The 144,179-nt window shown below is 34.9% G+C and overlaps 2 protein-coding genes, 2 long non-coding RNA genes and 2 pseudogenes across 7 annotated transcripts; 3 read left to right on the top strand and 3 right to left on the bottom strand.

The window, feature by feature from the left end:
- Positions 1–6,919: 6,919 nt before the first annotated feature.
- On the bottom strand, positions 6,920–10,273 carry LOC127256448 (uncharacterized). Its single transcript, XR_007839854.1, has 4 exons — positions 10,128–10,273; positions 7,482–7,622; positions 7,313–7,401; positions 6,920–7,197 (listed from the first exon to the last, which is right to left on the bottom strand). It is a non-coding gene; the product is annotated as an uncharacterized LOC127256448 (long non-coding RNA).
- Positions 10,274–23,124: 12,851 nt separating this feature from the next.
- Positions 23,125–26,935, top strand: LOC127256253 (SNF2 domain-containing protein CLASSY 3-like; annotated as a pseudogene).
- A 13,032-nt stretch (positions 26,936–39,967) lies between these two features.
- On the top strand, positions 39,968–44,880 carry LOC127256113 (uncharacterized). Of its 3 annotated transcripts, none has more exons than XR_007839760.1 (6): positions 39,968–40,999; positions 42,009–43,489; positions 43,584–43,652; positions 43,774–44,073; positions 44,180–44,235; positions 44,332–44,880. It is a non-coding gene; the product is annotated as an uncharacterized LOC127256113 (long non-coding RNA). The 3 variants fall into 3 exon arrangements; XR_007839761.1 differs by having other exon boundaries at positions 42,006–43,489; XR_007839759.1 differs by lacking the exon at positions 39,968–40,999 and having other exon boundaries at positions 41,555–43,489.
- Positions 44,881–64,751: 19,871 nt separating this feature from the next.
- LOC127256252 (transcription factor IIIA-like) lies at positions 64,752–65,964 on the top strand (annotated as a pseudogene).
- A 14,811-nt stretch (positions 65,965–80,775) lies between these two features.
- LOC127256416 (coronatine-insensitive protein 1-like) lies at positions 80,776–90,916 on the bottom strand. 2 transcript variants are annotated; one of them, XM_051282423.1, is made up of 4 exons: positions 90,174–90,914; positions 82,633–83,140; positions 81,984–82,558; positions 80,776–81,187 (listed from the first exon to the last, which is right to left on the bottom strand). In XM_051282423.1, exons 1-4 carry the CDS (start codon positions 90,746–90,748, stop codon positions 80,956–80,958), a joined length of 1,890 nt encoding a protein of 629 aa, XP_051138380.1. In that variant the 5' UTR covers positions 90,749–90,914; the 3' UTR covers positions 80,776–80,955. The 2 variants fall into 2 exon arrangements, with proteins under 2 accessions (XP_051138380.1, XP_051138381.1); XM_051282424.1 differs by having other exon boundaries at positions 80,970–81,170; positions 90,174–90,916.
- Positions 90,917–107,434: 16,518 nt separating this feature from the next.
- LOC127256251 (uncharacterized) lies at positions 107,435–108,124 on the bottom strand. Its single transcript, XM_051282156.1, has 2 exons — positions 107,756–108,124; positions 107,435–107,656 (listed from the first exon to the last, which is right to left on the bottom strand). Exons 1-2 carry the CDS (start codon positions 108,122–108,124, stop codon positions 107,435–107,437), a joined length of 591 nt encoding a protein of 196 aa, XP_051138113.1.
- Between the last annotated feature and the right edge of the window lie 36,055 nt (positions 108,125–144,179).

The following is a 144,179-nucleotide window of genomic DNA, read 5'->3' as shown; positions in this document are numbered from 1 at the left end:
GAAGCGCCTCTCTGGAAAGAAGCTGTAAAAAGTGAAATTGATTCTATTCTTCAGAATCACACTTGGGAACTTGTGGATCTCCCACCTGGTTCGAAACCTCTTGGATTAAAGTCGATATTCAAGAGAAAATTAAAACCAAATGGTACAATAGCCAAATATAAGGCTAGACATGTAATCAAAGGCTACAGACAATGAGAAGGCCTAGATTACTTTGACACATATTCTCCTGTCACGAGAATAACATCCATTAAGATGATCCTTGCGATAGCTGCTTTGTGGAATCTTGAGGTGCATCAAATGGATGTAAAAACGGCCTTCTTAAATGGAGATCTTGATGAAGAGATCTACATGGAACAACCAAAAGGCCTCTCAGTTTCAGGAAAGGAAAATAAAGTCCGTAGACTTGTGAAATCACTATATGGACTTAAACAAGCTCCAAAGAAATTGCATGAAAAATTTGATCATACCATGATGGATAGTGGTTTCAGAATCAATGAATGTGACAAATGTATATACGTAAAGACCACTGAGTCAGGTTACGTGATAATATGCCTTTACTTAGACGATATACTTATCGTTGGTAGCAACGAATATATCGTTAAGTCTACCAAAGACATGCCAAATTCTAGATTTGACATGAAGGACATGGGTCTCGCTGATGTGATCTTAGGAATTAAGATCAACAGAACCACAAATGGTCTAATTTTGAGTCAAAATCATTATGTAGAAAAAATCCTTGAAACATTCACTAAGGATGATACAGGAATAGCGAGAACTCGGCTGGACACAAATATCCATTTATCCAAGAATTGTGGAGAAGGTGTATCCCAAATCGAATACGCTCGGATAATTGGAAGCTTAATGTACCTGATGAGCTGCACTAGACCCGGCATAGCTTATGCTATAAGCAAGTTGAGTACGTATACAAGTTATCCTAGTCGCAAGCATTGGAAAGCCATAGTTCGTGTACTTAGGTACTTACGATACACTCAAGATTACGGGCTGCACTACGATAGACGTCCAACTGTAGTAGAAGACTACTCAGATGCAAACTGGATATCTGATACTCTCAATTCGAGATCAACTAGTGGATATGTGTTTACACTAGTGGGTGCAACAATCTCTTGAAAATCCTCAAAACAAACAATTATTGCGAAATCCACAATGGAATCTGAGTTCATTCCATTGGATAAAGCTGGAGAAAAGGCGGAATGGATTCACCACTTTCTTGAGGAAATTCCAGAGTGGGACAAACCTGTCTCTGTCATAATCCTTTACTGCAATAGTAAATCATCTCTTGGTAGAGCAGAGAGTACAATGTACAATGGAAAAAGTCGACACATTCGCCGTTGACATAATTTCATAAGGCAACTAATCACAACTAAGGTCATTTCAATAGACCATGTTGCGTCAAAAGATAACCTAGCGGATCCACTAACCAAAGGGTTAAACCGTGATGCAGTTTATAAACTGACAAAAGGAATGGAGGTTAAGCTTGCTGAGATATAAGTTCTATAAAGGAAAACCCAACCTAGAAAGATTGGAGATCCCAAGAACTAGGTTCAATGGGACAACCTACCTATAAAACTTATGTATGTCACTGTGGGGGGCTTTTAGCCTTGACCCATTCCTGTCAACGAAAGGTGATAGAACAAGGAGGATAGCAAAGAATTGCTTTAATGATCACTAAATAATTTTCGTATCACTTGGAAACTTAGAAAGATCACCTATGTAAGAGAGAAGTGGGGTCGCTTCAAAGAAGAACTGTTTAGGCACAGCTCTTTAGAAACTCTCGCAGAACCAGGACGGATTCCATGGCCAAAACGGACCAAATAATGAGAATCAAATTAGGCATATGAATTTTGTGCCAGTAAGTAGCCCACTTACTAGAAAAATTGAACAGTTCAAGGGCAACGTGTCCACTGGACAGTTGGTAAAGACTATATATTGCTCAAAGAAAAGTTCAAAGGAAAACTTACTTATCCTATACAAAATTCACTTTCTTTCATCGAGACATCGTTTTCCTCTTTCATTTGGGGGATTGTTAGTGTAGGTGAAAGAGAAAGAAGTGAAAGACTGGTGAATTGTCCCACGTGGAAAACTCATTGTTTTCACCCTTCCATATATTGTTTTGCAACACAAGAATAAATATGAAATTGGGTTTGGATTGGACATGGCTTGGTTTGGGCTTAGCCTAGATTGGGTTTGGCTTAAATTTGACTATATTAAATGTCAAGATTTGAGTCTTGGGCCGTGGGGCTCATGGGCCAAGCCCAAATTGCTTAAAGTCCAATTATTTTAATTTTGTATTTATCTGATTAATTTATTTTTATTTGAAAAATTCAAATAATCAAAGAAACATTACGGTTGCAACTGACTTGCAAGGTGGAGAAGTGGGTGCAATGTTGACTTCTTCCCTTTTACAAAAAAATTAAATAAAATAATTCCCAAAACCATGAAAAATATGTAATATATATATATATATTTCCACTCATTCGTTTTAAGTAACACGAAAGAAAACAACCTTCTCTTAAGAGAAAAGCTCTCAAATTTTCTGCAAAATCTTCCATTCCAAAAGTTTATTAATTCGGTTCGCAGAATCTATTATTTCGTAAATTATTCGTTCTATCCTGGGACACGATCGGTGGAGGGCCGAAATTTGTTTCAAGGAGATCGCGTCCCACGCGAGACTCGTATTTATGTGAATCTGATATTCGAAACTATTATCAAATTTGGTGATTTGATTTTATCGCCACATCTCAGATTCGTTATTAAGTATCCAACATATATCACGCAAACTTAACAAGAAGAACACAGTTCGACCAAATATCTGCAAGAAATTTACTTACAAAACAATAAATTAACCATTCTTTTACATTGAGAGAAAAAATAGGCGTAGCTCCATAAAGTGCCTCCATAAGAACTTGAAACGTAATTAGATACACAAAAACATATATTACATACCTCTACACTTGCTGCAGGAGAAGGAGAGGGAGAAGGAGAGTGAGAGAGTTCCGACAGTCCAGAACGAGAAATACGACTTCGGGATATGGGGAGAGGTAGAGAAAGGGAGGAATTTGTTGACCAAAAGAGAAATAGTATGGGTCTGCTGCTGAATATATATAATTTTTGTAATTATATTATTAAATAATATAATTATGGTAAATAGATACACATGAACATATATATACATTCATACCTTTCGACACTTCCTGCAAACCTTCCTTAGGCAAACTGTCGAGTAAGACCAAGAGAGTGAGAGGCAGGAAGTCTAGAACAGTCTTTTCGATGATTCTCCAAAAATTGACCAAACAAGAAACACTGTGCTTATACTGTTAAATAAACACTGTGCTTATTATTATTTTTTTTTTGTGTATGGGTCAATATTTTTTTTACCAAAAAATTTATATTATTTAAAATAATTTTTGTAAAAAATTTATTATGAAACTTGGCAGAAAATAAAGCAATTTGTTGATTTTACAATCAGTTTTTTCTCCATTTATAATTAGAAAAAAAAAAAAAAAACAAAACTATCCTTGAGATTGATTTATTCTTTTTTCAACAAATCTACTCTAAAAAATGGTGATCACAGCCCTTACTATAAAACCATTTGGAAGGAAATGGGGAGTGTTCGGAGATTATAAATAAACCCACCTCATTGCTTCAAAGATTCAATTTCGGAATAAGGAAATGTTATTTTGTCATTATTCCCAGCACCTCCTTTTTTCATAGTTTTTTTATAGAAAAAGATTCATTGGCATACTCAATGCACTCCTTTGGATTCATGATTTCTTTTGACGGAATATCAAGTAGGCCTTAGTACATTGTGTGTTCCCTCAGAATCCTCAGATACATACTTACAACTCGAAACTATATGCATTGTATTCAACAATGTATAAATACTTCAGCACATTATTTATTTAGTTGTGAAACTTCTGATCGTCCATAAAAATTGGTAATGACTACTTGTAGTTATATATAAAATTGTTTGCAAAGCCGATAAAAATATGTAATTCGAATTAAAATTTATAAAACAAAAATAAAACATGAAAGAAAAGTAGAAAAATAGACGAATTGTTCTGTTGTGCATCTCTGTGTTGTGTTTTTTCCCTAACTTTAATCCTAAGCTAGAATAACCACCTCTCCTACTAAAGGGGCGGTTACAATTATTCCTCCACCACTCTCAACCACTTGGTAACTTCCCACTACTACCTCCAACTTCCTGGTAACTTCCCACTACTACCTCAAACTTCCTAGTCACCTTCCACTACTACCTCCAACTTCCTAGTCACCTCCTTCCACTACCTCCTAACCACCTCGTAACCCCCTTCCATCAGCTCCCTGGTAACCTCCTTCCATAAGCTCCTAACCACCTGGTAACCTCCTTCCATCAGTTCTCAGTCGCTTCCATTGCCTCTGGACCGGGTTCCACTTGCTCTGAACTTCTTCCATTGCCTCTGGACCAGATATATTGTTTACTCCGACTTGTTTTCATCGTACTCCTAGCCGGTCCACGGGGATGTATCCCCAACAGCCTCGAGTTAAATGTAATCTTTGGTTTTCCTTTTGCTGGTTTGTTCCATGGAGCTTTTTGAATAAAGCATGAGAGTGCATAGGTCCTCCACTAATGTTAAGTACGAAATTATTGACCTAGGGCCAACGGAGGTAGTTATCCCATAATCTGTGGAAGCTGTTGCTTTCTATCTTGTGGAGTCAACCTTCCTCTGCTTTGTGGAAGCACCGCAGTCCAATGGAAATAGTTGTTTTCAGCCCAATAGAGATAACACTTTCTGACCTTATGGAAACATTGTTCCGGGATGGAGTCGCCATAGTCCAAGGAGTTGTTGTCCTAAGGTCCATGGAGGCTGCTGTTTTCGGCCCTGTGGAAGCACCACAATCCAATGGAAACTGTTGACTTCGGTTCTGTGGAAGCAGCAGTCTTTGGCTCCGAGGTTTGAAGCTCCATTGCTGTTGAGCGGCTCCGTGACCAATGAGCTCTGGCACCACTTTTGTCTTTGAGCCTCCTTCTCGTTCAGGTACTTTTGGACCCATGTCCAACACTTACCTTAATACTTCTGGGAATATTCTCAATCTCTGATGCCCAAAGACTAGATCAATTCTCTTTTCTTCGGCTTGTGGATGATCTTTTCAAATATACCTTTTGTCTTTTCATGCTGGACCATCTCTTCAAGAATCATGCCCTCAATCTCCAGCCTCTAATAAACTTGATTACCAACTAGTAGACAAAGAGATCTTATGTAGCAAAGATTCTATTCAATGGGAACTTTAATAAAATTAAACCCCTGCATTTAAATAATTCACAATAATGGACAAGTGCAGATGTTGGGATCATATCTAACGTATCAATCAATAGTGTAAGTATCCTTAGGATAAAAATCGAATTTGACAACATTTTTTTCTATTTTGGTCCGAAACTTGACAAAAATAATGAAATTGGGTCGATATTAACACTAAATCTTCTGCAGGTGTTTTTTTTTGTTTTCGAATTTATTTTTAACTTTATTATTTTTGTAAAGGCCATGAATTTTATAGTTAAACAATAACTGGTTTTGTGTGTGTGTGTGTGTGCATGGGGAGATCATTTTTTACCAAATAAAAAATATATATAATTAGATATTATTTTGAATATTTGATGTGAAGAATTATGATCAAACTTATTATTGCTTAATATTTATTGTGAAATTTGTAAATTTTGTTAAAAGTCAGAAAATTATAACCAATTTTAATATGTACTTAAATTGAATAATCATAAATTCAAATCTATACATCATATGATTACATTTTCTTTTATTACAACAAATTTCTTATTATTTTATTTATAAATAAAATTTATATAAAAACGAATAAAGTGAGACCAATTAAATGATACATAATTAGTATGTATTATTCAAATTAAATACATCATATATTGAAATGTATAAGCAATGATGCAATCCATATTTAGGACTGTTGTATGCTTTGAAGGCTGGCACTTTGGGGCTCTAGGCCTCTGCTTCTTCCCTACCATTTCGGCCTTCATTCGGTCTATAGCCCAGGAGATTATTGGCATATCTTTGGGCTGGAGCCAAGGTTATATTTCGGTCAAAGTTAAAAAAAGGAAGAAGGTGAGTAAACATAAATTCCATCGTTTGCGCTACGGCCATTTGGCTGATGACAGCCGTGGAGGGAAGGGGAATCTGCCTCAAAACATCAAAAACTGCTGAAGGTTGGTGCCTAAGTATTAGTCTGCCCCTTTCACTACAAAAAAAATAGCTATTTCACTACAAAAAAAATAGTATATTTGTAACGGAATTTCGTTTCTAAAGTTCACGTAGCTAACGTAATTCCATCTCTAATTCCGTCTCTAAATATCTTTAGTAACGGAAAAAATGAATTTAGGAACGAAAAAACTTCGTTACAAAATTGATAATTTCTTGTAGTGTTTGTAGCCGTTACAAAACCTCTACAAATGGCCATTGTTATAAAAAGCTATTTGTAACGATTTTGTACCGGATTTTGACCGGTGCAATACTCGAGCTACAAAAAGTCTCTGTACCAACTTTTTTCGTTACAAAAAGTGGACGGTACACACTTCTTAATCACTTATTGTAACGGTTTTTGTAATGCGAACTTTGAATTTTCGATGAATTTGTAACGGTTTTTGTAATGCGAACTTTGAATTTCTGATGAATTTGTAACGGATATTTCTCGTAATAAAAGAACCGTTACATTAAAGGTTCATCTATTTGTAACGGCACTTGTTACGGTATAATTTTTGTTACAATAGCTTATTGTCAAAAAACTATTTAAAACAACATTAAAACTTTTTGTAACGGTATTTGTAACGACCACAACTTCGTAACAAAAAAATATTTTTAATCTTTCAATAAAAACATGTACGATACGAAAAACACTCCCAAACGACATTACAAAATATAAAAATATTACATAAAATATCTATTGCACTATGTACGCACTGTCTAGGAACATAACTACTTCGCAATTCGGCGTAACATATACGACAAAGCATAAAAACAAACATACAAAAGAAAGTAGAAAATGCAAGTTCAAACAACGGAAACAAGGTCAGCATCATTCCACAAACAAAAGTTAATCATCATGGAATCATGTGTCACACTGCCACGCCCCATGCAGCGACAAATTGAGCGTACACGGCAGTTGCGGACGACGAACAAGCTGCAAACATAGTGCAAAAGTATATAAGAATTTAGTCGAGATGGAGCCTATCTTGATGACACAAATGTAAAAACAACAAAATATAGAACAACATAAATAAAATTATAGCATGGACCTTATCTTGATAACACCCGGAGCAACATCCATACAACGACACAATTATAGAACAACCAACATACATGACAGTTACGGGCGATAAGTGAGCTGCCAAATTACATAAGAATTTACTTGCGAGATGGTTAAGTTATAATCTAATAGAAAGTCTTATAAATATGATTACGTACATCTTTGAATATCCAGTCGATTGGCTCGACACGGACAACCTCACCGAGTATTTGTACTCTAGGTATCGTCTGTAAAATGAGCGCAGCCTCCGGAACGGTAGCAGCCATGACAAAAAACCTTCACTATGTCAATGGTATCACCTACGGAAATATAAAGGAAACATGCGCATATCATCGAAAATAAAAAGCAACTCACAAAATATTTAATCACTATAAAATATTAAAGAAATTAACTCAAACATTTTAGCATATGTAAAATTGTAAAATATAGCATAACATAAATATAATTATGGCATATACCCTATCTTGATGACACCTGGACCAACATCCGTACAACATCACAATTATAAAACAACAAGCAGTATAATCAATTTATTTGATACTTATGAAAGTTGTTTGTTTAAACAACCAACTTAAACATGTATCGATTCAACAACCAAATTTTCATCTTCAAGTTCTTTCGGAATAAAATAGAATAAAAAGAAATATCTACAGGTTTTAGGAAAAGGTGGCAGGATGAAATGCACAAATAAGTCTATTATTTTACCCGTGAATTTCCACCCTCATATAAATAAATGATTTTTACTGATTCCATCTTCTGCGATAAAATGAAATATGAAACATGGAGCAGGGCTAATCTATGACTTATATTACAAATTTACAACATATCAAAACATAACTAATCTAACTAAATTAAAGTAAAGCAGACCAATTAGAGACAAAACAAACTTTATGACACATTATATACAAACAAAACTGAACCTAAACAACTTATTATCTAAGGCTAAAAACAATACTAGAACACCTAAATAAAAATACAAGATTGGAAGAATCTAATTTCTTAAGCTAATTAATTCTAATGGATCACTAAGTTAATATCTAAGTAACACATTCTACTAAAGTTAATTCTTAAATCTTACACAAACAAACAAACATGAAACAAACTAAATATTCTATCTATATAGCAATCAAACTCCCTTGATTATGTGGGTCCTGCAGCCCAACTTTTTAAACCACTTTAACCATTAAACAAATTGAAAAAAATATTATGCAAGCAAAGCTCATAATAAAGAATAATTATTTATATTAAATGAAAGCTAAACATATACAATTTTTCTCTGATAGATCAATAAAAAATTATTCATAATGCATTTATTGTTATCAGAGAAAAAAAAAACTATTAGAGAATATATGACAAATTCATGGAAAATACCTCCTAAGAGTGCGATTGCGAGATATTGTTCATGGTGCCTACAATAAACTAAATGAACCAATTACTCCACCTATATCCAATATTCCTTTTGCTGTAAAATTAAATTGGATGCTGCAATCTATAATTAAGGTTTCACTATCAAATAATGATTCCACAAACTTGAGTACAAATGAAAGGGGCCATTTTGCATGTGCAGTCGCACAATCACGCAGACTATATTACATTATCTACAATTGGTGTAGGTAGCAATATTATTATTACTTGTTTCAGGACTTGTCATTTTTGTCCTATTTGTTCACACATTTTGACAAACTTTCAACTTCTTAGTTCACTAAATGAAATCAATTTAACAGATACACAAATCTTACTTACGTGCAATTAAGATAATGCTAAAACAGCTCTGTAAGTTTTTCTTAAGTGAAAAATATCATGTTCTGAGACAAATTTTTAAGTAGGGTTAAATTGGTTAACGAAGCAAACTAAAACAAGCATCAATTCATGTGTAAGCTCAATAATTTCAACAGAAAAATAATTAGCATACTAGTCGGCCTAGAAATTACACACAAAAGACAAGTGTCAAGCTCAATACTTTCAATGCAATGTTGATCAATATGTGAAAAACTAAAACTTGTAAGCTATGAATAACCTTTTTAGTGTAAGATGTTAAACTTGAGTATTCACCGGCATAGAACTACATATCCACCAATTCAAATAGATTCCGTAGCAAACAGTGCAGTTTCAAGCAACCAAAGCAGTTTCAGAGCTCTAGTTTATGAAACTTTCGGAGTGTTGATCATAACATAATAATAATAAAAAAAAAAAAAAAAAAAAGCAGAGAGCAGCAGAGAATTGATTTAAATTAAGATCTAAAAAAGTCAGACATATGATCAACTTCATGGATCTCCAATTTCAGCTGTCGAGGAGAATCGTAGTATCAAACCATGAGATCTGTTTCATTATTTGTAACTTTTAAGTTTCTTTTTTACTCATAATATAGTTTAAATCAATTTGGATTCAACATAAGATTCAATTATCTATTCCAAAAAACAAAACAAAAAATCGGAATTGGCTAGATAATTATTTCAAGAACATCAAGAAATTCTTAAGCTCTAGTAAAAACACTTTCTGATTTTCAAAGTACTCAATTTTAGGCAATATCGATTTAGACTAAAAATTAACTAGAAATAGTAAAGGTTAATAACAACAACAAAAAAATCGATTTACTCAGTTCCATAAAGAACTCGAATAAAACAAAACTCAGCTCGAACGCACAGAAGCAAAACAATTAGATCAATAAACATGTCGATTTTCACTAAAGCAACACCGGAAGAACTAAAATTTTCCAAAGAATTACCCGGACAACTGATTGTTAGAAAATAACAACAACAGAAGTAGATTTTTACTGACCAGAAAATATTATAAAAAACACTTACCAGAATCCAGACTGTGGTTGAGCACCAGTCGTCGCCAGTGCGCTCGAGAGGAGAGAATCACAGACGTGCTGGTTTGAATTGGGGGATGAGTCCCGTCACCCAGAAAGAGAGAATCGCAGCATACCGCTATTGGAATTGAAGGACAATGGGTTAGGGCAGGCTTGCGAAAAATTAAAAAAAAAAAAAAAAAAAAAAAAAAAAAAAAAAAGAAAAACTAAAGAACCATCCAAGTTTAATTCCTTTTGGAATTCCTTTCGTATTTGCGAAGGAAAAAATTGTCTTCCCAAAAATCCGTACTAATTTTGTAGTGAAGAAAAACAAATAAAACGAAAGATAGACGAGAATTGGGGCGACGGGTGGCGCTCAAGGGTTTGTTTTACAATGTTTGAAATTTTATTTTTAGTTTTAATTTTTAATTATATATAATAATTTTAATTTTAAATAAATAATTATTTTAATTTCAACATGTATATATTAATATATAAGTATTATATATGTATATATATATATGATATATGATATATTATTTTAGATTTAGTTTGAAATTAAAATTATTGTAATTGTAACAAAAAAAAATACCGCAACAAAAGAAAAATGTTGACCAAATCGAAAAATTCATTTGTTACGAAAATATCCGAAACAAAAAATAGTTTTTGTAAAGCAAAAATTGTAGCGGGTCAAATTTTGCTACAAATAGCCATTTGTTTTGTAGTGGTCGAAGGCCGGTTCGAGGGACTGGCCGCGGATGCTCACCCGAAGCAGGCTGCAACAATTAACCAATATATAGTGGTAAGTGATGCCCAATTTTTTTGGGTTGAATAAGATTGATCCCTATTGTTCTCTGTGCACATTTACATGCAGTATTACAAAGGCAAAGGATGTTTAAGTAACCAATGATAGTATAAACTATTCCTTGGGTCTCTTTGCACCATCCCCAAGAGTTCGATCTTCAGAAACCCTCCAACACATAGAACTGGTTCAGGCAGTGTAAATGTTTGCTTGAGGAGACTCTGGCCATATGCAATTCATATTAGAGAAAATGTAAGTTATTATTTTCAACCAAAATTCATTTGGAATTAGGAAAACTGCTAGTGCATAACCTGTTCCATGGGGAATTGGGGCGATGTATAACCCCAGACGAAGTGGTTGGACTGACATAGCGGAGAATATATATTGTCTATTACCATAATGCCCGGAAAGAAAATGCAATTAGGATAGAAGAACTCAGTTAGGATTCCCAACATAAAATAGGATGAACATAAATGTGTCGAGACAATGGAAAGTATAATATACCAGGAGAAGGTTGGATTTGAATGTCTGATACAATGCAAACTCCGCCATTGAGTTTGAAAAGTATGGTCTCAGACACATTAGCGTCCGTGTGCCCTTTGCTAGACCAATACATTTTGTTTGGAAGGAGTGTATGAATGATGCTCTTTCCTATATAATGGCTTGTAGAAGAAGCTCCGATGACAAACCCAATGCAATTCTTTGGATTAATCATACTTGCTTTTGACAGAATAGCAAGGAGGCTTGAGTACAGTTTGTGTTCCTTCCGAAGATCATTGAATCTTGGAAGATGGTGCTTCTTCCTCTGGTTCATAATTGCGTCGCAGTAGCTTGTATTCTTGAGCATTGGAGCTCTCCTTAGACAAGCTGTTTTTGCAATGCCATTTTGGACAACTGAAAAAATAAAACACGTGTGTAAAAATTGATAAGAGTAATTTCCGTAGCTAACATAATGATAAGCTGTGTATACTAGTTTACACATTTCATTATGCTTGAATATAATAATAATAAAAATAAAAATTCAGCAATAGACTTCAAAGGAAAGATAAAATAAAGAATGAAAACAAAAATTTAATATGTATGTATCCAACGGTGTTGAATTGCAATTAGGTTGTGTTCTTTTGACAAACTTTACAAAAATTTACTAATACTCAAAATTTATTTTTTATATATTCTTCTAAAAATTAAATTTATATTCAAAATATTATGTCAATATCTATTCATATTACATCATATATTTATTTAAATTAAATTTATAAACATTCAAATCCTAAACCAAAATCTCTATATGCATTGATACGACAGTAGATTGTTCCATATCAATTGTTGTGAAGGTTTTAGATATTAGAAATGCTATCATACTGTCTATGAAACTAGTAAAATGCCTATAAGCAATAAATTTTGGACATATCTAAACAATATTATTTATTTATTTTATAACGTGAGAACATGCAGCCGCTACCTTTCGGGTGTGCTTTGGGTAAACCCCCGGCCGAATATAAAAGCCTGCAAACTTGGCCCGACAAGACAAGTCGCACTAGGCGAATCATGCGTGGCAGTCACTACATAGAAGCATCGGGGTTTGATAAACAATAGTAATTTTGATTGTGTTATATATCATTTATTTGAGTATTCGTGACAACCATGCTTGCTCTTTTTTTTTAGTTTTTTTTATTATATTCTTAATCATGTAACATTCATCTCAAGAATTAATAATAGCATTGTAGAAACATTGAGTAGGTGTTCATAAAAAAATAATAATAATAAAAACAATTTAAAAGTTAAGTAGGTTATCACTTCACCCTACATGATAATTACATAAATGCAACATGTCAAAATTAAGTGCTTGGTTGATGAAATCAATATAAAAAATCTTGATTCCCAGCTACCCGACAAGAAGATCGTATGTAACATATAATGACCAAGTGTCTTTGTTGAGTCTATTTGGCAGAAACTTCAATAACAATGAATGTGTGCATTTAAATTACTCACCAAAATAGTATCGGGTACGAGTAACAGCTGACATTCAGATCATGTCAACGGGATCAATCAATAGCGTGACGATTGTAATAATGATCTCCAATGATAGATAATCTAGAGAAAGTCTGCCATTGTAATAATATATTCACCGCAAAAGTAGTCAATGTCAAAATCTTGTAAGATAGATTGAAATGACTATTGGATAATTTGAACTAAAAATTCTAAGAAATCAATAGCATGACACATGATATATAAGTAAAAGAGATCGAAAACAATGACAAAGGGCTGCCATTCAGACCATAATAGAACTATAAGTGTAAATAGATGTCAGATGTTTAAAAGAATGGCAAATTTCATATAACAAGGGACTTTTTTTTTTTTTTTTTTAGGAAATAATATAAAGCAGAGGAGAAAGAGTTTTGGTTTAAACAAATAAAAAAAAAAAAAGTCATCTACATAAACCCTGATTTTAGTTTGGAGAATCTAGAAATCAAAGAAACAGACACAGATCTCTAGTACTTGCTTAGATTAATTAATCAAATCAAACAAGAAGAAACAAGGGCTACAAAAACTCTGCAACAAATTAAGCTAGAAATGGAAGATGTTAATCATGTATTCATATTTAGAGAAATGGAGTCGAAGCTCCATAAAAGTGCCACAATAACAACTTGGAAAGTAATTAGATACGAAAAAACATATAAATACATACCTTACGCCTAATGAAGGAAGAGGTGAGGGAGAGGGAGAGAGAGACTTCTGACAGTCGAACGAGAAGCTGCGATTTGGATATTTGGAGAGAGAGCGAGCCAGAGAGAGAGAGAGAGATTAGTTGACGGAAAGAGAAAGTTAGGGATTTGAATAGTAATGGTATCAGTAAGAAATATTAAATTTTCAAGTGTTTTTTACTTTGGATTTATTTATAATTATTTTTAAAGCCCATTAACATTATTACAATGAATATGATATGTCTAAATCAAATTAGGATTGAGATATTGTTTATCATCTGTTGTATATTTATTTCTAAATTAAGAATAAGAAGAAAAGAAAAAAAAGAAAACCATTGTTTTGCTTTTGGCAATTTAGAGGTCTTTATTGTTTTTGTTATTTCGTAAATTTATTTTCCATTGTGTATTATAATCGAATTAAAATTTGATGAAATCTTAAAAATCAGTTTACTAGGAAAGAAAGGAAGACTCACAATTATAGTAAATATTATTTTACTAGTAATAGTATGAGTTGTTGATTGAGTCTCTTTGCAAGAGTGAGAAACCCTCCTCCAATGCATAGAATTGGTCCAGGCAGAGTAAAGTTTCGCAAATTGTAGCTCTGTACATATGCCAATTGATATCATAGCAAAAGCAAATTATATCTCAATGAAAATTAATAAAGAATTAGGACCACGGATGTAACAGAGATGGACACAATCTTTTTAAAAGAAACAAAATTGACCTGTTCCATGGGAAACCGTTGCCATGGTGTTATTGATACTTGAGATGGAATAAAATTATGTCGCCAATTAGGGACAAAAATATATTCCGTCTCCAATTAGCGACCAAATTTGAGATGGAATAAAATGACGTAACAAATCTAAATTCCGAGGTGCTCCAGGCGACGGCGGCAGCTTCTTGGTGGGCGACCGGGATAGCTACTGGATATATTTTCTTCCTTCAACGATTATATTTCTTTAAGTTTGGCAACATGTTAAAGTAATATATGTATACAAAACCATTAGTACGAACATTGTTGGAAAATAATAGAATTGTGGAATATTATTAAGAGGTCAACTCCTAGTCTAATGTAAGGGGAAATATGAAACCATAAAGGATTTGCACAACTATGAACTGAGCGATTGCTCCATGTTATAACGAGTGAGTGCGTCTAAGATAGTATTGACTTATGGCTGTTCAAGTGCCGATTAAAAACCAAAATAATACACAAAGTTTGTTGGCCAAGTTCCGAATCAAACGTATATACGGGGGATTCCATTCCAAAAAGTATTAACCACAAAACCTATCATCAGATTTACTATTTCCAAGTTTAAATGATTAAAACATCAACAAACACAAAGTTACACTACTCTCTTCTACATTCTTTCTTGCAACACATTGCATAGGAAGTTGATCCTCATACCGCAGCACTAACACCAGTAAATAACACCAGTAAAGTATCTATCTAGTCGAGTGTAGGCGACATTAGGTTCAGTTTCTCTCAACCGGTTGGAACACTAATATCTCCTTTGTTGAGTAAGGTTTCTAAAGACCATAGGTTTTTTTTTTTATAATCTTCACAATAGAAAGTATGGGAAATCTTGATCTCAGAGAAGCCACATTAATTTCCGTCATCAACTCACCCTTTTGCACCACAAACTATGTGACATAGAGGGTGGTTTTCTTATTGTGTTTGATTGAATTATAGTTATTGATGCATTTGCAACCTTGGAGATGCTTTATATATATATATATATATATTCACAATGCAATTATGTTATTTGGCTTCAAATTAAGCCCAATCAATGGTGAAAATCCACAAGGGTGTAAAGATGCAGAGATGCGGTAGCCTGCCTATTATAGTCTGTTGTTGTCAGGCTAACATCAACGTGCAAGAGAATTCTGCATATTGTTGCCATTGCAGAATTTGTTTGGTTCTTGTCAAATTTGTTTGTTTATTTCTATTGCCATGTCTCTTAATTGTTGATTGGCGTATTAGCACACAAGGAATAAAAATATGGGATGTTGCATGTTTTTATTGCTTACTAGATTTGTTTGATGGGTTTGTTGCTAGTCACAAATTATGTTCTATCTCATTCCTTCTAGATATGTTTATTCTTGTTGAAGTATTCTTAATTTTTTTGTGACTATTGCGTTGGTCATTTCCTTTTGGTGATATGTCACATTGAAGACAATTGGATTCTTGGTCAACTTGGTTAATTGTTCGTTTATTTCATAGGAACATATTATATTTAGAATCTGCATTTGATCAATGGAACTTTTAATACTTCTATATGTGAATGTATTATTTTATGCCAAACCCCTTAAGTCATGTCTTTATAATATTGTAACTTATTTTTAAATTACAGATTTATAATATTTGTGCAATTAAGATCATCATAAATTAGTTTAGAGCTATTTATTTCTTTTGGCTTGTCATTTGTGCAATTAAGATCATCATAAATTGCTTTAGAGCTATTGATTTTTTTTTTTTGTTCGGACTGATTGACGACTGTTATTGAGGAGTTAAATGCAATTAATTATGGTAAATTAAATGCATCACATATTTTACTTTTAGCTTAGGGTCCCACTATTAATTATATTTGGAATGGCCAAAAAATTTGTTCATTATAATAATATTAATGGGCTTAAATAAAAAATAAAAAATTACAAACAAAACTCAAGCAGAAAACACCCGAGGAATATACCATTAATCCCGAATTTTCATTTTTTGTCATTTTCTCTCCCTCTCCAAATCCCGAAAACGCAGTCGCATTTTCTTGTAGGCAGTCTCTCCCTCTTCTTCTCCCTCTCCCTCTCCTTCTTTCCCTCGAGAATTTCCCCGAATCCACCTGAACTTCACGAACATAGCTTAGAGGTATGTATGTGTTTTTTGTATCGATCGACCTTTCAAGTTGTTTTGGAGCCACTTTTATCGAGCTACACCTCCAATTCTCTGAATCGGAAAGAATGATTAAAAAATATTTGCTTTATTGCTTAATTTCTTGGAAATTTTTTTATTGCCCTTGTTCTTCTTGATTAATTTAAGCAAACACTACAGATTTGTATCCATTTGTTTGAGTTTTAGATTTCCTCAAATTATAACTAGGGTTTCACTAGATGAAAACTTTTTTTATTTTATTTTACTTTTATTGAAAGAAAACTCTTCCTCTTGTACTTCATGTTATTTTCTCTTTCTTTTCTAAGTTACTTGATTTTGATTTTGACTGTAAGATACTAAGTGATACAGATAATAAAGATCACTAATTTCCATGAATAAAACAAGGGTTTTCTCTTAAAAACAAGTTCCTTGTGGTATGAAATTTGGGCATTCATTTCAATAACATCTATTTACACCATTATTGTTTGTATCTCAACCTTTTTATCAAAGTTGTGTTTATGTTTTTTTTATATGTTATGCAACTACATTCTCAGAACTTTTATTCCAGATTATATTGTTTGACTACTTTTGTAATGCATATAATACTACAATGGCCGGTTTTGTGAATTACCTACCAACGGAGATCATTCTTACAATCCTTTCGCTATTGATTGATCGCCTAGACTGATTCAAATATCTTCCGTTAGAGGCACCTGGTACCATTTTGCTGAGTTATTTAAATGCACACATTTATTGTTATTGAAGTTCTTATAAAAAAAGACAAAACAAAGGCAATTGATCATTATATGTTACATACCATCTTCTTCTCTGCTAGCCTTATAGATTTCAGCAAGTGAGCACTTAGTTTTGACATGTTGCATTTATGTAATTATCATATAGTGCGAAGTTATGGTGGACTTAACCTTTACATTTTTTTTTCAACATCTACTCAATGTTTCTATAACCATTTGACGCACTCTAGTGTAAATATTCGATTTTTGCTTGATCACTAATTCTTCACATGAATATTACATGATTTAGAATATAATTAGAGAATACTAAAAAAAAAAAAAATAGCAAAGCATGGCTGCCATGAATATTAAAATAAACCGTATATAACACAATCAAAATTACTATTGTTTAAATATATACAAAATTTATAGCGTATAGGCACTTTACACAATATAATAAGATTTCTAATATTTTTATTGACTGTAACATACAAAGGGGTAAAGATCAGTAATTTCCATGAACATGGGTTTTCTCTCAAAACAAGTCCCTTGTGGTATGAAATTTGGCCATTCATTTCAATAACATCTATTTACACTTATATAGGCCCCATTATTGTCTGTATCACAACCTTTTATCAATGTTTTGTATCTCTTTTATTTATATGTCATGCTATTACATTCTCAGATTTCTTGAATTATCTACTAATTGAGATTGTTCTTACGTTCCTCACGCTATTGATTGATCCCCTAGACTGATTCGATTGTCTTCCATTTGTCGCACCTGGTACCATTTTGGTGAGTTATTTAAATGCACACATTTATTGTTATTGAAGGTCTTATCAAATAGACTCAACAAAAGCACTTGATCATTATATGCTGCATACGATCTTTATCTGCTAGCCTTATTGATTTCAGCAAGTGAGCACTTAATTTTGACATGTTGCCTTCATGTAATTATCATATAGTGTGAAGTTATGCGGACTTAACTTTTACATTATTTTTTCAACGCATACTCAATGTTTCTATAACCATTTGAGGTACTCTAGTGTAAATATTCAATTTTCACATGATCATTAATTCTTCACATAAATATTACATGATTAAGAATATATTAGCAAATACTAAAAAACAAAAATAGAAAAGCATGACTGCCACAAATACTAATATATTCATGCAGACTGAAATGTCTAAACACCAATACACACAAAAATAGCAAAAACAAAAACGAGAAACACCTGGAGAAGATTCCGCTGCAATATCAGTTACTTCTTTTACTTGCATTCGACTTTGGCTTCCTACTGTCTGCACATCAAGACACACTCGATTGAAAAACCAAACAGAAACACAAATTTCATCGACAAGAGCCATCAAACATAGGTAAAATCGAAGAGGAACCTGAACCTGAACCCGAGCATCCTTCCTAAGCAGGCGAAACCAGCAAGTCATTTCTTAACCCTTACCTTCCCCTCCAAACACTTTTTTCACCTCCAAAAACTTTTATCTCCAGCTCAAACCCCCACCAAATTCATTGATTACGACCCAATTTCGTTTTTGGTCATGTTTTGGACAAAATTCGAAACATTTGATTCATCTTAGCCCCTCTCCCTTCCACTCTCTTATTCTCACCGGAAAACCTTTCAGGAGCCCTCCTTCAAATCAACAATTTGTCAAAAGAAAGTTTGCAGCTCGTGCAGAAAGGTATGTATATATATATGTTCATGTGTATCTACCTTTCAAGTGGTCTGTTGGAAGAAAAGAGGAAGAACACAAAGAGAACTAATAACACAAAACTCTTTGTAGGAGAGAAGAGAAGAAGTTATTTTGATTGATGATTAAAAAAGAAATTACAAAGGCTATTTATACACAAAAGAAAAGGCTAAGAAAGGTAAATTAACACAATTTCTCCTAAACCAATGCAAGCAAGATTTTTTCCTAGACCTAATTTGTAGCCATGAATGTCTCTTAGACAAATCCAAACTAATGACATGATATAGGCTAATTTCTTGCATGGGGTTACATTTTTGTAATTTATTTATTTATTTTAGACAATGAATTACTATAGTCCTCCAACTTTTCGTTTTTAGATCAAGTATATTTCTCAACATGATCATGGATGTACTTTTTCAAGCTTGGTCTCCTTTTTTTTCTTTAGCTGAATGAATGATTAATTTATTCATCATTGTTTTCTAACTCAATTTCTTGCAGATATTTGGTGGCATCGTGCTCTTCTTATTTGATTTTGGTAATCTAAGCAGGTAAATATACGTGATCTTCTTTCTTTAATCTCTTAGATTTTCATAATTGAAAAAAAAAAGAAAAAAAAGACAAACCCATCTTCCTTTACTTAATATTATTTTCTCTTTCTTTTCAAAGTTCTTTTATTTTCGTCAATTTTTTTTTTTTCAATATGTGATGTTTTGGAAGTTAAGTTTCACCCTTCAATCAACATAACTAGATTTATTTATAAAATAATTATCAAATTTGATTTTTATCATTACGATACTTACATTATTGATTCATTGATTCCCCGGTTGCATTCGCAACATCTTTCTTAGTCGCACTTGGTTCAAGAGTGGGGTTCTCTTGACGTAGGTTTGCCTTGTTTGTTATTCAAATGCACTCATTTATTTTTATTTAAGTTCTTATCAAATCCAATCATGTATATGCTACGTATATGATCTTTTTGTTTGGTAGTTGGTTGTCAAGTTTATTTATTTGTTTTTATTGATGTCATCAAGTGAAAATTTTACTTTTGCACATTGTGTTATGTTGACCTCTTTGCGCTTTTTTTCACTCTAGGAATATATAGTTTTAAAAGAAAATAACTTTTAGCCACATAAGTATCTCCTCGATCTTAATACTATGCATTGAGTAGATTTTTATTGTGTTGGTTGGAGTTATGTTTGACTTAACTTTCATATTTTGTTTTCTTTTTCCACACCAACTCAATGTTTCAACAAATGTTTGATCAAATTTTACATAGTTTGATAGTATTTTATCATTTGATGTACTATAAACATTTGTTAGCATAGATTCTTAGTAAAGTGTAAATGTTCAATTACACATGTTCGTTAATTTTTCACAACCATGTTTTGGATATGTAACTAACTGGAATATACTTCATTATCTTAAATTTTCACATAAATATCCCGTGTGTAGAAATATAATTAAAAAAGCATAATATGAAATACTGAGAATCAGCAGTGAGGGAAAAAATCTTATTTTTTCGTTGAAAGACATAAGTGATTTTGAAGCTTTTTCCATTGCTATGTATGAAATTTACTAATACTCTATTGTCTCCAAACATTGCATCTATATTTCCAGAGAGAGCTTGCTTATATAGAAAGAGAATAGGCTGTTGGTATTAACATATTGATTTTATATAGTTATGAATTTTGTTAAACATAACAAACAACTTGATTATATTACATAGTGTAAATGAAGCATTTGTGTTTTTAAGGGTTCAAAATGAATGTTGTAATATGTATCCTTATATTTTGACTTATCTTGCTTTCTATCATTGAAGTATTATTATTGTTATTATTATACATATTTTTTTTATAAATGTCATACAGTAATATAAATATATAATTAGATTCTTCTCCTAGAGAAACTCTATCTCTCCTACCCGATATATATAAATATTAGACATTTACATATTCTTTTCACTTATGGAATGTTATTTTGATTTGCAAGGACTTCATCTTTCTTACATATTATATAATATACACACTTATAGTTGGAAGTTTGTCTTTTGTTATGTAGTATAATTTTTTGGGATTGGAGCCTATAAGTTTTTTGAATAAGTTTTCATGTGTATCATCATGTTGTTAGAAGCAATAAGTAATGGGTAAATTCAGGCACTCTAACATATTGAATGCAGTCTAAAGGAAATTAAAGATCCAAATATCCATTTATTTTTTTCACGGCAGCTGAGGAGTGCGGATTTATTGCTACTTTATAGTAACTATGAATCATTGTGATATCTATGACTTGTGGTAATATGGGTGGTGTCTTATTTTTTTTTTTTTTTTTTTTGAAGCATTTTACTATGTTTAACCATCTATACCTCATTGTTATGTAGAATAATCATCAATCAATGGATAAGAGAAGGGAATTGCCATCTCCATCAATGACCAATATGGACGACGGAAGGGCTGGTTCATTGAGCACTGGCAGAGTCCAAAGATGTGACGAAAGACACATTTCTTTTGACGATAAGGTGCTAATAGGTTAACAAAGTTTATAAAATGAGCTCAATTATTCAATTAGTTCGCACAATTAGATATTGAATGCCTTTTATGAACAATTTCTTCACTAAATATGCATTCCTAATCTTTAATTCGATACTCAAATTGAACTTTCATGGCCTGCAGGTCGATGAAGAGCTTCAAACAGCTCAAACTGAAGGATGCATGCACTGACAGGAACCAAGACCTTTCCTGTATGGAGCATCGGAGGAATCAAGCAGACATTTATGCTGCATTATTTGGGCCTGAATTGACGGTCCCTGAACTAGAGGACCAGTCCGATGGGGGCATTGCCGACACCCCCTCCATTACAATGGCTCCCATAGAGAAGGGGAAAGAAGTGACTAGTTTGCATGACGTTTGCGGGATATTGTCTGCGGAGGAAATGCTGACGATGGCATTCGGGTACATGGTGACAGTTCTTCTGGCATTGGAGGTCGGATTCGATCTCTAAGTAGGACCAATAAATGCCAGTTGTATGAGTTGAGTGATTTGTCTGGCGATGAAATTGGGAACTTCATGGATGATGAGGAGGCAAAAACGGAAGAATCAGAAAAGAAGTGAAAGTGAAAAGGATAGCGCTCCAGTGAAGGCTTCAGGGCAGGGCTGCAATGGAATGCTGAAAAGAAAGATGCCAGTGAACGCTCCTCAGAGGAAGAGAAAGCAGAGGAGGGTGGGTGGCGATGATAATCACCGAGCAGTCAAGGCAGGAGCGCACCAAGGCTCAGCCTCAAATGCCCAGAGCCCGAAAGCTACAACAGACTTGTAAAAGTGGCGGGGATGGAGAAGATATGCCGTATTGGCTTAAGGAGATGTCAAAGTTTATGACGGGGGCTAAAGCGAAGAAGCTGAAGCCTAAAAGATTTGACATCTCCAAAATCCTGATGGAATCTATTCTCGGACAACTGTCTCGATCAATGCATACTGGTGAAGGGAGTGGGGCGGCAGATGCAGCTGAAGGCTACCCTCCTCTTCCAAAGAAGTTTCGGTTTGAGGACGATGTCGTGCCACTCACAGAAGAGGGACAGAGACAAGCTGAGCGGGCGGAGGAGATGGAAGACTTGTTTGAATAGTTCAACTTTAGTTGTGCTGTTGAGGAAATAGGAACGACTGCCAGCCGTGAGGTATGTAAATCAGTTCCAGCACTTGTGCAGAATAATTCAATATTTAAACAATAGACAAGAACTGATTTGACATGGATTGAGAACTAAATGGGCACTATTATTATAATTATTCAGAAAGTGAAATGATAACTAATGATCCATTCATGGCCTGCAGGTTGTTGGAGTAGACAATGTGGAGGAGGAAGAGACTCAGGAGCGCAGATGTGCTCGAGGGCTGCATGAATTGATATTAGAAGATGATCAAGGATAGTTTTGTATCTACTGTCAGCATGTGGCGATTCAACTGAAGGATGTAATTCCTCCATGGGTAAGTATATATCAATTTCTTCCTTAAATAACTGAAATCAGAAAACCATCCGACTATTGGGAACATAAAAATTGTTCCTTTTAATTAATTATCCACCATCCCTAATTCTATACTAATTTGTTATCTAAATGTAGGTCAGTGCTATTTTAGGTTGATTTAAAATTTGTGCAGCTACCCTTATTTATACCACTTCTTCTTCTTTCCTTCGCAGGCAATCAAAGCTCGTAATGCTTCCGGAAAGAAGAAGCAGGAGAAAGGGATGGGTCTGGATCTGGTACCGTTAATCTCCCAGAAGCTGATGCAGCGTATATAAGCAGCTGGACTAGCGGCTCAGTGTGGAGCATCAAGGCTGGTGAACACCAGCAAGAAGGATTTGAGTTCCTCTGGAGGAACTTGGCAGGCAGTACCAATATTGCCGATTTAAAGAACTCAAATCTAGCTGGAGTGGGCGGATGCATCATTTCTCATGCCCCAGGGACAGGAAAGACAGGTCTCATGATCGTTTTCCTCGAGACATATCTAAAGATGTATCCAAACTGTCTGCTGATGATCATCGCCCCGGCTGGATTGCTTCAGAACTGGGAAGGGGAGTTCAGGAAGTGGAATTCCAGGTTTAATTTCCACAACCTGAACAATCTGACAATTATCGGTGACGAGATGGCGGCTGGTGATCATCTCTTTCAAGGAACGAGTATCAGATGCAGGGACATGGAGGCAATCCGGATGGTAAAGATATATTCATGGAAGAGACGGGGAGGCCTTATGGGGATTAACTACAGTCTTTTTGAGAAGCTGACGGCGCAGAAAAACGTGGAAGCAGACGCAGGCGAAGAGGGGCAGAGGTCGGGTGTTGAAAAGAACTTCGAAGTTCTGAGGTCGATACTTCTTGAAATGCCTGGACTGGTGATTCTTGATGAAGGCCATACTCCTCGCAACCGCCGGAGTAAAATTTGGACTTCACTGGTTCAGCTCAAGACTGCAAAGCGTGTTATATGTCTGGGACTCTTTTCCAGAACAACTTTATAGAGCTGTTCAACTCACTGAGGATCGTAAGGACTACAATGGCAGAAGCAGCTATGCAGGACCCGACATTCACTGAGATTCTGCATTCAGATAGGAAACGCCAGAGATCTACGTCTGCTTTGCTTCCGGAATCCATCAACTGTGCAGTGGGGAGGCTTAAAGTCTCAATGTCGCCGTTTGTGAATGTGCACAAAGGCTCTATCCTGCAAAAGAGTCTTCCCGGATTAAGAGACTGTGTCGTCCTCTTGAAATCGACTGGATTGCAAAAGAATCTGATCGATTGGTTGGAAGGGGAACGACTAAGGAAAACATTTAAGAGTTCAGATTTTTGATTTTCTTTGGTATATGTTCATCCTTACCTTATCCAACGATGCAAGTCGCAAGTGCCAACTGACGGAATTGATATGCAAGCAGCTGAGGTATCAAAGCTCAATCCCAACGAAGGAGTCAAAACAAAATTCATCGTCGAGTTTGTCCTCCTCAGTATGACACTGAAGGAAAAAGTGCTCATCTTCAGCCAGTACCTTCCCCCCTTGGACCTGATCGAAGAGCATCTGACCGAGACCTTCCAGTGGAATGCCGGGAAGGAAATTCTGAGACTGGAAGGAAAGCTAGAGAAGAAGCAACGGCAGAATGTGATCAACGCATTCAACAATCCAGAAAATGATTCCAAGATCATGCTGGCGTCTACGAAGTGCTGCTCTGAGGGCATTAGTCTGGTTGGGGCTTCCAGGGTCATTCTGCTGGAAGTTCTCTGGAATCCTTCTGTCCAGCAGCAGGCGATCTGTCGAGCTTATAGGATTGGGCAAAACAAGTTTGTCCATACCTACCATCTTATGACTGCTGGCACGACTGAGGCAGACAAATATTGCCGGCAAGTTGAGAAAGAGCCGCTATCCGAATTAGTGTTTTGCTCTTCTTCAAATGAGAAAGCTATCTCAAAGCAGCCGATGCAGAGATTGAGAACAAGATTCTTGAGGCGATGGTCAAGCACGGAATGACAAAAGACATGTTTGAAAAGATCATCCACCAGTCAAAAACCACAGACTTGATCCAATCCTTAGGCCTCATAGGTTGAGAATGCTCCCGGAAGTATTAAGGTACGGCTTGAGTGAAATTGTTTTTGAAGAAACAAATTGAGTTGATTGATTCATTTTGGTTTGTGAATTGTTTGGCTAATTTGCTGGAAGAAATATAATGTGAAAGAAGTTTGGAATTTATTTTTTGTTTATTTTCTTATGAATTTTTAAATTTTGTTTTTTTTATGAATGCTGCAGCTGAATTGTTGCGATAAAACAGGGAATCCTGACGGAAACTGACTGCAGGCACCAGATGGTTTGTCTCTTTCTCTGTTTCTTATCCTTCAGTTGAAGCAAACACTAATTTTTCTTCCTCCTCTGTCTCTGAATTTTTTCTTGGATGGACCGTCGGACAGGCATAGTTATTTCATGAAATGAGAGCAGCCAAGACAGCAGCAGTCCCATCTTGTTTGTGGACACCAAGCCTAAGGATGATATCCCAATGTCTCAACTTTAACATAAGAAAGACTCCACTCCTAGATATGTAGTAATTACAAGTACAATACTTCTCTTTTTCTTCATACATGCCCCCTCTCACTCTCTCTCGCACTGTATATTATTTTTTCCACGGCAGAAACAATAAATGGTGGATTGTAGTTCGTATAGGTTTCTTATGAATTTTAAAATTTTGTTTTCCGACGGATGGTTGGTCTAATATTGCTAAATCTGTGTACCAGGAAGGTTATGCGGGTGAAAGGACAGTGATCCTTGTGATAAAGCAGAGAAACTTGCTGGCAACCGCCTGTCATCTAGAGCTAACTGCAGACACCCAACGGTCTGTCTGTTTCTCTGTTTTTTATCCGTAAGTAGAAGTGAACACTATTGTTTTCTTGAAGCTTTCCGGTTCCTCCTCTGTCCCTGAATATTTTCTTGGATGTAGAGGCATGGTTATTTCATGAAGACTGTGGACGAGAGCAGCCAAGACAGCACCCAGTCCCGTCTTGTTTGTGGGCACAAAGGCGTAGTATATTAACAAAACAAGGACTCGTCTCCTCAATGCGTAGTAAGTACAAATACAATAATTCTGTTTTTCTACATACATGCTTCCTCTCTCACTCTCTCTCACACAATATATTATTTATGTGATGGGTTATATTGTTTCCGAAAGAAGTTTTGAATTTTTTTACTTTTTTTTTCCACGGCAGAAACAAAAATGGTGATCTGTAGTTCATATAGCACTACAAAAAAATACTATATTTGTAACGTAATTCCGTCCCTAAAGTTCACGTAGCTAACATAATTTCATTACTAATTCCGTCTCTAATGTCATTAGTAACGGAAAAAGTAGATTTAGAGACAAAAAAATTTTGTTACAAAAATGATTTTTTCTTGTAGTGTAGGTTTCTTATGGGTTTTAAAATTTTGCTTTTCGACGGATGACTAGTTTTATATTGTTAAATCTGTGTACCAGGAAAGTGTTGCGGCTGAAAAGACAGTGATCGTTGCGATAAAGCAGGGAAAGTTGCTGGCAACCGAAGCTGTGTCTGTTTAGTTGTTTCTTGTCCTTAAGTAGAAATGAACACTAATGTTTTCTGAAGCTATTCCCTTCCTCTTCCATTGCTGAATATTTTCTTGAATGGACTGTCCGACAGGCATGGTTCTTTCATAAAGATGGTGGACGAGAGCAGACAAGAAAGCAGCAGTCCCATCTTTTTTGTTGACACAAAGCCTAAGGATGATATCCCAATGTTTCAACATAAACAAAACAAGGACTCCTCTCTCTCACACACTATATTATTTTTGTGATAGGGTTCTATTGTTTCTGAAAGAAGTTTCGATTTTTTTTCATTTTTTTTCCATGTAAGAAATAAAATGTGGATTGTAGTTCATATAGGTTTCTTATGAATTTTAAAATTTTGTTTTTCGACTGTGATGGCTGGTTTGATATTTCTAAATCTGTGTACCAGGAAAGTGCGGCGGCTTATTGGAATCCAAAGTGCAGGTCCAAAATCAAAGAAGGCCCAAATGCGATTTATTTTTTATTTTTCCAGGCCCATATTAAAGATATTGCTGGTCCTGTCCACGGAGAAACAAGGGAATATGTTGTAACAACCTAGTGTTGTATTGTGATTTGTTGAGAAGATAGATAATCTTGCTGCAGGCCCAATTTAGTTGGATAGATAATCTTGCTGAATGGTGTTGCATAGAAATGATTTGCAGGTAGCAATTCTTGAGGGAGATGAACACAGCTCTGTGTAAGCTTAACTTGTTTTCAATTTAGTGAAGTCATGCCTGGATTAGAACCTTCCAAATGTAGGTCTTTTATGACCGAACTGGGTTATCAATTTTGTGTGTTTTATATTTGAGCTCGCAGAGTGTGCGTGTGTTGTTTGATCTGTTCATGAATTGTCTTTGGAAAAATCTATCTGGCAACCGCTTCTCATTCTGAGCTGAATGCAGACATCCATCGGTCTGGCTGTATCTCTGTTTCTTATCCTTAAGTAGAAATGAACACTAATGTTTTCTGAAGCTATTCCCTTCCTCCTCCGTTGCTGAATATTTTCTTGGATGGACAGGCATTGTTTTTTCATGAAGATGGAGGATGAGAGCAGCCAAGACAGCACCAGTCCTGTCTTGTTTGTGCACACAAAGCCTAAGGATAGCACGCAGATAATAAAGTCATGGGAGGTTGCATGTTGGCTATTGCTGTAAAGATTTGTTTTGGTGGATTGTTGCTAGACACAAATCATCATCTATCTTATTGCTGCTAGATTTATATTTTCTTTGTGTAGTGTTCCCAATTATTTGTTATGGAATTGTTATTAATTTTTTGTAATATCTCATACTGATGACAATTTGACTGTTTAATCGTTTGGTCGTTAGTTTGTTGGGATCATACTATATTTAGAACTTCCCTTTGATTAATGAAACTTTTTCAGCCACTGGGGTGGACGTATGAATTTAGTCAAAGACATGTTTCTACAAAAATTTAATTTACTTTTAGAATAAGGTTATATAGTATTTTTGGTAGTTTGTTAGTTCGCAACGAACATTATTGTTGAGGACTCCCGTTTGCGGGATATGTAACTAATGGCTTAGTTTCCCTAACAAGTTCGAGCTTTTAGGTGAGACGGTCATTAGCTTCTGACATGGTATCAGAGCCTAGGCTAGGTCTCGAGTTCGAGTCCCGCCCGTCCCCATTTGTGGCATATGCATGTGCAAGTTTCGCAGACCCACTTGCACCTGAGGGGGCGTGTTGAGGACTCCCGTACCGACAATTATATTCAGAACTTCCCTTTGATTCAGCCTCGGTACATTATGTGTTCCTTTAGAATCCTCAAATACATACTTACAACTCGAAACTATATGCATTGTATTCAACAATATATAAATCCATCAGGACATTATTTAATTAGTTGTGAAACTTCCGATCATCCATGAAAATTGGTAATGACTACTTAGTAGTAATATATAAAATTATTTGCCAACTTTAAGTCATAGTTGTAAATGATCACTACTAATTGTAAATGATCACTATTAAAATCTTACTAGAATATTCTTACAATTCTAATATACCTTTAATCTATCCAATCACACACATTAATTAGTGCAAACCTAGAGCAATCTTAAATCAACAATTGTCGGGAGAAACGAAAATTTCCGAATGTATCATACACCTATACAATTTTATGTATATGTATGTAATATTTCAATCTCAAACTAACAATTCGTCAAAAAACTATAAATATTCATAACAAATCTATATGAACTATAATCCACCATATTCTATTTTTTATGTGGAAAAAAAATAAAAAATTCCAAACTTCTTTAGGAACAATACAACCATTCACATTATGTTTCTTTTCGCAAATCAACCAAACAATTCACAAACAAAAATGAATCAATCAATTCAATGTGTTATCTCCAATTCATTCAAGATTACCTTAATACTTCCAAGAATATTCTCAACCTCTGATGCCCAAGGACTGGATCAAGTCGGCTTTCTTCGACTGGTGGATGATCTTTTCAAATATACCTTTTGTCTTTTCATGCTGGACCATCTCTTCGAGAATCATGTCCTCAATCTCCAGCCTCTAATAAACTTGATTACCAATTAGTAGACAAAACGATAGTATGTAGCAAAGATTCTATTCAATGGGAACTTTAATAAAATTAAACGCATGCATTTAAATAATTCACAATAATGGACAATTGCGACTAAGAGCAGATGTTGGAATCATATCTCGGGTATCAATCAATAGTGTGAGTATCCTGTGAGGATAAAAATCAAATTTGATAATTGTTTTGGAAGTAACTTCAGTTATATTGGAAGAAGTGTAAAAACTAGTTTTCCAAACTATCACATACTGAAGAAAAAAAAAAAAAAAACTTTAAAAAAGAAAGAAAATAATATCAAGTACAGAAAAATAATTTTTTTTTTCATAAATATAAAAAAAGAGTAAATAAATAAGGAACCCTAGTTTTAATTGGTAGAAATATAGAGATTAAATAAAACAGAACAGATTTGTTTATCTGCTTATATTAGCAAAATCAAATAAGAAGAACACAAGCTACCAGATAGCTGCAAGAAATTAAGCTACACTAAAGATGAATAAATTAATATTTATAGTTAAACAATAACCCGTTTTCAGTGTGTGTGCATGGGTGGATCATTTCTTACCAAATAAGAAATATATATAATTAGATATTATTTTGAATATTTGTGATGGAGAATTATGATCAAACTTATTATTGCTAATATTTATTGTGAAATTTATAAATTTTGTTGAAAGTTAGAAAATTATAACCAATTTTAATATGTACTTAAATTGAATAATCATAAATTCAAATTTATACATCGGCATGATTACATTTTATTTTATTACTGCAAATTTCTTATTACTTTATTTTAAAATAAAATTTAGAAAAAAAACCAATAAAGTGAGCAATTAAATGATTGATATATGGAAATGTATAAGCAAATGATGCCATCCATATTTGGGACTGTTGTATGCTTTGAAGGCTGGCACTGTGGGGCTCTAGGCCTCTGCGTCTTCCCTACCATTTTGGCGTTCATTCGGTCTATAGCCCAGGTGATTATTGGCATATCTTCGGGCTGGAGCCAGTGCTATATTTCGGTCCAAGTTTAAAAAAGGAAAAAGATGATTAAACATAAATTCCATCGTTTGCGCTACGGCCATTTGGCTGAGGACAGCCGTGCAGGGAAGAGGAATCTGCCTCAAAACATCAATAACTGCTGAAGGTTGGTGCCTAAGTATTAGTCTGCCCCTTTCAACTGTCTCTATGTTGAAGGCCGGTTCGAGGGACTGGCCGCGGATGCTCACCCGATGCAGGCTGCAACAATTAACCAATATATAGTGGCAAGTGATGGCCAATTTTTTTGGGTTGAATAAGATTGATCCCTATTGTTCTCTGTGCACATTTACATGCAGTATTACAAAGGTAAAGGTTGTTTAAGTACCAATGACAGTATAAACTATTCCTTGGATCTCTTTGAACCATCCCCAAGAGTTCGATCTTCAGAAACCCTCCAACACATAGAACTGGTTCAGGCAGTGTAAATGTTTGCTTGAGGAGACTCTGGCCATATGCAATTCATATTAGAGCAAATGTAAGTTACTATTTTCAACTAAAATTCTCTAGGAATTAGGACGACTGCTAGTGCATAACCTGTTCCATGGGGAATTGAGGCGATGTATAACCCCAGACGAAGTGGTCATCCTTACTATGCCCCATGCTGAATTGGACTGACATAGCGGAGAAGATATATTGTCTATTACCATAATGCCCTGAAAGGGAATGCAAATAAGATAGAAGAACTCAGTTAGGATTCCCAACATAAAATAGGATGAACACAAACGTGTCTAGACGGAGAAGGTGGTCACAAATTCAACCCCTACACCACCGGACCATCCCTTACGGGACTAAACAATAGTAATTTTGATTGTGTTATATATCGTTTATTTGAGGATTCATGACAACCATGCTTGTTATTATTTTTTTAGTATGTTTTTATTTTTATTATTTCCTTAATCATGTAGCATTCATGGCAAGAATTAATAATCATGTGATATTCGAATATTTAGATTGGAATACATCAAATAATAATATATTACCAAACATATGCAATATTTTTATCAAAGGGTTATAAAAATATTGAGTAGGTGTTGATATAAAATAAAAAAATAAAAATTCTAAAGGTTAAGTTGGTTGTTACTTCACTCTACATGATAATTACATAAATACAACCTGTCAAATTTAAGTGCTTACTTGATGAGATCAATAAAAAAATCTTGATACCCGGCTACCAGACAAGAAGATCATATGTAATATATAATGATCAAGTGTGTTTGTTGAGTCTATTTGATAGAAACTTCAATAACAATAAATGTGTGCATTTAAATAACTCACCAACGGGATCAATATATAGCGTAAGGATTGTAATAATGATCTCCATTGGTAGATAATCTAGAAAGTGTGCCATTGTAATATTATATTCACTGTAAAACTAGTCAACATCAAAATCTTGTAAGATAAATTGAAATGACTATTGGATAATTTGAAACTAAAAATTCTAAGAAAGCAGTAATATGACAGAATGACATAAAACTAAAAAGATAAGAAAACATTGACAAAGGTATAAGTGTAAATATATGTTAGATATTTAAAAGAACAGCCAAATTTCATACCACAAGGGACTTGTTTTTTAGAAAATAATTTGAAGTAGAGGAGAAAGAGTTTTCTTTTAAAAAAATAAAACACAAAGATGTTATCTACAGAAGCCCTAGTTTTAGTTTGTGGAATCTAGAAATCAAAGAAATCGACATAGGTCTGTAGTACTAGGTAGATTAATCAAATTAAAGAAGAAGAACCAAGGGCAACCAAAAATCTACAAAAAAATTAAGCTAAAGATGAAAGATGTTAATCATTTATTCTGATTCAAAGAAATGGAGATGAAGCTCCATAAAAGTGCCACGATAACAACTTGGAAGGTAGAGAGATACAAAAAAAAAACATATATATATATACATACCTCTACCTGTAGGAGAAGGAGAGGGAGAGAGAGTGTTCCAACCGTGTCGAGAAAAGCGATTTGGATATTTGCATGTTAATCTTTGCTTTGTAGCTTAATTTCTTGCAGATTTTTTGTCGTCCTTGGTTCTTCTTGTTTGATTTGATTAGTCTTAGCAAGCTCTATAGATCTGTATCCATTTCTTTTGAGTTTTAGATTTTCACAAACTAAAACTAGGGTTTCACTGGATGAATTCCTTTTCTGTTTAATTTTAATTTTTTGAAAAAAAACTTTTCCTCTTGTACTTCATGTTATTTTGTCTTTCTTTTCAAAGTTCCTTGATTTTGATTTTGACTATAGCAAAGATAATAAAGATCCGTAATTTCCACGAACAAAGTCCTTTGTGGTATGAAATTTGGGCATTCATTTCATTAACATCTATTTACACCTATAGGCCCCAGATTTTGAGATATTGTATTTACGTAATTATCATATAGTGTGAAGTTATGACCGACTTAATCTTTACATATCATGACGTACTCTAGTGTAAATATCAATTTTCACATGATCATTATTCTTCACATGAATGTTACATGACTAAAAATATAATTTAAAAAAAAAACTATAAAAAATAGCAAAGCATGATTGCCACGAAAACTAATATATCCATGCACATTGAAATTTGTAAACACTATGACACACAAAAATAGCAAAAACGAGAAACGAGAAACACTTGGAGAAGATTCCGCATCAGTTACCTCTCTTATTGCATTCGACTTTGGCTTCCTACTGTCTGAACATCAAGACAAACTTGATCCAAAAAACCAAACAAAAATGCAAATTTCATCGACAAGAGCCATCAAACGTAGGTAAAATTGAAGAGGAACACCTGAACCTGAACCCGAGCATCCTTCCCAAGCAGGCGAAACCAGCTAGCCATTTCTTAACCTTTACCTTCCTTTCCAAACACTTTTTTCACCCCCAAAAACTTTGATCTCCATATCATACCCCCACCAAATTCATTGATTACGTCCCATTTTGTTTTTGGTCATGTTTTGGAACAAGGACCTGTCCTCTATGGATCATCAGAGGAATCGAACAGACATTTAGGCTTCACTATTTGGGCCTAAAGTGATGGTCCCTAAACTAGAGGATCACTCCATTTGGGACATTGCCGACACTCCCTCCAGTACAATGGCTCCCATAGAGAAGGGGAAAGAAGTGGCTCATTTGAATGGGGATTTGTGGGATTCTGTCTGCAGAGGGAATGTCGATGTTGGCATTCGGGTACATAGCGACAATTTGGCTGGCATTGGAGGTCAGATTCGATCTCTAAGTAGGGCCAACACATGCCAGTCGTATGAGTTGACTAATTTGTCTGGCGATGAAATGGGGAACTTCATGGATGATGAGGATGATCAAGACTTTACTCTGACGATGAAGCAAAAATTGAAGAATCAGAAAAGAAGTAAAACTGAAAAGGATAACACGTTCGGTGAAGGTTTCAGGGCAGCGTTGTAATAGAATGCCAAAAAGAAAGATGTCAGTGAACGCTCGCCAGAGGAAGAGAAAGCAGAGGAGGGTGGGTGACGATAATGATGACCGAACAGTCAAGGCAGAAGGCGCACTTAGTCTCAGCCTCAAATGCCCAGAGCCCGAAAGCTACACGGATTTGCAATAGTGGCGGTGATGGAGAACATATGACGTATTGGCTTAAGGAAATGGCAAAGTTTACGACACGGTCTAAAGCTCTGATACCACTTTTAATGAAATTTAAGGATCGGAAATGAGATTTTATTAACAAAAAAACAACGAAAAATAGAAATAAACTTTGAACTAGTTTCGGTTTTAGGCTCAGCCCCCAAAACCACTTTTCGACATAAATCAACACAAATCACACCTAAAATGCGACGAACAAAAAGGAATCGGCCCTAAACCCGCGATACACAAAGAAAAATACCCCCACAAGAAGATACAAGGCGAAACAGAAACAAACCAAACGCCTACAACATTGAACGAGCCCTTTGCGGCTACGAAGAACAATAAACAAGGGGAAAGAGTCATGCCAAAGGAGCTCCACAAGATTACAGGAGGAAGGCACTGCCGTGAACTTCCGTAAACCATCCCAAACTGCCACTGGAGAGAGAGTGTGTGAAAAGAACGAGAGAGGCTAATGAGAGGTAAGAGAGAATTGTAGAGAGAGGGTTGAGAGAATGAATATTAGTGACCGCGCCTCTCCCCTCTCAATATATATATATAGGTCAAAATAGGATGAACGGCCAAGATCTCCAAGCTAGATCCGACGGTGAAAATTAAGTCTAATAAAGATGCGGGTCATGGGTTGCGGGAATACAAATTATTAAAACAAAATACAAATTTATTAATATATTATTTTCCAACAAAATACAAATTTATTAATTTCCCAGAATATTGTATCTATAACACAGCAAAAATACATTCAAATCCAAACATTAACAAAACTGCATTATATTGTAAATATTTTGTACAATCAACATATAGTGACACTAGCAGTTCAAATAACATTATTCTGCAAACCAATGATTTCTTCATATTGCTGATTACATAATAATAATAATAATAATAATTATAATAATTATAATACTCCATCTGTCATCCAAATGTATGTTCATTTGACTTGACACGAGTTTTAATAAAAATGAGTAATAATTGTTAATTTTTTCTTTTATAGTAAAAAAAAATACAAAAGTGTAATAATTTTTTACTTTAAAAAAAAACGAGAATATTTCTTGATAATAACCTAAAAAAGAAGGTGGGCATAAATTTGAATGACGAAGTAGTAATAATTACCAAAATACTATTACCATAATGTTATTATCAATAACATTTTCATTTATAAAATGTATTCTAATATATGTTAACAAAATCATATTTAGGACATCTATCCATACTATCATTAATCATGTTACAAATTAAAGTATAATATCAATAATATTATTTCTTATTTTATTTTAGGATTTTCATTTAACACTTTCACATTTGATATATTAAAAATTATAGTAGATAAAAGATGTTTAATAGACTCGGAATAATAGTAGTAGTAATAATAAAAAAAATAATAATGATATTAATAATACTACTCCCTCCGTCCCACATAATTTATTCCTATTTTCTATTTTCGTTCGTCCCACATAATTTGTCTATTCATTTTTTGGAAAAATTATTATACACTTTAATCATATTTTAAATATCATAATTTATAATTTTCTTAATCTTAATTAAACTATTTAATTATCTTAATCTTAATCTATAATTATTTTTATCAAACAATAAATACTTTTAGTAATATAATACTTAATTACTTACTAATACTTTATCTAAATTCTCATATCTACATCTACAGTACGTGCCCAAAATATGTGGGACGGAGGGAGTATTACGATTTAATGTTTTGTTTAACTATTAGAGGAAGGTCACCGTATGAATTTTACCAAGGTAGGAAATCAATATGAAACAATTAGTAATTCGTCACAAAGAAGATAGTATAGTATATTTATGTAAATGACCGACTATCTAAAAGCTTAAACTGTCATATATCCTCATCATTTATTTATTTATCTACAAACGGGAGTCCACCAACACGTCTCTCACGTGCAAGGAGATAAACGCCCCCACACGAAACTTGCAAATAGACAAAAACAAACGAGGGACGGTGAGACTCGAACTCGAGAACTAATACGTTATACCATGTTAAAATAATTTTAGGGAGGAAAATAATTAATTACATTATAATAAAACCAAGGCCTGTTTCTAGCTAATAAATACTTCTTATGTCCCACCACAATTGACACTATTTTCATTTTTGTTTGTCCCGTAACAAGTGACACATTTTTATTTTTGGTAAAAATTATTAAATAAAAACATATTTTACAAATATAAATCAACTAAGTTAACTATGTAACATATAACATCATAAAAGACGTAGACCTCTCAAAACCCCTTTATTTCTATCTCTCTCTTCAAAAAAAAAATAAATATTTTAATCTATATTTAAAACTACATATCTTTTATAAAATTGATTTTATGTTAATTATAAATAAACAAAAATATTTTTTTTATTTACTTGTATTATAGAAAAAATTATTTTTACAAAATGATATCCATATTGCATATAATTTTTAATTACTATATAATTTTAAATATTTGAACATATATTTTAATTTTTTAATCATATATATTAAATTTACTTTAAAATTATAAATATTATTAATTACATAAAAAATAATATAATAATATCATAACTCATTATTATTAACTAATTACACATCTTTACCTTAAATACGGTGTCCCTAATTAAAGGGTTCAATTCCGGTGGGACGGAGGGAGTATATAATAATAAATATTTCAACATCATTTTCAAACTTAATTTGGTGCTGTAGAAGTTAAAGTTAGTGTAAGAGAGACTGGAACCACTACAAAAAAGGTTAAAGTTTTGCTATAAAAAGAATTTTATTACAAAAGAATTTTAGAAACAAAATATGCATGATTTTTTTTTTTTTTCGCGAAATGATTTTAACTATAAAAATTAATTTTGTAGCTAAAACCTTTTTACTATGAAAATAAAAATTTTAGCAAAAACATTTTAGAGAAAAAATTAATTTTGTAATAGATAATTTATTTGTATCAATGAAATTAATTTTCGCTGCCAAATGAAATGTTTTAACTACAAAAAGATTTCGTAATTAAAATTATTGTAGCTTACATATTCTTTTGTAGTGAACTGAGCATGATGATGTGATTTGGTGAAAATATTTGCAATTGATCGTCAGAGAAGATAGAGCATAGACTGACTTTGCCATGAGTAACATGGTGATGAACAAGATGACAATCAATCTCGATGTGTTTGGTGCGCTCATGAAAAACATCATTATGAGAAATCTAGGTACCACTCATATTTTCGCAATGCAGAGGAATAGGAGATGACTTCGGCACACCAAGATCATCAAGTAACCAACGAAGCCACAAAAGCTCAGGAGTAGAATCACCAAGGGCTCAATATTCGGATTCGGTGCTTGAACGAGAGAAAATTGTTTGTTTCTTGCTACGCCAAGAAACAAAAGAATAACCAAAAAAGAAAGCAGAAACCAATAATAGAGCAACAATCTGTAGGATCGCCTCCCAATCAGCATCATAGTAACTAGATAATGTTCCCTTAACATAGGGAAGCAGAACTGCAGAGTAGTGAGTGGTCTCTCTTACAGTTGGACGTCAAGAATTTCTTTCTCCATGGTGAACTTTTTGAGGATTCTTATATGGCATTGCCTCCACTTCTAGTGGATATGACCTTGCCTTATTTATCGCCAACGTGTAGGGAGCTTGATTTACTTGACGGGAGTCCACCAACACACGCCCTCACATGCAAGGTTGATAAACGCCACCAACACACCCCCTCACAAAACTTGCACGTGGACAACGACAAATAGAGGACGGTGGGACTCGAACTCGAGACCTAAGGATCTGATACCATGTTAGATGATGTAAATGACCGAATCGATCATTTATATCATCTAAAAATCACAAAACAAATACCATATGTTATGTTTCTATATATTATAATAATATTTATTACTTTCTTTATAGATATTTGTTGATTGAGTGAAGTTACTATTATGATGAAATCAGATATATTATGTTGAAATCAAAATATATATTATACTATATCTAATTATATATTATGCTATTAAAATATATGCTATGTATTGTATCATTATATTCATATTTGCTACATTTATGTAGAAATTTGTTGATTAAGTCAAATGAGAAATTTTCTATTGTTCCATCTTGTAATTTATACAAACCTGGAAAATTAAATAAAATTCAATTTTCTTCCAAAAACCCTGAAAATTATATTTTTTCGAAACTATTTTTGGAATGTATACATATAGATATATTTGAAACTTCTAATGAATCTACTCCTGGTAGGAGTAGATATATCTTAACTGTAGTTGACGATTTTTCTAGAAAAAATTGGATTTTTTTATTGAAAAATAAACCTGATTTGTTTAATATTTTCAAGAATTGGAAATTTCAAATTAAAATTAAAACTGACAGAAAAATTAAATATATTAAAACTAACAATGGTTTAAATTTCTGTAACACCTGGTTTAGTAATTTTTATGTGCAAAATTGTATCAATTTTGAATCTATCCCCAAGGCATCCCAATTTAGTGGGGTTGCTAAGAGGTTAAATCAGACTCTTTTGGAAAGAGATGGATGTCTTTTGATGTCGAAGCCTATCTTTTAAATCGAACACCTTTTATTCCCCTTAATGGTGAAATTCTTGAAAGTAAATGGTTGGGTAGAGTAGTTGACAAATCTAATGTTCGTGTGTTTGGGCATCTTGATGTGATACATATTTGCATTGATAAATTTGAAATGAAAACTGAAAATTGTGTTTTCTTCGGTTATGGTGTTACGGGGTATAGATTGTGGTTAAGTTCTAAACCCGGATTTAAAACTATTATTAGTAATTATGTGACATTTAAAGAATGTTGTATGCCATGTTTAAATATTGGAGAATTTGAATTGGTTGATTATGGAACTGTTGAAATTAATATTTTTTTTGTAATATTAGAAATAAGGTGGAGCATAATTTGATTGATATAGAAAATGGAGGAATTAAACTCGTAAATTTGATTTTCATTTTGAATGTATTGATATTCAGCATGTTGTCCGTGAATCAAAAAATATACAATTTGTTGACATTGAAATTGCTGAAACTGATTAAGTAATTAACTGTAGTGTTGCTGAAAGTGTGTATGTTCTAAGAAACGAAAATTCAGAGGTTGAGTGAAAATTGTGATTTTAATTGTGATGATATTAATTATGTTTCTGATGAAAATTGTGTTCAATCGGCTGAAATTGTTCAAATTAATGTTGAAACTGATAATATCAAATTTGAGAGATAAATTAGTATTGTTTTTTATAGTGTTCAAAATGATGTGGAGTTTATTTTATATAGAGAAACTGATATTTTCGTTGATGATTTTCCAATATTATCTGTTGCTGGCCAGCTTGTTGTGAGTAAAACAGAAAATACAATTTCTGGAATTGAAAGCAATGTTGGAATTGTTTCAAATCATAGTAATGAGATTGAAAATTACCTATTGGTTAGAGATGAGGTTAAGAATAGACCTAAACTATTCTTTATGTTTGAAATTTTGATTCATCTTCTTTACCTAGAGGTATGTTTGAGAACTTAGATGTGGATACACCTCTGAGTGGTAGGAAATTGTTTATTTCCGAAAGTAAGTCTCAATATTTAGTGTTAAAAGAAGATAAGAGCTCATTAGTTAATAATAATTGTTTGAAAACAGTTCCTAAGGTTTGCTATTGGTTTCTTTGTATTATGTTATCATTGGTTGTGAATTATATGAAACTTGTAAAGGTTGCTACTGGTTTTGTTTGTAAATTGTGTACTATATATTTTGGTTGTACAACACATTTACAATGTAGTTCCGTTAATGTTTGGATTTGAATGTATTCTTGTTGTTGTAGATACAATATTCTGGAAAATTAATAAATTTGTATCTTGTTGGAAAATAATATGTTTTGATACATTTGATTAGTTGTATTCTACACGTGTGTAGATGTTAGGGTAAATTAATGTGTTTTTTTTTTCTTGGTTTATCTCTTTTTTTTTTATATAGGTAAGTAATCCAAAATTATGGGCAATTATGACCCCAGCTACTCGGATTAAAATAAGGTGGAGGATTTGTTGGATTTTAATTCAATTGGATCCACCCAAAAAACAAAATCTCACTTAATTTGCAGCCCAAAAGAATCTTCGCCCAGGCCCATGTTGCATAACACATATTACGCCCGCGACCCGCAACCCATGACCCGCATCTTTATTAGACTTAATCCTCACCGTCCGATCTAGGTTAGAGATATTGGCAGTTCATCCTATTTTGACCTACATATATATATATATATATTGAGAGGGGGAGAGGCGCCGTCAGTAATATTCATTCTCTCAACCCTCTCTCTACAATTCTCTCCTCCCTCTCACTAGCCTCTCTCATTCTTTTCACATACTCTCTCTCCGGTGGCGGTTTGCAACGGTTTACGGCAGTTCACGGCGGTGCCTTCCTCCTGTAATCTTGTGGAGCTCCTTTGGCATGACTCTTTCCCCTTGTTTATTGTTGTTGGTAGCCGCAAAGGGCTCGTTCAACGCTGTAGGCGTTTAGTTTGTTTATGTTTCACTTTGTATCTTCCTGTGGGAGTATTTTTCTTTGTGTATCACGGGTTTAGGGCCGATTCCTTTGTGTTCGTCGCATTTTAGGTGTGATTTGTGTTGATTTCTGTCGAAAAGTAGTTTTGGAGGCTGAGCCTAAGACCAAAACTAGTTCAAAGTTTATTTCCATTTTTCGTTGTTTTTTCGTTAATAAAATCTCATTTCCGATCCTTAAATTTCATTAAAAGTGGTATAAGAGCTTTAGCCCCTGTCATAAACTTTGTCATTTCCTTAAGCCAATATGGCATATCTTCTCCATCACCGCCACTATTGCAAATCCGTGTAGCTTTCGGGCTCTGGGCATTTGAGGCTGAGACTAAGTGCGCTTCTGCCTTGACTGTTCGGTCATCATTATTGCCACCCACCCTCCTCTGCTTTCTCTTCCTCTAAGGAGCGTTCACTGCCATCTTTCTTTTCGGCATTCTATTACAATGCTGCCCTGAAGCCTTCACTGGCGCGCTATCCTTTTGAATTTCACTTTTTTTCTGATTCTTCAGTTTTTGCCTCCTTGTCAGAGTAAAGTCTTGATCATCCTCATCATCCACGAAGTTCCCCATTTCATCTCCAGACAAATCACTCAACTCATACGACTGGCATTTGTTGGTCCTACTCAGAGATCGAACCCGACCTCCAATGCCAGCCGAATTGTCACTATGTAACCGAATGCCAACATCGGCATTTCCTCCGCAGACAGAATCCCGCAAATCCCCATTCAAATAAGCCACTTCTTTCCCCTTTTCTATGAGAGCCATTGTAAGCATACCAACCATCTATCAATAAGTCAATGTAATAATGGTTAAATGGAAACTGCATACATTTTTATATACGTAATTTTAGTAAAGTATGTCCACTGATTCCCATTAATGATCTCTTTTTAATATTACGTATAATAATTACATTATCCTTTTATAAGAATGTTGTATTCACTTTAATGAATCCCTTTTTTGAATTGATTAAGTTTGTCGTATTTACATTAATTAATAAAGTGTATTTATGTTGTAATACTTATTTTTTATTTCATTTGGTTGCTAAAAGAATAACAAGTTTGAAGAGATAGGTATTTGGTCTTACTTGTTCTAAAAATTATTTTGATATATAAGTTTGTTCATTTGCACTTTTTATTTCTAGTTACTTAATGACATGTAGAGATGCATATCACTGTTCCTTTATTATTATTATTATTATTATTATTATTATTATTGTTGTTGTTGTTGTTGTTGTTGTTGTTATGTATGATTTATTCTCTCATTGCAATTAAGATTTGCAATATTTCGGCTAATTCCCTTTAGTAACTTAATATTATCAATTACGACAATTCTTGTTTTGTCCCGCACAATTAATATGAAGTTAACTCTGGAATTAGATATCCTTTACAATAGTTTGAACATTCAAGTTATAAATTGCAATAGTTTTATTATCTCTCAAGTTACTTGACCTTTTTTTTTTAATCGAATATACCTAGCATATATGCTTTCACTTCTATAAAGCTTTTACTGATCCTATTCATTTGTCGGTACTTCGAATCTACGAGATGCAAATCATCAGATTTTCTGCTGTTAATAAATAGCAATGTATTCTGTCATTACAATTTCCATAGATGTATGAAAAAATATTGCGATATTCCTTGTAAAAACTACAAGTTAATTGTGGCATTTGGATTATCATATATAAGCCATGCAGTATATATCAATTTTAATTTTTTGTCTTTTTCCTTTTTCTCATATGTTCTTGTGTTAACCATGAGTTCGGTGTTTGATAGTAGAGCCAGAAAAGGAGTGCAACCAAGAAGATGGAAACACATTTTGGACATCATGCATTAAGTACAAGACACATTTTGAGTACAAAAATGTGTACTCTAGAGTGTCCTCGGTGCAAAGACGCTCTCCAGGCAACCGAGATTTCTGCTCCAAATTTAAAAGCTCAGGGTTCACACTATTGGAGCATCTCCCATAACACTGAGGATCTTTCAACAATCTTCAGTCTTTTAAAATAGCCTCGGAATTTTTGAGACTTTTCAAAATAGCATCGAGTTTTTAGCCTTGGGTACCAATCCGAGATAAACTCCGAGGCTTAATTAAAAATAGCCATAGCAAATTTTCTGGAAGTGTTAAAAAACTAAAATTTAAGTTTATATCAATTTTTATTATTTTTTTAAAGTACGAATTGATTGAATAGATTAAATATTTTATTGGTTAAATTGTATTTTTGTTGAAATTTAAGTCAACAATAAACCTAACTAAAATTTTTGGATGGAATATAAGTTTTAAATATGTTAAGACAAAACAACATAGTGCTGATTTGATCTGATCATCAAATATTTATAAAGAAAGTAGAAAATATTAATATAATATTAACATATATTTTAATAGTACAACATATAATTACATGTAACAAAATATATTCTATTTTTAGCAAAATATACCATGATTTCGCACAAAAGTAATTTTACCCTATAAACAAATATGTTTGCCTGGAGATGAAATGCTAATTACTTCAAATTAATATCCTATACTATCTGCTTTGTGACGAATTCTTAATTGCTTCATGTAGATTTGCTTACATGGTCAAATCAGCACGGGTGCTGATTTGATCTTGTCACCCCCTAACTGCAGCCTTTTTCTTATTTAAAAGACTTGTAAACAATTTGTGCATCAATATAAATATGAACAAGTTCTTATAATTGATATAGAGAATTTTATTTTCATATTACAACATACTATCAAAGTAAACTTTTCTCCGGATACATCAATTATTAGTTATCTTCCATGTTTGTTGATATGATTTTTAGGCATCTATCTTCACCATGTTGTTGCCGCCACTTCGATCCTTAATGACAGAATTATGTTTCCGACTCTAACGATGTTGAGAATCCTATCCAATTTTAGGGACGTTGAGAGTCTTGTTTCCAATTTTAATTCAGTTGTGAACGCTGCTTCTGAATCTAATTTCGTTGAGAGTTCTACTTTTAACTCTAACAACGTTGAAAGCCTGAGCTTCCTACTGTATCAAGTTGAGAGCCCTATTTATGACTCTAATGCCATTTAGAGCCCTATTTCTGACTCTAATGCCATTTAGAAATTTTATGAATTTTATTTTAAATATATATATATATATAGTATATTAAACATATTTGTTTTTATTTAAAATATTTATATGGAGATCGACCGGCGAGCACCGGGTTTGGAGGGCAGCGGATCCTCTGGGTTCCGACGTAGCTCCGCCCCTGGTTTGGAGGACTTGGAGGTTAATTGGTTCCATAGCTTAATTAATCATTGTGGAGCTGCAATGGTAACTAATACTCTCATTATCATTATTTTCATTATGTTTGTGATTTCAGGATGACATTCAGTTGCTATGTTCCAATACAATGTTATACAACAAACCTTATACCGTCTACCATAAGCAGGTTTGCAGTCTTTCCTATGGATTAGGGTTTAGGGTTTGGAATGTGTGGTTGATACTGCATTTCCATTTCTTTTGTTACTTTTGTGAAATGCTATGAAAAATAATCGAATGAATGTATTTAGGCCCTTGCCATACAAAAGCTAGCCGCCGAAGAGTTCGGAAGCTTTAAAGATCATGAGGGCAAAGACAAAGTGTAGGAGAAGGAGAAGCATAAGGAGGTCGAATTGCAGTTGCTGCAAGCTGTGCATAAAAGGTCGTTAAAGTTAAAGGGTAAGAATCTGGCAAATGATGGATCGGCAACTGAAGAGGACCAGGGAACAAGCTCTGGTCATTCTAATTTGAGAAAGGTGCCGAAATTATCTAAACAACAACAACAACTGAGCTCCTCCCATCGGCTAATAAATGGAATGGAGAGTTCCCAGGTTTGTACATTTGTGTGTATTATAGCACAATTGCTGCTTCTAAAATTTCATTTTCACATTAAGGGTCTTGCAAATTAGATTGATGTGATTGTCTCTTTACTTGCAGCTTCAGTTGTAAGGACAGATGTTAAGCAGGGCTGGAAAAACATAAGCTTGGTACCGGTATGTTCAAATATCATTTCAACTAGCTTTTTCAATAACTTGATTTGCATCCTCAATAATATAAGCTTACAGTTCTTAGAATGATTTGTGTTTCAGAGTTTATCAAGAGGCTTGCAAGATCCTATGGGTTATGCATGAAGCCTACCATGATTTGCTGCTGATCTGGGCTCGGAGGCTTGGAAAGTTGCTGCTTCGTAGCCGGTGTCAATTCCATCCAATCTATGGGAGATGTCATTAAGTAGCAATGACGAATCCTTCCAATGAATTACCTCATCAGCTAGGCAATCTCATGGAGAAATTGTTGCCACACAGCAGATGCCATCTAGTGAATCCACCAGAGGTGGGAATGTGAGAATGTCATTAGTTTATCTGAATTTTCAATGTCCATCGGCTGTGGATGCCAACCGGTGGCGCTTCCTGTTCCGGAAATGGTAATATCACTACAAGAAAATATCAATTTTGTAACAAGGTTTTTTTGTCACTAAATCCACTTTTTCCGTTACTAATGACATTAGAGACGGAATTAGGGATGGAATTACATTAGCTACGCAAACTTTAGAGACGGAATTCTGTTACAAATATAGTACTTTTTTTTGTAGTGTATTAGTACATTCCAACTTGGGATCACCACAGCTTCATATTCAAGTTTATCCGATGCAATGAGACCAGGCCGTTGCTGACCCTTATTAGGCTCGGGGCAAAATTAGAATATTGGGTCCTTAAATATTTTTTATATTATAATAATATAATATGATAATTTTATATATTTTTTTTTATGTAAATGTATTAATAAAATATTTTTTTATTTATTAAAAGATCAACATATAAATATAAAATTAATGTGATATGTTTAGTATAATATAAAAATAAAAAAATATTTGATTTAATATTTTTTCAAGAATATTTTTGTAAACAATCAAAAGTTTTTAAAAAGAAAATTTTCAAACAAAACCGTTTATTAAGAGTTTGTTTCTTTTTATTGGTTTAGGGAAAAGTTTTGTTTGAATTATATTGAAATAATATTTGATGGAATGTTTGTGAGGGAGAAAAATATATTTCTTCGAGAAACACATAGTCCTAATAATAAAAATTAGAAACTTCAGATTAAATAAACAAACCCAATGTTTATATAATACACAAATTTTTAAAAATACTACTAAAGAATATAATAAAATATACAAATTTTAAATATATAGACATAAAAATAGAAATAACAAGAATACAGAAAATATTACCCTATCATATCTTCTTAATTTTACATAATTCACAAAAATATATAAAATTGTACCATTAAATAAACACACTAAAATATACAAATAAATAATTTAAAAATTAATATAGAAATCATTTATTTAAAAATAATTATAAAATAAATTTTTATTTAAAATTTTATTTTATATATTCTATAAAAGTAATAATAATAATACATATTAATATATAGGAGTATATATAAACATATATTATTGGGCCCTTTATTAGCCCTAGAGGGAATGGCCCTAGGCAAGGGCCTTCTGGCCTTGGCCCAGGGCCGGGCCTGTACGAGACAATTTATGAGAGGAACAGTCCATCAACAGCAGAAAATGTCAATGTCAATGGGGTTGTTTGGTTCATGAACTTTTTTTGTGGGATTGAAATTCACAGCAGATTTATATGTGATGAGATTTATTATATTTAGGATTTAAAATCTTATTATATGTTTGGTTGGTAAAATTATGTGGGATTTATATTTCTTACGTCTTGTTTGTTTTTTATATGAGCGGAAGGATTTTGATTTTTTATATTCTAAATGACATAATTGTTTCCCTGTGAATTTTATTTATTTTGATAAATTAAACATCTAATTTATAATATATATGAATTGAAAATGTATTAATTATTTTATAGGGATTACAATAGGTTATCGTAAACTCGAAACCCGACTCGAACCCAACCTATTTATTTGAAGTTGAGTCTAATTATTTGAGTATTAGATCTTGATTCGGGTCATATTATGGGTATTCTAATCGGGTCCGAATCGGGTCTAGGGTCTAAGCGGACTATTCCCGCACCTAGACTCGATTTATAATATTAATAATATATCGACTATACATATGAAAAAATAATTTCTAACAATATAATTATATTAAAAATATTTTTTAAGTTTAATTTATTTACTATTTTATTATAATATTTCTTCATAAAATACATAAATAATATATATATATCGGATCGGTACATGTGTAATTTTAAATTAAAATTTAAGAATAGTAAAAAGAATTAGATTTGTTAGATCCATCGGGTTTTACCGGGTATAGTTTCAGCCGGATCTAGTATAATCAGATCCAATTTGGATCTAAAGTTTAACAATATATACATTCGGGACGGATCTCAGTTTCGGTTGAATCCGACTTATTGTCATCGATAATTTTATAATTTATAATAAATAACAATTAAAACAATGAATTTATTAATTTATTTAAAAAATATTGTACCATAAAAAATAATATTAATTTAATTTAATATATAATTCAAATAAAAATTATATTTTAAAATTATTTAATTTTATTTTATATAAATATATTTATAATATATAATATATTTTTTTATATAAGGATATAAAAGTAAAATTGAAAATCCAATTGAATGGGATTTAAAAGTAATAGTGATACCCCATTACTAATAAATCCCTCGTTTGTAGGATTTTGAACCATGTTTTTAAATCCAATCATTTTAAATTCCATTATTTTTTTTGAACCAAACATGGATTTCATGGGATTTTAAAATCCAAATCCCATGAAATCCTATCAAATCCTCGAAACAAACAGCCCCTAAGGAGCTATTTGGTGGGATTCCATGGGATTTGGATTTTAAAATCTCATGAAATCCATGTTTGGTTAAAAAAAATGTGGAATTTAAAATGATGGGATTTGAAAAAGGGTCAAAAATCCTACAAATAAGGGATTTTTTTTAATGGAGATACCCCTGTTACTTTTAAATCTCATTCTTGAATTATTATTTATTATAAATTTTATTTAAATTATAAAATTATAGGGACGATCATAAGTCGGGTTTAGTCGGAACTGATATTCATTCCAAATATATATATTGTTAAATCCGAGATTCAAATTGGATCTGATTATACTAGATCCGACCGAGACTATACCCGGTAAGACTTGATGGATCCGAAAAATCCATTTTTTACAATTTTTAAATTTTAATTTAAAATTACTCATGTACCATATCCAATGTATATTAAAATTTATGTATTTTATTAGAAAAATATTATAATAAAATAATGAATACGTTAAACTCAAAAATATTTTTAATATAATTATATTATTCGAAATTATTTTTTCATATGTATGGTTGATATATTATTATTATATTACCCTGATCATGACCCGAATCCAGGCCTAATACTCAAATAATTGGACTCAACTTCAAATAAATAGGTCGAGCTCGGTAAAGTCTCGAGTTTACACGAATCTATTGTCGTCCTATAAAATTATTTACACATTTTCAATTTATATTAATAATGAATTAGAGGTTTAATTTGTCAAAATAAATAAAATTCATAAGAGGACAATTATGTCATTTACAATATAAAAAATCCAAATCCACGAAATGTAAATCCCACCACAATTTACCAACCAAACATAATATGAGATTCCAAACCTAAATATAATAAATCTCATCACATATAAATCCTACTGTAAAATCTCAATCCCACAAAAAAAAGTCCATAAACCAAACAGCCCCTAAATTGCCAAGACAATAATTGCATAGACAAAAATGAACATAGTGAAGATACAAGAGAAGTAGAAAAAGCAGTGAGAATTGTCGTTTATTGATTTTGGTGATCACTGAATTTATTAATGGAATTTTTAGTTCGAATTAGTTGTATGATGTGATATAAATAAATATTGATGAAATATTTTGAATATAAAATTCATTTTTAGTATTATTATTTTTAAACATTTATATTTACTATCCCTCTAAATTTAATGTGTTAATAATTTAAGCAATTATTATTTATTATTGGCATAAATCCATTTTAATACCAAGAATGTGTTCAATTTACCTTAGTATTTGATATTAAAACAAATATTTTGCTATTCCATGCTAGCTTTGAAGGTGTAATAATATTGCTATAAATGGTTGGTTAATATGGATTAAATAAAGGGGAGTACTTTATACATATTTTGTTTTGACGACAAAAATGACAATTAACATCGTATATAAGACTAAACATATATTTTTCTCTTTATTATTTTCAAAGTATAAATTCAATTGTTATGAGTTTATGTGGCAATTAAGTTAAACAGGTTAAAATCTTCAACCCCTCTTTTTGTTATTTACTTCAATAATTTGACATACCAAATATAAGAATAAATTAAATATTCATTATGGCCAATAAAGAAATTAATATTAAACAACATGGAAATAAATCTATGATATTTAGAATAAGATATCTAATATCAGCACACGCACCATGCTTTCAAACCTAACAACCCTTAGCTATACTTCCTCTATTCACATATAAAACAAGATCTATAGTCGAAAACCTATACCTTCAAAATTACTACCTTGAGAACAAAAACAGCAACAATGGCAGGAAAGACAACAATACATACTTCAATGGCAGAGATCAAGCTTAATAGCCCACCGGTGGTGGACCTCTCAGCCGCCACTGAACGCATGGCCAAAGAAAAGGCGCAGTTAAGTACACAAGGCGGAATCGGCGCCAACGTAGGATTTGTGAACCTTCTCTGTCCGGCCTAGAATACAACGACGATGATGATGTTAGGGAAAAATTTCAGGGATCAGCAATGTGGTGCAGATTCCAACGGTCAAAAGGCTGGCGGCAAGAGAAAGAAGAGCACAACTGTTGTTGCCGATTCCAGAACCGACGACGTTGCCAGGATTGAGGTCCTTTTTTTCTTAATTCACAATTTTAATTTATTGAGTTTCAATTTAATTTTTGAAAATGAATTTTCATTCTTGAAAGATACTCGAGTGTAGAGCCGTCAAAATGGGTTGAGTCCGTCGGGTTGGTCCGCCCTACCTCACTTTTAAGGAGAGTTGGGTTGTGATTTTTTTAGCCCGTTAAAATGCGGGCCTAAACGGGCCAACCCACGTGGGCCGTTGGTTGAGAGTGGGTTAGCCCGCGGCCAAGTAAGTATAATAATTAGAACTCACCCGTCTCAACTAAATGTATTTCTTTTTACTTTTTTCTACTGTCACATTAAAAAATTATAATATAAGTAATCAAATATTAACATCAGAGTTATTTTAATTTTATTTAAATTACAAATATATCATTATAGATACAATTAATTTATAAATAACGTATAAAGAGTAAAAAAATATCAAAATCATCTTGTACACTTTATTTGATAAATAACATATTATTATTTTTAATCTACTAAAAAGAGATATTTTTAGTTAATACAAATAAAATAATATTTATATTATCATTAGGTTAAATAAATTAATGAATATTGTCTACATGTTGCTTTTCTTTTATATCTTATTTATTTCGATTTTTCACCATTTGTTTTGTCTGTCTTCCATTTTATTGTTTTATAATTTTTTTTATTCTAAAATTTAATCACAAATTCATAAAATTAATTATGATTTATTTTAAAAATATTTCTTATTATCATTTTTAAATACATTAACAAATACTAATATTTAGAATTGACAATTTTTATATTTGTTTTTATTTTAAAATATTTATTATTTAAATTCTACAATAAAACTATTTTTAGCTATTTTTAAATATTAATTACAAAAAATATTTATAATATTAATACTTTTAAAAAGCACGTGGGCTAGCCCGCTTAGCTCGCCATCCGCCGGTGTATTGGGTTGGGTTGATGAAATTTTGATCCGCCCAGCCGCAGGTTGGCCCGCAAACAACCCGCTAATTTGCGGATTATAGTGGGTTGTGGGCCAATCTGCCCCGCTAACGCGTTTTCACAGGTCTACTTGAGTGTGACATTTTTTAGATTTGTACCGGAAAAAAAATGAAAAAGAATAAAAGAGAACAAAAATGGATTAATTTGAAACTTAGACTTCCTTGTTATGTTGTGAAATTGAAGTACATTTAAAAGCTATGAAAGCGGAATTTTTTTTTTTAGTTTTTTTCCCTTTGCAATATGTATATATATAGAGAGAGACACACTAATGGTGGCAGCATAAGTGTTTTCTTTTTATTTATAGAATTTGGCTTTTTAATTTATTTGTATTTAATTTGTTGGATGTCTTGTATAGCTATATGTTTTCTTATATAATTATTTGTTTTCTTATATAATAAATATTGCAAAGATAAATCAAAATACAATGAATTATATCCAGTGACTATTATTCCAGGATTGATGAAATATTTTTTAATGAATTATAAGTGACTATTATTCTAGTATTTATGAAATATTTTTTAATTAGCATCATATTAAATGTTCTATGTTGTTTTCTCTAGTTAAATATATTGAGTTTATATATTAGGCATGCCACTTTAATAATAAATATAATATTCATGCATAATTTTACAATACCACAGAACCAAGTTCATGCTCATATATTTATTTATTAATTATAATTATGCTATATGTTAAACACCTAAATATAAATAGTTGACATAAAGCATACAAGTTGCTGAGTAATATTAGCACATATGTTTTTTTTTTCAATTGCATATGCTGAATGTGTAACTTGTGTTTGATAATTGTTTATGCAATTATTAACGGTTGTGATTAAAATTAAGAGTTGTGGTTAATATACAGCAGGCTATATATCCACTTTGGACATGGTGTGCTTCTGAATTAATTAATAAGCTATACATATTTGACACCAGATTTGGAAGTATTCTCACAAGAATATGAGCCTGGTTTATTCTGCAGTGAGTAACAGCTAAGGTTCCCAATCCAAACATATGATTAGAACACCCATTATCAATAAACCAAACATCATTGGTGGTTACATTATTCGTAGTGGAATGAGTCATGAATATATTACTCTCTTCCTCATATGTTGCGGTGAAGTTCGCACCCTTCAGGTCATCCTTTTGATTTTCCTTTTGTTTAAACCAGCAATCAACCTCCTTATGCCCATATTTCTTGCAATAATGGCATTCTCCAGAAAAATAATTGCATCCTCTGCCTCAGCCACGACTTCGATTACAATAACCACCTCTTCCTTGGCCTCTACTTGCTGTGTTATCCGGCCTCTTCCAACAAGTAGAATCTACCTTCCCCTTAAATTGAAGTTCCACTTTCAATTGGAAAGCCTTTTCTTCAATTTTCTCAGTAGATCTATTCAATCGATCCTTATGACTCAATAAGGTACCCATCAGCTCATCAAAACTGTAAGTAGATAGGTCCTTCGTCTCTTCAATAACCACAATAACATGATAAAATTTTGAGGTTAAACTTCTCAAAACTTTGCTGACCACAGTAATATTATTTAATTCGTCACCATACGACTTCATAAGATTAACAAAGTGCTCTCTCATTGATAACAACTCAAAATTACGGCGCAGGGTTTGCAATTTTACCCGTAATAATCTTCTCATCTCCCAAATCCTGCTCGAGGATACCCCATGTTATCTGCCCCTGTAATTCTGGAGAAAATACTCTCATCAAGAGCATGTTGAATAAGGAATAACGCCTTGGCATCAGGGCGGAACTACATGGGGCTAGGAGGGTCAACTGACCCAACCCTCAAAATAAATGTATTTTTTTATATAAAAAATAATAAATTATGTATTTTATAGTAATTTGTCCCTCCTAATTTTTTATTTTGTAATATAAAAAATCATAAAAAATTTATCAATTTGTTGATTTATACTTTTACTCTGTTTTCATTTTTAAACTCCAAAAATGATAATTTTCTCCTTTAAACATTGGAATTGAAACCTGAGAACTCGAATTATTGGCCATGAATGTAATTCACCAATTCTTTCTGGATCACTTTACCGAATCCCTTGCTCCAAGGACTGCTGGTGTCCTTCTCCAATGTGCAGGCACAAATTATGTGGATCTGATGCCAGAAATTTGACGGGGAAAGCTTTGTAAAGCCAATCGATGTTTCGGTGCAAGGAAGAAGAACTGATACATATATTATTCTCATAATCCGAACATACCATAGTGATATTAATATTGATTACATCAAATCAATCCAAATATAGAAAATAATAATCACTCTTTATTAAGATACTTTATTTAGATAATTACTTAATAAATTTATAATATTAATATAATTAATTATCTAAAATATTTGAAGCATATTATTCAACAGTTTTCACTGGGAAAGAGAAGCATTATCAGACATTACAGCATTACCATCAATTATAAATCAAAAGAGAATCGTATTGGAGTTCAATAAAGTCCTAGAAGAGTAAGTTTTATTTTTGAGAATTACATCAGTTTATATACAATCATCGATTTATCTCTCACTTTCCCAATCGCTATATATATCTACAGGGATGTCAAGGAGGAGAATAGAGAAAGTGTTATTTAACGACAACAAAATCAACAGTAAAAATGAAAAGAAAGAAAAATGGGAGGAGGTAAATAGCGTCACTGCTGAAAGATCATACCCGTGATTCTGATAAAATTGTTGAATCAATCTCTCTAGAGCAGCGAATGTTTTTGCATTTCTGGAATCTGCTAGATAGATGTTGTATATCCTAATATATGCTGAGTGACTTTTTTATAATTGGATGGTTTATATAGTTCGGATAATGGTTTCTTTTTCCGAAACCTCATTATGTGATTCCACTAAAATTGATTGGTTGCATTAGATCCCTGTTTTATCTTTTTTTTTTATCTGACTCATTGTTTCGTTCGATGGCATTCCGTGAATGATGCAGCAGTGTTGTCGACCTACAATATGACGCTCCAGCTGGTTGTCAACGTAGAGTATGCATTAACATTTATTATATATGTCTGGGATGTTGGTGAGGTATACTCGCTATGTATTTAACACGTGTAACCAATACATGCCTTTGCCTTTGTTGTGTGAAAATATATCCAGAAATATGTATATAATGCTTTCCAGGACCGTCTCAGACTTTTCGAGGGCCCTAAGCAAAAATAAATTATAGGCCCTATAAACACACGATTAAAATGTATTTTTAAAATAATATCACTGATTGAAGTCGATTGAAGAAGAGGTTGGTCTGGACAATGTCAATTTGAGAAAATAAGATGGAAAGACGGTCTATCCGGAATTTTGAAAAACGAGAAGGACTGAAGGAGAGTGAAAAAGATAAGAGAGAAGGAGAGGCAGGTTTGGTTTGAGTTGGTGGGCGCAATGCGATAGCGTGTGAGGTAAAAAAATGTACGCGGCGATTAAATTTGGAAAGATAGAGTGAGGAATGGTTAGGAAGAAAAAGATAAAAAAATATATATATATAATTAGAATTTAAAATTAAATAGGATAATTATGAAGAAGAAAAAAAATATAAACTAAAAATTAAAATTTAATTTTAAAATTTAATAATAATATATAATAATTTAAAATATGAGGCCTCTATTAATTAGAGGCCCTGAGCAGTTGCTGAGCCGCCCCTGATGCTTTCATACCATTAGAAATAAGTCGATGCAGTATAGTCTTTGCTTGTAGTGATGATTTACATTTGTGTTCACTTTAGTAGCTTGTATTTGTTAGAATATGAAATTGAAATTCTCTATTGCAATAATATTAAGAATACATAGTGATATACAAATCCTCTGAATAAGACAAAAATCCTACAAATGTAACTACCATAAATATAATATATTGTCTAAATATATTTTAACACCCCTCCTCAAACTAAAGATATGATCAAACAAACTTGAGTTTGTCAGAAGTGACCGAAAGAGATATAGCCGAGATCTTCCACGTACCAATTTGAATTCACCAAGATTGACCATCGTCCGAACTCTCAACACCGTTAGAGTTGGAAATAGGACTCGCTCGTTCACAACGGAACTAGAGTCGAAAACTGAACTCGCTCACTCTATAGGGCTAGAGTCGGAAACAGGACTCGCTCGCTCACAACAGAGCTAGAGTTGGAAACAAGACTCCCTCGCTCTCAATAGAGTTAAAGTCGAAAACAGGATTCTCAACGGCGTCAGAGTTGAAAGTAGAACTTTGTCAGTAGACATTAAAATAGTAGAGACGGAGATGGCATGATAATGACAGCATAATCGTGGATAGAAGCAAATACATCAATAGAATATATATGGGATATAACGGGTCATGGATGTCCCCGGAGAGAATTTGGCTCCGATACCATGTTAGAATATGAAACTGAAATTCTCTATTTCAATCATAGGAATATAGTGATATACAAATCGTCTAAATAAGGGAAGAATCCTACAAATCTCTTAAATATGATAACTACCATAAATATAATATATTGCTTCTAAATATATTTTAACAGTGTTGAAATTTAATAGAAGGCTTATTATATCGAAGCATCTTACTTGGAATGATGATGATAACATTAATTCAAAGATTTTCTTTAGCATTATTATTGTAATTTTGTATATGTAATGAATGCCTTATGTCTGTGTTATAAATTTTTGGGACGAGGTTGTCATCTTTCCTTCGATCAGGTATGTGTTATGCTATACCAAAATTTATAGAAATATGGTCTACAACAAATGTCCCCTGTTTAACCTATATAGCTTCTTAGACTAAATAAAAAGCATGGAAGCTGTTTTGAATAGGCACACGAGCAACTGTTTAACCTATATAGCTTCTTAGACTAAATAAAAAGCATGGAAGCTGTTTTGAATAGGCACACGAGCAAATGCATTTTTTCTAAACATTTGAACGAAACATGAAACTAAACTGATAGTGGTGATGATGTGTTTTGATTGTAATGGTGTTGATACTTGGCACTAGTCATGATTGTGCTCTTTTATACAGCACAACACCTTGTTAATAGCTCCTGTGCGGCTTATAAGTATTAATGATTAATCTTGTGAACTCATTAAAAATATGTACTCTTCATTTTTTTCTGAACAGATAAGAGATAGGAAAGCGTCTTCTTATGCCCCAGAAAAAACTGTATCAAAATGATATGATGGAGTCTACCGAATAGAAAAATGTTGGAGATAACGGGGAAACCTTTTTCCATTCTACTGCATGCTTTTCTTCTTAGTAGCAATTTCCCTTCTTGTAAACCTATATTGTTACTTGAGGGGTTCATAGTCTGCAGATATTTTAAAGACAGGTGGTACATGTATAACAATTAAACTTTAGTTTAAATTCATTATCAGATATTTGCTCTAAGTCTTAACTTACACTCTTCGGCCTTTTTTATTTACTACGGGGATTTTCTTTATTTATCAATCAATTGATATGTGATATTTTGACTTGCAATTATCTAATTATATTATTTTGAGTATTGCTGTTGATTGTAGGAGGTGGAATGTTCCTGGAAATGGAGAAGACCACAACCTCTCAGTGAAGAAAAAGTAGTCAATAATAATAACAACGAGGAAGGACAGGATTCAAGGAACAAAACAAGGAAATTACAAACGTATGCAAGCTGTCTCCTAAATGAATATTTTTTGATCAAGTCGTTTGCCAAAGAGAGGCTCTGCCACAATGGAAGAAAACTTCGATCACAAACGAAATTGATAAGATGCCCAACTGATATATCTGAATTCTTCTAAAACCCACAGCTGTGGTTCGCTTACAATGCCCAGCATGACCAGTGACGGAACCAGCTTTGCTGCTTAGGGGGAGCAAAATTGTTATGTTTATTTGTTTCATTTTTCTTTATCGTTTATTTTTAGTTTCAACCTATTTCGAGCATATTTTTTATTTGAATGTGTATACAAAAAATAATATAAGAACTTTCTCGTCGACTTATTTCTACCAACTTGATGCCATCTTAACTTTTTCATTTTTTATTACACTATAATGTGGTTGTGAAGAAAAAAAAAATGAATGAAAATAATATTTAAGATAAAATATTTTATTTTTTATATAATAAATTTATAAATTAAAATAATAATAATATGGAGGTTTATGTAGAATATTAATCTCAAATGGGAAGGGAGGGGGCAAATTTATTTACTAAATAAAAAATTAGAAACAATTACACTTGAAAAAAATAATTGGGAAGGGCCCAATGTAGATCACAGTTGATGACTTTTGTATATAAGTTTAACATCAGCTTAAGTTATTATACTTGTACGTGGAATTCAGTGAAACGAAACGTGAGTTATTTTTTGATTTATTTTATTTCTGAAATTGTAGAATGTATAAGAGTATGCATTGTTGATATAAATTAGCAAAAATAGTAATAACTCTTTCTGGTTTAAAAATTTATATATCATTTCTGTTGGTTTTCCATAGGTAAGTGACAAATAGGATAATAAATAAGTTACTATATTTTATAGCCCTATATAATGTCATGTAATGATATTATAAGAGTTGAATTGTTGTTACTTGGATCTATGTTGCATCTAAAGTAAGACACAAACTTATAAATTTTAAATGGAAAGCTTTTAAGTGAAACATACCACCTAAAGAATTTTTTTTTTTTTTTTTTTAAAGTGCATTGTAAAGAAGTTGCTATATGTCTTGACTGCTAGTTCTATAAATCAAACAACCCAGAACCTGGCCAATGTAAGAAGCTCAACGTATTGTGGAAGCTTTAATGGTTGAAAAGCTCAAATGAGTGCCGGCCCACATCCAGAGAAGCCCACGCGATGAAAAAGGAAATGCAAGAGTCCATGACTAAGAAATGAGGCTTAAGTTTAGTAAGGCTAGCGGAAGAGGGCCCACATGCTGTGGAAAAATGGTAGTATTGGCTGCGGAAGCCTTAATGATCCCCACACCGTCTCCACTGGATTTGTTCCCTGATAAAGGAAGTGGAGTGATTGCATTCAATAACCATGGGATTCCTGGCTGTTATTTGTGCATATATGGAGATTAAAGAAGCCAACAATTCAAGAGCTTTGAGTAGCGGGAAGCTTCATTAAATTAAGCTACACAAAAGAGTACGGAGGTTTTGATAGTTAATGAAGCTAATTATTGGAGAAATATGGGAGTTAAGCAAGGATCATCAAAGATGTGGGGGTTACCAACCGTTGATTCATGATAAGTTTTTCCACGGCTATATAATTAATGGGGAGTATCCAATTGTTGGAAAATTTTTATATCGCGAGAATATTAAATTATTATCAAAAAATAAAATTCGATATCAAAATAATTTATCAAAATAAATTTGACAATTACGATAATTTTATCGAAATGAATTCGATAATCAATTTATCAAAAATAATTTTCATAATCACAATAATTTTATTGAAACAAATTCGATAATCAATTTATCGAAACAAATTCGATAATCTCAATAATATTATCGAAATAAATTCGATAATCACATCGATTCGAGGTAGAACCTCTCTCCGTAAAAACAAATACGCCCCGGTAGTGCCTCCGGTTCGTGGCTTAACGTTCCCAAATATAAAACAACGTTCGTCTCCAAATTAGGTGGCACCCCAATATTTCAGAGCTCCGACGAATTAAAATAAGGTGATCTATGAGCTATGTCGGGAGGCTTAAACAAGAAAGTTTCCGAAGCTCACCGGAAAACTTGCCGGAAATGGTTGCCGAAGAGGAGAGGGGGAGTAGAGAGAATTGGTGTGTTTTGAAATGGGTGTGAGGGGGGCCTCTTATAAGCACCTCCACCCTTGGAATTTTAATGTCGAGCCGAAACCGTTGGCTTTTAATAGCTTGTAACCATCGGCCATAATTTCGGTAACGTTCGACAATAAACACCAAATTTAATTCTGGTCATAAATATATTATTTAAATTTTGAATTTCAAATACTTACTTATCATATATGCATGTAATTATCTGGTCCGGACAGGTGGCACGCGGCGCCTGTAGCTTACAGGAATTTATATTCCTAACCACACTATCAATAACTACTATACAACCCACATGCATTTTAACTCACCGAATAATCAGTTTCGGAAATTATGAATTTAATTTAAAATTAAATTACATCGATTAAATAAATAACTGATTTTCCAACAATCCCCCACATGAGTGAAAATGTCCATTAATTAGGACAACGCACAGCTCAGTTCTTGAGACATCGACATGTCGGGATAGGTACCTTGTGGCTTTGAACCTTCCTTTGTCAATATTATTGTATGTACCGATGGCCTAATTCACATGATGCATTGAACTATTCCACCTTTGTGTATTTTAATCAATAATATTGACATTCCGCTATCTCAACCTCATTTTGTTCTCACGTTTTGATTTGTTTCGGCCATGGATCACATCTTTGGATTCATAAGTGTTTCATTTGAAGCGACCCTTACTTCACACTTATATAGGCAATCCTATCTTAAAGTGTTCAACTATACTTTTAGAATTATTAGGAGTCAATGATTCAACCTCACCACTTTAAACTTTTGTAAGGGCATGCAGTGGGTTGTTTAAAAATTGAGGGAGGGGCTCCAACCCAACCCCAAATTCTCCCCATTTTTGCATACACTGTACACTCCACTCAAAATGGAGTGTAGTTTGTGTGGTGTTTTGTGGTATTTGTGTATTTTTGTTATTTTTTTGGAATATATTGTGTAATTTTATTTTTTTTGAAAAATTATGTATAATTTTATTTTTTAAAAAAAGTGATATAATTTAATTTTTAAAAATCATGTATAATTTTATTTTTTTTAAAAGTGATATATAATTTTACCTTTCGAAAAATGATATATAATTATATAGTTTTTTAAAAATAATGTGTAATTATATATATTTGGGTTATATTGTAAAAATAAATTAAAGTTGGGGTGTAATTTATAGATATAAAAAGTTATGTAAAATAATATAAAAGAGGAATATATATGGAATATACTTTTTAGAGTGAAAAATTGAAGTTTATGGTTGAAGTAAAATTACTGTCACTACAAAAAAATAATATATTTGTAATGGAATTCTGTCCCTAAAGTTCACGTAGCTAACGTAATTTCATTCATATTTCCGTCTCTAATGTCATTAGTAACGGAAAAAATATATTTAGAGACAAAAAAATTTTGTTACAAAAATAATTTTTTCTTCTAGTGTGTAGATCAACTGCATTTTTACTGTAGCTACTGCAAAAATGAAGGAATGGGTTGGAGATGGTCTAACACTCCTAGGTTTTAGGGAATGGTGATAGAGTGTTCGTGTCGAACTATTACAGCTTAGTTTTCCCATTGAACCAAGGCTTGGGATCTCCAAGTGATTTGGTTGGGTTACCACAGTACTTGTCTCTTAATTCGTGGATTTCATATCCATTTCCTTTCGCAATTTATACATTTGATCACAATGTACCCTTTTGGTTAGCGGATCCGCAAGGTTTTCATATTGATCTATAGTCAACATTCATAACCCCTCTAGTGATCAATTCTCACCGTATTGTGTATGTATCGAATATGTCGGGATTTACCACTGTAAATTCCATTTTAGCCTTTGTTTTTTGCAGTTTGGCTATCACAATATATCATTACTAAAGGTACTAGATTTTTATTTTTTATATATTGTTTTTCCAAAATGGATCGAGCTTTACAAGTGTATTTCGTGGACTTTGACGAAATTGCTCCACATCCGGTCATAAACACATATCCATTTGTAGACAACCAATATTTTGTTTCAGATATCTCGTTAGCATCACAATACTCTTCAAATATTTGAGGATATCTCGTGTAGTGTATGCCAAAAGTCAAGAGTATACTTTAAATAACTCAAGACTCTTACTAGTTTTACACAACCTACCGCTTTCTCCGCAATTTTCTTGAGAGACGGTACTTACACCCCCACACTTCAAATATTTGTACGAAGGTTTCTTGTGTTTCCATAGTTTATAAGGAATTTTATTCTTACATTTGAGTGGAATTTTATTCAGAATACAACTTGCAATTAGAACTGCCCCACAATTTTTGTGTGCCCCACAATTTTTGTGTAATTCTGAATAAATCTGCAAGGCATTCATGCATTCCGTAATGTCATTCGATTATGGTGAGTATGATGTCGTAGTCTTATGAATTGTACAACATAATTCTTCATTAAGAGCTACACATTTGTCTCTCCAATCACTTCAAAATGTCTTGAAATTACAGCTTAGCTGATTCGCTGCCTTATTTTTATTTTTATTTTTTTTAAGCATTATTGCTTCTCTGTTTCCCCTTAACAGGTATAGGTAGCAATATCTCGTGAAATAAATTATTAAGGTGATTAATATATATATATATGTTTTACCTCAAATTTGTGCATCTTTTAAATTACACATATCAGTGTAAATTAACTCCAATGGCTTCATATTTTTTCTATTTTATTTTTTTTTTACAGTATTAGTTATTTTTGTCTCCACCCAAACTTTCCATTTAGTTTTAGGGTCAATATTTAGTAAATTAAAATTTACTAATCTTTTATAGCATTTAGATTAGTATTACTTCATCTACAATGCCATAAATAGGCAAACTCGAAAGAATATTTTGTTCTGTCCGGCCGGCATCTGTCGACACATTAGAAACATCAACACCGGATGTGCCTACACTCGAGTTTCCAAAAAAACATCCATGATGTTTGCAAATTGATCGAGCGATGATACTCTTGCAATATATCAAAATATATTCATTCTTATGATTGTTAGAAAATTTTATATCGCGAGAATATCAAATAATTATTGAAAAATAAAATTCGATATCAAAATAATTTATCAAAATAAATTTGATAATCAATAATAATTTATCGAAATAAATTCGACAATTACGATAATTTTATCAAAATAAATTCGATAATCAATTTATCAAAATAATTTTGATAATCACAATAATTTTATCGAAACAAATTCGATAATCAATTTATCTAAATAAATTCGATAATCTCAATAGTATTATCGAAATAAATTCGATAATCACATTGAGTCGAGGTAGAACCTCTCTCCGTAAAAATGAATACGCCCCGATAGTGCCTCCGGTTCGTGGTGTAACGTTCCCAAAGATAAAACAACGTTCGTCTCCGAATTAGGTGGCACCCAATATTTTGGAGCTCCGACGAACTAAAATAAGGTGAACTATGAGCTATGTCTGGAGGCTTAAACAAGGGAGTTTCCGAAGCTTGCCGGAAAACTCGCCGAAAATGGTTGCCGGAGAGGAGAGGGAGAGTAGAGAGAATTGGTGTGTTTTGAAATGGGTGTGAGGGGGACCTTTTATAGGCACCTCCACCCTTGGAATTTTAATGTCGAGCGGAAACTGTCGACTTTTAATGGCTTGTAACCGTCGGCCATAATTTCGGTAACATTCAATAATAAACACTAAATTTAATTTCGGTCATAAATATATTATTTGAATTTTTAATTTCAAATAATTTTTTATCATATATGCATGTAATTATCTGGTCCGGACAGATGGCACGTGCGCCTATGGCCTTACCGGTATTTATATGCCTAACCGCACTATCAACAACCACCATACAACTCACATGCATTTTAACTCACCGAATAATTGGTTACGAAAATTATGAATTTAATTTAAAATTAAATTACATTGATTAAATAATTAACTGATTTTCCAACACCAATAACGTGCAATTAAGGAGACATGAAAACCTAGTCACTCCTAGGTCTATAAAAGGAGAAGACCAGATATTAGAAGGGGTCCTCGACCAGAACAATCTACCAACTTTTTTATTTTTATTTTTCTGTATTTCTACTTTTTTAGTATTTTACTTTGCCACACATATATCAGCTTTCTTTAGAGAGTTCTTTTCAAATCCGCTTGTATTTTTTTTCCCAGTTATAATGAAACTCTACTTTTAAGCTTTTTTTGTTCATCCCAATCAGCGGATTTTCTGTCGATCCCCTTTTCCGCAGGCACAAAACGATCACCTATGGACTTTCTGGAGTACCCTAGGGAACCTTTCAGAGTACACTGACAGATTACATCAGGCCATTGCGAGACTCGGTATATAAGATTTCCATATACAACAAATTGGCACACTTGGTGGGACCACAATTATTTTGTATCTCAGTTTTCGTGGATGCATATGTGGAAATGTCAATTACAACACATCATACCTTCGAGAGGAAGCATTTCCGAGAGTAGAGGTAAGGAACTCAAACATTGTGACACCGGCCCTATTACCGAAAACACATCACACTACACGAAATTATCAATTTTATAACAAAGTTTTTTGTTCCTAAATTCATTTTTTCCGTTACTAATGATATTAGAGACGGAATTAAAGATGGAATTACGTTAGCTACGTGAACTTTAGAAATGAAATTTCGTTACAAATATACTATTTTTTTTGTAGTGTCAGCTCTTGACGGAAGTGAGGGTCCGTCAACGGCCTTATCGGCGTCCACAAGCAGCATCCGAGAGCAGATCAAGAAGGAGTTTCAATCATCTCCATGTGATTCCGTCTTGTTACTAATACATTTCTTAATTATTTATTAATTATAATTTACCTAAATTTTCGTATCTACAATAACATGAACAATTTATCCGGAACGAAAAGAGTACAATATTACAAGTGTCACCAAGCCCGATACATGATTACTGCTTCCATCAAGGCCAAAGGGGACGGGCACTTTTCGAGGCGCACTAGAGGATGCCATGATTGTCCAATGGATGATGTGTGTAGCTCCTTATTATTATTTTATTTTTTTAATGCACTTATGAGGCTTAACTTCTTAATGATTCTCTCTTCTCTTGATTCTTTTATTTCCCAACTACTATAAACAATTAATATATTTCATTTATTTCTTGGATAACCTTCGGCGGTAATCCCCTTCAATCAATTCCTCGTCTACTAACCTCCATAACTACCACTTTCAGTCTCGTTTGGTTACATTGAATTTAAGTCTTCCGCTTTATTATTAGTGCTATATCGTCTTCAATAGGTTTTGGGTCTTTCTCATATATAACCAATCCTCATTTATTTTCGCTAGGCTGAAAATCACCTCAAACCGGACCGGGTCATCCTCCAATTAAACCCAATATCCCTCCATCCTCTCTTGAGTTCTATATTGCCCAACAACGACAATTTGAAGCTCCCGACCAGTAGCTACTAAAATAGTAACAAAAATATTACCAGCAGTGTTTACACTATATCTTTATCTGGATTGATGTAATTGATGAAGTTGCCTTTATTTGGATTGATTGTGTGTTTGTGTTAGCGTTGTACTTGGTGCTTTGATCATATTTGTTGTTCATACCTTTTTTTGGTGGTTTCATGTTGGTGCATCATCTACGGTATTTTTTGTATAAAATCCGAGTACATACGGTAAATTTCTATTCATGAAAGTATATTACTTGTGGAAAAAAGAAATATTTTTTTAGTTCCGGATCTAACTTCTTTTTTCTTTATTATAGAAACATAATTAAACCATGTATATGATTAGTCCTTACTGCTATATGTTTTATTAGTCTTTCTACTGTATATTCTCAAGAAAAAAAAAATATATGTTTTACATCCCCAAAAAATAAAAATCAATAAATAAAAGCTACAAGAATATACTAGTCTAAATGCTTATGGCAGTGCTGTGTGACCAAATTTTGCAATGCTGTTGCTATCTCAAAAAGTATATATTATTTGGGTTTAGTGGAAGAGAACAATCCAATTGTTCAACTCAAGTGAAGCGCAAACTATTGGATTATAAATTCAATTGTTGGCTAAATATAACTATTTGGAGTATAAGTTATATTAAGCTTATATTAAGTGATTTTGGCTTAAATTTATTGAGTAAGTGAGGGCCTATGTTTAAAAACTCGGTAACTTATTAGTAATGAGGCCAATAAGGATATAAATTAGGATGTAATCCTAGGTATACAAAATCCATTACTTTCCATATCTTATCGTGATAATAACGGCAAAAACCCTACCGATTTTCTTAGAAGGGGTTGCGCCATAGGCTTGAAGAACACAATAGAATCATGTTAGATTTATTAACTTTATTTTTATCTCAATTATTTGAACACTACAGATTCTGGGGTTAGAGTTGAATTCGATAAGTTCCAACAATTGCTATAAGAGTCTTTCCATGTTGAATTTTGAGAGATGATGGATTAATCTGCAACCGGAATCTGACTTGTATGGTTTACAGTTCGTCGATTGTCGTGTTTTTTTTTAATGCAACCGTGTTCCACTGCGTGCATGTTTATTAATTTAATAAAATCAAACATGAATCATGAGCATTAATGTTTCTGTTGCTTTGATGTTTAAATCTCGAATGACACCCATATGCAATCATTCAGCACGCATATTAAATCATCTGATATTTTTTTTTTTTGGAGTATCCTAATTAAATCATCTGATTTTTTAATCAAATTTACTTAATTAATGGAGTTTAATTAGGATGAATTATCTGCTTTATATGCAACGACGTAAATTGCTCCAATACCCACACGATCGTTTCATTGCTTTTGATTACAGGTATGGCATCTGATTGCTTATTTATTATTTTTATTGGAACATTTATAGAATGAGATACATGATGCTCCACGCACTTTGATAATTACGTGTGATGTTTACATTAATTATAGCATCATATTTAAATTATTTAATTGTCGAGCACAATCCCAAGGAGCACAAATATCCTGAGCCCGGGCGTGGAAAGGTCTTCAAGTATCTATCCAAATTACAGAAGCACGAGAATTCTCATGGTACTTCCTTCGATCTTGGTACTAATTAAACCATATTATCAATTGTTTGTTGATCTGGATGTGTTTCATGAAATCATATTGTCGATTAACTGGAAATTTGAATCTGGTAGAAGGTGCTAGCTGAATTATTATGGTTTTGTTTAGATACGAGTTTTGGAATTTTGGATAGTTTTCGGAATAAAAGTATGTTTAGATTAGACAGTTTGGAAACTTTTGGTACTATTCATCTAAAAAAACATGGTAATTACTTTTTATGAGATGCATTTACTGGCTATTTCTCACCATTTGGTTCCAGGGCTAATTGCAGTTAAGTTAGATTCGGTGGAGGCATACTGTGCAGAGCCAGAATGTATGAAATATTTCAGCAATGAGAAGTGCCTGAAGGAGCATATCCGGTCATGTCATCAGTACGTTATCTGTGCAGCTGAAGAACATTAAGCGACACATTCGAACGCATGAAGGAGACATTCCCACAGAGAGAATCAAGTGTACGTAGTTTCAAGGGATGCTCCCTAACATTTTCAAACGTAAGCTCCATTCTACTCTAAAATCCGTAATGCCTTGGAGAGCAGAAGTTTTCATTAATATACTGCCTCTCCTGCAGCCTTTGAAGCTCAGCCAGCATGTGAAAGCAGTGCACTTTGAGCTTGCGCCATTTATCTGCCACATTACGGGTTGTGGCATGAGATTTGCATTCAAACACGCCAGGGATAGACATGAAAAATCTGGGATCCATGTATTTACTCCAGTAAGTGATTTACATTGTCGACCAATTAACTTGCTTGCATAAGTAGCTAGCATATGTGAGACTTGTCTCTCGTTGTTCAGGGGGATTTCCAAGAGTCTGATGAACAATTTCGATCAAGGCCAAGAGGCGGCACGAAAAGAAAGTACCCTACTGTCGAGTTGCTGTCGCCGGCCGTGCAGAAAGCGAGCACCGGTTGCGCGGAATCCATGAGCGGCGGCTGCATTAATTCTGTGCAGAATTTCTCGCTGCAATTAATGTCTGCATTTACTGCTCTGCACCCTCAGGTGCTACATTTCTTTCTGCACTCTCTCCGCTCACCCATTTAATTCCTGCATCATTATTTAGCCAATTTTTTGCTATCTTGTGTTTTTTTTTTTTATGCTACAACCTTCTAGAAAATAGATAGTTACTAGTATTTATATGAGTAGTTATCTTCAGATATTTATGGTTATTTTAGAGTTAGTAGCTATTTTTAAAAACAGTTATTTATGGCCGGTTGTAACCACCAAACTTCTAGAAGTTTTTCCTCCTATAAATATCCTCTCTAATTGTATGTTATACAAAATATATATATACCAATATACATAAATATACACACAACTCATCATTCCATACACTCTATTTTCTCTATTTCTTACGAGATTTTCAATTTTGTGTCGCGAGCAAACTGATTTTCTCCTCGTTTTCTTTTAATTTCTGCATATTATTTTAGCTAATAAAATTTCTATCATACGTATCCACATCACCTTCAACAAATAATTCTATGTTCGATTTGAATTGTTCAAGTTTGATTTTGACAAGGATGCGGAAGTGCGATAGAAGAATCGACTATTTCAGCCTAGTTCCGCGTCGTATTCATTAACAGATTCTAAGTAGTTCAACGTAGCTAAGTACGCAGGAGCCTTGTCAAGCTGCTTAGTTGTTGTTCTGAAATCGATTCCGATTAAAGAGAGGTATCAAAGGGGTAGTGCCACTAGCGGCTATTGGGTCACAGAAATGTCCGGTGACAACGGCTTTTTCTTTCATATAATGTTCTTTGCCGGGTGTCGCTGAAGTCTTGTTGTATATCCCCAAAGGTCAAGTACCAATCGAGTTGATATTCGAGCTTAAACGAGCAAATGCGATCACACTCCTTCCTCCGACCCACCTTGCAATTATAAATATATTTTTCGTTATCACACCATCGTCATCCCGCTCATTTCATCTATGGAAATCTAGCCATTAGGGAACGTAAAAGTCACACACAAATGCCTCGCTCCATCCTTTTCGAAATACGTATATTTTATCACTTTTTAGTTAGATTTAATTTCTGCAATTTATCTTTTCAGTTCTTCGATTGCATTAACTTATTGTGCTTTTTCTAATTAAATATAGGATATTCATATATTCCTTGAGTTCGACCCGGACACTCACTGGTTAAAGAGATTTTTTATTTTTGACGAAGTTTTTGGAGTTACTACGCGAACATGCACGATACTATTTTCATTTTATACATATATCATTTTTTGTATCTTATAGATATTTTTAAATCTCCCAAAAATCTTCGATCAGTATCGAACTTCGTCGGTTGTTTGTTCTTCGCAGGGCCAGGATTATTGAAATGCCTAAAATGTTACACTTTCTCCCTTCTGAACATCTGCTCCTATGAGGCTCTCTGGTTTCCCCAAATTCAGGCTACAAAGACCAGGCTTCGTTCCAGCTCCTTCTGTACTTGTTGAGCAATCACCATCAAGGTTCTTCATCGGTTCCTCCATTAATGGATTTCTGAATGAAGAACTGGGAGATGTAGTTCCATGTATTGTGTATTTATCAGCAGTACTGCAGGAAAACCGTACTGCAGGAAAACCGTACTGCGGACTTGCTGTAGACCATGGAGGAGTTTGTCTGTGATGAATAGAAGTTGAAAAAGCCGTATACGGTGTACTTGTTGAAGCAACACTGCCACTCTGGCTCCGAAGCAGTACATTGATCCTCAAATCATATGCATTTCTGCTCTCCTTTTCTGACAGTACACTCCACGTCTCTGACAGTATCTGAAATGCACCGTCTGCCCATACTGACTTGTTCTTATCAGGGTGCAGGGAGAGGGCATTCTTCGGTACTGTCATGATAGAAGAAAAAATAATTTTACCTTGTTTGCCAAATCCATTTATACGGTCTAAAGTATAGTACAATGGAATCTATAAATAAGGAAAGACTATATTTACTAAAAAAAAAGAAGGATATGAAGAGCACTAATTTAGCCTAATATAAAGGCACTAATTGTGTTTAATACCCCCGCAAGCGAAGCGTGGGATTAGAGAGGACGCGAAGCTTGGATCTAAAAAATTCAAACAACGGACGCGGTAGGCTCTTAGTGAAGATGTCGGCAAGCTGATAAGTAGAAGGAATAAATTGAGTTCTCAGACGACCAGCCTCAACAAGCTCTCTAACAAAATGAAAGTCAGTATCAATATGCTTTGCACGCTTGTGGGAGATGGGATTTTGATTAAGAAAGAGGGCACTCTTGTTGTCACATAAAAGAGCCGGTGGCGCTGAAGGTAGAGAATGAAGTTCATGAAGAATATTGCATACCCAAATAAGTTCAGCAGATGTGTTGGCCAAAGCGCGGTACTCGGACTCACAGCTTGACTGAGACACAATTGACTATTTCTTTGCACTCCAGGAGATTAGATTTGGTCCCAGAAAAACAGAATAACTATAAGTGGAACTCTTAGTGTCCAAACAGCGCGCCCAGTCAGTATCGGAGTACCCAAGAAGAGTTGACTGGCCCGGAGAAGGCGAAGACGGACTGATACGAGTGGAGGTTAGGATAAACCATAACCAAGAGCACCCTTCACGTATCTGAGGATGCGTTTCACTGCTTGAAAATGTTCAATAGTGGAACATTGTTGGAATTGACTCACAGTATTGACGGAGTAAGAAATATCTAGGCGAGCTATCGTCAAGTACTGCAACGCACCAACAAAGGAGCGAGAGAGAGTAGGATATGGAAAATCAGCACCTGTAGAAGTGAAGGAAGCTCCTGGCGCCAGAGGTGTAAAGATAGGCTTTGAGTCTACCAAATCAGCGCGAATAAAAATGTCTCTAGCATATTTAGATTGGCTGAGAAATAATCCTGAAGAAGGGTAGGTGACCTCCAAACCGAGAAAATTGCTGAGGCAACCAAGATCTTTAATCGCAAATTATGTGCTTAAATGAGTCATTAGAGCACGAAGCGAGGAAGAATTGTTACCGGTAACAATGATATCATCAACATACATGAGTAGATAGATAAGAACCTCTTGGCGTCGAAAAATAAAAAGAGAAGTGTCAGCTTTACTGCATATGAATCCAAGATGAAGGAGAAAAGTGCGAAACCATTTATACCCAGCTAGAGGAGCTTGCCGAAGGCCATACAATGCCGTTCAAAGACGGAAAATGTGAGTAGGATGAAAATAATCGACATAACCAGGGGTTTGTTCCATATAGACCGGCTTATCAAGAAAACCATTTAGAAAAGCATTTTTTACATTGAGCTGCTGTAATGGCCAGGAACGCATAACAACAAGAGATAAAATAATGCGAATGGTGGATGCCTTCACCACAGGATTGAATGTGTGGGTGAAATCATAACAAGGAACTTGGCTGAAACCCTGAGCGACATGACGAGCTTTGTGGCGATCCACTGAACCATCGGCAAGAAATTTAGTGCGATAAACCCATTTTGAACAAAAAATATTTGTATTTAAGCGCCGATGAACTAAGTCCCATGTCTTATTGCGACGGAGAGCATCCATTTCTTCATCTATAGCTTGAATCCATTCTAAGTTTTTTAGAGCAGTCTTAATTCCTTTTGGTTCGGTAACGGTAATAAGAGAAGAATATAGAGGATTGAACTCAGTAAGAACAATATCGGCCGGGTAGCGAGGTTTGAAAATACCCGATTGAGCACGAGTTTGCATCGGATGAATGCGCATGAGAGCAAGTGGTGGCAAGGGATTGGCATCTTGTTGGAGTGGCTGTGGATTCACATCTTGTTGGGGTGGCGGTGGAGGATTAAATTCTTAATTGGTAGGAAAAGACACATCATTAGGGTGGATAACATATGGCGGTGGTGGAGAGTTGTTGGTTGACATAAGAGGGGCATTGATAGAATCAGAATAGGGTACTTGAGAAGGGCATGAGTCAGATGCATCAAGGAACTTAAAAAAAGTGAGGTCTAAATAAGCTTAAAGGGGCTGGAACGAGCAAACGGGATATTTTCTTCATCAAATCGTGCATGCCGAGTGATATACATACGGCCATAAGATGTGTCAAGACAACGAAAGCCCTTATGAATGGTGTTGTACCCCAGAAAAACACATGGCACACTTCGAGGTTCAAACTTAGTCTTAGTGTAGTCCCGTAAACACGGGTATACTCGGCAGCCAAATACATTAACGCAGTCATAGGCCGAAGTCCGACCAAAGAGTATATCAAATGGGGACTTATTTGAAAGGACCCCCAGTAGGTAATCGATTTATGATGTACACCGTCATACTAAAAGCATCAACCCAATAGGAGAAGGGGACAGAGGAGTGAAAAAGCAAGGCAAGACCCATCTCGGTGATGTGACGATGTTTTCACTATACTCTACCATTTTGTGCTGGAGTGTATGGACAAGACATAAGATGTCGAATGCCACATGATAAAAACCGTTGTCGCAGACGGGTATTCGTGAATTATGTACCCCCATCACTCTGAAATTGCTTTATTTTTCTAGAGAACTGATTTTCAACAAATTTTTGAAACATCAGAAATACGTCCACAAAATCTGACTTTGCATGCAATGGATAAAACCAACAGAAGCGACTGTGATCATCTATAAAAATAGCATAATAGCGAAAACCAGCAGTGGCGACAACCGGTGTTGGACCCCATAAATCACAATGAATTAAGTCCAAAATACCTTCAGCACGTTTATCATTTACAATGAATGGTAAATGAGAACTCTTAGTTAATTGGCATATCTGGCAGAGTGATGATAAAGGAATTAAAGTAGTAAGAGACAATAATTCTAGTATATCTCAATAATTCAACACGTAAGGCTATTATACTATTTGTTCAAACTTATCAAAAATTAAACCCTAAGTCCAGGATCTGTCGTGTTGAAATAATTGAGATAAAATAAAGCAAATAAATCTAACCTCATTCCATTAGCACTATCAGATTTGGATCTACAAATTAATAGAGGGTTTTGTATTCTTCAAGCCTATGACGCAACCCCTCATGAGAAGACGATAAGGTTTCTGCCGTTACTCTCACGATGAGATATGAAAAGTAAAGGTTATGTGTAGACTTGGGATCACAACCCTAATTTATATCTGTTATTGTTAATTGACCTCATCACCCAATTAATAAGTTACCAGGTTTCTGCACATATATAGGAGACATGCACTTACTAAATATATTTAAGCCCAATAAATTTATAAATCATTTAATATAACTAATAGCTCAAATAGTTACATTCAACCCATAATTGGATTTATAATCCAATACATTTGATTAACAAAACTCTTAGGTCCAGTCTGTACAAAAGCAAAAGCTGAAGCGGTTTTGAAGGTAACTTCTGAAATGAGCAAAAATATTTTTCAATTAAAATTACAAATTTATCCTTAATAATAATAATATTAAATAATATAAAAATAATTTATTTAGATATTATATTTTAATAAAAATTTAAAAATATAATTATATTGTTATTTTTAATTTATATATTAAACTTGGATTAAAATTTAAAATTGAGATACCAAATTTAAATTGGAGTATATAAAATTTTTAATTATACTAAAATTATTAAATATAATTTATAAAAATTTAAAATAAATTATAAAATACAAATAATTTAATACTATTATATTGTAATTTTATTTTAATTGATATATTATTCTTAAATTAAAACTTTAAAATATAAATAATCAAATTTTAGAAAAAATATTTTATATACTATAATTTAAAATCTTTAAATATAATCAATAAAATTTAAAATAAATTATTAAAGTTTTATTTAAAAAAAAAACTATTATATTAACATCATGTCTATTTGAGTAATTTTAACTGTTTAAAAGCACCTCCAACTCTATAACGTCTAAACAGTTTATACAAAAAGTTGCATTTATAATGATTTATCCAAACACAAAATTGAAGTGTTCTGCTTTTGGCTTCCGCTTGTACTTCTGCATTTGACTTCTACTAATTTTTTAAGTTAATCCAAATGGGCTCTTAGTCCATTGTTAAATAAAAAGAGCCCTTATGAAATTATTCACAATAAGAAATTTGTTCAGGATGGACGGAGAGTCTTTGGCTGCCTCTGTTATGCTAGTTTGTTAAACTGTAGCGATAAATTTCAGCCACGTTCTGTTAAATGCAGTTTTTTGAGTTTTTCTGAAAATAAAAAATAAAAAGATAAAAATTGTGAATTTCTTAATATTAAAACTAACACTCTCTTGTTCTCTGTGCAGTTTTGTAAGACAGGTGTTTCTCTTTATAGAAATTTAGTCTGTTAGTCCTATTGATACTTTTCCTCAGAAAATCACTTATCTTACACTATCTATGATGACTATTTTGAGATTTGTGAAGTTAGTTGTCTGGAAATTCCGTTGGATAAGGTTTTAATGTCAACCGGCTATTGACATCAATAGCAACACAAATTCCGTTGGATAAGATTTGAGAAACTATTGTTCCTAAGACAAGCGAAAATAGAAGAAAGTCCAGTAGGACTTCTCTTCCTCCACCATACCTTCGTGACTTTGAGGTCTCTCTAGGTCAAGCTTCAGTTAAATACCCTATCCAAAGTGTCTATAGAACTCCTCTCAGCGTGTTTATGAATGCCACTTGTCTTCTCACTAATAAGACAAAACTCTTGAATATAATACGGTCCAAGAGGCCCTCCTTGATCCTAAATGGAAAAAAGCTATGAACCTGCTGTTCTAGATAACAAAACTTAGGTCATGTATGATTTATACGAAGATAGAAAAGTTGTAGGTTGTAAATGGGTCTACAAAGTTAAATATAATTCCGATGCCACTGTTGAGCACTATAAGGCTTGTATTGTCGCCAAAGAATGTAGTCAAAGGTAAGGGTTCCATAGGACAAAAATCTTGAATATAATACAGTCCAAGAGGCCCTCTTTGATTCTAAATGGAAAAAAGCTATGGACTTTAACATACAGGCTCTTCTAGATAAGAAAACTTGGGTCATGTATGATTTATGCAAAGATAGAAAAGTTGTAGGTGGTAAATGGGTCTACAAAGTTAAGTATAATTCCGATGGCACTGTTGAGCACTATAAGGCTTGTCTTGTCGCCAAAGGATGTAGTGAAAGGTAACGGTTAGACTTTCACAAGAAATTCTCCCATGTTATGAAGATTGTAATTGTGAGGTGTGTTCAATCAAAAGTTGTTACATGAGATTGGAAGGTATTTTAGTCAGATGTCAGTAATTTTTTTCTATATGGAGATTTGTGTGAGACTGTCTACATGACACCCCATGAGGGATATCCTGAATTTTTGAAAAACAAGTTATCTCCTAAAGAAGTCATTCTATGGGCTTAAACAAATACCTAGACAATGGACTGAGAGATTAAAATCAGTTATGCATGAGGTTTCAAAAGTCTTTACATGATTATTCATTGTTTACTGTGGTAAAGATAACACAATCATTATTGCCCTTCCGTACGCTGATGATATCCTTCTAACAGGTAATAATATTAAGGGAATAATAATAATAATTTTCAAGAATTTCTTGCATGAAAATTTTAAAATAAAAGATCTAGGCACAATTCACTATTTTCTTGGGATTGAGTATATTAAATGTGAGTTGGGTCTTGTGTTCTCACGACGGAAATACACTCTCGAGTTATTATCTGAATTTGGTCTATTAGGATGCAAACTTGCTCTTGTTCCTATGGAACAACATTTAAATATTGATAATATTGTTACAGCTACTGATCCTCTACTTGATAATGCTGGTTTGTATCAAATGTTCATAGAGAAGTTGATTTATTTGACCTTGACAAGGCCTAACATTGCTTTTGTTGTTCAAGTGCTTAGCCAATTCATGCATCAACCGTAAAAATCTCATATTTATGCTATTGTTAAGTTATTGAAATATCTAAAATTTTCCCTTGGGCAAGGCTTGCTTTTCTCTAAATCCTGTGAGATCTCAAACTTAAAGCTTATTGTGATTCTGACTGGGCATCATGCCTAATTTATAGAAAATATGTTATAGGATTTTGCATATTTTTGGGGGGGACTCATTGGTGTCTTTCAAGAGCAAAACATAATCAACAAGCGGACATCGACAGAGGCTGAATACCAAATTATGGCGCAGACATGTGCAGAAATTAGTTGGATACTTGGTATTTTTATAGATTTAGGTTTTAATCATGATAATGTTGTCGATCTTCTATGTTATGATAATGTTACTCTTCAAATGTTGCTAATCCTACTTTTCGCGAGCTAACGAAACATATTGAGATTGATTTGATTGCCACATGGTAAGAAATTACATTACAAAGAGGATACTTGCTACTAAATTTGCGTCATTTGAAAAACAACAGTTTGCAGACTTACTAACCAAGAGTTTAGATAGTAAGTCTATAAGTCAATTATGCAAGCTTAACAATTTGTTTGATCTTTTTCAGGTTGGCCTTTCGAGTTAGGGGGTGTTAAATTTGGAATTCTTTTGTGTCACTTCTCAGGCTTTAGTCCAAGTTCTTCACTGCCTATTGCCTATTGGGCCTTGCCCTTGAGCCTGACTACATATATGTATATATATTATATATAGATATATATATATTAATCATCTCCATCTCCATTCTCTACCAATACTACTACTCATGCTGCTACATTCAATTGAGTTGTGCCTTAGTTCTGTCACCGTCTTCCTCTTCCTCTATACACAATTCACTCCACACACAGAGCACTCTATCGTTTGCCACCATTAATCGATCGTTTATACACTTTTTGCCCACTATTTGTGCATGCTCCTCACGCAATTTCTAGAATCACTTCATCTTCGCTCAGTCTTTATCTGATCTTTAAACGAGATTTCTTCACACTACATCCTATTCTCTACTACAATCACACTTATTAGTTTATTCTATCATTTTTAGTCCCTTGCATGTTACTTGTTTCATTGAGGTTGCTAGTTTGATTTTATGATGTTTTTTCCTGGAGTATAAGTGTTGAGGAAGACACTACGAATGTTGATTTTCAGTGCTAATACTTGATATGGTTGTATCGGTTGATTTAGTTACTTTTATATGTTCGATTACTTTTTCTGTGATCGGTTTATAGAGTGTTCCTTAGAACATTGTGCCTTCTCATGTGTTGATTAGCTATTATTTAATCATTTTTTATATAAGTTGTACTCTTGAAACACCTTCCTTGAAAAGGTGGCCGAACAATGACGAGAAAAATGCAGAAGGTTGGAGAGGAGGGGCCTGCGGCACGCAAACGCGGGGAGGTTAGCGGAGATCCTTTGAGATGTTTCGGAATCTTCCGGAACATTTCGGAACCTTCTGGAATATTCCCAAACATTCTAGAAGTTCCTAGATTGCCCTCCGACCGAGTTGGTGTTTATCCATTAGACTTAGTTTATCCGTATTTCTTTATTTAGCTCTTTTTATCCGTATCTTGTATAGATAGAGTCTATCATAGTGTGGATATGCTTTGGCCTATGTTAGGCCCGGTCCGTTATAGTGTCTATATATAGGAGATGACCCCTTAGTTGTACTTCACTTTTACTTTCAGAAAGATAATATATATTCTACTTTGCCTGGTGCATCTTGTGGTGTTTTTGCTTTCTAACTTAGAATGGAGTCATGTGTGAGGCTGTACTAGCGAGTTTCTCGTGAGCGTCAAGGAATTGCTAGGCCGATGAGAAGGTGTTTGATGAGAAACCATCTGAGCCGTTAGAAGTGGTATCAAAGCTGCGTTTAAGGGATGGAGACCGACAAGTCCGATGTTGAGTTCGATGTTGAGAACCAGGTCCCAAGGCAGGGCCGGAGGAAAGCGACGGACCAGTCTATAGATATCATGGGATCATTCGAGAACAAGTTGGTCAGGGTGGAGCTGACCGTCGGAGATCATCATGACAAGCTCGATGAGGTGGAGCAATGTATCTGTGAACTCGAGGGCAGTGAGTTGGACGATGGGATACAGGCCTCGGTCAATGCCGAGAATGAAGAGTCTCGGAAATGGGAATTGACGACAATGGAGCTTACCAAAGTGCTGAAGGCCGAGGTAGTCACTCTGAAGGAGATCGTTGTGGAGTGCAAAGTCCAGATCGCGAGGCTGGAGAAAGAAAATGTTGTAGAACCTTCGAATTTCCAAGAGGAGTTGGCAATGTTGAGGGCGGCGCTAGCTGAACTCTAGGCGAGGAGACCGATCGGGGTTGCCTTGACAGCCCCAATAGGGAATATACCGTGCCCGGAGAGTTATTCCGGCGAGCGGAAGGCTTGAGCTGTGGATGATTTTCTCTATGATATGGAGAAATGCCTCGAGGATTCTGACATCATGGGAGATGAAGCCAAAATTCGAACGGCATCTAGGTTCCTAAAAGGCTTGGCCCGTAATTGGTGGAGGCGGAACGAGGGGATACGTAGAAATAAGGGAGGCATCACGACTTGGAGAATATTCAAGCGTGAACTTAAGGAAAAATTTGCACCGGACGATGCAGGGGAGAAGGCGTGGTGTACAATTCGTCGGCTAGAGCATCGAGAGGGTCACTTGAAGGAGTACATCGAGAAGTTCTCTGATCTATTGCTGGATGTGCCAAATATGTCCCTTAAGGAGACGTTGTTGACATTCTTAGATGGCCTAAGGCCGTGAGCTAAGTTGAGGATTAAAGAAAAGCTCCCTTCAAACGTCAACGAAGCAATCAGGTACGCTCAATGGTTACTTGAGGTTGAGCGAATAGAGCCAAATAAAGACGACAAATCAAGGAGGATTAACCAAGGCAAAAGTGGGGAAGACCAAACCTTATAGACTCCATGGGCTAGTGATACTAGCGAGACTTGGCAGCAATCCGCAGCTAGGGTCGGGAATGCGAGAAGGCCAGACCCAACGTATGATAGGTGTTTTTTCTGCAGTGCAGGAGCAAGGATCACTATGCTAGGAATTTTCCAAGTCGATAAGGCATTGTAGTGTTGGATGTGCCGCCGGAGGTGACAGAAGGTCGGGTAGCCTGCACAAAAAAAGGTGGCCCCTGCTTACACCCTTAAAGGAAGGATGCTCGTTAAAGCGTGGATAGGTGGAGTGTTGGTGACATGCTTGCTCGACCCGGGCGCTAAAGACAACTACTTGAGCAGAAACTAGCCCGTAGGATTGGCCTACTGTGGGTACCTTCTGGAGGGCGATTCAAATGAGTCAATGGTGGGTGGACTCCCATATCTGGTGTGGCAAGAGACCTACCCATCCAGCTCGGCGATTGAAGAGGTATGGAACTATTCAGTATAGCTCCTATGGATGAGTATGCGGTATTTATAGGGATGAGTTTCATGGACCATGTCAAGCCCATAATAATCCCGCATGAGCAAAGGTTCACAATCACAGAAGGTGAGACACTGTGTAACGTGACGGTTTATAGGAAGAGGGAGACCAACTCGAAACAAATTAAGAAGGGTCGGAGAGAAAGGGATTCGACTCTAGCGGCTATTTGGAGTGACGAGGACATCCCTAGTGATTGTGAGCGAGATGTCGGAGGCCCGCCTAATGACCTAGGGCAAGCCCTCGAGGGAGTCGAGGAAACCACATGGGATGGTCTGCCTAAGTGGTTACACCCTCGGAGGACGATCAATCATGGTGTCAACTTGGTGAGTGGAGCAAGACCAGCCCCTCGGTCTACGTACCGAACATCCCCTTATGGGTTACTAGATGTTAAGGAAGAGCAGTGTGTGTTCCTCTCGGAGACTGAGTTCAAGAGCGAACATCGACTTGGAAGGATGAATGGTGTGACAGACGCTTTGAGTTGCAAGAAAGTGTTTGAGTTCCAGCCGGTAATACCGAAGAAGCTAGTAGGAGTATATGAGGGACCAAGCCAGCCAATAATACACCTTAGCAAGAATTGGAGAAGTCGTGTAGGAGGCATCGAATTCAACCTGGAGAAGTCTCGGCGATGAGTGAAGACGTGGACAGGCTAGAGGAAGATGTTCTGAGAGTCTAAAGAAGAAGACGTGGGCCTCATAAAGGCACGCCGACTTGGTTGTGTTCGAGGAGTGCATAGGAGCCTCACGTACAGGTACAGATACCCAACCCCAGTGCAGAACAGAGGCGATAAGGTGGCGGAAGAGATCGTAGAGGACAAGGGGGCCCAACACCAGAGCGACCACCATTGAGAAGAGATATCATGTGAGAATGTCACGACACCAAGTATGCCGGACACCCAGGCGTCCAGAGGACCTTGGCCCTCCTCCGAGAATGCTACTATTGGCTGGGCATGAAGGGGGACATGAAGGAATATGTCGGGACATGCCTTATCTATCAGCAGGTTAAGGTAGAGAACCAACCACCCACAAGATTGTTGCGGCCCTTGCCGATACCTGGGAAGATGTGGGAGAGCATCTTTATGGACTTTATTGTCGGGTTGCTAATGTCCATGGGTTGTACGAGTATCCTTGTGATGGTGGATCAGTTGTCGAAGTATGCGGAGTTCATACCCGCACCGAAGAAGTGTATGGCAGAGACGATGGCCAAGCTGTTTATGGATCATCTCGTCAAGAATTGGGGCTTACCGAAAAACATTATCAGAGATCGAGACTCTCGGTTCACCGAAAGGGTATAAATGGAGTTTTTTTTGTTATTGGGGTCAGAGTTGAAGATGTCCACGATGATGCACCTCCAGACCGATGGACAAACGGAGCGTGTCAATCACGTGCTTGAAGTGTACCTGCGGCACTATGTCATGGTAAGCCAAATGGATCGGGCCTCTCTCCATAATGTTGTGCAATTTTGCTTTAATTTGCAGAGGAACGAGAGTACGGGAAAAGGTCCATTCGAGATAGTGCTTGGTTTCCAGCCTATGGCGCCGAAGGATTTGGTGGAAACATACAAAGGTCCGAGCCTGCTAGCATTCCACTTTCCCAAGTGTTGGCAAGATCATGCAGAAGTGGCCTGACTTTACTTGGAGAAGTCTCAAAAAAGAATGAAGAAGCGGGCCGACAAGAAGAGGGTGTTTCGAGAATTCGGAGAAGGGGACATGGTGCTCGTAAAGCTATACCAAGACGGCCGTGTTCGAGGAGTGCACAAGGGCTTGATGCGGAGATATGAAGGCCCATTCCCGATGCTGAAGAAGGTTGGCGAGGTGGCAAACAAGGTCGAGCTTCCGGAGGCCCTATCCCAACTCTACCCCATATTTCACGTCAGTATATTAAAACCATATCGCGAAAATGTTCAAGATCCAAGCCGGAGGAGTCGACAAAGGGCACCCCAAAGAATGCGGACGGCGTATGACAAAGTAGCCAAGGAGATTGTTGCAGATAGGGTTGTTCGACACAAGAATAGACCACAATCGACGGGGTACGTGGTCAAATTGCGTGATTCCGAGATGAGTTGGGAGCTTGCGAAAGACTTATGGAAGTTCGAGGAGCTTGTCCGAGATTTTGAGGCATTGAGGGCAATGTTTGGTTTGAGCGGGGAAGGATGTCCCGGACCGAAACAGTGGCTGAGCAATGCCGAAGAAAATACGGAAGGTCGCCGAGGAAGGGCCTGCGGCGTGCAAACGCGGGGAGGTTGGCGGAGATCCTTCGAGACGTTCTTGAACCTTCCGGAACCTTCTGGAATATTCCGGAATATTCTAGAAGTTCCGAGATCGCCCTCCGAACGAGTTGGTGTTTATCCATTAGACTTAGTTTATCTATATTTCTTTATTTAGCTATCATTATGCGTATCTTGTATAGATAGAATCTATTCGAGTGTAGATATGTTTTGGCCTATGTTAGGTCTGGTATGTTAGAATGTCTATATATAGGAGATGACCCCTCAGTTGTACTTCACTGTTACTTTCAAAGAGCTAATATATATTCTACTTTGTCGGGTACATCTTATAGTGTTTTTGCTTTCTAACTTACAATGGAGTCATGTGTGAGGTTGTACTAGCGAGTTTCTCGTGAGTATCGAGGAATTGCTAGGCCGATGGAAAGGTGTTCGAGGAGGAACCATCCAACCCATTCCGCTTATACTCTAGAGTGTTTAAGTAAAGATTGATCAAAGTGTAAGTGTAGATTTGCGTCAGTCCTAGTGAATTGAACTTCATTATAGTATGTTTAAATTTGTGACATGAAAAATTCAAATAAAAAAAAATAATAATAATCCTCCTCCATCCATCACATTATATAACTATTCTTTTTTGGATAAATTTATCCATAATTTATTAATAGTAAATAATTTTATACACCAACGATATTAGTAGTCCTAAGTTAGTCAATAATAATCAAATTGTTACTATTTTTTAAACTTATTTCACTATTTTTTTTTTTTTATTTATTCTACTATTTTCTTTATCATTCTTATAATAAATATTCTATAATACTCCTATTTTATATTTTATCTACTTTATTTTAATATTAAATATCATTATTTTTAAATTTGTGTAGTTAACCAAATTTAGATAATTTTACGAGATGAATGAAGTATTTTTTAAAGAAAATATGATAGCGATTAGATAGTAATAGAAGAAAATAAAACCCTCAAAACAATGCTTTGCAATTTTTTTTCTTTAAAATATTATTCAATCATATATTTGGAATTTCTTTTTTCTTTAAAATATTAGTCAATCATATATTTTCCAAATAGAAAAATTCTTTATAATCTATTTATAATTTGGGAGGATTGGCATCATATTCTCCATGATCTAAAAATTGCACAAAATTTTATCTTAGTTTTAGAAAATATTGCACATAAAATTCCTAAAAAATTGCATGATTTTGTATTTTTTATTTTTTACATTTTTAAAAGCACTGCATAACCTTCCCTTAAAAATTTTTTTTATAATGTCGTTAAAAAAAAAGTCATAGTTTTTATACAAGAAATCACTTTTCAAACCAGGTAAATCATAAGTAATTTTCAAATTATTAAAACAATTCAAAAGATTGGAATTGCTAAAAAAAAAAAAATTAAAAAAAATAAAATAAAATAGCAAGAGTATGCAGATTATATCACAAGTACAGCAACATATTCACAAAAGAAAGTTGTGTTCTTAGCTTCTACCTTACCTAAGCCCGCACGTAACGTACGTCTTCATTTTTCGTTGATGATCTGATCTATACACACTCCGACGAACTTCTTCCATACACAACTAATTCAACGGCGTAACGCTCGCCGGAAAATCCTTACGCTGCCCGGCCAGGGAATAATAGCCCAGTATGTGCCCATGATGCTCGACAATCGTCTCCCCACCGTCCACGTCCACACTATCCACATAAACAAGTTGCCTTGCCGGCAACAGCTCGATGTTCCAATTATCCCGCATCATAATCCGCAGATCCCGTCCATTTCCCGACGCCCGGTACCCTTGCACCCACAAGTACCTTGTAAAAATAATTTCAAGAATTCTCACTATTACTTATAATTAGAAGACCTCGAATAAATCCAATAGACTCACAATCTAAAATAACCAAATTTAAGTCACGCTAAGTTGAAACCCTCTCCACATCTTGATTGCAACTAATAGCGATTCCACATCCTCACATCAATTAGATTAGAATACGAGACTGAAATTTTCTATCTTAATCATAAGAATTTATAGTAAAATAAGAATCCTACAAATTTTTCTATATCTACCATAAATATAATATATTGCTTCTAAATATATTTTAATAAATTAGAAAAGAGGATGATTAGGGTGTTGAATTGAAAAAATCAACACCGTGCTGATTTTTCAACTCAATACATGTTATATGTATAAATAGCACACATTACTATTATATACAACATATGTGGTGTATAATAAAGATATGTGCTATTTTTTTATAATAACAAGTGTGTTGAATAAGAGTATATCATGTGCTAAAATCAACTTTTGTACGTGGTGTATAAGACTATGATAAATCCTATTAGTTCATGTGCTGTATTTATATTATATTAACATATATACAATGTGTTGTCTGTAATATTACTGAACGTTATCAGACAGCACACGATGTGCTGTTGAGACTATAACATGTGTTTTTTGTTCATGTGATGTATTTGTATTATATTAACATATGTAGTGCGTTATATATAGTAATACTATGTGTTGTTCAGCACAGTACTGAATTTTAAATTCAGCACTATAACAGCCGTCATTAAAAAGTAAATAAATCTACAATATATCTACATACATACCTCAGCGATTTCAGTTGCAGCGATGCCATCGCCAGTGCCCGCTCGCTAAAACAACACCCCCTCATCTCGAGCTTCTGCAAGCTCGGACAGCCTTTCGAAAATTCGACGAGCCCCTCGTCCGACTCCCCGACGCAACCAAGAAGCATCCATCTCACGTTCGGGCTGTATCTCCCGATATAACCGAGCCCGACGTCCGTCAAACCCCCCGACCGGAGATACAAAGCAAATCTTCGAAGCTCTGGGCACCCCGTTAAAAGGGAACGGACCCCGTTATCTAAAGGCAAGTCCGTTATGTGTTCTTCCCGGTCAAGCAACACCAAACGGAAGTCACGGAGATTTTTCGAGTGTGCCCCCATGCATTCTAACGAAGCGTTCGTAATGTCGGAGACGTAAACAGCTAAGTATTCGAGATCGAGACATCCCCGCGCCAGCGCAATCAGTCCTCTCTGCGACACCACGCCTTCCACGTCCTCGATGTCCTGCTCGTCAGCGCCGCGCTCGATCCTCAGACGCTTCATCTTCTTACAGAACTCGGCGACAACTTCCAACCCTCTGTCCCCGATCACATTTCTCGTCTGTTTTCAGATTGAACGAATAAATTTATCGTCGAGAAGATGAAACAATGTTTATCGATCGATAAAAAGAGTACCTCAAGAATCTCCAAGTTCGGACACTTTTGTAGCAACTGACAATGCCCTTGAGTGTCGAGCAGAGCGCAAAGAAGATCCAACTTTTTAAGCCTCGAAGCAACGGGATAGATGATGGGGAGTTCCGTGTTTCCGAGGTAGGTAAGGCCGAGGCTTGACAATTTTGGCGGGAATACGGCAGCAGAATACGGTTCCAATTGCTCGTTAAACACGGCTTCCCCGACTTGGCCTGGGGGCACACTGAAAGAGCCTCCGGAGAACTCTTCCAACGACACAGCAGCTCTGAAAAATCCAATCAGTTTCGAAAGATCGCAATCGCTGATTTTTAAAGAGGTCAAAGATCGACATCTTTTAGCTATCAGTTCTAGATCTTCGGCTTCGACTTGGCTGAGATCCGTGAGATAGAAGTTCAAGCCCTCAAGAACAGTGTTATTAGACGCAAGCTCGTGCAACCATTTTCCATCTTTCTCGGTTATTAAGCTCTCTTCCATGTACAAAATCCGCAAATTCCTGGAGGAGCAGAACAACAAAAAAATATGGGCACATATGTTCTCAGAAAAGCGAAATCGAAACATTTTTAGTCAAGAAGACAAATTCACGCAGGTTTCTTGAAATTTCAAATTCGATTACACAGTATGTCGAATGCTTTATAACCACAGTAAAATGTAGACCATGTTTTTACTAACAGATGATATCCATGTGCATTAAGACTTTCCCGGAAGGTTGAAACCAAATAAGCGAATGTAATGAAATGAACGACAAATATACCAAACCACGAAACAAATTTTACGCCAGACGATTTGAGAAGCAAACATGGAGACAAGATGAACACAAAGAAAAATTCATCACTTCAAAAATCCAAATGTACTGCTTTATGCATCAACATTGTATCAGAGCTAAAATAAAGATTCGAATCCAATCTTTCAACCATTAGGAGCATGTTGAAGCAGTAAAACAAGAAACTAAAACAACTTAAAATGTCAATAAAGTAGTCGGTCAACTAGAGTCTAGAGTTACCCTAACATTTCCAAGTAGTTCTTAACATTTGCAAGAACAAACCATTGGATGGGCTGTCGATCTATACTTCATCTATATATTTATACATATATATATATTAAAAAAAGAAAAAATCGAAGAATGGCTACATTAAGCCATATTTTGGCCTTAAAAAAACACATCGTATATAAAACTTATTTTACATACAAAACATCATTCTTCAACAACTATTTAACCTCAAAAACAAAAACAAAACACAAAGTAAACAAACCCTTAGTGTTTCATGTTATATAATTGAGAAGTTAGTAACTCTACATAACCAATTGATATAAGCATTTACAGAAATAGATTATGTTGTAAGGGTGTGTTTGGTTTGTGTTTTGCATTTAAATATAGACTGAATGTGATATTTTGTAACAAGAAATAATGTATTTTCATGTAAAATTGCATAGATTGTATAGTAAATAAGTTGAAAAAAAAACCAAATCTCAAAGACCACAGAGCCTACAACTAGAAATAAATATTAAAAAATATAGTATATTATTCACACTGTACCGACAAAATATTGAAATACTATATTTCAGTATAACACTGTATTTTTAATATGATAACAATATAAAATTATGTATACGGAGGTATAACACTATCATATCCAAGTTAGTCATATGTTGTGATACCAATATATATGGGACTTTTCTGGATTTATGACCGTGAGGTCATGGGTTCAAACCCCCGACGCCTCAGGTCCACCTGCCACACAATTGAGTAGTGATTGCGGATTCCCACGTCATAAATATATATATATATGGGACTTATGTTGTGATACTAATATATACCAATGGTAATTTTCTATATTTTATGTCATTTTTAGTAAATACTTCAATGTTTAGGATACCAACATTATGTATGGTATTCCCAAGAATCAATACGGTATCTATATATTTATACCATAATTTTTTGCATATAAAAAATTAGAGTATACTAAATGATTCTATATGGCATCGATACGATATTTTTTGATACAAGATAATTTTCGATATCAGTCAACCCTGTATGGTATTTTTCTATATTAGTATTTTCGGTACAATATACTATGTGCTATTAAATTTTTAATATATACGGTATGGTCCCACCCTAAAACAGCCTTAAAAGTTGAAAATACTTAAAATTTGAATGAAAATATAGTGCTCAATGGAATATAATAATAATAATAATAATAATAATAATAATAATGATAATATATTTAAAAATGTAGTTTATTTATGTCTATCCTATATTTATATGCGTGTAGATATATATGTATATATATTATTAAAATTTTACTGTTCTTTTTAATTATTTAAATTTATACAAAATTTATTTATATTAAAAGAAGCTTATTTATCTATAGTTTTATTACTTTTTCTACTTAATCCATTACTTTTTATTTGTGTTTGTTTGAAGGTTTGCATTTTAAGTTGTGATTTGAATAGTAAAAATTTTGAATTTGAATAGTAAAAATTTTGAATTTGAATAGTTGTATGATGTGATATAAATAGGTGTTTATGTGATGTTTTGAATGTAAAATTTATTTTTAGTATAATATAAAAAATAAAAAATAGGTGTTTGATTTGATATTTTTTGGAGGAAAAAATGGGATAAATAGTGGAAATCTAATCCAATCCCCCAAACAAACAAACACACATTAAAATTTTCATAATACATTCCCTTTATTTTTTTATATAATCCACTTTGATATTAAAATAATACTCCCTCCGTCTCATATCTATTTATCCATTTGTTTTTTTACGGAGTTTTAGAAATATTAATACTGCCTCCGTCCGACTTCAAGGGTCTCATTTAGTTTTGCATTTGATATTTGAATATTAAATATTATATCAAAACATAGTACAAATTAAGAAAAAATCGCAAAAATACTTCTATTAGTTTCTTATAATACTAATATAATGACATTTGTTCAAAAAATTATACAAATATAAGAATATTTTTAATGTTAAGTACAATGACGCAAAAAGTAAATGTGATCCTAGAGGTAGATGGATGGAGTATTATATTGGAATATGATATAAATAAAATATAAAAGACTAAAATAACCTTATTAGTATGATGTAATATAAAAGTAATGATATTTGTGTAATATATTGTAAGTTGAAAGTATATTTGTAATGTTAAGTAGAAAGTACAATTATTAAAAAAGAAATAAATACTTTGTTATGAAACAAACCAAAATAAAAAAATGGATAAATTATTAAATGACAAATGGAGTATTATTTTTTAATCTATTTGCCTAGCAAAATGGCAAAATTGTAATATTCAATACTGAGATCCTTTAGTTTTAACTTTCATAATACTTGTAATCTATCCATATGAGGTTATTATGATACTAATTTGGTAAAATCAGTATCATGCTAATTTCTCCAGATAGTACTAATCAAGATTTAGAACATATGCTTTCTTAATTATTAATCGGTACTTTTTGGATTTTTGAATCAATGATATTAGACAAAATCATTCTTATGTTATATACTCCATAGAAGTATGTAAGTGTTCTTCGTTTTGTTTTGTGTTATATTTATATTATATTAATATTAATAATATGCTATTTAAATTCTTGATTAGTACTTTCTGGACTTTTTATCGATATTATTTGATAAAATCAATATGGTGCCGTAATCAAACCGTTATCCATATTGTATATGTAAATATATATATATATATATATATCCCCTCAACTAACTATAACATTTACAATCATAACATGGCAAATTATTATATGCTACTCAAAATTAAGTCAATATTCAAAATCAAACAATATGAGTTACAACTAAACACATCTTGTTTTTCAATTTTACCTTCTACAAAGTATCATCATAACACATGTTGTACCAACATTTTTAGTAGTGAATGAAACATATGTATTCATTGTCTATTTATTTTATTCCATTTTCTTTTCAATCAAAAATAATTATCTCTTCAAAAATTTTTATCTATCAGTTATTTCCATACGAGATATTATATTCAAAACTTTTAATTTTCACCTAATGCTTCCAATATTAAAACTAGTGAATATAAAAGTTTCATAAATAGAGTATCGAGTTGATTCAATACAATTATATTATGTTAATAAATGAATATTGTACAAATAAAATAATAAAAACATTTAATCCTCAGCATTTATCTATTTGTTATACTTATTTAGAACTAAAGGATGTAGGTATGCATGCACATATTTACCCAATTATCTATTTTTGCATTTCTCCAATGGATTAATAAAGAGAGTTTAAAATATATGCATTATTTGGGTGTATTTGGTTAGTATTTTATTGGTTTTTGCTTCTTCTTTTTTGTTGTTTTTAAGGTTAAATAGTGTTTAGATTTAAAATTTTATATAGAAAATGAATATAGTTTTATTGGTGGAACCACAAAACTAAATAGCACAAAAAAATCTAAAAAAAAAAAAAGATCACAAAAAAATCTGGATTAATAAAATGTTTTTTTTTTTTTTTATAATTTTTTGCTATGCAATAATGACAATTTTTTTTTTAAATAATAAAATATTATGTCTAAACTATTATTTAAACCAAATTTAAAACCAAACTTCAAGTAACAAAGTCCATTAATTAAGCACTAGTTCAAAAAAATAAAAGTAAAAATAAAAAACTTGACAAGCTCGAAAAGATGAAAATTTGAGTATTATAAATTGAGGAATTTTGGAAGAAGTGTAATTTCTTAAAAAAATGTGGAATTGAGAATTATAACTTGACAAGCTTTGCTTAAATTAAGAATTTTGAAAATTGTGAAAATTCAAAAAAAAAATAAAAAATAGAAATATTAAATAATTTAATATTTTTTATATAAAAAAAACTAAATATTAATATGATCCTTTATGGTAAAAATGTATCAATAATTTTAAAAATATAAGTAAAACAGAGTTCAATCTATTAATGGCTCTCATTATATTACTAAAAAAACATATTTATTGGTGCAAATACACTGCAATGCGTAAACATGGCACATTTTTTTGTAACAAATAAATAAATAAATAAATAAAATTAATTTGAGGAACCTGGAGTTCAAACATTTATGCTCTATATATACATACACATTTTGAAAGCTTTACACTATTTATTAATAATAATAAAATAAAAAATATATATTAAATTAAATAAATATATTTGGTTTCCCAAATATAAATATCAAATATTCAATATGTTACTTAGGGATTGTTTTTTTTTTAAAGAAAAAACATATTCTAACATATTTTTCCAGAAAAAAAAAAAAAATTACTACTACACACTCGTTATTTTTATATTATTCATATACCTGAAATAAAAACAAACAAACCTATATAAATTTTCAAAACTCATCGGCCATATCTCAATACTTAAAAATATTCCGCTTGTTCACTTTGTATTTTTTTTATAGAGTACACTGTTTTTTTAGTCCCGTAACTGGTTCTCCTTATCATTTTAGTCTCGTAAGTGGAGCATGTCGCAAACTAGTCCCATAAGCGAAAAATTTTCGCTGTTTTAGTCCTCCGGCGCCGGAGATGCCCGCGTGGCTCGTCGGAGGTGACGTGTCCGTCAAGTGTCGCTGACCTGGCGGACAAGTGGATTTTTTATTTTTATAAATTTTTTTAAAAACTTATTTTTAATTTATTTTAAATTTTATTTGTATTTTTTTATTTGGTCCAATTAAAAAAATGAAAAAAATAAATAAATCCACGTGCCCGCTGACCTGGCGGGACACCTGGAAGACACGTCACCTCCGGCGAGCCACGCGGGCGTCTCCGGCGCCGGAGGACTAAAACCGCGAAAATTTTTCACTTATAGAACTAGGTTGCGACAGGCTCCACTTACAGGACTAAAATGAGAAAGGGGTCCAGTTACGGGACACAATTTACCCTTTTTTTATATTACAAATTTCTATAAATTTTATTAAAATATACAATATATAAACATATTAACACAATATATATTTTATTTATAACAATTTAAAACATAAAATATTATTTTTATATTATCAATTTAAAATTTCATATCTAAAATATATATATATATATATATATATATATTTATTCATCTAAAGATGCAAAACCAACATAAGCCGATTGAAAGTTTCAGTTCCAAGAAATTCTTGACCCAACAAACCATACCCCAAATAAATAATTATTCGCTTATTTATTGTTTTACTTCCCAAGGCATGTATGGATGCATAAGGCTCGAATTTTAAATTTTTATTTTCTGTATGTAAAAATAAAATCATAATCAAAATTTTCCAAAATTAAACTAAACCTAAGGAAGGTTTAAAACTGAACAAACCAAAATTTATTTGGTTTGGTTTATTAATATATTAATACTCAAAATTGAAATATGTATTCATTACATTAGGAATAATTATATCATTTTTTTTCCGTTAAATTTATTCATAATCAATTTATAGTAAATAATTTTATCTAACTACAATTTTATTACTTGATACTTTAATAAATAATAACTAATTCCTTACTATTTTTTTAGTTATCCAACTATTTTATTATTAATTGTTTAATAATTTTTTTATAGCATATTCATTTTATTTTTTACCTAGTTCATTTTTACATTCAAATACTACTACCTTGAGTGTCTCATTTACTTATATATATATATATATGATATTTGAATTTTAATTATTATATCAAAACATAGTACAAATTAATAAAAAATTACAAAAATACTTTCCATTAGTATCTTATAATACTAATATAATAGAATATTTGTACAAATTTTTTTACAAATATAAAAATATTTTTAATGTTAACTATAATGACACAAAAATTAAATATGATCCTTTGTTTGATGTTATAGTTTAAATGTAATAAATTTGTATTATAATATAAAAAAAAATTATTTAATTTAGTATTTTTAAGAAAAAAAAGAATTTAAATAATAAAAAGAGAGGCTAAAAGCCACGGCGAAAAAAACCAAATTAACTTCACAGTTCAATTTAGACCTACCAATGCATTCAAACTCTTCTCCTTTTCCTCATCCTTTCCCATTTACGAAACTATAAAAAATAAAAGAAAAATAAAAAAAGTCTACGCTAGCGACACCAATCGAAAAAAAGATCTAAACCATCAATTCTAAAATAAAACCATCTCCTTCGAACAAGGCTAAGGTAAGGTAAGAACACAACATATTAAACCAGTGAAAAATCAATCAAGAAAACCAAAACTAAAACCAAAATGGATAGAAAAGCAAACAAAGTTTTTGGCAAAATTAGAGCTCAAGTAAGAAAAAATTGAAGAAAACAAGGGTCAGTCAAACTTGAGTTTTCCTGAAATAGGAAGGACATGGCTTCGAATTTAATTAAGAAACCCTCCCCACCACACCCCACCCCACCCCACCCCACCCCACCCCGAAATTGGTTGAATCCAGACAAACACCAACTACATTAACCAATCCAAACACAAGTTATGCAATCTCAGAAAGCAACAAAATAAGCAAATCAATAAATGAAGTGCAATTAAATTTCGAGATTAATTTAGGAATTAAGCTGAGGTAGGTACCTGCAGGAGCGTCCGATGTGGAGGAGGCCGTCGGTGGAGAAACCGGAGCATTTATCGAGCCGGAGGACTTCTAGAACCTTCCCGGCGGCGGTGGCGAGGATCTGTAGATCGGAATCTCGGACAATCATGCGCCGGAAGTGGAGAACCTTCATATTTTTGTAAGAACGAACTATTTCATCGACCCAGGCGGCGACGTAGCCGCCCCAATCCTCGGGGATTAGGTTAAACATGGCGGCGCGTGGCTTCCCCTTGAGCTTGAGCGACTCGAGGTGAGGGAACCGCCGCGAAAGCCGCTCCGGCGTCGCCGTGTAGCAGAGCGCCATGGTCACGTGCTTCCGCGTGATGGCGTCGATTTCGTACCATCGCTTGCACACCGTCGATACCGCCTCCCTGTCACGCGGATCCTCCACGTACGGAATCACGCACTCCCAAACCGTCTCGTACGCGCCGCCGCCGCCATCGTCGTTTAGCTTCCTCGATTTTGATTTGGACTTGGATGTCAATGTCGATTTCGGTTTCGATTTAGATCCGTACAGCGGTTCCTCTCTGCGGACTAATTGCAATCTCGAATCCATATACGGAGCAATCAAATCAATGGAGGAGGAAATCCATGGCTGCGAATGGATAACGAATTACGAATCCCTAGAGGAATTGGGGGAAACACTGAAAGTGGCGTTGATAATAAGTGGAAAGGGGAAGAATGGATGTAAGTGGAAGCAGGCGACTGAGACACCAGAAATTAATTAATTTTATGCAATTTGTAATTATGATATCCACACACAAATGCATACATATATATATATATATATTTATAATCGTATATATTATTCTATATGCAATTTGTAATACTTGTGATGTAATTATAATATAATATGTAATATAAAACTATTAATTAAATAGATAATGTTGAATTCTACAAATTGTTTTTCTAGAGTCCGTTTCGCATTGTGTGAATAGATTTTTAATTTTATGATTCCAAATTTGACATACTAAGGTTGAGATTATTTTACTCTTTAAATTCTTTTTTGTGAATTTTTCTCTATTGTTTTTGTGAATTCTGAGATTTTACTAATTTCGTTGTTATTTTTAAAATATTTTGGAAAAAAAAAATAGTAGCTTTTATTGATATAGTGGATAATATTTATATAGTATTTTGTAAAATTATGCATATTCATTCTTTTAATCCTTTATATGTTTTTTTTTATCTATAAAATATGTATTTTTTATTTATATCAAATTGTTTTTATACATTTTTTTCATTTATATCATTGAATATTACTACATTTATTTACAAATGTTAATTTAAGAGTGGTAGAAGATGGTTGAGGCACTCATCACTTGACCAAAAAAACAAACTTCGTTTTTTGCTATGCTAAGAGAAGAGAATCACCCAAATAAAAGTAGAAACTAGTAGCTGAACAACAATCGGTAGTTGAGAAGTATAACCCGTATAAGATAGTATCTTTTACATAACGAAGAATATATAAACGATCGGAGCAATGAGAGGTCCTCGTAGTATTCATGAATTGACTCACTATATGAACTTCGTTAGTTATATCGGGTCGAGTGACATTCAAATAGATTAAAGTTCTAACAAGCTAACGATATAATGTAGGATCGTCGAAAAGATAATCATCATAAGGAGTAAATCGAATGTCATGGGAAAGTGGTGTAGAGGCTATCGGACTATCAGTAAGGGCAACTTGAAAAATAAGTTTAAAAGTATACGTAGCCTAAGACAGATAAAAATGATCTTGAGAATCATAAACTTCAAGTCACAAAAAATAGCAAAGTGGACCCAAACTCTTCATCTCAAAGTGTTGGCGTAGATATGTTTATAGATTATAAATACCAAAAGCATCATCCCCATGAAGACCATATTATCGACATGAAGCAAGAGAATGAAAATCCTTTAAGACGAACGACAAAGGAACAATTCAAAATCGTGACAATTCATAGCAAAATCAAACTTAATAAGGCAGTAGTAAATATGGCATACCTGATGCGAGAGGCCTGTTTCAACCCATTTAAAGTTTGGTGTAATCGGAAAACCTTCCCAAAGATGAGAAACCTGGATTAAGAGCCATAAAACTTCCTTAGAAAGAGTACCATGCTAAAAGACAGTTTTTATATCTAACTAAAAAAAGACCAATAACGAACAACAACAATAGAAAGAAGATAACGAAGATTAGCGAGTCGAGTAACTAGAGAAAAGTTGTCTCACAGTCGATCTCATATTTTTGTGAGTAACCTTTAGCAACCAATAAGCCTTGTGGCCTCAATGGAACTGTCGGGATTTGTTTTGATCTTAAAAATCCATTTTCATCCAATGGGTTTCATACTAGAAGGCAAATATATTATATCTATAAAATAACCTACGCTCGCGATGAGATAAAATAGAATAATAACAATGATAGTCTATGAGGTGAGCGAGAGGTCTACTTACATTGGTCAAATGACAGTGATAAGTGAGGGGACTTAGATGGAGGCATCGATTTAGGAAACCCAAGGGATCCTTTTAGAAGGCGGTCGCAAGGCAAACCATCAGTGATTTTTTATGGAGAGAAGATGACAGTGTCCAAAAAGATATTAGATAGAGGACAAGAAAAGAACAAAGAAGACGAGTTAAACGGTATCCTAAATTTAGATAAGGTGGAGAAACGAGTGTGTTCCTATAACGTGACGTGACATGAGATACATAACCTATTAGAGATAAGATCTCAATACCTAAAGACTTTGTGTTCTACCCCATATTCCAAAAAACAACATAAATAAGTCCTAAGTTGAAGCTTTGTCCGCTCATAGGGAAGAAGAAGAAAAAATTACACACAGCTAAATGGATATAATATATTATAATCAGGGAGCTTATCGTATAATATCTTGAAGGGACTAACGCTACAAAGAACAAACAAGGGTAATCTATTAATAGGATAAACAACAATCATGGTTATTTTCCCATCCCCCCCAAAAGCATCAGAGCACTAGGAAGAAATGAGGAAAACAAGAACAATATCTAGAATGTGACGGTGTTCACATTTTTTCATCCTATTTTGTTAAGATGTATAAAAACATGAATGTTGGACTAGGGTACTCTGTCTAGAAAGTAACCGTAAAATAGACGAGTCATTGTACTCACAAGCATAATGAGTATATAGGACTTTAATAGGACTTGAGAATTTAGTGTGAATTATTTGAACAAATTGAATATATATAGTAGGTAATTTATAATAATATTTTCAAAAAAATAAAAGTTCAAAAAAAGCTTAGCAGCAGTATATAATTTTTTTTTAAAAATTAGAAGCAGATTGTTTACTAAGTTAGCAATGTAGACAATTAAAAAAGCTCAAATCAATCTGGACCTAAAAGACATTTATTATATAGAGACTAAACTTTGTTGGAAGATGTATAACAAGACGAATACATTTTAATTAAAATATATTATTTTTTAAATAAAATATTATATTATAATATTAATTGAATCAAAATTTTAATAGTAATTTAGAAAAATCAAAATTTAAAGTTCCAATAGTATTTAATATATGTTTAAATAAAATATATATCATACTAAAATAAAGCATAATTTTCTAATATAGATAATAAGAAAAATATTGGAAAATATAGGATGATAATGAAAAATATGGAATGAAATCGAGTAGAGAAAGACCTCTTTCTACAGAGCGAAATGCGGCCGATAGTGCTCATGTGAATCCGTAACACTTCCAAAGTTAAAACAACTTATATCATCTCAAAGCAGCACCATTAGAAAGAGGTCTAGTAAACAAGAAGATGGTAGGATTGTCGAAAAAAGAAAAAAAGAATATCTAGATGAAAGTGTGTAGACTTATGTGTGTAAGCTTTAGGATTTAGGAGTCATGCCTATTTATAGACTCTCCACATAACAAACTTTTGGGGATTCTCTTTTGATATGATTACCGATAATCTAGGTAACAACTATATCAAGAATCAAATTTAACTAGATATGATATCAAACATTAGATATAAAAATTAATTATAAGATATGTCGTATCCGTTTAATGTGGATATAACTTTTTTCGGATTTCTTTATCTAACTCATGAATTCACCGACTTGATCCGATGTCTTATCCAAATTTGCAACTCAATTCACATATAATTATGTGACATGGATAATCACCTCATCTATTTTTCATTTATCATAATTCATTTTTGAAAATAGGCTAAATGTTTAATCATTATTTAATTTTTTGAATTCTCAAAATGAGAATTCCTATAATCTCTCACATGAGTTGAAATAGTCAATGGTTAGGTTGCAAGGGCACAACTATCCTCCAAAAGATGTTATCACATAGGAAAATATAATTTTTGGTTTTGAATTTTCTTTTTTTGATACCGTCGGGCATACAAACAAGCTAGTGAACTTCGTATTGAACTATTCCGCCACATCGTACACCTAGACAACATTATCGAAACAATAACACCTCATCTCTAGCCTATTCTCTCGTTTGTTTCCATTTCGAGTCATAGAAAACACTTTTGTCCTCACAAGTGTTTCACTTGAAACGGTCCCCACTTTGCATTTGGATAAATAACCTTCCAAGAGTACCATGACATACTTTCTCTATAGTTGGTAGAGAGTCATTAAAAGCTCAATGCTTAGCCTTCACCACTAACAAGAGTATCAACACTCATTTCTCGCTCTTTTCTTTCTTAAGGAAGGACGGAAGACTTGTTTTCCAAGTATTTCTACGTGAACTTATGTCGTTTGATTTTTCCATTGAGCCAAGTTTGTGGTATCTCTAGTAATCATGGTTAGGAATCTCTCATAGTAATTTTCGAAACCATTCGGTTTCCTCTATTGCGTTGTTTAAAGTGAAAAACTTGGATTCCTTAGAGGATCAGACTATACACGTCTACTTAGTCAATTTCAATGGCACCATCTCTTTCAATCGTGAACATATATCCACTCATAGGAAATGAGTCACTTTGATCCGATATTCACTCGGCATCGGAGTATTCTTCAAGCATTTGAGGATTTTTTGAATAACATAGCTCTAAGTTTTAAGTATGTTTTATATACCTTAGAAACTTTACAATAGTTGTCCAATGATCTTTGCTCTGATTGCTAATATATCTACTTAGTTTTGCTTACCGAGTATGCAAGTTCAAGACAAATACAGTTCGTTAAGAACATAAAACTTTCAATTATCCTTGTGTATTCTTCTTGAGCTATAGGATCACCCTGATAATTTCTTGAGCAATAGGATCACCCTGATAGAATGTTGGCCTATCATTGGCACCAAACTTAGTCAATATTTTTTACACATAGTGGGATTGTGTCAGGATGATTCCTTCTGGGTGTCTCATTATTTTGATGCCGAGGATTATATCAGGCAACCGTAAATCTTTTGTATCAAAATTTCCTTTCAACATCTATATCGTCCAAACAATGAGTATTTGATCATTGCCCATGATCAACAAATTGTCAACGTAAAGGAAAACCAACACAAAACTGCTAGAATCTCATTTGTAATAAACACATTTATTGCACTCATTATATTTGAATCCATTCGACACATGGTATTATCGAGTTTTAAGTGCCATCGCTTTGGTGTTTGCTTAAGTCTATATAGGGATTTAACTAAGTTACATATCTTACCCTTATGGCCTGGTAATATAAATCCTTCAGATTATTCCATATAGACTCTTCATCTAGGTCACCATTCAAGAACATTTTCTTGACGTTCATTGGATGAATCTCTAGATTGTGCAGGACAACAATCGCGATAAGCACCCTAATTGAGGTTATTCTAGACACAGAAAAATACATGTCATAGAACATATGTCTCTTCTTTTGATTAAAACTCTTAAAAATCAATCGGACTTTAAACTTTTCAACCGAGCCATCAACTCTATATTTTTGTAGAACCCACTTGCATTTTAGGGGCTTGCAACCCCTTTGGGAGATTGGTCAAGATCCAAGTTCAATTTTACATGATCAAATAAATTTTATCATTAAATGCTTCATGCAAAAATTCATCATCTCCTCTTGACAATATTTTTTTCATTGTCCTTGGCTCATCATCCAACATGTAGATGATATAATACAGACCAAAGTCCTTGGATATTTTCATCCTTAAACTATGTATCGGTTATTCTTCCGAAGAGTTAAATCTGATAGTCATTTCTCGTGTTCTCTTCCAAAAATATTCAGGAATGTCATCCTTATTTTTATAAGAAAATAAATCTTTGAAGAAAATGGCATTTCTTGATTATATCTTCATTACTTCGTTTTTACAGAGATATCTGACTTGTAAATAAGAAAATAGTATGCACACTATTAAGGGCGTAACCTATTAATGCAAAGTTAATCATCTTTGGACTGATGGTGACTTTCTTTGGCAAAAATACTTCCACCTTAGTTAGACACTCCCATAGCTTGAGGTTTTGTATAAAGGCTTGTAGCCTTTCCATAAGTCGTAAGGAGTTACATTCTTACTCTTTAGGAGAATCTTATTCGATATGTGATGCTATTAGAACGCTTCCCCCACATGTTCTGTGATAATCAAGAACTTATCACTAAGACATTCATCATATCCTTCAATATTTGATTGTTGAATCCTACAATACCGTTAATTGCAACCAATGTATTAGCCACTCTATTCAATTCTAATTACTTTGATTTAAACTCCACGTTGATTCTCAACTTCATTCTTGAAGTTCTTAAACATTTCAAGAGATTTATCTATGCTTATTAGTAAGTAGAGATAGCACTATCGAGTACATTCATCTATGAATATAATGAAGTACCATTTTCCTCTCTAGTTTAAATAGACATTGAGTCATACATAAGAGTGAATTTGATCTAAAGGTATAGTGTTTCTTTCTACACTCGGGAATGTTGTTTTGTTGACTTTTTCTTCAACAAAAACCTCACAATTTCAACCGTTATCGAAATTCATTTTTTTAATAAGTTCAAACTTATTAATTTATGTATGGGACTTTTATGTCCTAATCACCACTGTCATATATTACATGATTCAAGCAAGTAAGAGTCCATCGGTAAGATATCCTTCACCTAGGAACACTTCGTACTTAGACAATACAAATCTTGATTTACTAGTAATGAACTGAAAACTAAATTCTTGTAGATATCCGTGACATGTAGCATGTCCTTCAGTGTCAATTTTTTTCATTTGTGAGTCTGAGCACCATGTTTCTAGTTCTAGCAACGTCTGACCATTCTTGGTTGCCCATGTGCAACTTTTTTTCCCTTTAAAAGCCTGTAGAAGGCGAAGTAAATCTTGTCTGCGGCTATGTGAAAGGTAGCCCTCGTGTCGAAAAATTATTCATGAGGATTTTTAACGTGCAAGGCTTCGAAGACGACAACGTTGAGATTGTTCACCCGATCGTTGTCCTCCTTCCTTTCTATGAAGAGTGAACTCGCTTTGCCCTTTATCTTGGCCATTTTGCACTAGCTGCTCATGTGTCTGGGCTTGTCACAATTGTAACAGTTTTCAAAAAAATTGGGTGTTTTTCTTTTTCCGTCTTCATCCTTAGTTCGGTCTTTTCTCTTTCTCAAAAAGTTGCCCCGCTTCACTAAGTTGGTCTTATCGTCAAAGATCTTTAGCAGTCTTTATATTTTCATATACAAAGTACAAGGAATCAGAATGACCATTCAACATCAAATTTAAACATAGAAATTTTCCTTGTCTCCATTGGTCGTAGACACCTTGTCTAGAAAATAGTGTGTCCTCTTCGTCATTCGTCGAGGGATCTTCCGTCAGGAAGTTGCCTAGCCCTAGCATTGTCATATAGAGCAACATCTTATGTTACCAGGTCTTGAGGTCTGTTCCATGGAGTTTAGATGGCTTCTCCGACATGATAAGGGAAGCCAATTTTTGTCCCATGAACATCTGGTTTGAGGTAGGAGCATACTTGAAAGTATTGGCATCAAGAGAGACAAAGTTGTTAGAGAAACCGTCGACCCCTTTGGCGACAGCGTTGCGTCCGTCAGCAACGGAATTGACTGCTTTACTGGTGGAGACTGTGTTCATCAGAGTAGGCAGAGCTTTTGCGATTTCATTCATAAAGAGAAATTGATTTTTCATTAGAGAATGGTGGCTGTTGGTAAAACAACTTATATCCTCTCGAAATAGTACCGCTAGCAAGAGACCTGACGAATTGTGAGAGAGTATATTAGTCGGAAGAGGGAAGATATGAGAGTTTGTATGCTTATCGATAATCTAGATAATAACTATATCAAGAATCATATGCACTAGATATGATATCAAATATTATGTATGAAAATCAATTATAAGATATGTATTATTCATTTAATGTGAATAGAGTTCTTCCGAAATTCTTTATCCGACATGTGAGCACACTGACTCGGTTCAACACATAATTACATATTATGAATAATCATCTTATATATTTCTCACTCACCATAATTCAGTTTTAAAAATAAATTAAATATTTAATCATTATTTATTTTTTAAAATTTTCAAAAAGAGAATTTCTTAAAAAATCTTACTATAAAATAACAAACGATACATATAAATATAAATAGAAATAATTATTTTATTTTGTACACGAACTAAAATTAATATTATTTAACTTAAACCGATTTACATAAAAATATATTATTTTTTTTATAAACTATTATATTAAAATACTGCGTAAATAAACAATAATTACAAAAGTCAAATTTAATCAAAATCAAACAGAAGCTAAATTACTTAACATAAAATTTTCAAATACATTGTAGCTCATTCTATACCTCAACCAAATTTCAAATTTCTGAATAGATCAAATAAAAGACAAAAATGCTATAGGTTTATTTGCAATTATTATTTACGTGGATTGTATGTTCGTTCAAATCATTTTTATTTTTTTTAATAAAATTTTCAATATATAATATATATATATATATTTTATAAAAAAGTTAATAATTTAATACTTCCTCGGTTTAGAAAGAAGAGTGTTATTTTTCATTTTTGTTCGTTTCAAAACAAGAGTGTCATTTTTTAATTTAGTAATTGTACTATCTATTTAACATAATAAATATTCTTATAACTTACAATTTATTTCATAAATACTATTGCTTTTATGTTACATAATACTAATGGATATAATTTTGTCTCTTGTTTTTTTTTCTATATTGATTTGTACTATATACCAATATAACATTAATATTTAAAAATTTACTTGTAAAAAGCAAACAATACTCTTCTTCCGAGACAAAAAGAAAATATATTATAATATTATATATTATTAACACGATTGTTATACTTCACATTAAAAAATAATAAAGAAACACTTTAGTCATTCATTTTAAATTTGTTGATGCGATTTTTCAACAATAAAAAGTAAAATTCGAAAATAAAAATTATCTTCAAATTTGATAAAATAAATGCCTGAGATTAAGAATCTCTAGACACTGTAGGATACATAAATAAAATAGGAAACTAAATACTACAGACTGGAAAAATAAAGTGGTTATCCCCAAAAGCAATTCTTTTGAATTTGATGTCGATTGAAGATGGTTTCTTAGGTCCCGAACAGACCTATTTAAAACTCATATCAACTGCAACTACCAAGTCGTGCCTTCGTATCCGCTCATCGGTTGAAACTTCATTCAACCGTCCGAAAACTGCTTTTTCACCCGACCTGCACATCTGCTGCTCCGTCTCCTCTTATCTGTCTTCCACTTGTCTGACCTCATTTCACCCGACCTATATAACGCCCGATCTTATCAGGTTTGTCTTCCGCGTCCGACCTTATCACGCCCAATCTCTGCACCCGACCTTATTATGTCTGACCTCCGTGCCCGACCTGATCACGCCCAACCTCAATGCCCGACCTTATCACATCCGACCTTCGCGCCCGACCTTAGCACATCCGATCTTAACGCCCGACCTTATCACGTCCGATCTCCATACCCGACCTGATCACATCCGACCTCAGTGCCCGACCTTATCGCACCTGACCTCCGAGTCCGACCTGATCACGCCTGACCTCAGTGCCTGACTGATAACTAAAATTTCGTTTCCAGCAATTTTTATACAAATTCACAGGGAATTTTATTCGAAAATCAATGAGTAGGATTTTATAGAAAAGCGATAAGATATAGCAATTGTGTGGTTGTAGACCCTGAGTAGTTCTCACAATTATTTATACTCTTTTTACTGGTGAGTTTCCAGGTCGAACACAAGGATTTTAAGTCATGAATTTCAAAGGTGAAAATCTTGAAGAAAGCGACGAAAAATGCAAGAAAGGATCCGTTTGCAGCGGATCCGAAGTTTAACTATTGAAAGCGGTAAATAAATCAATAAAGAGGAAGTGAGCGGAAGCGAGCGAAGCGAAGGCGAGAGGTGGAGTGCCAGTGGTAACCAAATGATCGGGACATGAGTGGAAGTGGGGACCAGATGAGCGGGACATGGATGAATCGCGGTTACCAGATGATCGGGGCATGAGCGAGCGGCACATTATATATATATATATATGTATAGGAGCAAATTAGAGTTAAGGAGAGGTGTTGTGTCTGATCTGTGCGTTACTAAATGGATAGATGTTCCTGGATGTAGTGAGCGAATGATGTAAGTGTGTTATCGAAAGAGTATATGTATATTATGGAAATGATGGGAGGAAGATGTTGTAATTATATAAACTAAATTGTAAAGAACTCATAACAATGGAATTTTGACCTGGGGGGGATTTACAACAAGACTTCAATGACACCCAAAATTAAGACATTATAAGAAAGAAACCCTACTGTCATTAGGAATCTCTGTGACCTAATAGACCCCCGCATATGTCCCATTAATTTTCCCAATTTCTGCCTCATTAGTGGCTTTACCCCCTGATATTACTACTATTTAATCAAAATCGAATTTAACACAGTAGTTAAGCAGGTCGACAAGGCTCCCGCGTACTTAACTACATTGAACTACCTTGAGACCGCTTTTGGCGCATAACAAGGCTTAGATAATCAATTCTTCTCTCGTTCTAAACCAGTGAAATGAAATTCTCTAAATTTTATTTATATAAGCGTGGAACAATGTGAAAGAATTAGTTTAAAGAAGTGAGTGACATTCCTTTATATACTACGAAAGCATGAAAGATTAGAACTACAAAGCTGTAAACGAAAGCAGTAATCTAATCTAAGAAAGCAATAAAGACGTGACCAAGGGAGAGGGGAGAACCCCTACTCCCTTGGCCATTCCTGTGGAGAACTCCCTTACAGGGTTGGAGCTCTCTGAAACAGGAAGACGACAAATGCTAAAGTATGCAGAAATCACCAAAAATTCGATTCTTTACATAAACATATCTGGCCCTATTTATAGCAGGTGCAAAAGGGACGGTTACAAGCAGTTGCTGGACGGTTCAAACCGCTGGGCAGTTGGGCGGTTACTGGCAGTTATTCTGTTGAAACAGTTGCTGGCCATAACTCCCAGGGTGCCCGTTTTGCTTGCGTTGAAGGCTAAGGGCACAGATCTTCCTCGCTTGCTGGTAGGAGGGCATCAGCGCAGCTAGGCTCGCTTATGCTGGCTGGAAATAGAATGGCTGTACCGCTGCAGTTGGAATACTTAGTTGAAATCTGGACTTGATCTGCAGAGGTGGGTGTCTAGGCCGTCGCTTGTAAGCGGGAGAGGTTGTCGCTTGCAGCCGGTGAAGGCTGTCGCTTGCCTCTCATGCCTTAGTATTTTCAAGGCATTTTCTGGGCGCTTGTGAGCGAAGGTGGCTGTCGCTTGTGGCGTCTGCCTTAGCTTTTCTGGTACTAGACTACCCCTTAAAGGGGCAAAAATCATTAATAATCTCAACAATGGATTCTGGATCATGCCAAGCGATATAGATCAATAATGTATGCCGTTTACAAATTATTTTGATGGTTTTTATACAGAGTTTCGAGCAATATATATTTTTGTCAAGCTAAGAATATGCTCATATTTGGAGTCATCACTGACCTTATCAAGTCCGCCCTTCGTGTCTAACCTTACCACGTCCGATCTTAACGCCCGACCTTATCATGTCCGATCTCCGTACCCGACCTGATCACATCCGACCTCAGTGCCCGACCTTATCATGCCCGATCTCTGCACCCGACCTTATCATGTCTGATCTCTGTGCCCGACCTTATCACGCCCAAGCTCCAGGCCCGACCTTATCACACCCGATCTCTGTGCCCGACTTCTGTGACCGACCTTATCCTGTCCGATCTCTGTTTTCTCCCGAGGAAGCCTTTTCCTTAACCGAGCTCGGACTTATATTCGGATTCTTTTTTTAAGATCCTATTACTATTAACAAGCCCATTAAACTCTGCATCACTCCTTAACCTAATTTGATAGGTCCATTCTCGAAAAACCTACCCATCGTTTTTTTTTTTGTGCTTAACATTTTGCCTCCTCCCGCCCAACTCCTAAACGTCACTCCTTGAACTGCGTGAGATGCGACGTTTAGGGGTTTGTAGCACAGTGCTATCATTACACTGTGTTATGTCACATCGCAGGGTTTATGAAAAACCCTTCTCTTACCCAACCATACTCACGCTCTCAAAATCTTGAAATTCTTCTCCCTTTCCAAGCGATCAATTTCCAAGAATCTCTGTTTCTTCGTCCTCTGCAACTCCTGCTCAAATGACTAACCAATATGTCCTTGCTCTTCCTTTTGATAGGGCTGACCCATTAGTGCCTTCCGTGGCTTCGAGGGTCCTTACCCCTACCATTCGCCCTTACTGTACTACAAAGATAATGATCGTATGAAATCCGTCATCTCTCAGATTTCTCCGATAATTGTCAATGATGCCGCGTTCAAACCGGAACGTCTCTGAGACAACATCAGAACTCACCTTACTGATCCAAAAGATGCGTATCGCAAATGGCATACGAGACTGCTCCCATATTTTGAAGAACAATGGAAGAGGCAAGGCATTGACAAAGCTATCTTCCTCTCAGCTCAGCCCCTTCACCTTCACGACAAGGCCTTACTAGCAATGGTGGCCTTCTAGCACTCCCAGATGGGCGTCTTCCTTCTCCCCACTGGCCCTATTGGCCCAACCTTGATGGAGGTGGCTATCATTGCCCACTTACCTATAGTGGGTGATGATCCCGTTCTGGTCTCCTTTGAGGGTCATGAGCCTTCGCCTAATCACGCCGGTTGGGTCCTTGCCAAACTCCCTGAGATAGAAAGAAGCTGGACCAGCTTTGTCAACAAATATCTGGGTAAGAAAGGTACCTTTGTGTCTGAATTCGAGCACACAACATTTCTCATTTTTTCGTTGTGCAGGTACTTTCTCCCCCTTCGTAATCTTTTATGTAAATTCAAAGGTGAATGTCTTGGTTGAATTTCTTCTCTCTTTACAGATACATCATTCTTTCCCCTTCCAAACTCGTCCTCTCTTCCCAGGTCGACCTAGCCATTCAACTGGCCAGCGGCCAATTTTTCTCATGAGGAACCCTTTTATTGGCTAACCTTTTTGAGGGGTTAGCTCGAGTGAGCATCCGTCTGACCGATACCAAAAAGGTGGATACAGCCGCTTCGGGACCGTTTTGGTTCTTGGAATTGTGGCTCCGTCTTTACTTCCCCACTGCTTTCTTTGGCCGACTTCCTATCGCCCCAAACCCTTACAGGTCTATAGGTTATGCCTTGGCCAGATTAACTCCTAATTCCTCTTATCTTTATCCATCCGACCCTGCTATCGCCCAAATATTGACTTAAGACCGTAGAAATTCCCGTTTCTATGTCTATGAAACCCTTATACAATATTCGACCGATCTTTTTTGGCTTCACCCCGACACATCTTATTTCAAAACTCATCCCAATCCTCTTCCTCATCCGATCTATCCCTTCTCATGGGACTCCGCTATGAAACCCCGATCTTTATTTTCCAGTAAGAGGTCGGACAAGAAAAACCGCAGATTATTTTACACTTTCAATTATCAACCACAATTTTTGGCCCGACAGTTCGGTTGCTATCAGGGCATACCGGGACCACTAGCCCGACCGCACCTTATACCCCAAAGCCCAGAAGGGCTGGTAATTCCCAAGCTCACCCCGACCCACATTTCCCAACTCACCGACTATATCACCTCTAATTCGTATTTGCCTTTCTGCTTAAAACCTTCGGCGACCAAGGCATTTCCTGCCTGGTGGTCGGCTACCTGGTCTGTGATTGCTCCCCCGACTAATAAATTGGTTGGGAAACTTGCCCCACCCCCAATCTTGATGCTGGGTTCACCTCGATCGGCTGCTGCCCCGAGAAGAAAAAGGCAGGCGCCTGCCGTAGGCGGATCCGGAGCAAAGAAACAGAAGCAGAAGGCCTCCCCTGTAATTGATAGGCGGGTCATCGAGGAGTACCTGGTATCTCTGCCAGTGGATACCAGCGGGATGCCAACATACTTCAGGAAACAATTTGGTAAGTCTTTTTCCTTCCATATTTCATTTTCCTTGCAAACTCTTCTTAACTTAAACAACTTCTATTCAAGAGGACCCTTCATTGCTGCCAACCACTGCCCCATCTATCTCTCACCCGACTGAGGATCAACCGATCATGTCTCAACCGACTGCGGCGCAATCACCCATCAATCTGACTTCTTCCCAGTCAACCGCACTGCCGACCACACACCAAACAACTATGGTGCCGGCCGCAAACCAACCGACCGCGGTCCGGACCACAAACTAACCGACCGTGGTCCCAACCACAAACCAACCGACTGCCAATCAGCCGTTAGCTGCACCAACGATCCCAGCCGAACAACGAACTGCTCAACCGGTCGATCTTCCAGAAAACCTCCCGATAGATGGTCAACCGACCATCGCACAACTGACCCCTCTGCAAGCTGAGGTAAGTATTTCCTAATGCTCCTAAAAAAAAAAAGAAAATACTTACTTCAACCATTAACTTCAACTCTCTTACTGTAGGTACACCGACCGGAGGAATCGGCGGGGAGGCCAATTTCTCCTACAATTTCGCCTCCACCTGCTTTCCTACCACTACAAGTGACTGACCAGCGATACCCGACCAACCCGTCGCCTTCCCCGACCAGGTTGCGGAACCATCACAGGTAACTGCCAGGATCTTTCCATATTATTCTTTTATAAACCTCTAACTCTTGTATAATATTCCAACTAGGAACCTGATGCAATTGCGGTGGTGTCCGAACCCGACCAGGTCGCAGAATTACCCGACCCAGTCATGGCACCACCCAACCAAGCTGCCGCCGCGCTACCCTTACAACCAGCCGCTCAGCCTCTTGGTGAGGTTCCTCCTATTGCTCCTCAACCAGTCCAACCGATCCCCCCGCCTCACGACATAGAGGAGATTTGCTCCTCGAAGTCGGGCGAGGCTTCAGTCAATTTTGTCCCAAGGGGTTCGGTTAGTGTTCACTCCCATCCATTTTCTAACTTTCTCCCCTTCTTCCTTGCTTAACTTTCTTTGTTTAGGGGATGGAGCTGGACGTCACTCACCGTCTTCAACCGGGAGAAGAATCGGTTGCTGGCCCGACAACTTGCCATGGTGCTTCCACGACGTTCCGATTCATGGCCCCTTCTGAAGCCATGGCCGCCTTAAATCAGGTAAACTTTATCCTTATATTGTAATGAGTTCACCATGTCTCTCTGACTTAACATTTTCCATTTGCCTCAGGCTGCCCAAGAGATGAACGCTTTGGCCCGAGTGAACCTTCCGACTTTGCTGACCTGAGTCTAGCCGACCTTGAGGCTTTAGTTCAGGTTGCGATAGATTTGTTGGTGCAGCCTTCATTAGAGTCGGAAGCTCCTCCCGTCCTTGATCGGATGATGGCAAGGATCACCGAACTTCGAGCCGAACTGCCTTTGATCCAACCTCCATCATCCGAGGCCACAACATCTCAACCGACCGCTGATCCAGCTAGTCTTGAGATAACCTTGAAGAAGGTCAATCAAGACCTTAATCTTGCCAAGGCTACGCTGGAAGAACTCCGACAAGCGCGACACATGCTGGCAGCTGAGATTTCTAAAAAAACAGAAGAACTCAAACGCCTTCATGATCAACTAGAGTCCCTGGATGACAGCATCCAGGACGGGAGTCGCCTGGTGGAGGCACATTGTCAGACCTAGATGAATCTCTGCGAAAAACTCCAAGCAACCATACGAATGCGACTTGTTCGGGGACACGAAGAAGCCTATCAGCGTCGGCGGGCCACAAAGTCGGAACTAAAATGGACCGATCTCCAAACTGCCCTTAAGGCCCTGCTTTCTTCTGTAACCCTGATATAATTTGTACAGAGTTCCAAACTTAATCTATATACTCTATTTTCAGAACAAAGATCCTATGTTTTTTGCGTTTTTACTAAGTCAGACATCAAAACAAAGATCCATATTTTTTGCACATTTAATAAACCACAAATTAAACATCACAACACCTATATAAACTCCATACCTCTCACTGCAAATATCATCAGCACACCCACATCATCACTCAAAATGGTTTCTCCTCGCATTTGCGTCCCTTCGTCCAACTGGCAAAGTTCTTTGCAACCATTCCTAGTAGGAAAACACCCCATAGGTCATCATACTGAAGACCTGATACAAGTGCTAAAACAACTGGACTTTAAATTTAGGTTCTCCGGCAGAGGCGGGAGAACTATACATCGTACGATCCGATTGATGGAGCGTATATCCACTGGATATGAACCCCTTACCGATATACTCACCCGCATATCTGACCTTGATCATCATCTGGACATGATAGATCATCATGTATCGGCAATCCTTCCAGACCTAAGCTGGAACAACATTTTTCATCAGAAAAGATCAACACTTTCCAGACTGTGCGTCCTTGTTGAACGAGAGAATCAATCTCTGCAAGATATGAAGGTCCGCACCAAACAAGATCTTCAAGAAATGCAGGATCAGTGGGATCGCTACCGCCTTGATTTGGACGACCTCTTGGATGAAGAACCTGAAATGGTTTCTGCGAGTTGGGATGAAACCTCTGAACCAGAAGACAACTATTCTTCTGATGATTAGAGAACTCTTTTCTAATAGGTTCGAACCCTTTGAGGGGTTCCTAGATTTTATAATAAGAACTAATGACAATGTTCTAAAAAGGCAGGGTAATACCTTTTCAGATACTTAGCATTAATATTCTCATGTACCAGCTTTCCTTCTTGATTTACGATAATAAAAGCTCCATTCTCAATCACTTTATGAATGATGAAAGGACCTTCCCAATTGGGGGACCATTTCCCTAATTGGTCCACCTTCTTATACGTAGGCAGAATTATTTTCCAGACCAAATCTCCTTATGTAAACCTTGGGGACACTCTTTTTCCATAATATTTTTCTCTAATCTCGCTCTGTCTAACCACTTGATCCAAAGCATTCAAACGATCTGTGTCCACCTCCTCCAGTTGTTGCCACATCCTTTGTGCATATGCCTCATCAATACATGCTGTTGTACTAGCCACTCTGGGTGAAGACACAACAAATTCTGCCGGCAAAACAGCATCTTGCCCGAATGTTAACTGGTATGGGAAAAATCCAGTAGACGTATTTCTACTATTTCGGTGGGCCCACAACGCCTGAGACAACAATGTGTGTCATTTCCTTGGATTTTCTTCTACCATTTTTCGAATGATACCGATGACAATCTTATTTGCTGCTTCGGCCAACCCATTAGCCTGTGGGTAATATGGTGAAGAGTGATGCAATTTGATGTTAAATTCGTCTAAAAATTCAACAGATTTCTCCCCAGTAAACTTCAACCCTTGATCGGTTGTAAGAGTGTGCGGAATCCCAAACCGATAGACGATGTGATTAAGCACGAACTCAATCACCTCTTTTTGCGTCGCATTCTTCAAAGGGACTGCCTCTACCCATTTGGTGAAATAATCAGTTGCTACCAGAATGAATGAATGTTGTTTTGACGACGTCGGATGAATTTTCCCTATTACATCCAACGCCCAAGCTCTGAATGGCCATGGCTTAACCATTGCCTGCAGTTCTTAAGTTGGCAGATGATTTAGTGGACCATGCCTCTGGCATTCCTGATATCCTTTAGCAAATCTGATGCAATCGTAAAAAATCTTTGGTCAATAGAATCCAATACAATGAATAGCCCATCGCATATTTAATCCTGCTCGGTGCGCCCCACAAATTCCATCATGAACCTCTTCCATTACTTTGATGGATTCTTTCGGCCCCAAACACCTCAATAAAACTCCTTCAAAGGTTCTTTTATACAGAACCCCTTCAATAAGCTGGAAAACGTAAGGCTTTCAATCAAATGCCCACAGGAGTCACAAAACTTGGTGATTCCAAATACACCATAATTTTTGTTCTCCAATCAGTCCCAGAATCGATGCTCCCGATCATTTGTTGGCAGGCATTCTGAGCCAAATTATCCGCCAACCGATTCTCTGTTCTTGGTACATCCTCAAAAACTACCTCCGCAATGTTGTATAACAGATGATATACCAAATCTCGGTATCGACGTAGATGAGGATAATTACAAGCGTACCATTTTAACACTTGATTGATGACAAGTTGAGAATCTCCACAAATTAGGACCGATTGTACTCCTTTAGCGATAAGTGATTCCAAACCCAAAATCAGTGCTTCGTATTCCGCAGAGTTATGAGTCATCTCTTCCATTTGAAGCTCCAAACTAATTTTACTGGCTTCTGGTCCTTCTAGTATCACCCCTGCTCTTGACTTTCCTTTTGAACGTGAACCATCAAAAAACATTTTCCAAGGACTGGTGCCTATATACAGCACTACTTTGTTTTCCAATGATTCATCGTCTACAAATTCAGCCAACAAGTCAGCTACAACCTGCCCTTTTACCGCTTTGATAGGTCGATGTTGCAGCGCGAAAGGAGCCAATTTGATGGCCCATTTTATTAATCTTCCCTGCATGGTTGGTCTGTGCAGAATTAATCTGATCAGATCCATTTTAGAAACCACCTCGGTTTCTCTTGGCAGAATATAATGCTCCAGCCGAGTACACGCAAAAACTAAAGAATAGCACATTTTCTTGGGCATAAGATAATTTAACTCTGGTCCTTTCAGAGTTTTACTTAATAATAAATAGCCCTTTCTTTACCATCTTCCCATTCTTGCGCCAGCAAACTACTTACCACATCGAAACTGTTTGCAACATACAATCAGAGAGGTCGATCTCCTTTTGGGGGAACCAACACAGGTGGTTTGGTTAATGTCTGGTTGATTTCTTCTAATGCCTTTTGCTGCTCCTGACCCCAAGATAAATCGGTTGCCTTATTCCGTAGCAACTTTGTGATAGGTTTTAACTTCCCTGCAGCATTTGATATAAAATGCCTTAGGTAATTTACCTTTCCCAACAAACATTGCACTTCTTTGACCGACCGAGGTGGTCCCATTGTCAAAACAGCCTTGGCTTTGTTTGCATCAACTTTTATCCCTTTTCATGCACTAAAAACCCCAGGAAATTCCCTTCCGAAACTCCAAAGGCACATTTCGTTGGGTTCATTTTCAGGTTGTACTGCTTCATCCGTAAAAAAGCATTTTTAAATCAAATAGATGTGTGTCAAAGTCAGTAGACTTAATGATCACATCATCGATGTATACCTCCATTGACTGCCCGATCAGGTCATGAAAGATGGTATTCATTGCCCGTTGGTAAGTTGCTCCAGCATTCTTTAAATCGAATGGCATAACCGTCCACTCGTAGATTCCCAAAGCTCCTAGGCATCTGAACGCGGTTTTTGGTATATCTTCTTCCGCTAATGAAATTTGATTATACTCTGCATATCCATCAATCAAACTTAAAATTCGATGCTCTGCTGCCGAGTCGATCAACATGTCAGCTATGGGCATCACATACTCATCTTTTGAAGTGGCTAGATTGCGATCTCTGAAATCAATGCAGTTTCGAATCTTTCCATTTTTCTTGGTTACCAGAACAATATTGGCTAACCATTCCGTATACCGACATGGTCGAATGAATCCCACCTTCAACAGTTTCTCAATTTCTTCTTTGATCTGGGGCATCAATTCTGGACTCTTTCCTTGGTGGTTGCTTATACGGCTTAAACCCTTTCTTAATAGGCAACCTTTGTTCTATCAAATTGTGCGCCAATCCGGGCATCTCGGAGTAATCCCATGCCAGACACTCCATATGGTCCCGAATTAACGCTACCATTTGCTCATGTTGGTTCTTAGGCAACAAACCACTTACCCTGACCATTTTAGGTATCTGTTCGGTTCCTACATTATACTCAATGAGAGGATCCTGAGTCGACAAGGAAGGTTCTGTCTTTTCCAAGAGATCAGGCCAGCGAAAACCTTCTCCCTCGCCAACATTATTGTTGGAACCTTCCCTATTATGTAACCTAACCATTAATTGGTTTAAATAAAACTGTCTAATCAGCTTATCACATTTACTTATTTCTTCCATAATTAAACTTAAATAAATGAAAAAGTTTTTTTGGCTAACGACAGAGCCATAAAATAGAATAATGTTTCTAATGAAACACATAACCCTGCACAGTGAGCCTACAGCCCTTCCAGGGATATTCGTCTACCACAGTTGTCCGTGAAATCGGCGGTACATACTCTGAATAAAGCACCGACTCTTCCACACCTTCTATGGAGCCGAACGGATTGGTGCTGGCTTCCATGGTGAATACCTAATCTCTTTCCCAAAACATGATCTGTTGATAAAAAGAAGAAGGCGTGCATATGGAAGCGTGAATCCAGTCTCGCCCCAACAAGACCGAATAAGTAGTGTTGGCATCTACCACGAAGAATACTGTTGAAATCACCTTTGGTCCGGCTTCAGTGGGTGCCACCATCATCCCTTCTGGTTTGGTTTGTTGTCCCATGAAGCTTGTCATCTCGATATCTACTAGAGACAGGTCACCAATCCCTTTGCCCAATTTTCTCAGAGTTTTAAGAGGCATGACGTTGAAGACGGCCCCATTATCAATGAAAACCTTGTTAATCGGCTTACCACAAATGTGAGCGTTAACATACAATAGTTTCAAGTGTGGGATTGCTCCTTCTGGTATAAGCGGAAAAACCATAGGTGGGGTCTGCCAGTCATCGCCGCCCACTCTGGTTCTTTTTCTTCCAACTTTGCCCAGATGGGCTCTTGTTCTTCCTCGAACCATCGCATATCCGTCATCCTGACTTCGAACCCGGCTTTATCAATCTTCACTATCTTGCTGCGCAAGACTTTTGTTTATTCTGGAGCAAATGACCCAAAGATTATCTCAGGAGTCTCTTCCTCGGCATCTCCTATTTCAGGATCAATGTTGATCCGTCTGCAGAACTGACACCGAAAGCACCTGGCCTTCTTGATAGGCTTTTCAATCTGCCAGTACTCTTGTAGTCGGTCGCTCGAGGTTTTCCTTTTGGTGACGACACCTTCTTCTCTTTCCCTTTGTCTGTTCGCTTTACATGTCGAGCCGCATACCTGCGCTTAGCATTACAGATTTGTGTACGATTCATACCTGGAAACTGGGGATCTGTGTGTATTGGCAGAGGCTTTCTGTTCTGACTCCATTTGTCATGGACTGGCTGTGTTTTGCGCATTGGTCGATCTCGTACTACAGCTTTATCCTTTAATTACACTTCGAATGATCCATCTTCTTTATCCCATTTCTCTACCACTCTGGTTTCGCAAACTTTGAACTTGTCTTCCTGATCATGTTCCCGCTCTTTGGGCTTACGCTCCTTTCGCTTGGTATTTTCTTCATCATCACTTTGCGTATCTTGTGAAGAGCACAGAGAGATCACAACAGTAGTCACCTTTGGGAACGGCTGGTGCTCCACTCCCATTGTTACATACTTGAATCTCCCTGCTTTGATAGCCTTCTGTATTTCCTTTCGGAAATGCGTACATTGATTAGTGTAATGCGTAAAAGAATTATGCCACTTACAGTATGGCATCCCTTTTATTTCTTCTTTCGTTGCTAAACGCTACCCTTTAGGAATGCGAATTTGCCCATCTGCTAGCAGAATATCGAAAATTTCGTCTATTTTAGACGCATCAAAAGTCGGTTGTTCCTTCTCTTCTGTACCCGGAAGAGGCTTTAGTTTGGAACACACATAAGGCTTGGCGTTTATAATTTCAGCCGCCATTTTTTCAATGTTGTTTCCCTGCTCATCATCTGGCGTATACATTTCTATGTCGAAACTGGCCATCTGTTGGACCCTGTTCCATAGAAAATTATGATCTTTTTCTCTAAAAAGAGATTCTAGCCTTCCTGCTTTGGAAGCCAAACTGGCCAGATCCTGAACATCGTGGGCTGTCAACGCCTCCCGTAGTCTGGTATGCATATTCCTGACCACTAAATTGGTCATCTCGCTTTCTTCAATGATTGTCGGGCACCGTCCCTTCATTACACGTATCCGCTCTATAAATTGATAAGCAGTCTCTTCTGGCATCTGTCGGATCTCTACGAGATCTGTGAGTGAGACCGTCGGGAGCGGATTAAAGAATCTTACATGGAATGCAGCCTCCAGACCTTCCCAAGTTTGCAACTGTCCTAGCGGTAGATTAGCGAACCATGAAAAAGCGGTTCTTGTGAGCGATAATCCAAACAACTGTAATTTTTAAAACGAATAACTGCCCACTTCCCCCAATTGAGCCGTGAAGCGTCCCACATGCTCAATGGTTGAGGCTCAATCCTCTCCTGAAAAAGAATGAAAATCGGGTGGTCTGTAATTCCTCGGAAGAGGGTGCTCATTGATGATTCTTTCTGGGAATGACCTCTGATATGCCGGTCTGTTGACCGTTTAAGGATTCATTCCAAAATGCACCCTCAAGACTTGAGCAATGTCTTCCGGATCTACCCTGGGCGGAACAGGGTCAAATACAGGAATGGGATTATGAGCCTGACCTCCCAATCTTTCTTCTCTGGGGTCGGTTTGTCCGGCCCTGACGCCCAATGGAACGTTGTTTGGGTATATTAAGGGAGTCTTTCCCCTATCAACCTTAGTAGTGGCACTTGGAAATGTGCTGTCTACATATGAAAGCCCTGTCAAATTTGCTTGTAATCTGGATGGTGATAATTCTGGCAGTGTCTGGGTGGGTTGCAGAGTAACCCTTGATAATACCTGATTTAGCATATTTTGCATAAGGTTTTGTTGCTCACGCAACATGTTTTGCATAGCCAGAGTATGTTGATTGTTCAATTGTTGAACATAGGACACCCAATCAGCAGGTGCTTGTGGTGTTTCCCCTGCGCTTGGCATGACAGGTGGCGAAATATTTTCTCCCATCGGTGCTGACGATGATTGAGGTTGTGAACCTGCCATATGGATCCTTCCGATGATTCGGCGGACCTCAGTCGTATGAAATTCTCTGTTGACGTAGGATCAGCAATCTTGCCTTTCTCCCACTGTGATCGCCAAATTGTTGTTGCGATTTTTCAAAAATAAAAAGTAAAATCCGAAAATAAAAATTATCTTCGAATTTGATAAAATAAATGCCATTTAAAACCCATATCAACTGCCACTACCAAGTCGAGCCTTCGTATCCGCTCATCGGTTGAAACTTCCTTCAACCGTCCGAAAACTGCTTTTTCACCCGACCTGCACATCTGCTGCTCCGTCTCCTCTTATCTGTCTTCCACTTGTCTGACCTCATTTCACCCGACCTATATAACGCCCGACCATATCAGGTTTGTCCTCCGCATCCGACCTTATCACGCCCGATCTCTGCACCCAACCTTATCATGTCTGACCTCCGTGCCCGACTTGATCACGCCCAACCTCAATGCCCGACCTTATCACATCCGACCTTCGCGCCCGACCTTACCACATCCGATCTTAACGCCCGACCTTATCACGTCCGATCTTCGCGTCCGACCTTACCACATCCGATCTTAACGCCCGACCTTATCACGTCCGATCTCCATACCCGACCTGATCACATCCGACCTCAGTGCCAGACCTTCTTGCGCCTGACCTCCGAGTCGGACCCGATCACGCCCGACCTCAGTGCCTGACCTTATCAAGTCCGCCCTTTGTGCCTGACCTTACCACGTCCGATCTTAACGCCCAACCTTATCACGTCCGATCTCCGTAGCCGACATGATCACATTCGACCTCAGTGCCCGACCTTATAAGCCCGATCTCTGCACCCGAGCTTATCATGTCTAATCTCTGTGCCCGACCTTATCACGCCCAAGCTCCAGGCCCGACCTTATCACACCCGATCTCTTTGCCTGACTCCTGTGACCGACCTTATCCTATCCGATCTCTGTTTTCTCCCGAGGAAGCCTTTTCCTTAACCGAGCTCGGAGTTATATTCGGATTTTCTTTTTAAGATCCTATTACTATTAACAAACCCATTAAACTCTGCATCACTCTTTAACATAATTTGATAGGCCCATTCTCGAAAACTCTACCCATCGTTTTTTTTATGTGCTCAAAAAAATTATTATGAGAATATTTAAAATAAAAATTGTAATAATTAATTGATATAATAATGTTTCTTCTAGATATACAAATAATAAACTATTACGAGAATATGTAAAATAAAAATTGTAATAATTAATTGATATAATAATATTTTCATTTAAAATAAAAATTGTAATAATTAATTGATATAATAATATTTTCTCTTGAGATACTAATAATAAAAGAGTAAATTATATAGTACCGCTTTGTGTTTTAGTGAAAATGTACAAAAATATCCTGAATTTTATTTATTGTGTGAAATCCACTTTTGTTAATGTAAAATTTGCATGGAAACCTTCTTTGTCTCAAACTGATATTTGGTTATAAATAAAAACCTAAATTACGCAAGTTTTATACAAACAAAATAAAATATCTGAAATGAAATTTTTTATTAAAATAAATAAATAATTAATTAATCAATCATTTATTTTTGTAATTTTTATAAAAATCAGATAACAATTTATCTCCAAAAATTATAAAAACGAAGGATTAATCAATTATTTATTTATTCATTTTATTTAAAAATATTATTTAAGACATTTTGCATTTTGTATTTGTATAAAAATTACATAATTTACGTCTTTATTTAGAACCAAATATCAATTTTGGACAATATGGTGTTTCGTGCAAATTTTAGATTAACCTAAAGAGTTTCACGCAATAAATAAAATATAGGGTGTTTTGATAATTTTGTGCATTTTTACTAAAATGCAATGTGGTGTTATAAAATTTACCTATTATAAAATAAACTAGAGTTTTGTTTATTATTTATAATATTTTATAGGTACGTAAAAGGAAAATGTGTTTTGTTGATTTTCCTTTTTACGTATATATTATTAATTTTAAAAGAATTATCTATATTAAAATTACTAAAGGAGTTCACTCAATGTTTATCGTAACTAGTAATGTTATCCTAAATCTATGTAGCTTCAAACAGTGTCTATTATCGTAACTACTAATCTTATCCTAACTCTATGTAGCTTCAAACAGTGTCTGTCCTACCTATGCTAAAGTAATCCAAAACTTCATCTCATTAAAATTTAATTGAATCTTAAATAGTACTTCCTCCATCCCAGATATCGTGTCTGCTACAATGTAGATATGGTATTTTAAGAGGAGTGTAATTAGTAGATAATTAAGAATGTATTAGTAAAAATAATTATCTTACAATATAAATAATTATAAATTAAGATTAAGATAACTAATTAGTTTAATTAAAATTAAAAAAAATAAAATAAAAAAATTTAAAATGAGATTAAAGTGTGTAATCATTTTCCAAAAAAAGAAAGTGACATGGTATGTGAGACGGACAGAAACGACAACGTGGACATGGTATCTGGGACGGAGGGAGTAAAATTTTTAATTAAAATTATTTGATGTTTTCTTTGAAAAATATTACTCCCTCCGTCCCATAAGTAAATATCCATTTGCTTTTTGCACGTAGTTTTAAAAATATTAGTATTATATTGAGATATAGTAGGAATAAATTAGAAAGGACTAAAATAACCTTATTAGTATGTGTGATATAAATGTAATGACATTTGTGTAATATATTGTAAGTTGTAAGAGTATTTGTAATATTAGGTAGATAGTACAGTTACTACAAAAAAAATGGATACTTTGTTATGGGACAGACTAAAATGAAAAAATGGATACTTTGTTATGGGACGGAAAAAATATTTGATTTGATATAAATATGTATTGATTTAATATTTTAGATATAAGCATTTTAGGGTATCTTTATATATCTTTTAAAAATTCGACGATTGCAGAAGTATAAAATACTATATTTTCATATTGTAAAAATATTTTTTCACATTGTAAAAATAAAGTACTAATACTTTAGGATGTTTGTAAATACTCTTTCCGTCCTACAACTATAGTTTTAATTGGATTGGACACGAGATTTAAAGAATATTAATATTATACGGGTAGTTGGTAGAAAGTATGGATAAAAGACTTTTTTGCCCTTGTGAGTGTATTAGTGTAAAAAGTAGTGACAATTGTGTAATAAAAATTAAAAAGTATGGGTAGTTTTATGGTGATATGGTTATTTATGGAAATAAGACTATTGTTTTGGGACAGACAAAAAGTAAATAAGACTATTGTATTGGGACAGAGGAAATATATCTTTTGAATTTTTAAATTACTTTGAGAAAAAAAAAAATTATAGTAGTCCTAATATAATACTCCTTCCGTCCCAAAAAAAGATGTCTTATTGAGAGTTGACACGAGAATTAAAGAATAATAATATTTAATTGAAAGTGGTTATAAAGTAGAAGGTAAAAGACTAAAATACCTTATTTTTTTAATGATTTTAAAAAGTGGGTTAGAGTATTAATTAATGATAGTTTGGAAAAGTAAGAAAAATTTTATTATAAAGTGAGAATCACAGTTACTAAATAAGGAAACAAGACAATTGTTTAGGGACAAACGAAAATAGAACAATAAGATAATTTTATTGGGACAGGGGAGTATTAAAAATTAGGCAAAACAGCAAAAAAAACCCCTGTGGGTTACCAAATCTGCTAAAAACCCTCCGTAGTCCTAAAACTCCAAAAAACCTACTCGTGGTTTGTAAAACGTTGCAAAAAATCCCCCTCCGTTAGGATTTAACGGAGGTTGTATACCACGCACCTGAAATGCAATTTTTTGTCCATAAAGTGATATATTTATGTGTAAAATTACTGAAATACCCTAATGACTTCTTCTTCTTTATTCTTCTTCTCCCTCATTCTTCTTGTTCCTTATTCTTCTTCTTTCTTATTGTTATTCATACTTTCAGAATTTACTCTCAATTCATTTTTTTATTTAAAATCCGTTACAACCAAATTCGACACCGATCTCAAATTTATCACAATTAATCGACCGGACATGGATATTCTTCTATTTTACCAAACCCAGAAATATTTCTTCTTGTGTTTTATAGCAAACCCAAAAATTTAAGAAATCAATTTGACATCAAGATTTGAAATCAATCTAAGAAGAAAGAAATAAACGGCGTACGGAAGAATTAGGGAGAAAAAATAAAAATAAAAAAATTGGGAGAAAAGAGATAGAGAAAGAAGAAAGAAACACCTGTTTGCTTCTGGTTGCAACGGCGTACGGAAGAATTGGAGAGAAAAAATAAAGAAGAAAGAAAATTGGGAAAAAAGAAATAGAAAAAGGAAAAAAAACTGGAGAAAAAAAAAAAAAAAAAAAACTGTTATCGAGCCTTTCTTCCTCTTCTTCTTCTTTTCCTTCTCTTCTTTCTTCTCTTTCTTTTCTCCTTCCTTCTTCCCTACTCCAGCCGCTTCTGTCCATCATTTTCTTTCTATTTTTATTCTTTTCCAATTCTTCATTCTTCAAAGAAGAATTGGAGATGAAGAAGAAGAAAAAAAAAATTAAGGAAAAAGATGTGTGAAGAAGAATTTGGGAAAGAAAAGAAGATGAAAAAAAGAAGTAGGGGAGAAGAGAAAAAGAATGAAGCGAAGAAGAAAGAACAGAAGAAGAGAGAGAAATAATTGGAGAAGAAGAAGAGCAAAATTGAGGAAGAAGATGTGTGAAGAAGAATTTGGGGAAGAAAAGAAATAGAAGAAAGAGGTTGTGGAGAAAGAAAAGAAGAGATGAAGAAAGAACAGAAGAGAGAAAACCACAAGGGCATAACGGTCTGATGAGGGTAAAATTTAACGCCGTCAGTGTGATTTGAAAAGGGGGGCGAGTGTACAACGTTTTACAAACCACGAGTAGGTTTTTTGGAGTTTTAGGACTACGGGGGGTTTTTAGCAGATTCGGTAAACCACATGGGAGTTTTTTGCTGTTTGCCTAAAAATTATTAATTTTGGTCTCAATATAGAAAATTTATAAATTTTAGTTATATTTTAAACTAATCAATTCTAATATCACTGTTAAAATATCAAGCGAAATTGTTGACGTAAACGTAACAGAATCGATGTGACAACTGAGCTAGTCAGAACAGATGTGTAAATATATGCTTAATATATATGTTAAAATTTAATATTTAATGTGATATAAATGACTACAGATCTTGTGCTGATACGACTAAATCAATATGACTCAAATTTTATCGAATCAGCATATGTCATATGAGTGACCAACATATATTTATACATATTTTAACATATCATGTCTTATAATATAAAATATGCTCAGTTATAATATAATATATATTGTATTATAAATAAAGTGAAATATATATAAATATATTATAATATACTCCCTCTCCCTCCGTCCCCAATCTATCTATCCATTTTGTTTATGCACGAGATTTTAGGAATATTAATATTATATTGAGATAAAGTAGAAATAAGGATAAAAAGACTAAATTAACCCTATTAGTATTGTATGATATAAAGGTAATGACATTTGTGTAATATATTGTAAATTAGAAGGATATTTGTAATGTTAGGTAGATAGTACGATTACTAAAAAAGAAAATGGATACTTTGTTATGGGACGGACCAAAATAAAAAAATGGATAGATTGTTAAGGGACAGAGGGAGTATATTAATTCACTCAAATCAAAATCATGTTAACTTGATCAGATGGCATCAGCTGATCCATGCCCGATATATCCATTAACTTAATATAATAATTTTAATGAATAATATTTAAGTACAAATAATAAAAGACTGACTTTAAACATAAGAGAATGACCCTCATATGTCTATGGACTTTGGACGGCGGCAAATGAAGATGAGTTTTATTGCGTTTTAGCGTTAGGTGGCATAATAATTATTTAAATAATTATAATAAATAACAATAATAATAATAATAATAATAATAATATAATTTTGTCATATATTTTGAATTTAACACTTGAAGCTATGGTGTATTTTGAGTTAGCATTTTTTGTTTGTCGAAATATGATTGTGTAGATAAGTTGATAATTATTTCACCGTAGCCTTACGATACTGACTATAAAATGTATAATTAATGATTTGTTTTTATTTTAATTTAAATTTTTGGATGAGCTGTTCATTTAAACATATGGAGGCTATATACGAGAATTTTGTAAATAAATAAAATATATATTAAAAATCTTTAAAATACTCCCTCCATCCCGAGTAAGATGAGTTATTTGGAGATACAATATTTTAGGTAGTGTAATTTAATAGGTTAATCATACTAATTATTTTATTATTTTTTATGTAAGTGATGTTTTTATCATTTTGAAATAAAAATTAATATACTTCCTCTGTCGCGGTCCAAATTGGCCCTTTGGGGTTTTGTAGTAGATTAAAAAATAATAGTATTTTATTAGTTAGTGAAAGTGTGTAAGATATTTTGACATTTTTGACCTTTGACTTTCTTTATGTAAAAAGTAATGGTATTTTTGTAATTTAGGTAAAAGTTAAATGTATTTTGATATTGATATATAATTACTTTTACTAAAATAAAAAAGAAGTAATTTGGAGTGAGACAAACAAAAATTGTAAAAATGGTATTTTGAGTTGGGACACAGAGAGTGTATAACTAAAAGAAATTAAAAATAGGCATTTAAATATTTTAAATACTATATCAATAAAAGATATATATGAATATTATTTTTTAATGAATAAAATTTAATATAATACAACTAAATAAAAATATATATTCATTTATCTGTAATTAGTATAAACTAATTTTATAAAATATGAGGAGTTTTAAATACAGATAAAATATTTGTTTATTGAAAAAAGAGATAAAAATAAAGGAGTTTTGAGTGAGTCCTACGTAGATTTTAACTTTGATTAAATTAATTATATTTGTCTATGACATGGTATCGGGTGACCCGAACCCGAATATCGGCGGACCAATCGCGACCCGTACCCGATCGAAGACATTATTTTGTTTAGAGGTAGTGAGCCGTTGATTTTTAGATTAGATGTGTGGTCCAGATTAGATTAGGCCCTCTTAACATATATTCTTTATATTCTACTCGTAAAACATTCATTCCATACATTTTTTAGAGAAAGTGACTACCACTTTGAAGAAGTTTCCTTCTTTTCGGAGAGATTCCAACCATCCATTGGAGTGATTCCAATCAACCGAGAGGATTAATTTTTTAGCCTTCGAAATGCAGCTTACGTGAGAGGTGGAAGAAGCATTCATAAGTCTCAAACAGTTCGTGTGGATTCATGAAGTGTTTGCTCGAGATGAGTATTCGTCGATTGATTCCAAATTATCCGCCGGTTTGCTAAATTTACCAAAAATATAAATATATTATCTTATGTGAGACGAATTGAAAAGAAAAATTGATCATTTATGGTGGGACATATAAAGAGTATGTTTTTCTAATATAAAAAATTCATAATTTTATTCTCACCCCGTTCCTTATCTATCTATCTGTTTGCTTTTTGTACGAGTTTTAGAAATATTAATATTATATTGGGATGTGGTATGAATAAAATAGAAAAGACTAAAATAACTTTATTAGTGTTGTGTGATATAAAAGTAATGACATTTATGTAATATGTTATAAGTTGTAAAGGCATTTTTCATGTTAGTAGAAAATACAGTTACTAACAAAAGAAATGAATAGATTGTTATGAAAATGACCAAAATAGAAAATTGAATAAATTCTTAAGTGACGAGAATGGACTATAGTTTTTATTAGTTTGATCCCCAATTTTATATTTTAGTGCAAAAGCTAAGCTTTTGTATTTTTGTTGATTTGCCGGGATACCTTGAAAGAAATTGTAGTGAAAATATCAGTTTTATTGAAATTTTTTTTTTCAAAAGTTTAACCTTTATCTAATCTTTTTATTATTATTATTATTATTATTATTATTATTATTATTATTATTATTTTACCCAATTATACTAGTAAAAAAATATAAAAACAAATATATTATTGTTAGTTAGTTAGTGAGAATTGTAAAAAAATTATAAATATTTTTTTAAGGTTTTTTATTAGTTATATAGAATAATACTATTAAAAATTATGGTATAATATTTTGTGAAAGTAAGAAAACTATTTATATTTGCGATGTTATTTTTTAATATTCTTTCCATCCATTATAGAGAAATAGTCCTTATGTCTAAGTTTTTCATTTGATTTTTGCAAGCAAAATAAAGTAAATTAATATTTTATAAATATAAAATTAATAAAGTAGTGTAATATCATTTTATTCTTGCCATTGAAATAAAATTAATGTAAAAAATAAAAAATAGAAATATTTTGATATTTAATTAATAATTACTTTTTTAAAAAAAAATTAAAATTTAACTTTTAGATTAAAATAACAAATTGCAAAATTACTATTGGACGGAGGAAGTACAATATGTTTAGAGAGGAGTTTAAGAATTATTACATTTAAATAATTTTTAAATAGACTAAAACAGATTTTTTTTTTTTCTAATAAAATTCAGTTGATTATAAAATAGTATATATATTTTTTGCAACTAAACAAGTTTTAGTGTGATGAGGTGATTAGTATTCTGCATTTTTAATACAAATATTGGATGCTTTAAAGTATTATAATGAAATGATTAATTTTAAATTTTTTATGTCAATATTTTTTAAAAATTTAATACATTAATATAATAGTTATGATTTAATTATATTTTTTTTTTATGTATTATTGTTATAATAATATGTAAATAATATACTATAATCATGTTAATAATTAACGATCTATTCGCCTAGTGTGACTTGTTTTGTTGGATCTAGTTTGTAAGCTATTGGTGTTGAACTTTGATGTTCGATTTTTAAAGCGGAAGCGTACCTGAAAATGAAGTCATTTACGAAGTTTGGGTGATTAAAGGTTTGGTCTTCCAATATCAGAGCGTCGGCTTCTTTTCTATCATTGACGGGTGAGAAGTAGACACTACAGGGAGAATCATATCTCTATACGACACTTTGTCCCGGGGACCTAACCCTAGCCCTATTTATAATAGAGCAAACATAATTGTAATTACAGTTACACCCTTAATTAATATTATTAATTTGTCACGTCACCAAAATAATATTATTATACGTGGGTAGCTATACTTTCATTCCATAACAATCAAATCTACCGGTCAATAAAGAGTTATATTAATTAGACCACTTAAAATAACATGACTAAATAAAATAATGATTTTAACAATATATTCGATACACATATTTGATCTCAAATCCAACAATTTTCCACTGGATCTAATATGTGTCTGAATGAACACATTGTTGCTTATGAGCTCAATTTATGGTTATTATAAGACAAGACCTGCAACAATTTGGTCCATCAATCACAAAAATATAGGACTAAAAGCATTCACCGTATCAACAGCTAAAACTCACAGTAATCACGAATATCACTGTAATCAAATGACATAGATCAATTATGAAACGTGCTGAGAGAAAATTACATAAGTGTAATCTGAACACATCAATTTTCTACTGGTCCAAATTGAATGAGACTGTAAATTACTTAAACATGATGTCCAAAATATCATAAACTGAAATAATGATAAAAGAAAGTATAAAACAAATATCGAGTGAATGAAAAAAGAACATAAATGCATACTCCCACTAGAGTAAAACTTCTCTGATTTGTAACACACCCATATGAGAAGTATGCTTGTAGAAGACCTTAGGTGTTAGGAGGTCTGCTAACATAGATTTTGTCCCTTAGTGCTCGATTGAAATATGGTGATCTTTCACCTTGTCCTTCACAATTAGGAACTTAATGTCAATATGCTTTGACCTAGACGAGCTCCTATTGTTATTGGAGTACTCAACAACTGAATTGTTGTCACATAAAATCTTGATGGATTTTTTCAACCATCGGAATGATTCGCAGCCCAGTGATAAGGTTCTTTACCAAAATCGCTTGTTGTGATGCCTCAAAACACGCCACGAACTCAGCTTCTATTATGGAACTGGTAACGAGTGTCTGTTTGGTACTGCACCAAGCGATGGCCCCACCAGCCAACATATAAACATAGTCAGATCTAAAGTTCCTACTATCTTGGCATCTCGCAAAATTGGAGTCAGAGAATCCAACGATCTCCAATTGGTCTGACCTCCTATATGTGAGCATGTGATTACTAGTTCTCTTCAGGTATCTCATCACCTTCTTGGTTGCCTTTCAATGATCCAAACTAGGATTATTGAGATATCTGCCTAACACACCGACTATATAAGCAATATCAGGACGCGTACATACTTGTGCATACATGAAGCTTCCAATTGCCGAGGCATAGAGGATCTTTTTTCATTTCCTCGATTTCCAGGTTTATTCTAGGGCACTGGTTGAGACTTAAATTTCTGTCATTCAGCTATAGGAGTATCTCCTGGCTTGCATTTCTGCATACTGAATTGCTCGAGTACTTTATCAATATAGCTCTTTTGAGATAATCCAATAATACACCAAGATTTATCATGATATATTTGGATCCCTATACAAAAGATGCTTCACTAAGGTCTTTATCTCAAAGTTACTCGAGAGAAAATTCTTAGTTTCGCGCAGCATGCCCATATTTTTTGTGGCAAGCAAAATGTCATCCGTATAAAAGTTTAAGAAAATAAACTTGATCCAACTAAATATGTGATAAACAAAATCATCAACAACATTCATCTTAAAACCATATGAGAGAATTACTTGATGAAATTTGTGATACCACTATTGAGATGCTTGTTTGACCCCATAGATGGATTTTTTTTAATTTACAAACTATTTGCTTTGGGTCACCGATCTCAAAAGTTTATGGTTGTACCATATAGATCATTTTATCAAATATCACAATTTAGAAACACAGTCTTTACGTCTATCTGATGGAGCTCTAAATCAAAGTGTGTCACAAGAGCCATGATTATCCTAAAAGAGTTTTTCGAGAAAACCGGAGAGAATGTCTCTTTATAGTAAATCCCTTTTTTCTGAGTGTAGTCTTTAGCTACAAAACGTATAAGACACCTCTCCACATTACCATTTGCATCCCGTTTGATTTTAAAGATCCATTTGCAACATATGGGTTTCGCACTTTCTGGAAATGGGACAAGTTCCCAAACTTAATTGTCTTGTATTGACTTGTACTCATCACGCATTGCATCGACCCATTTATCTGAATAAGAACCTTTCATGGCATGATAAATATTAATTGGATCATCCTCAGTCATGCCATCATTCTCCTCAGTTTCTTGAAGAAATGTCACATAATCATCCGGAATGACATTTTTCCGCTATCTAGTAGATCTACGCAGTTGCGTTGGCTCTTGAATTGTCTGTTCTTGAGTTTGTGTGTTTGTTCCAAAGGCATAGGTTCCTGTTCTATACGAACGGGGCCCTCAGTCGCACTTTGAAATTCTATGGGAGTTGAAATGACTGCTAGCTCTTGAGGTATTTGATCAATCACATCAGTGATTTCTTAATCTTCAAAAGTGAAGTCTAAAACTGTATTTATCCCCCCAAACTCAACATCTTCAAAGAACTTGGCAGACAGTACTCGTCTAAAAAATAGTTCTTGATTTGTGATCATAAGTCCATTTGACCATTCCGAATAGCCAATAAAATAATTTCTCACTGTACGATGAACTAGCTTTGGTTTATTTGGTCTATAGGCCTTTACCTCAGATGGACAATTCCACACCCTAAGATGATTTAAGCTAGTCATGCGCTCAATCTAGAGTTCATAGGGTGTTTTGGCAGTCGCCTTAGTTGACACTCGATTAAGGATATAGACTATTGTGCTTAGTGTTTCTCCCCATAATAATGGTGGAAAAATAGATTGACTAATCATACTTCGAACCATATCCTTCAATGTGCAGTTTCGTCTCTCAACAACATTGTTCATATTATGTGAACCAGACATTAGAACTGGCAATGGGTCGATTAGTGTCGGATTTGTTCCGGGTTGAATACTTTAAACAAGTTAAATTACTCAACCCTGACCCAACCCATTTATTATCGTGTCGGGTTCGTGTTGACCCGTTTATTATCGTGTCGGGTTCGGGTTGACTCGTGTTGACTAGTATATATAATCAAGTCGAATTTCCTGATTCAAATTAAATAATTTTTTGTTGTGGTGTGTTAGTTTTTATTGGTTTGAGCGTAAATTAGGTTGAATTATTTAAAATTGAACTTAGTTTAAATTAATTTATGAGAGAATTTTTAAATTGTGATTATTTTACATATATAATAAATATACTAATCAATATTAATATATTATAATCGGGTTGTCGTGTCGGGTTCGAGTTGAGAGCCTCAACCCTAACCCGACCCATTTATTATCGTATCGGGTTTGTGTCAACCCGGATACATAATCGGGTTGAAATCTTTGACCCAAACCCAATTATTTCGTGTCGGGTCATGTCTAGTTGTCATGTCGGGTCAGTTTTTGCCAATTCTACCAGACATAGTGTATTGAGGGATAATTCCACATTCCTTAAGGAGGTCAGCAAAAGGACCTGGCGTTGTTCACTTGAGCCATCATTTCTGCCGTAATATTTTCCTCCATGGTTAGATCTGACAGTTTTAATGTGTTTGCTGAGTTGATTTCAACATCAGCCTTAAATGCTTTAAACATGTGAAGTGCCTCAAATTTTTCTTTAATAAGTTACAAATGACTATATCGAGAATAATCTTCTATGAATGATACGAAATGTTGTTGACCATTCCACGAAAGAGTGGGAAAAGATCCAAAAATGTTTGTATGTATCAATTCCAAGACATCCATAGCTCGATGAACATATGTCCTTTTAACCTTGGTTTGTTTACCCTTAATGCAATCAACATAAACTTCAAAGTCTGAAAAATTTATGGAATCAAGGATTCCATCCTTAATGAGTCTTTCAATTATAATTCTTGACATATGACCTAAACGTTTGTGCGGCAATAACCTCTTGTCATGCAATTTTCGCTTAATACTTTTTGATTCCATATTTATGGCCTCATTATAGGAAGCTAGAATGTCGAGCATATATAAGTTGTCATCATTCACCATAAAAGTACCAAAACCAACCAAACATGAATTCAAAGACAAGTCAACTTTATTGTTTCCAAAAGAACAATAATAACCAAATTTTTCCAAATAAGAAACATAAAGCAAATTCCGTCTAAGTGACGGTAAAATAAAAGTGTCTCACAATTCAAGAAAATGTCCAGCACTCAACAACAACTTGAGAATGCCCACGGCTTCCACATCTACTAAATCCTCATTTCTAAAGTAAATTTTTATTTCAACATCAGTTGGGTTTCAGTAGCTCAAGTAACCCTGCATTGAAACATTGATGTTAGTAGTTGATCCAAAGTCTAACCACCAAGTGTTTCAAGGTATTGAAGCTAAATTGACCTCAGAAGAAATCAAAATAAGAAGTGTACCCTTCTTTATGCGCCAATCATGAAATTTAGTACAATTTTTCTTCTTATGTCCAGTTTCTTGCAAAAGAAGCAAGGTTTCTCAAAACGAGCCCGAGAAGCTGTAGCTGGAACATAAGCCTTAGCAGTCTCAACCTTAACGACTTTATATTTTCTCTTATTTCCGTCTGCATCTTTTGAGGTACCAATCACATGTACCTCCCCAGTCTTATTACGTTTCATCATCTCTTCTTCCTCAACACAATGAGAGATGACTCATTAAGAGTCAATTTCTCCTTTTGACAATTATAATTGACTTTGAACTGATCATATTGAGTAGGAAGTGACAACACAACCAATAGGACTAACATGTCCTCCGAAAGGTCTATCTTAAGTGCTCTCAATTTAGAATCAGTATTAGACATGTTCAGGATATATTCTCTTATGTTTCTTTTGCCGTTATACCTCATGGTAATGAGACTCTTGAGAAGAGTACTCAATTCCGCCTTATTGCTTTTGGTAAAGCATTTATCAATTTCGACAAAGAACTCATTGGCAGTAGTGATATCATCAGATATCATACCCCTAAAGATTTCTGGAATAGTTTTCTTTATGATCATTAGACTAAGGCGATTAGACCTATCTCACTTCTCAAATAACTACTTTCATCTGTAGTGTTTTCTGCCATATGACAAGTGGGTTGGTCTATTCTTAATATAAAATCAAGATCCATAAAGCCTAAATGAATCAATACTGATTCTTTCCAATGCTGAAAGGGTTCCCCAGACAGTATTGGGACCAGATAGTTAGAAGATACCATAAGTGTTGATGTATTTTTTCAACAATAAAAAGTAAAATCCGAAAATAGAGAAATATCTCCGAATTTGATAGATGAGTACCTGAGATTAGGGATCTCTAAACACTGTAGAATACATAAAATAAAATAGGAAAAAATAAAAAGACTGGAAAATAAAGTGGTGATCTTCAAAAACAATTCTCTTGAATTTTTGTCGATTGAAGATGCCTTCTCTGTACAGTACGGAATCCTTAAATAACCCCTTGAAGATGCGGTTCAAACAGCTGTCTAGTCGGTTACCATAACCGCTGTTAACCAAAATTTCTCTTCTATTGACACGTGTGTCAACCGTCTTCCCACGTCCGACCTTCAAAAACCGCTCGCCAATTGAATCTACCCTCCACTATCGGGAACTGCCTTTTCACCCGGCCTGCAGATTAGCTATTTTACTGTCCGACCTTATTACGCCTGACCTTTGGACTTGATCCGACTTCAATGCCCGACCTTCTTACGCCCGACCTTTGGAATTTGTCCCGACTAGGTCCGACTTCAATGTCCGACCTTATTAGGTCCCGAACAAGTCCGACTTCAGTACCTGACCTCATTACGTCCAACCATTGGAATTGACCCGACTAGGTCCAGTCTCATCATCCGTCCGACCTTTGGGATTAACCCGACCAGGTCCGACCTTATCGTCCGACCTTAAGCTCGTCCGACCAAGTTCTTGCAGCTATATTTGGACTTTCAAAAGCCCACTAGACTTTTTGAATAAATCTTAACCTAATTTGTCAGGCCCATTCTCAAAAATCCTATCCACCATTTATTGTGCTCAACAACTTGCCTCCTCCTGCCGAAACGTCACTCCTTGAACTACGGGAGACGTGACGTTTTAGGGTTACAGAGTGTGATCATCACACTGTGCCGTGTCAAATCAAAGGGTTTATGTTAAACCTTACCTTCATCTTCTTAAACTCAAGCATCCAAAATTCTGAAAATTCCCTTATGTTTCTCCATCTAACTTCCCCCTTTGATATTTACTTCCTCTTCGTCTTCTTCATCTTCATGTAAATGGCTAATCAGTATGTTCCTGCGCTTCCTTTCGATGGGGCCGATCCCTCAGTGCCCTCTGTGGCTTCAAAAGTTCTTACTCCTACTGTACGCCCTTACTGCACTACCACTGCAGACGCTGAGCGCATGAGGTCTGTTATTGCGCAAGTTTCTCCCATTATCGTCAACAACGACGCGTTCAAGCCAGAATGCCTCCTAGACAGTATCAAGACTCACCTGACTGATCCGAAAGATGCCTATCGCAAATGGTACGCAAGGCTTCTTCCCCACTTCGAAGACCAATGGAAAAACCAGGGGATTGATAAAGCTATCCTCCTCTCAACACAACCTCTCTATCTGCACGACAAAGTCCTACTGGTCATGGCAGCCTTTTGGCATTCTCAGGCGGGTGCCTTCTTCTTCTATTGGACCGACCTTAATGGATGTGGCAGTTATTGCGCATCTGCCGATCGTAGGCGAGGATCCTGTTCTGGTCTTTCTCGGAGGTCAAGAACCTTCTCCCAACCATCAAGGTTAGGCCCTAGCTAAGCTTCCTGAAAGAGAAAGAGGATGGACAAATTTGTCAACAAATATCAGGGTAAGGAGGGTGCACCTGTTTCCGAACTGGAACACACAGTCTTCCTCCTCTTTTGGCTTCAGGTATATCTTCTCCCTTTTAATTTCTTTTTTGTATCTTCAAAGTTTGGGTATTCAAGTTTAAATTTCTTTCTTCTTTCATCACAGGTACATCATTCTCTCTCCTTCCAAACTTGTTCTTTCTACTCAAGTTGACCTAGCCATCCAACTGGCCTGCGGCCATTTTTTCTCATTAGGCACCTTGTTTTTAGCTAACCACTTTGAAGGTTTAACTCGAGTAAGTTCCCGTCTAACTGATACTAAAAAGGAAGACACTGCAGCCTTGGGACCATTCTGGTTCCTAGAAGTGTGGCTCCGTCTATACTTTCCTTCCGCATTTTTTGGTCGTCTCCCCATTTCTCCTAATCCTTATAGATCTATTGGTTATGCCCTGGCCAGACTAACCCCTAATTCTTCTTGTCTAAAATCATCCGATCCTGTAATAGCCCAAATTTTAACTGAGGATCGCTTCCCGCTTCCATGTATACGCAGGTTTAATACAATATTCGACTGATCTTTTCTTCCTCTATCCTGACCCGACTCATCCTCTAACTCATCCTGATCTTATCCCTTATCCGACCTATGCTTTTTCCTGGGACGTTGCAATGAAACCCCGATCTCTTTTTTCCAGTAGGAGGTCGGATAAGAAAAACCGCAGGTCATTTTATACTTATAATTATCAACCCCAGTTTTTGGCGAGGCAATTTGGCTGTTGTCAGGGCATACCGGGACCATTAGCCAGTCCCCACCTGATATTTCAAAGCCCAGAGGGACTAGTGATCCCCGAACTCATCCCGACCTATATTTCTCATCTCACCAACTATATTACCTCCAATTCATACTTACCTTTCTGCCCGAAACCCTCGACAACCGAAACTTTCCCTGCCTGGTGGTCAGCTACCTGGTCTTTGCTTGCCCCTTCAACTGACCAACTGGTCAGAAAACTTGTTCCACCTCCAGCCTTGGCCTTTGGCTCTCCTTGTCTAGCAACCATAGGAAGAAAAAGGCAGGCGCCTGTTGCAGGCGGATCTGGAGCAAAGAGGCAAAAGAAAAAGGCCACCCCTACCATCGACAGGCAGGCTATTGAAGAATACTTGGCATCCCTGCCAATAGACACCAGTGGGATGCCAAAGTATTTGAGGCAACAATTTGGTAAGTCTTGTTCCTTTCAGTATTTCATTTTTCCTTGCGGACCTTTTTTACTTCAATTCCTCTGTTTCAGAAGGTCCTTCATTGCCACCGACCACTGCTCCGTCTATCTCTCAACCGACCGACCATCAACCGACCGAGCATCAGCCACCTGTGGCGCAATCTCCCATCAATCTAACTTCATCCCAATCAACTGCCGCCCCGACCACAGATTAACTAACTGTGGTCCCGGCCATAGAGCAGCTGACTGTGGTCCCGACCACAGAACAACTGACTGTGGTCCCAACTACCGAACCACCGGCTGTGGTCCCGACCACAGAACAGCCGACTGTGGTCCCGACCACAGAACAATCAATTCCCAGGCGGACAGAGGTAAAATTGTTTCTGATATTCCTCAAAAAGATGAATATCTATTTTTAACCATTAACTCCAAACCTTTTACTGTAGGCACACCGACCGGAAAACTCGACAGGAAGGCAAAATTCCCCTCTTCCACTGCCTCCAGCATCTGGTGTGTTCGTGGCGATGCCCGACCAACTCGTTGCTCTCCCCGATCAGATTGTGGAACCACAACAAGTGAGCGCCAGACCCTTTTTCAATGTTGTCCCTTTTACAGAACTTCTGATACTCACAACCTATTCTGATCAGGCACCTATTGCGAATGTGGTACTGCCTGAACCTGACCAGGTCGTGGAATTTCCCGACCCAGTCGTTCAACAAATCGAGGAGGTTCCTCATGCTGCCCCTGAGCCAATCCAACCAGACCTACCACCTAACGATATAGAGGAAATTCCCTCTTCAGAGTCGGGTGAAGCCTCCGTCAATTTTGCCCCGCGGGGTTAGGTTAGTATTCTTTCTTATCCATTTTTAATTTTCTTCCCCCCCCAATGGTGCTAAATATTCTTGTTCTTTGTTCAGGGTATGGAACTAGCAGCCGCCCATCACCTTCAACCAGGGGATGAGTCGGTTGCTGGCCCGACCATTCGCCATGTCAACCCCGCAGTTTTCCAACTCATGGCCCCTTTTGAGGCTACGGCCGCCCTAAATCAAGTAACCTTTTAACCTTATATCTCAAAGAATTCACCATATTTTCTTAACTTACTATCCTTTTCCTGGCTTAGGCTACCCAGGAGATGAACGTTTTGGCCCTATAAACCTCCCGACCTCCGTCAGAACCATTGTAGAACGCTGCACCGACCTGGATTTTGCTGACTTGGAAGTAGCTGACCTTTCGGGGCTAGTCCAAATCGCAATAACCCTATTGGTTCAGCCGGCCTTGGAGTCGGGAGCTTCCCCTGTTCTTAATCGGATGATGGCCAGGATCACCGAACTTCAAGCCGAACTCCCTCTGATCCGACCTCCATCATCTGAGGCAACTTCATCTCAACTGGCTAAGGATCCCACCAATCTTGAAGCAGATTTGCAGAAGGTCGATCAGGACCTTAACATTGCTAGGGCCAGACTGGACGAGCTCCGACAAGCAAGACATATATTAACCACTGAAATCTCTCACAAGACAGAAGAACTTCGACGCCTCCAAGAACAACTGGAATCTTTGGATAATAACATTCAGGAAGGAAGTCATCTAGTTGAGGCACATTGCCTTAACCAAACAAATCTTTGTGAGCAACTTCAGACGGCTATACAAACGAGACTCGTCCAGAGACATCAAGAAGCTTATCAACGTTGGCGGGCCATCAAATCAGAACTAAATTGACCGACCTCAAAACTGCTTTAAGGGCTCTTCTTTCTATGTAATCTAAATATCATGTATATAGCCCCAGACTTAACTTGTATATAATTCCTATTTTCAGAATATAGATCCTACCTTCCTTGTGTTTATACTAAGTCTAACATACAAACACAAATCCATATTTATTGCCTATTAATAAGCCACCTAGATTAGAAACCAAAATATCTATATAAGCTCCGTACCTCAAACCTCAAGACGTCATCATCATTACCTTTTTATTCAACATGGTTTCTCCTCGCCTCCGCGTTCCTCTTTCCAACTGGGAAGGTGCTCTCCAACCATTCTTAGTAGGAAAGCACCCCATAGGTCATCATGCTGAAGACATGATACAGGTTCTGAAACAACTGGATTTTAAATTTAAATTCTCCGGCAAAGGCAGGAGAACCATTCATCGTACCATCCGACTGATGGAGCGTATATCCATCAGCTACGAACCTTATACCGACATACTTACACGCATATCGGATCTTGACCACCATCTAGACATGATAAACCATCATGTAACTACCATTCTCCCAGACCTTAGTTGGAACAACGATTTTCAACCACAAAGATCGACACTCTCCAGACTGAGTGTCCTTGCCGAACGAGAAAGTCAGTCTCTGCAAGATATGAAGACCCGCACTGAACAAAATCTTCAAGATATGCAAGACCAATGGGATCGCTATCACCTGGATTTGTATGACCTTTTGGATGAAGAACCTGAAATGGTTTCGGCAGGCTGGGATGATACCATTAATCTCTCTGATGACTAGAGAACATTTTTATTAATAGGTTCGAACCCTTTGGAGGGTTCTTATTTTTTTTAATAATAAAAATTAGGTTCGAACCCTTTGGAGGGTTCTTATTTTTTTTTGATAATAAAAATTAATGACAAAGTTTCGAAAAGGCAGAGTAATACCTTTTCAGATACTTAGCATTAATATTCTCATCTACCATTTTTCCTTCTTGATTTATGATAATAAAGGCTCCATTTCCAATTACTTTATGAATGATGAAAGGACCTTCCCAGTTGGGAGACCACTTCCCTAATTGATCCACTTTCTTATAGGTTAGCAGAATCGTCTTCCAGACTAAGTCGCCTTCTGCAAAAAACTTAGGGAACACTCTTTTCCCATAGTATTTCGCCCTAATCTCGCTTTGTCTAACTACTTGATCTAAAGCGTTCAATCGATCTGTATCTAACTCTTCCAATTGTCGCCACATCTTTCGTAAGTACACCTCATTAATACAGGCTGTTGTACCGGTCACCCTGGGTGAAGGCACAACAAATTTTGCAGGTAATACTGCATCTTGCCCGAATGTTAATTGGTATGGGGAGAATCCAGTAGAAGTATTTCTACTATTTCGATGAGCCCACAATGCCTAAGACAACAAAGTATGCCATTTATTTGGATTCTCCTCCACAATTTTCCGGATAATGCCAATAATAATCTTATTTGCTGCTTCGGCCAATCCATTCGTCTGTGGGTACTACGGTGAAGAATGGTGTAACTTAACATTAAATTCGGCCAAAAACTCGACAAACTTTTCCCCAGTAAAAATCAGCCCTTGATCAATTGTGAGAGTGTGAGGAATTCCAAATCGATAGATGATATGATTGAGTACAAATTCAATCACTTCTTTCTGCGTCGAATTCTTCAAGGGAACTGCTTCTACCCACTTGGTAAAATAATCAGTCGCCACCAAAATGAAAGAATGTTGTTTCGACGAGGCCAGATGAATTTTCCCAATTACATCCAACGCTCAAGCTTTGAATGGCCAAGGTTTAACCATTGTCTGCAATTCTATTGTTGGCAGATGATTTAAAGGACCATGCTTCTGGCATTCTTGACATCCCTTGGCAAATCTGATACAATCATAAAAAATCTTCGGCCAATAGAATCCCATACGATGGATAGCCCATCGCATATTTAAACCTGCCCGATGCGCGCCACATATTCCTCAATGGACCTCTTCCATTATTTTAATAGATTTCTCAGGTCCCAGACACCTCAATAAAACCCCTTCAAAGGTTCTTTTATACAAAACCCCATCAATAAGTTGGAAACGCAAAGCCTTTAACCGAATACGAACAGGAGTGGTAGAATTTGGGGATTCCAAATACACCATAATTTCTGTTCTCCAATCAATCTCAGAATCAACACTGCCAATCATCTGCTGACAAGCACTCTGAGCCAAATTATCGGCCAACCGATTCTCTGCTCTTGGTACATGCTCAAAAACTACCTCCGTGATTCTATATAACAGATGAAGTACTACATCTCGGTATCTACGCAAATGAGGAAAATTGCAAGCGTACCGTTTCAATAATTGGTTAATAACGAGTTGAGAATCCCCATAGATTAAAACAGACTGTACTCCTTTAGCGATAAGTGCTTCCAAACCTAAAATCAGTGTTTCATATTCTGCGGAGTTATGCGTCATCTCTTCCATTTGAAGCTGCAAATTAATTTTACCGCCTCCTGGTCCTTCTAATATTACTCCCGCTCCTGACTTTCCTTTCGAACGGGAACCATCAAAAAATATTTTCCAAGGACTGGTGCTGATATAGGGCATTATTCTGTTTTCTGATGACCCATCGCTTGCAAATTCTGCCAACAAATCAGCCACAACCTGCCCTTTCACAGCTTTGAGGGGTCGGTCCCGCAATGCAAAGGAAGCCAACTTAATAGCCCACTTCATTAATCTTCCCTGCATGGTTGGTCTGTGCAGAATTAGTCTGACCAAATCCATTTTAGAAACCACCTCGGTCTCTCTTGGCAGAATATAATGCTCCAACCGAGTGCAAGCAAAGACTAGAGAATAGCACATTTTTTCGGGCATATTGTAATTCAATTCTGGTCCTGCCAAAGTTTTACTTAAATAATAAATGGCTCTTTCCTTACCATCTTCTCATTCTTGTACCAAAAGACTGCTTACAACATTAAAACTGTTCGCTATATATAGCCGAAGAGGTCGGTCGCCTCTTGGAGGCACCAACACAGGCGGATTAATCAACGCCTCCTTGATTTCTTCCAATGTATTCTGTTGCTCTTGACCCCAAGAAAAATCAATGGCCTTATTCCGTAACAATTTTGTGATAGGTTTTAATTTCCCTGCGGCGTTTGATATAAAACACCTTAGGTAATTCACCTTTCTTAGAAAACTTTGCACTTCTTTGACCGACTGAGGCGACCGCATTGTTAGAACAACTTTGGCTTTGTTCGCATCAATTTCTATCCCTTTTTCATGTACTAAAAACCCCAAGAAATTCCCTGCCGAAACTCCAAAGGCACATTTCGTTGGGTTCATTTTCAGGTTGTACTGCTTCATTTGAATAAAAGCATTTTTTAAATCAACCAAATGTGTATCAAAGTCGGTAGATTTAATGATCACATCATCAATATATACCTCCACTGACCGCCCAATCAGATCATGAAAGATGGTGTTCATAGCCCGTTGGTAAGTTGCTCCAGCATTCTTTAAACCGAAAGCATAACTATCCACTCATAGATTCCCAACGCTCCTGGGCATCTAAACGCGGTTTTAGATATATCTTCTTTTGCCAAATGAAATTTGATTATACCCTGCGTATCCATACATTAAACTTAAAATTTGATGCCCTGCTGCAGAATCGATCAACATGTCTGCTATAGCCATGACATATTCATCTTTTGGAGTGGCAAGATTGAGATCTCTGAAATCGATGCAGATTCGGATCTTTCCATTTTTCTTGGTTACCGGAACAATATTGGCTAACCATTCTGCATATCGACATGGACGAATGAAACCAACCTTCAACAATTTCTCGATTTTTTCTTTAATCTGGGGCATCAATTCTGGACTCACCCTCCTTGGTGGTTGCTTATAAGGTTTAAACCCTTTTTTAATAGGCAACCTATGTTCTATTAAACTCCGCGCTAATCCGCGCATTTCGGAATAATCCCATGCCAGACATTCCTTGTGATCTCGAATTAACGCTACCATTCGCTCATGTTGGTTTTTTATCAATAAACCACTTACTCTGACCATCTTGGGTATTTGTTTGGTTCCCACATTATATTCAATGAGAGGATCCTGACTTGACAAAGAAGTTTCTGTCTTTTCCAAGAGGTCAGGCCAGCGAAAACCTTCTTCTTCACCAACATTATTGTTGGAAACTTTACTATTATGTAGTCTAACCATTAATTGGTTTAAATAAAACTGCCTAATCAGTTCATCACATTTATTCATTTCTTCCATAATTAAACTTCAAAAAAATAAAAGTTTATTTTGGCTAACAACAGAGCCATAATACAGAAGATTGTTTCTAATGAAACACGCAACCCTGCGTAGAGAGCTTACAGCCCTTCCAGGGATACTCGTCTACCATAGTTGTTCGGGAAATCGGTGGTACGTACTCCGTATAAAGAACCAATTCTTCCACTCCTTCTGTAGAACTGAACGGGTTGATACTGGCTTCCATGGTGAAAACCTGATCTCCTTCCCAAAACATAATATGTTGATGGAGCGAAGAAGGCACACACTTGGAAGCGTGAATCCAGTCTCGCCCCAATAAAACTGAGTAGGTAGTATTGGCATCTACGACAAAAAACACGGTCGAAATCACCTTTGGTCCGACCTCAATGGGTGCCACCATCATCCCTTCTGGTTTGGTTGGTTGTCCCGTGAAGCTCGCCATCTCGATATCTACTGAAGACAAATCGCCAACCCCTTTGCCCAATTTTCTTAAAGTTTTGAAAGGCATGACATTGAAAACAACCCCATTATCAATTAAAACCTTGTTAACCGACTTACCACATATGTGAGCGTTAACATACAGTGGTTTTAAATGCGGGATCGCTCCTTCTGGTATAGGTGGAAAAACCATAGGTGGGGGTCTGCCAACCATCGCCGCCCATTCTGGTTCTTCCTCCTCCTCGAACTTTGCCCAAATGGGTTCTTCTTCGGCGAACCATCGCATATCCGTCATCCTGATTTCGAACCCTGCTTTATCAAGCTTTACTATCTCGCTACGCAAAACTTTCGTCTCTTCTGAGGCAAAAGACCCAAAAATTATCTCAGGAGTCTCTTCCTCTGCATTTTCTATTTCACGATCAATATTGATCCGCTTGCAGAATTGACATCGAAAACACTTGGCTTTCTTAATAGGCTTGTTGGTCTGCCAATGCTCCTCAAATCTCTCACTCGAACTTTTCCTCTTGGGCGATGATTCCTTCTTTTCCTTACCCTTATCTACTCGTTTTCCATGCCGAGCTGTATACTTGCGCTTAGCATTACGAATTTGTGTGCGCTTCATACCTAGAAATCGAGGATCAATGTCTATTGGAAGAGGCTTTGTATTCCGGCTCCAGTTCTCCTGGACTGGATGTGGTTTTCGTGTTGGCCGGTCTCGTACGACGACTTTATCTTTCAATTCCACTTTGAAAGACCCATCTTCTCTGTCCCATTTCTCTGCCACTCTGGTTTCACAAACTTTGAACTTCACTTTCTGATTTTATTCCCGTTCTTTGGGCTTGTGAAGAACACAAAGAGATCATTGCAGTAGTCACTTTTGGGAAGGGCTGGTGCTCTACTCCCATTGTTACATATTTGAATCTCCCTGCTTTGATAGCCTTCTGTATTTCCTTTCAGAAATGTGTACATTGGTTAGTGTAATGAGTAAAGGAATCATGCCACTTACAGTATGGTCTTCCCTTTATTTCTTCCTTCGTTGCCAAACGCTGCCCTTTAGGAATGCGAATTTGCCCGTCTGCCAACAGAATATCGAAGATTTCATCGGCCTTGGATACATCGAAGGTCGGTTGTTCCCTCTCCTCTGTTCCCGGCAGGGGCTTTAGTTCCGAACATACGTACGGTTTGCCACTCACAATTTCAGCTGCCATCTCTTCAATGATATTTCCTTGCTTATCATCTAGCGAATAAATTTATGTATCGACACTAGCCATCTGCTCTACCCTGTTCCGACGGAAATTGTGATCTTTTTCTCTAAACAAAGACTCCAATCTCCCTGCTTTGGAGGCCAGACTAGCCAAGTCCTGAACATCATGGGCTGTCAATGCCTCCCGAAGTCTGGAATGCATATTCCTGACCACTAAATTGGTCATTTCACTTTCCTCGATGATTGTCGGGCACCGTCCTTTCATGAGTCGTATTCATTCGATAAACTGATACGTGGTCTTTTCTGGCATCTGTCGGATCTCTAAAAGATCTGTGAGTGAGACCGTTGGGAGGGGATTAAAAAATCTTGCATGGAATGCAGCTTCCAGACTTTCCCAAGTTTGCAACTGCCCAGGTGGCAGATTAGCAAACCATGAAAAAACGGTCCTTGTAAGCGATAACCCGAACAATTGTAATTTGTGGAATGAATTATTTCCCACTTCCCCTAATTGAGCCGTGAAACGTCCCACATGTTCAATGGTTGATGCCCCATCTTCTCCGGAAAATAAATGAAAATCGGGTGGTCTGTACTTCCTTGGAAGCGGATGCTCGTTGATGATTCTTTCTGGAAATGGCCTCTGGTACGCAGGTCTATTGACCGTCTGAGGGTTCATTCCAAAATGCACTCTCAAAACCTGAGCAATGTCCTCTGGGTCTACCCTGGGTGGGACATGATCCAATACCGGAATGGGATTGTGAGCCTGGCCTCCCAATCTTTCCTCCCTGGGGCCAGTTGGTTCGGTCCTAACACCCAGCGGAATATTATTCGGGTATGTAAGAGGAGTCTTCCCTCTGTCAACCCTCGGGGCAGTAACACTTGGAAAAGTGCTATCCACATACGAAGGCCCCGCGAAATTTGCCTGTAATCTGGATGTGATAATTCAGGTGGCGTCTGTATAGGTTGCAAAGTAGCCCTTGATAACGCCTCATTTAACGTATTTTGCATAAGGTTTTGTTGCTCCCGCAACATTTGTTGCTCACACAACATATTTTGCATGGCCAAATTATGCTGATTGTTCAATTGCTGAACATAAGAAACCCAGTCGGAAGGTGTTTGTGGCATTTCTCCAGTATTTGACATGACGGGTGGTAAAACTGTTTCTCCCACCGGTGCCGAAGATGCTTGAGGCTGTGAGCCTGTCATGTGGATCCTTCCGACGATTCGGCCGGACCTCAGTCGTATGAAACTCTCCGTTGACGTAGGATCAGCAATCTTGCCTTTCTCCCACTGTGGTCGCCAAATTGTTGATGTGTTTTTTCAACAATAAAAAGTAAAATCCGAAAATAGAGAAATATCTCCGAATTTGATAGATGAGTGCCTGAGATTAGGGATCTCTAAATATTGTAGAATACATAAAATAAAAATAGGAAAAAATAAAAAGATTGCAAAATAAAGTGGTGATCCCCAAAAGCAATTCTCTTGAATTTTTGTCAGATTGAAGATGCCTTCTCTGTACAGTACGGAATCCTTAAATAACCCCTTGAAGATGCGGTTTGAACCGCTGTCTAGTCGGTTACCATAACCGCTGTTAACCAAAAGTTCTCTTCTATTGACACGTGTGTCAACCGTCTTCCCATGTCCGACCTTCAAAAACCGCTCGCCAATTGAAGCTACCCTCCACTATCGGGAACTGCCTTTTCACCCGGCCTGCAGATTAGCTATTTTACTGTCCAACCTTGTACTGTCTCCATTTTGTGTCCGACCTTATTACGCCTGACCTTTGGACTTGATCCGACTTCAATGCCCGACCTTCTTACGCCCGACCTTTGGGATTTGTCCCGACTAGGTCCGACTTCAATATCCGACCTTATTAGGTCCCGACCAAGTCCGACTTCACTACCTGACCTCATTACGTCCAACCATTGGAATTGACCCGACCAGGTCCAGTCTCATCATCCGTCCGACCTTTGGGATTAACCTGACCAGGTCCGACCTTATCGTCCGACCTTAAGCTCGTCCGACCAAATTATTGCAGCTATATTTGGACTTTCAAAAGCCCACTAGACTTTTTGAATAAATCTTAACCTAATTTGGCAGGCGCATTCTCAAAAATTCTATCCACCATTTTTTGTGCTCAACAATAAGATTCGATCCTGAAGATAACAATGAATAAATATACACATAAGTACTCACGTAACATAATGAAACTCAAAATAAAATAATACAATCTCATCTTAAGACACTAAAAGCAACATTAATGATTAATATTTGGATAAATAAAATTAACTGAAAGCAGTTATCTTGTTACAATAATCATATACGGACAATAAGTAATGTTAAACAATGAATCACTCTTTGGACTAACTCACTATTCACATAAGTTAAATCTATATAATTTTCTCATACATATTATTGCAAATTTATATTTTATTCTTTCAATTACCGACTGTCTTTGGGCCGAAGAATAATCATATGAATTAAATCATACACATAAACACTTACATTATCAAATTAAAATTTCATATAAGAAAAGAGTATTATTACTATTCATTTAATTCGAATTTACTTCAACAACTTCAAATACTTGATTTTTATCGTAAAAACGGATAAAGCATTATTAATGAGTTTCCAACACAAATAAAATTTGCATCAAACCAAATAAGTAATTTATGAAGTTACACATATATATATACATAATTTCATAAATTGATTTCAACAAATGTACAATTAAATAAACAAACATGCATGGATTTAATACATCTCCATATAAATAAATAAACAAATGTAAGATATATGTACGGGTAATTTAATTAAATACAAGTTTGTCCCATCACAATGAATGCTATACGTATTTTCCGAAGATATATATATATTAATTTCATAAATTCTGTAAAAAGAATAATAATAAATATGCATAAATGTAATCATGACATACATACAACATACATAATGTACGTACATTTTGATTCATTGCTTCTTTTTATGAGAAGTCAACACACACATATGCAGGCACAATGATCAAGAAAGAAAGGAACACAAGTTCTGTTCTATTATATGTATATATGATCAACTAATTGGTCTGAAGACAAATATACCGATTCACAATAAATAAGTAAATAAGCAAAAATTCTGCACGGATCAATAACGACAACAATTAAGTCTGCAGACATGATTTCAAGATTAACAATAATGATGATTATGAATCAAATTACTCGATCAAGTGCATAATAACAACAATGTAATTTTCCCAAGAATAAAAAAATATAATACGATCCATTAAATAGCGATTAATCCAAGAAAACATCTAAATAACTCAACAAGCTCTTATACCGATTGTTGAATTTTAATGTCCGATTCTTAATGCGGAAGCGTCCCTGAAGATGAAACTATATGCAAATCTTGGTTGATTAAATATTTGGTCTTTCAAGACCAGAGTGTAGGCTTATTTTCTATCATTGACGGATGAGAAGTAGAAACTATAGGGAGAATCAGATTTTTATATGACGCCTTGTCCCGTGGACCTAACTCTTGCCCTATTTATAATAGCGCAAACATAACTGTAACTACAATTATGCCCTTAATTAATATTATGTCCGTCTCAATACAATAGTCTTATTTACCATTTTTGTCCGTCCCAAAACAATAGTCCAATTTGCATAAATATTCATATCACCATAAAATTATTCTTACTTTTTCATTATTATTACACAAATGCCACTACTTTTTACACTAATACACAAAAAAATCTTTTACTTAAATTTTTTACCAATTATCGATATTATATTAATATTCTTTAAATTTCATATCCAACTCAAATAAGACCTTAGTTTTGAGCCAGGGGGAGTTACAAAAAAAATATTAATTTGTCATGTCACCAAAATAATATTACCTCCGTCCGACTCTAAGAGTCTCATTTGTTTTTTGCGTGTTAAACTTTGAATATTAATTATTATATGAAAATATAGTACATATTAAGAATAAATTGCAAAAATACTTTTATTAGTGTCTTGTAATATTAATAGAAGGACATTTGTACAAAAAATTATACAAATATAAAAATATTTTTAATATTAATAGAATGATACAAAAAGTAAATGTGACTCTTAGAGGCGGACGGATAAAGTAATATTATAGGTTGGTAGCTACACTTTTATTCCATAATAATCAAATTCATAAATCAATAATAAATTATGTTAATTAGATCACTTAAAAGAATATAACATTATATTCAATACAATTCCAAATCCAGCCGGCATTTACCCAAATGCCCACATACGTAATTGTCAAAGTACTTTTTAATGTATATGTTACAACATCAACTCATTGCTGCCCCTTTTTGTTGACATTCGACTTGAAAACATTTCACACTTACGGCGTGATATTTACTTTATTTTTGTAACTAAGTTTTATACTCTCTCCGTGACGACATTTTTTTTTTATTTTTTTTATTTTTGTTTGTCCAATCACAATTGATATTTTTTTTTAAAAAAAAATTATTAAATCAAAATATATTTAACAAATATAAATCAATTTAATTAATTACATAAAATATATTATCATACATCGTATATGATCCACTCCAAATTCCTTTATTTCTATATCTTTCATAAAAAACAAATACTTTTATCTCTCTTTAAAACTTCATATCTTTTATAAATTAGTTTATATTAATTATAAATAAATAAACGTATTTCTTTCATTTACTTTTATTATAAAAAAATTTATTCTCTACAAAATGATATTCATATTGCATATATTTTTTATTACGATATACTCTATAAATATTTGAATACATATTCTAATTTTTTTAATAATATATACATTAAATTTATTTTAAAATTACCAATATTATTAATTACATAATAAATAATAAAATAATTCACTATTATTAAATAATTAAACATCATTGTCATAAATACTGTGCTACTAATGAAATATGTCAATTGAGCCGGGACGGATAGAATATTATTTATTTATTTTTTTTAATTTATCAAATTCAATATTTTTATTTTTATTAATAATATGTTTTAAAATTTTATTTCATCGAAAGTATCCGCTTTTTTTTAATGGTTTAAAATTACGGTTTGTTTATTTATTCTTCAGTCCTATTCAAAATATTTTTTTTGAAATTTTATAATAAATTAATAAATAATGGTAATTTATTAATGAGTAGAAATATATAACAGATTTTGATATTTGATTTATGTATAAATTAATTGTAGCTTTGTAATTATGTTTAATTCATTCATGGGAGGTGATATATTTGTACTTTAAACAAAAGTTAAAAATATTTTGGTATTAATATATTATTATTTTTACTAAAAAACAAATACTTTTAAATTGTACTGAAAAAAAATGATAGAAATGGTATTTGAATCGAAATAAAAAGAGTCTTAGTTTTGGGTATTTTGTTTTTTATTTTTTATTATTTTTATATAAAATATATAAAATTATATTGGTAATATAAAAAACTATTCCATCCGTCCACATTTATTCTTAAAAAACCTAATGAGTTTTTTTAAGAATAATAGTACTCCCTCAGTCCTACAAAATTAGTCGCGTTTGTTTTTTGCGCGGAGTTTAAGAAAATTTGGTTTATATAGTTAATTAGTGTGTTTAGTTAATGTAATATATATAATAAAATATTATTTTAACTATTTTTATTTGATGAAATATTGAAATAAAAGTTGATTTTTTATTTTATTTAAATTTAATGTTTTATTTATTGAAATTGTTTTATTTTTTTAAAATATTATTATATTGATTGTAAATTATGAAATTAGATAAAAAAAAAAAAAGAATTAATTTTAATACATAAATAACAGCCATAATACTAAATTTTTTAAGATAAACAAAACATCAAATTTTTTAAATTTGATTGTTGGTAGGAATTGTTCGATATTATATACCAAAATTTATAATGGATATTTTATATATCGTACAAAGAAATTTAGTATGTTATTTTATCGTAATGAGATATTGTACCAATAATTTAGAATACCAAATTTATAGATAAAAAAAATACTGAATTACAGAAATAACATATAACGTACTAAAAAATACCAAAAATGTCAAATTCAATATACCGAACTTTTTT

This window comes from Andrographis paniculata, unplaced genomic scaffold, assembly GCF_009805555.1.
Source record: "Andrographis paniculata isolate CXL003 unplaced genomic scaffold, ASM980555v1 Contig55END, whole genome shotgun sequence".
In the NCBI taxonomy this organism is placed as follows: Eukaryota; Viridiplantae; Streptophyta; class Magnoliopsida; order Lamiales; family Acanthaceae; genus Andrographis; species Andrographis paniculata.
The sequence above is the reverse complement of the archived record's forward strand: the minus strand, read 5'-3'. Positions and strand labels throughout refer to the sequence as shown.

What these genes read in the sequence shown, in the direction of transcription:
- LOC127256416 (XM_051282423.1), bottom strand. Translation starts at nt 90,748, where the DNA reads ATGGATTCGAGATTGCAATTAGTCCGCAGAGAGGAACCGCTGTACGGA. An exon ending in CGAACTTGGAGATTCTTGAG is followed by an intron (nt 82,559 to 82,632) that starts GTACTCTTTTTA and finishes ATCTGAAAACAG; the next exon opens with ACGAGAAATGTGATCGGGGA. An exon ending in CTGCAACTGAAATCGCTGAG is followed by an intron (nt 81,188 to 81,983) that starts GTATGTATGTAG and finishes TATTTTTACAAG; the next exon opens with GTACTTGTGGGTGCAAGGGT.
- LOC127256251 (XM_051282156.1), bottom strand. Translation starts at nt 108,124, where the DNA reads ATGGTTAAGCCATGGCCATTCAGAGCTTGGGCGTTGGATGTAATAGGG. An exon ending in TCGGTATCATTCGAAAAATG is followed by an intron (nt 107,657 to 107,755) that starts GTAGAAGAAAAT and finishes TTCCCATACCAG; the next exon opens with TTAACATTCGGGCAAGATGC.